Source organism: Sprattus sprattus (genome assembly GCF_963457725.1).
Source record: "Sprattus sprattus genome assembly, chromosome: 18".
Classification (NCBI taxonomy): domain Eukaryota; kingdom Metazoa; phylum Chordata; class Actinopteri; order Clupeiformes; family Clupeidae; genus Sprattus; species Sprattus sprattus.
In genome coordinates this window covers 4,785,631-4,929,809 of record NC_137916.1, presented here as the reverse complement: position 1 = coordinate 4,929,809, position 144,179 = coordinate 4,785,631, and the positions used below count along the sequence as shown (strand labels likewise).

Below are 144,179 nucleotides of genomic sequence, written 5' to 3'. Positions count from 1 at the left end.
GGACCTCAACACAACTCACAGCCACACACACACACACACACACAACCTCTCTCGACACACAAACCACACAGGACCTCAACACAACTCACAGCCACACACACACACACACAACCTCTCTCGACACACACACCACACAGGACCTCAACACAACTCACAGCCACACACACACCAAATAGGACCTCTCCACAACTCACAGCCACACACACACCACATAGGACTTCTCCACAACTCACAGCCACACACACACACACACACACACACACACAACCTCTCTGGAAGAGTCATGTTAGAAGATAAGCAGCTGGATTGCAAGCGTTAAAGACAGGTCCATCATATCAGTGTGAACACCTAAACCTTCAAGTATCCTTCCATATGCTACAGTAGTTGGATGTTTTGTACTTTAACACGGCTATGGTCTCAACACCGCAGTCAGGAGGAGCAGGAGCCAGAGCCGGGTCCAGGCGGCCTGGCAGTGTGTCTGACCTGAAGAACAGGCGCAGGGACCTCATGTGACCCAGGTCCACCCGGAACACCCCACACAGCTGTTCTAGGGCCAGAACCTTCTGATGCTCCTCCCACCGGACCCCCTGTGATTGGCTGGTTTCAGAGGGGGCGTGGCTGTCTAAGCTGGAGGCGGAGCTGGCTGAGTGCGTCATGGATTCATCACACATCTCCCTGGAGGATACAAGAGGAGAGAAATGCACAACCCATATGAACATTGACAATACAATTAAGAACTCATCTGAGTAACAATTAACTACTATCATGAACACTATCTTTGCTATAGTCTGCCCACTGTTACTGGGACAAGTGAATTCATTTGAATATTTTGTCTGAACTGAATTTAATGGAATCCCCCATATTCCAGTGCACAGCTAATTTCACCATGACCCTGTTTCCCCCACGCCTCCAGCAGAGAGGAGCAGACGAGAGCAGAGTGTCAGTGGGCTCACGGGTGCCAGGACTTGGGCTTACACTAAACAAACAACCCTGACAGACAGTCAGCACTCCTCCCACTCACTCGGCTGGCTGGAGTCTGGGCCATTGGCTCTGGTCCTCCTCTCACAAACCAAAGGTCAGAGGTAGCCTGCTGCAAATGACCAGCAGTACACACTGCCCCGTCAGACAACATTTTATCCAACCACGCTGAAACGGTGCGCTACTAACGACTGAACCACTGGATTCAAATTGAGATAATGGTGTGATTATGCACTCTTTTAGTCCACACATTGGTCTATTGCGGTGTAGGCAATGTAACCCCCCGACCCCACCCCACCCAACACCTCTCTCTCTCACTGTCCTGAAGAACAGGCTGTCCACTGGGGAACACTACCACTGAGAGTCTCAGAGACATCATCAGTTAACATTAGGTCAAATATTACTGGGGGAATTACCTCATTTTCGATCGAATAAATACATTTCATCATCTTCATCCAAAGAAACACAAAATCCCTAAAACATATGAGCCTGATTTCATTACAAATTCAAACCAGACTGTTTTATGTTCTCTTTCTCTCAAGTTTTGAATGCCATGCCAACAGCACAAAGGCTGTGCTGAGGACTCTGCCAGTAAAAGGCCAAAGAGCTTTGGTGTTTGAGTTCTCAAGAAATACACTCATCTCATCCAAATGACTTGGCCCCGAACACTGTGTCCAGTAGAAAGGAGACACTAATTACCGCTATAATACTACTCTGATATTTGGATATTCCACACACACACGCACACGCACACGCACACGCACACTTATTCAAAGTGACATGTCTACAGGTCCAACCTCTCATGTTGTCAATTAAACATTAGGAATGGCTCGTATGTGTTCGGCTCCCTGGACATCTCGTCCTTCCACCGACTCCCTCCAACTCTAAAGCTGACATACCTCAACAACCACAAAAATCTGCCCATCAAAGATTGAAAACTGGATAACCATGTCCCTGAGAAGATTGGGTATCTAATGAATAACATGAGATCTTATGAATAACATGAGATCTTAGAACAAAAAAAGATAGAACCATAGAGGTTCTGGAAAGAGGCTGAAAATTTGGCTCCAACTGCTCCACCCAAAAAACCTTTGGCTCCTCTTGTGTCTGTTACAGAGCCTGACAAAGCACAAATCACTGCAGTTTAGTTCCCAGACTCAAGCCCATGTCCTGGGGCTCAGTCTAAGGTTTACAGATAGTAAATACTTGTGGAAGGGATTTAGTTTGACAGGGAGAGAAAAGTGCCTGAATGTAACAAGATATAGAGGCAGGGTGGGACATTAATCTGTAGGAAGGCTTCCAACAGGGGCACACAAAACATCTCTGAAAGGATTTTTCCTCTCAATCTCTGTTCAACACTGATCTCTCACTGGCTCTGTTCTTCAACTCCCTCTAATGGCCAAAGGCTGACATTACACATGTAATGATGGACTGGACCTCTGCCTCACAGTTACAAACCTTATCTCATTGCTTTTTATTTCCATTACTATTTTTCATGAACCGCAGAAATGTTCCAGTTCTATTACATAATTGTTTCCATGTGAGTATTCTGCTTTAAATATGTAGGGTGTTTTAAATTCCCAAATAAGGCAGTACCTGCAGCAGTTCTTTATTTTATCTCATGCAAATAGATTTCCTGCAGAGAAGAAAATCCATAACTCTAACAAAACCTAAAATGAATCAAACTTTTTAAGAGATGGTGACTGAGCAGCAGTCAAGTTACTGTTGAGGACTGAGCATTTTCGAACGATCTTAACTGATAACTGCAGTGATGTGCATATTAGGGTGCTGACCACAACGGGTTCACATAACTGTGAGTTGCAAAATGAAAACAGGAAGAGAAACTGGAACACTTTTGTGTAGATAAGAATGATGAGCCCTGCACTCTTTGCAGGAGTTCACATAAGACAGCAAAACAGCTCTATTCTAAAAAAAAGTGTGCTCTCTCCAACTGTGGCTCTTTCTGCACATGTATGGTGCATCTAGTCATTCAGAGTTCCTGTGATACATTATTCTCAGTCTTTTCTAGAGTCTAGTATTCACAAAGTCTTTCCACAATGTATCCCTCTCTCAATCAGCTTTGTAAACCCTGATGATGCCATCATCACAGATTTGATGTAAAAAAAGTGAAATTTCATTGTTAATATGAATACATCCTATTTTCCCCCATGTTATGTGCTGGTCAGATTTAGAGCAGTTAGCCCCATGTTATGTGCTGGTCAGATTTAGAGCATTTAGCCCCATGTTATGTGCTGGTCAGATTTAGAGCAGTTAGCCCCATGTTATGTGGTAGTCAGATTCAGAGCAGTTAGCCCAAGGTTGTTGACATGTTTGACCCTTAAAGACAGACAGAACCTGTGTGTTTTCCACCTCCCCCACTCACCTGCCCTCACTGTCCAGGAACACCGGGCCGGCGTTCTCCCCAAGCGCTTCGCTGACGGGCGACAGGCAGAAGGGCGAGGAGAAGGTGTCCGAGTCGGAGCCCAGCGTGCTGTCGCGGCTCACCTCATCTGCCGAGAGGTCGCAGGATCCTTCGTCCGCCTCCTCCTGCTGCTGCTGCTGCCCCTGCCCCTGCCCCTGTCCCGGTACCTGGGAGGGACCCAGAGCAGGCTCCACCTCCCGGGCCTCAGCCTCATCTTCCTCTTCCTCCTCCGGGGCCGGCTGGGGTCGCGGGGGCCGGCGTGGCCTGCGGCGGGGGTGGCGGCGCACGGGGGAGCTCTCTGGGGTGATGAAGCGGAGGGCCTCCTCGTCCTGCCGCTGGATACGGGAGTTAGGCACCCAGGTCAGGATGAGTGTGGAGCCCAGAGCCTCATCCTTCTCCATGTGCACACACAGATAGCCTAGTGAGGAGAGTTCATAAGAATGAAAGTTGGGATGTTGGTACATTCCGTTCATCTTACTCCTTTTATTTTGAATGTATTAAGAGGGAGCATGAGTAATTGTTCATACAATGCACAGTAGTACAGAGAAACGTCATCTGTTGATTGCTGTAGGATTAAGCTAAATAACTTATTTTTGATAGCAAAAAACTAAATATTGCATTTTTAATTGTGATGATTCTTGGGTACCAACCTACTCAAAACACAAACATACCCTTAGGCCTGTCACAATTATTACATTATATTAAAGCTGAAGGCAATCATTTTGCATAATTGGTTGAATTGTTTCCATTCTTCTGTATAAAACAGCTGGATAAAACAAATAGAAATCATATTTCCATCACTATCTCCCGGGGTGTTCCACCTTCTGAGGTTTGACCAGTGGTCTGTTAAAGATGCCATATCCTTGCACCCGCTTCTTCACTGTCATCGGTTTCACTCGAGGTGGGTAACTTCTAATGTTCGACCAACTGCATTTCGATAAGATCCTTTTAACATTAACATCATGGTTTTAGTTGTTAAGCCACCATCCACAGCATTTCTTTGTGTATTTCGTTAATAGGCTTTGTTTATTTAGGCTGTTATTTATGTCATGTCTGCCCTGCGCTATTTAAGTTTACAAAGCCAAACAGGCAAACAGACATGTAATTTCTATTGATATGCTCAAATGTTCAAAGATTATTAATGGCTCTTCTTCATAAAATGTATGTGTATTATTAAGCTCTGTTTAGGATTAAACTATGATAGTGGCATAAAATTAACAGTAATCCTCAACTAAAATGTCTTGTCACCGCTTTACTTACCCTTGCCAGTATCTCACCACTATGGCCTATGCCATCCATGTCTAAATGACCACATACTATTCATGAGTATGTCCACAACCTCTATTCATCTATTAGTCACAGTCATAACACCAGACGCTACACCAGACTTGCCACCTGATGTTTGGACTCATGACTTGCCTGCATTTGGTCACATGACTCAGATAACATCTCATGACTGAGCAGTAGAGGGTTACCACATACCTTACATGGGAACAGAGAGAAGCCGTTTTGAAATGCTTTAAAAACGTGTCCAAACCCACCATCTTGGTCTCTGCCGCCTGTGTTCTCATTTAATAAACACCTCATCTACAGCAAGGACCTACATCTAAAGTAACCTTCTTGTCTGGCACTTTCAGATCCATTGAGGGCACAGAGGACAACCTCAGCATGACTGTGGTCCACACTAGGGATGGGTTGCTTGGGTTCTAGTCTTTACATGCGACTCGAGTTAACAAAGCAACACTGCTTTGAGGCAATGCAGCTGAGCCTCACTTGACACCACACCGCCACGTGATATTTGGAAACGAAGCTTGGTTTACCACGCACGTGCCCCATCCCATTGTAGGTATCGTGTTAACTGCAAAATACTGTGTAGCCTATGGTTTAAGACTACTGAAATAATGTTAAAGTTGTTTTCTGGATGATTTGTCAGTTTTATGTTTTGGAACTTTCACACTAAAAACCCATAACATATATTTACCACCTTTCTGATGAAACCTCTCCTTAGGAGGTGAAAAACAATGAAGCAAAACATACAGTGTCAAAACCAGTGTGTGTTGTATCGGAATGACAGCACTCGCAGTAGGCCTATGAAATGTATCGACCACCTGATGGAGGAGGGTGTCAAAAGCTTTGAAGCTCCAAATCCCTTTTGCTATGAAACTGTTTCAAAAGCTTTGCTCGGCACATCCATTGGGTACACAGCACCAAAGCCCCAGGAGGGCTGAGAGGAGGCAGGGGTACCTGGGTGGTGCTCGGCCAGGCCGGGCAGGGGCTCTGCTGGGTGCACGCACACATTGTTCTTGGAGAAGATGATCTCTCCATCCAGGGCTCCTCGCGACCCTGTCGAGTTGAAGGTCAAGAGGTCGGAGGCTTTAGTGGAAGCGCGTCGCAGGAGTCGACCGAATGACATGTCCTCCTCCAGCACGGGGACACTCCTCCCATCCTCTGAGAAAGAAGAAGAGAGATGACATTAAATGACATGTCCTCTAGCACAGGGACACTCCTCCCATCCTCTGAGAAAGAAGAAGAGAGATGTACAGAGAGGGGACAAATAGAGTGAGCAACAGAGGGAGACAAATATTTTTTTTAAGATTATAGAATGACAAATGTAGCATAAACTGATCCACACAGACCTGGTATACAGGCCTAGAACACTGACCAGGACATGGTACCATTTAGGATACCGGTAAGCATGACAAATTCATGGCCATGAAAATGACATGCGTCTTTTCATGGATCTTTCCTTACGTTGTACTCAGAAAACACATAACCTGTGGCTTTTAACGCTGGATTTGGACAAGCAGCACACAAGGATACAAATGTAGAGGGAGAGACAGGCCAGCCTGGCACTGCTGCTCACACCATCAGCCTGAGCCGGCACACCCAGCAAGGGCTCCACACTACAACACTCCACCTCTTGGCGCGTGCCAGTCTGCTGATGCCATGCAGTAAAAGAAAACACAAAGCACCCTCCAGTTCATGCCCTCTAGTCTAGTGTATGCCCACTTCCATGGCTCAGCATGCTTAATGTATGAGCATGCTCAATGCCTCATACAACCGGAGTGAAAAAAAAAAGCCTTAATCAATTAATAATTAACTCAAACCCTACGGATGAGCTTCTGTGAGCTTCACTTCATTGCACTGCAGAGGGGATTCAAATAAAAAAAATGTGTTAATGTGGTTTCGCTGGAGTCGGCTCCATGTGTGTGTGTCATTTTGAGTGTCCATATCTCCCTGCTTGTGTCAGCATCTGGTGCCATGCGGCGCACGCAGACCTTCACTCTTATCTTGCTCGTCTACGCACTCTGTCTGTGAGTCGGTCCAGGTGCAGTCCCTCCTTGCGCAAACAGTGACAGCGCACACACACACCAGTCAATCCAGGAACCGGAGCCTAATCTGTGAGCGGGTGAACAGCTGAACCCCATACCAGGCACACATACACAGGGACACACACATTAGACAAGAGTTGTCAGGTCTTAAAAGCTTCAGGTTTTACTCCTGGGGAAAGTAACACGCTGATTAGGTTTCCCGGCAACATCAGGACTGTGGTCTAGGCTAGAGGGTGATAAGAGTGTCTACATGTCCAGCTATACTCATCTCCAATATTGTCTTGTAAATTAGTCACCTGAGCACTTGACATAGAGGTGAATGGAAAACACACCCTTCCCACTATGTTATCTTGCTGCTAACTGCCAGTAGTGAGTACTAGCGGCTGACCACGGACTGATGGGAATACCCAGCGCTCCCAAGACGAATACTCCTCCACACCAGCAACAATGGAATGCAGTCTACTTCCCTTTCCCCTGATAACCTCCTTGCACCATTGCAATGCCCCGACATTTCCTTCTGACACACTTACAACAGGAAGGCCGGGCCCTTTCTTCTGTTGAGAAAACATTGAGTGTTGGCGGATGGGGAAGAAGCAGTCAGGAATTGCAGGAGAGCTAGGGAGTAGCAAGTCAAACAGAAAGCGTCAGGAACCAGCCCCTGAGGGAATATCAGGTGTACGGTATCCTTTCTGAATGCGGAACGTCGGGAGCCCTTGACGGATGGCTCGTGGCGGAATGCAACGAGAGCAGAGGAGCAAATGAGCAGTAAAACAAGCTAGTCAGGTTAAGCTCTAGCAACGGTCCCGTAGGTAGTATGGGAAAGAGAGGAGAATGCTGGCACCAACAGACACGAATTTCTACATGAAAATAAAGAACAGGAAGCAACTGATTGAATAGCCTAAGTATTTTCCTGCATGCAAGTCGTGCACTGTGCACACAGTCGTCCGCTTCAACGTCGGCATGTGACTACAGTCCCTGTCCAAGTGATAAAGATAGCCCTCTTCCCTCTTTCAGCTGTCTACAACCTTAAAGTGTTGACAGAGCATGTGTCCGTATCAAGAACACACAGCAAAACACTCACTGTTGACCTCAACGGCTAGTCGGTGGGACTCTTGAATGTGACACGTGGGATATGAAGGAACCTGGTATCGTTGCACTGTGTGCTGAAAATCCCTTGAATCAAAATATCCGTAGTAACAAAAGCTTATATATTTATAGAATGTATTTGAAAATCGCATATGTAGGCCTACACACGTGGGCGATTTCCCCAAGTGACCACGAACATATCACTTATCAGGAAACCGGAGGCTGACCAGGTAGAGGTGACATATCATTTACGTCTTGTCCACTCCATCTGTGATACTATCAGGAGCAGGCTAGCAATATCTCGCTTCTTAAAAACGTCTGCTACATGCTAACCATGCACTGACAATACAACTTTGGCCACTGACTATAAGGTAGGGGTTCACCGTCACCGTCTTTCAATCCGACCATGGCAGCAAACGTCTTATATAAAATATTTATAGCCTAAGCAAAGAGCAGTTCCACCATGACTGCATATCTATTACCAGCCATTCTAGTTCCAAGCGTTTGTTGAACTACCACGCTGAAGTATTGATATTCCATCGTGAGATTCTATATGAATTGCTACATTGTAATCGTAAAAGTTGCCCCATGCAGGAGGACACAGCGGTGCAACCGGGCAGGACAAGTCATTAATGACGGCTACATAAAACAGAAGGTATATGCCTCACCCTCAGCTCCACCGAAGATTACAGTTCGAGCCGCGCTTCCATACAGCTGGCAGTGGTCTTAGGTCAGGACTCCGACACACGAATAGTTCCGCTTCTTTTTATTTACCGGGAGCTATGTTTATACGCGCTACTCTACATGGCACGTTGTTGCTGATGGCTTAAAACCCAACCCCCGAATTCCGTTGCTTCCGGGGATGAAAACCCTCTTAATTTGCAGCTCCTTCATTTAACTGAATAAAATATGAAATGCAAACGGTGAGCTACCTTTGAATGGAAAGGCGCAGGACAATGTCAGTGTCCATTCAATGTTACAATGAAGGAGGAGATGAAAAGATGTTCTTATTGGCATCCTGTGACGTTTTAGAGGTCAAACGGGAAAGCCTTCGTTTGGTTGGCTGGTCTTCCGACACAGGTGGCCTTTGCTGAATCGTCATTGAGCATCATCAGGACCGTTAAAAGAACATCATCATGACGAAGTAGATACACTGGCAGTGTACTGTATGAAATAAACGACTCCCACACTCTTTTGGATTCAACATTGATTCATTCATTCAGGTGTATATTTATAAGGTGAAATGAAATACCACATCCCTTCAAGTAAATCTTCACACAAATGACATGATAGGCTATTATAACCCAAACTGAAAGCATTAAAATACATTTAGTTTGGTTAATATTACGTTATTATTAATATTTAGTGACACCTTTAAATAAACATGCATCTTTGGTCTCTAGTTTACTGCACTAATTGAAGCATATTTGCCTTAGTTTTCCCTCTAATTTTCATCTTAATGCAGTGAGTGCATTGAGGACAATTGTAGAGTGTGTGGGACAATTTTAACATGCCAGTGTGAAAGGGTAAAGTAAGATTTATGGCAACCGCTATGAATTATTCAAACCACCTTCAAGCAAATTTTTCCCCCTGTTATTTGCTGTCTGACAGCCTTTTTAAATGCCAAAGAGATTGTCGCTTTCAAACCAAGGCTGTGACATTTTCGCAGAAGTGGCAAGCCCATTCAGTTGCTAGCTATGCGCGCTTGCTGGTTGCAACCGATTGCAATGCGTGTTGCAATTGCTCATATTTGATCAGGGTATTGGAATATAACACATTGTATACAGCTAATAAATATATGCTTACTAGCGTCTAGTTCGGAAATCGCTGACCACAACCACCTGTTACTTGTGCTTCGGTCAAAATGCACCAATTGTGCAGTCAAAACCTTGTCAATTCAAAGTCAAGTCAAAACTTAAACAGTTATACATTTGTCCCTCAAAACGACTTCTGTCAATAACTTGACACTGAATGAGACGTAAGCTGAAAATTTGAAAACGAAGCATGCTGATGTCATCACACATGTCTGTTAGTGTCATGGCTTTAGGACATGAGCTGAGCAAGTTACAACTGTCCCTCAGGACACTGTACCTACATTAGGTTTCTCAAATGCATATACATGGTCATACACATTACATGGATATTTAAAATAAATTAGATTTTCATGCTTTGATGCAACAGACAACACACACTTTTAAAATGATGACAAAAATATGTGGTTATGTAAAAAGTCTAGCCTTTTATTTTGATGAGAGGCTGGGGTAAAAATTAAAATATCACAGGCCTTTGTTCTGACCATCTTATTTAAGGCAAAACCACAAAACTAATTTATTTCAAACAGTTTGCAAACTAGATGCTACAGGACATTTCAGGTGCATATTTCTGCTGCCTGGTGCAGGTGTGAACTAATACCTCCTCTGCTGTGTCAGAGGGAAGCTATTTTTTGCAATACTTTACAGTTCTTTGGTATGCTGAGGCTCTGACAGCTTCGAATGGGGTCCACCTGCCAGGTCAGATCAGTGAGGAAGTCCATAGTTTATGAGAGGTCAAAGACGGTGTCATTAAGCTCTTGATCAGCCTCTAATGGAGCATACATGTTGACCAGGCAGCAGGGCAGGAGGCAGGACGCTAGTGAAGCAGCAACACCTGAACAACAGGCCTGCCGATGTTTAGAGTTTAACATGAGCTGCCCATCACGCTGCTTCACACATTCCAATCTAACAGTCCCTGATCACAAAGTTCATTAGACAAAAGGGTCCATTCTGCTACAGCATCCACTGCAGGGTAAACTCCTCAGTCATGGGCAGGGATAAGGACGCCACTGTCAGACTCTGTGGGAAAAAGTAGAGAGTGGATGAGGGAGCAATCGATTGCCCACAGTGTCATGGGTCTGGAATGACTCTGCCTCTGCCCGCTCTGAGGCCAGGCTCCAAAGAGTCGTACGGGCTGCAGAGCGCATCATCGGCTGCCCCCTTCCTTCCATCAAGGACCTCCACAGCTCCAGATCCCGCAGGAAAGCTGTGAAGATCACAGCAGACCCCTCACATTCTGCCAACTGCCTCTTTAACCGTCTCCCCTCTGGACAGCGATATAGGGCCATCATGACAAAAACTTCACGGCACCTCAATAGTTTTTCCCCCAAGCAATAGCCCTCATAAACAGCTCTTGCACATGAGCTTTATGGCTCCTCTCAGCACTTTATTTATTTAACTTATTCAACATTTCATTATTGCACTACCTCCATGATCATACTGGTACTTTCTTGTATTGTTGTTCTGTCTTGTCCCTTTGTTCTGTTCTATGTTCTATTTGTAATGCTCCAGCCTGCATGGAGAATACCAATCAAAATTCCTAGTACCTGTGTACATGGCGAAATAAAGAAATTGGATTGAATTGAATTGAATTGAAAACAATTACAGCAGGCAACATATTTTCTTCAATTCTTTTCATGGTGATATTATTAATAATTCACACGTATCGATCACCTAGTCCTGTTTTTGTAAGCAAGTGACAACCATCATGGCACTGAAGAGCACAGTTACGAAATTAGTTGAATGTACAGTAGCTGCTAAGACATTTGTGAATGGTTGGCCATGACGTTCTGAATGTCCTTCTTTTGAAACTGATGCATGGCTTACCATAGTTTCAGATCGGTATGTGAAATCAGTCACAGTTTCCCTGTTGGCCATCACGGCTTTGGGGGGAGAGGGCACTCCGAACACCCTCACTTGCCCTAGGACAAGGCCCTCCAGGGCCCCACTCACCCTGACAGGATCACTCACCACCTGAGACTGCGAAACACGTGTGAAATACAGAGTGTGCATATACAACTACCCAACCACAGCATGCAACACAAACACATTCCATGAAAGAGCACGCATGACTAGGGGACAAGAACAACTTGTCTTGACGTGACCTTGCTGCTAATACTGTTCCATGGAAAATGAGGACATTCATATGCATTATTTTAAGTGTGAGTTTCACATTATTCTTTACTTGCTTTCTGAATGATTAACCTTCTGCTTATGACCTTTATATGCAAGGACTCCAGAAGCAATCATAGTTAGTAGAATAAAGCTATTTGATCTAAAGCCATTATTTAAGAAACCACCTGTTTGCTTCCAGGTGTATCCTTTAAATATTTGACTTTGAGACTTGAGCTCTGTGTGATGTACCTAGCTGCGGTGTGGAGCTAGGGCACTTAAAAGTGTGGCATGTCCCACCTGTGTGGAGCTAGGGTACTTTAAAGTGTAGCATGTCCCACCTGTTTGGAGCTAGGGCACTTTAAAGTGTGGCCATGTCCCACCTGTTTGGCAATGAAGAGGATGTGGGAGTAGTCTCCCCTCTCGTACGTGTCCAAGCTGTCGCCATCATCCCAGTACAGCTCACCCCGGGCCCAACCCTCAGCAGATAGCGCCACCGTCAGGTTGAAAGGGTTCCTACGTGCCACAGTGGTGGTCAGGGCCGGCACCTTTCGAATACAAACATAACAAAGACTTCAGTCAAGCCATTAAACGTGAAAAAGCATTTGTATGAAACTGTTTATTTATTAGTCTTCATACTTCAATTCTGAAGCACTGATGTCTAACCTTACAACTGACCCAATAAAAACCTTATTAGCAAACAGTTTAGAGTAGGATTAGTAGGATGTTTGTGGGTTTAAAGTTTTTAAAGTTGTACGTTTTTGAAACAGCTTCAAATACTAGCAAAGAGCAGCAAGCCCAGATCTGAGCATGTTGGATGCTAACAGAAGATATACCTGCTGAGGGATGATGTGGCCGCCTCTCACGTGGAGGTTTATGGCATCCAGGGGTGCTGAGAGGAGAAAGTACTGGCCCTTACTGTCATAGGGCTGACCCTGGAGATGTGGAGGAACACAACCACAGCCATGGAATAAACATGTGCCCTCATGATGATATACATACAGTAGGAACACTGGTGAATGCTTAGACAGGCATTGATGTTCATGGACACAAAAACAAAACTTATGCAATTCTCTGCTCACATGCAATAGATGTAGTCACTGGTATGACTACATCATCAAAAGCTACACATCAACTGAAGATCTACTATGAGAAAAAGAGCTACAATGACTAAAATTCCAAAAGTCAAAGTAGGATTTTTACATCATGAAAGCTGTACCACATCCCAGGGGGGAGGTAGGCTGACAGCTCCACGCTCCCCTGCTCTAGAACAGGACTGATGAGAAGAGAACTCCCCCACAGGAACTGGCGGTCAATGGTACGGCTGTTGCTATCTGTGGGAAACCTGACAAACACACTGAGGAATGAGGGATTCATTTTGCTGAAGCCTTACCTGCATATTTGGGAGCTTTGATAAACAAGAGTACAAGAATGCTCTCTCAATGCTCTACAGCAGTGCCAGTAATAACACATCATTTAAAGATTAGCATGCTAAACCTCAGCAACGCTCCATTCAAAAGGTCATAATCTTCCTGTCGGTCAATCCATCTCCCCTCTTCCCTTCCAGTGTCTCATTCTCAAACAACTTTGTCTCGCATGTTCTTTCTTCATCTCTACTCGTTAACACGTTCACTTTCACTTTGCAGAATCTCTTCCTTCCTTTTCTTGTTTCTTTTACCTCCGTGAGCGAAACTTGGCCTCTTGTTCCCTACTTCTCACATCTAAATGAATGTCCCAAGGTTGGAGAACAGAAGGCTACAGGGAAACGTTTGGAGAACATCACATTAATAGAGAGCAATGGGAACCTAACTTGAATGTGTGTGTTCATAATTGTTCATGATTCATCTGGCCTGCAGGTTAATCAAGTCTGTGCACTTTTATGTGAGTGAGTGTGTGAGAGTGTGTGAGAGCAACTGTATTGATGGGTGTTTGGAAGCTTACTCAAGAAACAAGGCTCGGGCGACGGTGTCAGCTGAGCTGTGTGCCCGGAGGAAGAGTGTGTAAAGCAGCGGCAGCAGTGAGTATCTGAGCAACAGCGCGCTCCGCATGGCTGCCTGGGCCTCCTGACTGAACACGAACGGCTCCTGAGGCTGACACACACACACACACAGAAACACATACAGAAACACACACACACACACACACAGAAACACAGACACAGACACACACACACACACACACACACACACACACACACACACAAACAGTGGGTTAATGTTCCAGATAGAATTTCTTTCATACATAATTCATTACAAAGAGCCAAAGCACACAGGTGATCAGTTACTATGACATCCATGCAACAACAAAACAAGCACCTCCTACACATATTAATATAACAGAGAGCATATTGATTACACAGGATAATAGAACTGTCTCTCAAAGAGCATGAGGAGGAGCAGGACTGTGAGCAGAGGAGGGCTGGGGTGAACTGAACTCATTCTGGATGGGGTCAACAGGGACAGGAGAAGAGGGGTGGAGCAGACAAACTGATACAAAGGGAAGCAATCAGATGAAGACAGCATGTTATGGTTGAGAGCACTAGCCTTCTCAGGAGCTCGGACTGTTCTCAGTACTGCAGTCAAATACACTGTTTGCCAAAAGGCTCAGTCTTTATGGTTCTTCATGAAGGGTAGTCTCTTTCCACATTAGGCCTGTCGTTATGGATCCTCATGAAGGGATAGAAGGGTAGTCTCTTACCACATTAGGGCTGTCATTAAGGTTCCTCATGAAGGGTAGTCTCTTACCACATTAGGCCTGTCGTTATGGTTCCTCGTGAAGGGTAGTCTCTTACCACATTAGGCCTGTCGTTATGGTTCCTCATGAAGTGATAGAAGGGTAGTCTCTTACCACATTAGGCCTGTCTTTATGGTTCTTCATGAAGGGTAGTCTCTTACCACATTAGGCCTGTCGTTATGGTTCCTCATGAAGGGATAGAAGGCCCCTAGCTGGGTCCAGCGCACACACAGCTCCTCATTGGTGTTCCCTCCGAAGCCACACACATCAGCTCCCACCAGTGGCACCCCAAACAGGCCATAGAGCAGCACAGCTGGGGCCAAGACAAGGTCAGAGTCTGAAGGCTGAAAGCTCACTAAAAGACACCATAACTGCTACTAGTGCTAGTAAAGTTAAAAATGCTTAGGCTTAGTAGGCTGTAGTGAAGGGCATAACGTTCACAGTGGGAGAAACGCAATGTGTCTGCAGATAGAGTCAAGATTAGCAATGCTATGCGTCTCACCAGGGACAGAGTAGCGCAGTTGTTCCCAGTCACTCCTGACATCACCCGTCCAGTGTCCGGAGAAGCGACCCAACCCAGGGAAGGACGAGCGGGAGAGCACAAAAGGTCGTGACCCCCTGACCTTTAGGAGGGCACTGGTAAGGGTAGGAACATTTAGACAGATGATATCAGAAGTCCATCCAAAAGTACATACAGTGCCACTTTAAAGTATGTGAACCCCTTGACCACTTAGGAGTTTTCTGTTGTTTTACCATGATTTTTAATTTTTTTCATCACCAATTTTCCATAGAAGGAATGTCAGGTTTATGTTTATCATTTGCATGTACTTTTTTTAGAGGGAATTGTTTGAGTAGCCAAAAAACTACATGAAACATGGAATTAGTCCATTTCAAAAGCTAGTGAACCCCCAGCTGAATTGGTAAAGTCAAGCAGGTAACAGATTCAGTGAAACTTATTTGGGTGCTTAATTAGTCAATTAAGCAAACCGATCATCTGAGACATCCTTAGGGAAAGGTTTGGGCAACACAGATTAAAAGGGAGAGGAAACCAACCAAACTACTGTAGTGCCAAGGTGTACCCACACAGATCAACAATGCCGAAAGGAAACGAGATATCCGAGAACATCAGGAAGAAGGTTCTGACAGCCCATCAGTCTTGGGAAAGCTATAAGACCATCTCCAAAAGATTCCAGCTCCATCCATCCATCCAAGACAAATTATTTAGAAATGGAGGCCATTCAACATGACCGCATCTCTGCCTAGAAGTGGACGCCCATCAAAACCATCACCAAGAAGCATCAGAAGAAGAATAAATCAGGTAAAAGTCAACCCACACATCACCTCTAACGAGTTTCAGACCTCTCTGGCAGCATCTGGGGTAAATGTACATGGGTCTACAATCAGACGAAAATTGAATAGACATGACTTTCATGATCGGGTTGCTAGAAGGAAGCCTCTGCTCTCAAGAAAGAACAAAACTGCCAGTTTCAACTTTGCCCGAGAGCACTTGGATAAACCAAAGGCCTTCTGGAAGTCCCTTCTTTGGACAGATGAGTCCGAGATAGAATTATTTTGTCACGATCAAAACCAACAATTTTCGTCTGATTGTAGACCCATGTACATTTACCCCAGATGCTGCCAGAGAGGTCCGAAACTCTTTAGAGGTTATGTGGTTAAGTGCTCAAGGGGTTCACATACTTTCAAGTGGCACTGTATGTTCTGCCTTTAAGATATATGTAACTAGTCTGCCAGACCTGTAGGTGGCGATGGCTTCAGTCAGTCCGTACAAGTTGTGCAAGTTATAATGGGTGGACAGATTCTGCAGGCCAGACATGCACAGGGTACCGAAATTCAGTTGACCACCTATGGCATCTGCAGTAACAACAGTAGAGGCAGTTTAGCATTAGAGAAATATTTGGCGGAGCAGGAGAGAGAGGGATTACTCACCTGGAACGTAGGGTGGCTTTTCCAGATCCGTGTCTGGACATCCGTCCACAGAGCCATGAACAAAACTCGCTGGTTCATTCATGTCCTTGGAAAAAAAGAGGCGAGACACTTTGACTGAGCTTCATTATCAATTAGTTATGAACTTACATCACATCTACGGCTCAAATGACACTAGACATTATAGTAGGGATGCACCGATCCACTTTTTTTACCTCCGATACCGATACCGATATCTGAGGTTTAGTATCGGCCGATACCGATCCGATACCGATATAAAAAAACAGTGCGAAACTGGTTACTGTGTGTATGTGAGTGACCACACGTGCGAGAGGGAGAAATGAGGAGTGCATGACATGAGATCTTGTTGCATTTTTTGCTCATTTGCTACTTGACATGATGTCTATATGATTGCTAACTAATATGAACACTAGCGCTAGTTAGAACGTACATTATTTGTGATTATTTTTAGCCTATGTTATGAATTGATAGTGATGACTAGACTCTTTTTTTAATTGTCACCGATACCCGATCTAGAAATGTCTTCAATATCGGTACCGATACCGATACAAATATCGGATCGGTGCATCCCTACATTATAGGGCACTATGGTAATCTTATTCATGCTGTCCTCTGTGACTCTGGACAGTTCTGGACATGAAGAGCTTTTGAAAAGATGTTGAAGTGACTGACGGTTGAAGTAGAGTCGGTCAGTAAAACAGAGAGACACAGACTGCACAAGTGACTGACGCTTGAAGTAGAGTCGGTCACTAAAACAGAGAGACACAGACTGCACAAGTGACTGGTGGTTGCAGTAGAGAAACAGATTGCACAAGTGACTGGTGGTTGAAGTAGTAGGTCACTTAAACAGAGGGACACAGACTGCACATGTGAACTCACAATCCACAAGCCGTCCACAGGCACTTTGGCATGGAAGTCTCGGATGCACTCCTCCCACCAGATCACCGTCTCAGGGTTGGTGAAGTCAGGGAAAGCCGTCGGACCAGGCCAGACCTTTACCCACCCACCCACACACACACACACACACACAAAACAAACAAACAAACACGTACAAACTTTAAAAATATGTAGTGTGTTAATCCTGGATGTAGAAATAAAAGACTGAATGTAGGCAACACGTATGGATAACCCAGCATAGGGGATCACAGTGTTTCCCCTACAATGATATTAGGGTGGCGGCCCGCCCCCCCCCCCTCAAGTAAAATTTTTTTTTTTTTTATAAATATTGCGCCAGATCACAAAATAAGTCATTTAAGGTTACCTTTACCATAAAACATGTAAAATTATACTTATTTTTTAAGTAAAACTGCTTATCCTATCCCCTTATCCTGAAGTATAATTGTTGCATACTGTTACTGTAAGATGTTATATTGACTGCTGTCATTAAAAGAAACACATGAACATCATAATTCATTTAAGTGTTTGTGTCCATGTCCGCCGCCGCGGCGCGGCACGCCCCTGCCGCCCCCCCACCCCCCCCCAAGCTGTAAACCTAGGGGAAACACTGGGATCAGAACTCTTGCCTTCCCGATGAGTGTGTGTCCTGTGGAGTTCTTGATGAAGACCTCCCTTCGTAACCCTTCGTCATACGGCCAGTAAGATCCTGGCTGGCTTGAGCTGCTAATCCCTGGGTCCTATGGAGTAAGACACATTTAAACTTCTTTAAACGGATTCTTAGTGTGTGTGTCCTGACATAACTTCTTTCAAATAAGCTGTGGCATTAGGTTCATTTAATATTTAGCTACCCTGTCCACAGAACATTAATATCTTCACTGTCTTTGATTGTCAGTAATTTAGTGGATGGAGATGGGTCCTTATCCTAAGCCATTTCTAAGCAATAAATTAGTGCCATCCTGTGGTCTGAGTGTGTACTGCAACATTGCACCATCTGAAGAATAGATAAGCCTCATGTCTTAAAAAAAAAAAATGCAAAAGCAGTCTTGGCTCATCACTTGCCAAGATGAGGATATATCTCAGGCCTTCTTGATGGAACTCCTCCACCATCTCAGGCAGGTCTCCAAAGTGCACTGGGTCAAAGGTGAAGACTCGCCGCCTGTCAGCGTAATCCAGGTCATTCCACTGCACATCCTGTACAGAAGTGCACACGGAAGGTCATGGTCTGTTGGGGAACCACTTCTGTAAAAATGCTGCAAGTTGTGTAAAAAGGCCTTTATTCTCTTTACCAGTGGAAACTTGGCTTCACGCATGCGCCTCACTACAGATCGCGTCTCATTGGTGGAGTGGTAGCCCCAGCGGCACAGGTGAAAGCCCAGTGCCCAGTAGGGGGGCATCATGGGATACCCTGTGAAGGAGGTAGGCCAGAGGCCAAAAGAAATACAAGCGTGACAAATAAAATGTGTTTCCTTCCTAAAATGTATTATGCTAGATTTGGCTCACAAATGGCCAGTGGAAAGCCTAATCCTGACTTCAAGCTCCAAAAGGGCTCTCTCATATTTACACTTCAAAACAAGGAGGTGCTCATTGGCTTTGATATCAATTATTTTTATGTTCGTCTACTCAACCATGTGATTTATTGTGACGTTCTGGGCGTGAGACCAGACCACCATCACTTACCTATAACCTCTTGGTATTGGCGGACCACGCTCTGTGGGTCTGGCCCAAGAAATATGTACAAGTCCAGAATTCCTCCAACTGACACCCATGTGAGCGCAGGCATAGGCTGCAGCAGCACCTCTGTACTCACACAGAACAAGACAATAGTCTACTCCAGATACGAGACCAACACGCTCAACAGAACATACCGTGCTGATTGATGTAAAATGTCAGTGATACTATTTTACTGAGTACCAGCTTAGCATTTCAATTAGACTGAGACAACACTAGGCCTACCCATGGCATTGCTGTTGAGTAGAAAGACTCCGTGGGCCAGCCCATCGCCCTCCTGGTCCAGATAAAAAGGGTGCGAGCCGTACAGATTGGCATCGCTCTGATGGAGAAAATGGAGCATACAGGCCATGTCAAAGAACTTCCTGCACATTAAGTACCAAATATAAACACAATTATTCATCCCTCAGCAGCCCTATGTCATGACAGGCACTTGTTTGCTCATTAAGGCCACATACTGTATACTGCATACGATATAAAGTATGTGGATTTAATGTATGTGTATGCACAGTCAAAGCCTTAAAACCTCCAACAATAGAATTTATATCTGTATGTGACAACGAGTGTACTGAAATCACGTGTAAAGAGTACGGAAGGCGAGGGAGGGGAGGGCAGGTGAATCCATGAGTATGGTGACGTGCTGCTGGACTCACATGAGGGGCCATGTCTCTGTTCCACAGGGTGAGCGAGGTCCAGTTGAGGTCCAGAGTGAGGGGTGTGTAGTGCTCCCCCAGGCCAGAGATGAGGCGGGAGGGCAAAGAGGTGGACATCTGCAAGTACTGGTCAGCAAAGAGGAGCGGGGCAACCGTGGTGTTCAACCTGAGATGTCCCCCATCCCCAACACACACACACACACAGATAGAGAGAGGTAGGGGCTGGGCATGATGTTTGGAGAGTTAGCATATACTATCACTACATGAATTCCATGATTCTAAGGTGGTTTGCAGACTTCTACATTTAAGAAAACATTTACACTAAAAAATGATATGACAACAGCCATTTAAATGTGCTTGTTTGGGAAGCATTTAAACAATAGTGCAGACTTACAGAACTCGTGCATTGGACTTGCGACGCACTACGAACCCAAATGGGTCAGAGTGAAACTCTATGGAATACAAGGAGTTCTGAGTGGCAGAGGGTGGTTCAAACGGTGGAGGGGACAAGGGGACTTCATACCGAGGAGAGGATGGGTCTTTTAGCTGTGAGAGAGAAAAGTGGACAAGAACTACTACAGAGAGACCTTTAAAAAGAAGTCATTTCAGAGAAATCAGACTGTGGAACCTTTGGAGAAACATGTGTGGAACAGTGACTGTCTTTGTTTTGTTTTATAATGTTTACAGCTGTGTTTAATAGAGTTTCCCACTTCCCTATCCACTGACTCACAGTAAGATGCAAACGTCCGGCTGTTTCCTCTGCCACTTCCAGCCGAAGAGTAGCGATGTCTCGGGGAAGATAGGAGGGTTTGGAACGGGGGAGGTTTGCAGCCCTGCCCTTCGAGGTGGGGAAGAAGGAACCCATCTTGTAGCCGGGGTAAGAGGGAGGATAGAAACACCACGGAGGCCCACCAGAGAGGCCTGCAGGAAGAGGCACATAACAGCACCCTCTGGCCTCACACTCGGCCCGACTTAGAGCTCGGTCCCGAGCACAATCAAAACGTATTTCTGGGGGGACACGGCATTTATCCTGGCAGTCCAAAAGACGTCGACTCGTTGACAGTCGACCTTCCCTAACTGCAATAGATTCACCCTCGATGTTTGGATGAGTCCTCACATGCAAAGCTCGGTATTCAGATAAATAACTCCATGTTGTCAGCCCAATTATCAGCAATAAAAAAAGAAATGGAGAGAAACATTGTGTGAGACTAATGTTATGGCGCGTCATTAGCGACACAATCTTTACGGTTAGAATACCCAAGTTAACGTGACTTAATTGAGTTTGGATATATGAACATACATGAATGGAGAAAGCATAGACGAAGTGAGTGAGCCTTCGTAGTGTCCTATCACAACAGTTATGCTACTGATCTATTTCGCGCCATAGTCCGCAGCATCATAAATGTAGAATGAATTTCTGTCAAAAACCACACGATAACCTACTCTGCGAGCAGCTTGTCCGACTCGGTACAGCTCGCAGAATGCAATCGCACCTGCTGTTGGCAACAGAAGTTACACAGTCGACGGCATGTCAGAAGGGACAAAAACAACTAGTACATAGCTCGAATTTCGAATAATATAGGAGGGCGATTCCGTGTGAGTTCAGCAAATGCCTTCTGTTTAACAATCTCAGATAAGCGTGATTCAAAATATAAATGGTCAGTTTTGAAGTTTATTTTGAAAGTTTGGTTATATTGTTACTGAAATGTTATGGGGTTAACAGATAAGCTTTATTAATTGTACAATAATAAATAGATACATAACAATATACAATAACAATAAATAGATACAGATTCAATAAACACACCTTTAGAATGGCTGTGCTTAACCCTGTGCTCAAAAGGAATAAATACACTGTTCCTGTATGTTATGTGTTTTAAATATACACACCACATTACCACGTTATTTGACTGCTGCACAAAGGGGGGTACGACTGAGAAGACTTTTATTCTGAAAAAAGGGTATTCCAAATCTAATGATCTCCAATCGCTACAAAGTGCCCTCTGAAAACTGTTGTATCTGAATCTGAAAATCTTGCTGGGGGTCTAACTTAAAAATAAGACAGGGGCCCATAATTCTTAGCAGTGCCCCTATCACTGACACACACACACTACACATTTGAGGCCACATAGGACCTCACATATGGTGCAAAATATGTAAATAGTACATGTCTATAACGATCAGACCAGGGCCGTTTCTAGATATTGAAAAGATCAGGGGCTAAGTCAGGTTTGCCTGGGGCTTGTGAGGTATATGTGTATGTATTGTTTGCTTTAGCAATACTGTTTCTTATGATCAATAAAGTCAATAAAGCAAGTCTATTTTAATGTAATTAAAATGAGAGAGAGAGAGCGAGAGATAGGAAGAGAGAGAGAAAAAAATTTACTTGACAGGGTAATTATTGGTGTAAGGGCTATCTAGATACACTGTGTACATTGATATACCCAAGACCAACGATTTACCTTGAGGTTTCTACTTAAGAAGGCTAGATTTTTTTCGTTTTTTTAAAGTGTAACGTCGTCCAACTTTGTGTGCACTGCGCAGTGTTTGATTCCCCCCCTCCCCTTCAAATACTCTGGGTTAGGCTTCAAATACTTGGGGTTGGGTATTCCAAGGCAACTCCAGGTTCAGTGTATTATATTGTATGTCACTGTTGAGCCTTCTGGAGGTGTTATGGGCTTAATTCAACTAAATATGATTAAAGAAGATGCCCACTTGACAACCCCAGCGAAATGCTCATGAAGATGTCTCTTTTTTGTTAAATGTTGTTAACTATTAGTATGGTGGTTGTAGTGTACTCTAATGTGTTATAAATCATAGGCTAGATTGTTGGGTATGAGTACTTGCATATGACAGTGAAAGGTTGGGCCACTTTGGAAAGTCCTCAACCAATAGCACAAGGAATATAACATATTTTCTTGTGTATTTTTAAAATAAAACAAAATTGTCTATTTTGAATGCATGAAATAATATATCCTCATAAAAAAACAGTTGGATAGTTAACAAGACATCAGAGGGCTCATATTTTTATTTTAAATGACATTCTCTTTTTCACAAGTTCACATGTTCATTCTCTTCAATGTGGCTTTCTATGTTTTAAAAAAATGGACTGAGGTGGTCTACACATGATCCTAGGCAATGTGGACTGAGGTGGTCTATGATCCTAGGCAATGTGGACTGAGGTGGTCTACACATATGATCCTAGGCAATGTGGACTGAGGTGGTCTACACATATGATCCTAGGCAATGTGGACTGAGGTGGTCTATGATCCTAGGCAATGTGGACTGAGGTTGTCTACACATATGATCCTAGGCAACGTGGAAGTTTCTTTTGTCCAATGAAAAACTTAGCACAAGAGAACATATAATGGATCTTACATGAAGTGATACTGACAATAACCTGAGCCTGATTAATAATATTAATGTCAACATACATTCTCCAGTAACATATTATTGTAAAAATTAAAATTAAATAATCAAATTCCCTGGGTTCTTTTGTACTTGTGAGCTCCCTTGTGGCGATGGTGCACTAAACCTTGGAGAAGCCTGTCAGCAGTGCACCTGTAAGCACTAAGCAGAACGCAAATCCAAGCACCAGGAAGTTCCGTAAACCCTATAAACAATGTGAGCACAAAAACACATTAAATTGCCATTTAAATTTAAAACAATCAATTGATAATAACAACAATAATAATAATAGCTCCAAATATTAAAACTATAATTATATTTATAAAATATGCCTCAAACAAAAAAGCTAATTATATAGATTATATTTAAAATGTATCTCTGTTGGTAAAAATGCAGTTCCACACTCACCTTCACCTCATTAAATACCACTACTCCCCAAACAGCTGCAATGAGACCTGGGACCTTTAAAACACACAATGGAACATCACAGTAGGCAACAGACGTATGTATACGTATACATGACGGATGATACAGATCACTGAAGGACACTGGATTGGTGAGTGACATTCACAATGTAACCAGGCTTAAGGTGCAATATACAAAGGTATACTGATAGCATAGTATACAGCTCATTTTGGCAAATGAATGGTTGAGGCAGATATTACTCACTGTTGTGACGATAGGGAAGCTGACCACTGGGCTCAGATAGGTATTAGCTAAGAAAAAGCAACATGTAGCCACTCCCCACATAGTCCCTGAGGCAAACCCTGAAAGAGGGGGAATGCGTTATGGCTGATGTTACAACTTGGGTTTACTGCCTATGGGCCTCTTACCCATGACACACACTGACAGCAGTGTGTGTGTGTGTGTGTGTTTGTGTGTGTGTCTGTGTGTGTGTGTGTGTGTGTGTGTGTGTGTGTGTGTGTGTGTGTGTGTGAGTGTGTGTGTGTGTGTGTGTGTGTGTGTGTGTGTGTGTGCGTGCGTGCGTGCGTGCGTGCGTGCGTGCGTGCATGCGTGCGTGCGTGCGTGCGTGTGTGTGTTTGTTCGTGTACCTGGTAGGATGGCTTTGAAGAACACTTTGGGTTTGTTCTTCATTACTGCACAGTAGATGAGAAAGTAAACTGTGCTGGTGAGAAAGATCCCGCTAAACTGAGCAAAAACATAGTCCAGATCTATAAGGGAACACAGAGAGGTGTTTATCACACACACACACACACATCCTGAGTAACACACTGCCATTGTATTAAGCTCTTTATAAGCTTATCTCGTAGCTTAGACCGTTTCAGAGTTTCCTGAGTGCAAGTTGTCTTTACCAAACTGACTGGCTCCGTGGAAAAGGCTGTCTGGATCGTCTGCGTGGCTTTTCATGTAGAGTACAGGGATAAAGGAGGAACCGAACAGCAAACCAGCAAAAACAGCCATACTAGAGCCTCTGTGTGTGTGTGTGTGTGTGTGTGTGTGAGAGAGAGAGGGATAGAGATGGAGAAAGAGAGAGAGGGAGAGAGAGAGGAAGAGAGAGAGGGAGAGTGAGAGAGGGAGAGAGAGATAGAGAGGGAGAGAGAGAGAAAGGGGGAGAGAGAGAGGGAGAGAGAGATAGAGAGAGAGAGAAAGGGGGAGAGATTACATTACACAATCATAAGTTATAGGTTAACAGGTTTACCTCACATGATACTTTTATTGAATATGAATGCTTTATTTTTGTGCTTGGCTTATATGATGCAGTAAATGTTCCAATGTGAGCGCTGTACATACACAAGTCTTTTAGTACTTGGTCCGAGTTTATCCACCCATGAATCATCTGAAGCAGGATCCTCTGAATTTACAGTCTGCAGGGTAGAAACCCAGCGTTTATGCACACAAGAACATACTGACACCAATGCTGAAGGTCCACAACATATATTAATCCAACGTGAGATCCACACAAATGATAATAACATTTACATGTGGTTATATGCACAAGATATGCTTGTGCTTGCATGGGTTGTGCTTTTCACATGCAAACTATAAAATATTTATATCTGACGAACACTGTCAACCTTTGAATCTAAGATCAAATGAAATGCAAGCCAAATAGCTCTCCATAAATCACGGCAAGGGCCAACTCCTTCAGAGAACCCACATGAGTAGAGGTGTCTCTTCGACTAATGGAGAGTAAAGGTGTCTCTGCTGCTATGAGTAAAGGTGTCTCTTCTGCTGTCTGGACATCACTCTTCACAAAGAAAAACACAATGGCACTGAAAACACATGAAGACACATAAATATTATTATTTATCATAATTACACAAGTAATTATGGGATGTGTGTATTTAGATCAGGGTTGTTATGTTTACCTGAGTAAGCACAACCCAGCTCCAATGTAGTTTAACACAGGCTTTCCTACAATATCTGCATTGATGCCAAACCAGCCAAACCTGCACGCATACACATGGGAAATGTAGTTTAACACACACTTTCCTACACTCTCTGCATTGATGCCAAACCAGCCGAACCTGCACGCATACAAAGGGAAATTAAGTTTAACACAGGCTTTCCTACACTCTCTGCATTGATGCCAAACCAGCCAAACCTGCACGCATACACATGGGAAATGTAGTTTAACACAGGCTTTCCTACACTCTCTGCATTGATGTCACACCAGCCAAACTTGCACGCATACACATGGGAAATGTCACCACAGAAAGCAGAATTCAGATGTGTCTTTACCTATGCCAGTCCCCTGCATTACTGTGTACCTTAAGACTCAAAGATGTGCGCGCGCGCGCACACACACACACACACACACACACACACACACACACACACACACACACACACACACACACACACACACCTTGAACTGGCCCAGCCCATGAGCAGGTTGAATGAGGCCCAGATGAGAAGCCCCAGCCCAAGGCCAAGTGTCTTCACTATGGGCACCACTGTTACATTTCCTGAAACAGGAATGAACAAGCATTAAGAGTCTGGGGTAAGAAAAGCTAAGAAAGCTAAATTAGTTGGCATGACAAGTGCTTGTAATATGGAAGTAAATGCTTCACTCAAATATTGGTAGAGACAATATATTTGAAGCCACAGATGAACATTATATTACATTGGCAATAGCATGAAAAGTCTTCCATTCAATACATGAACAGTCCGCATTTTTACCTGTGGCCCATATAGCTCCTCCCAGCATCGCCAGGGGCCAGAATCTGGGACAGTTCAGTATTAAATTCGTGACCAGAGACACCATCCATATAGCAGCACAGAGAACCCACTGAAAAAACATTCCTGTAAACACACACACACACACACACACACACACACACACACACACACACACACACACACACACAGAGGGGAGATAGAGAGAGAGAGAGAGAGAGAGAGAGAGAGAGAATGATTATTTATGCACAATACAGTGATAAAAACAAGCCAAGGAGAGACTGAGTCCAAATCTACCATCGCCGGTGTCTATCTTCTTTACCGGAACGAAGTTGCTCCCGTAGAACACCACGGCCACAGCGCACGAGATAAATCCGTAGGTGAGGTCGGTCGCATTTGTAACATTACTAGTTTCACCAAGAAGTGACAGCTTAGCTCCTGACAGCTCTTGCGAGTGTCCATCTTGAACAGACAAGTATTGACACTAGTGAACAAACACAGTTTTACAATAACATAATTTCAGCCATGCTGTTTTAAGTAGGAATCCTTATTATGTTCAGAATGCTACCAGCCTTACCTCCGATCATTTGATCTGCTGCAAATGTCACACACAGCAGAGCGCACAGAGCGAGGAGAACAGCACGATGATCCATCGCTAACGTTATATTTACAGCGCAGTGGGATATCGAGTGCTGACTACTGTGTTGTTAGACTACTTTTCTTATCACACATGGCACTATTCTATTCCCTTCCTCTTGTCACAGTGAAAAGCAGCCACTCTCTCTCAAACAGTAGTCAAAAGGCCACATGTGTTGATTCGAGGTTTATTGTAGTCATTAAGCAACAAAAAGGATGGTTCATGGACAGGGACGGATTATGACACCATCGGCCCCTGGGCCTGAACATGTAAAAGTCCCCCCCACTCGCTTAACATTACATAAATGTAATGACTTTTTTTCAACAGCACATTTTTCTAAGACAGCGCATGTACCCTCAATTAAAGCCAACAGCAAAATACACCTCTTTCAACCACAAATAAGAGATACATAACAGCGACTTCACTCAGAGGCTCTGGCTTAGGGGCCCCCTGAGCTCATGGACCCCTATGCCTGGGCCCGGTAGGCCCATTCAGTAATCCATCCCTGTCCTGGATTATCTCAATCCCATTGTAGTATGAATGTCAGGTCATACTTTTGAAAGAAACCTAGTTCCTCCCACTCTCTTGTGTTTGGCTGTTCTCCAAGGCTAGTGGGTACACTAACATGTGAGGGCTAATCCTTTCCCTAAATGAACGACTATTGGTTTGCATTGATCAAATCCTTTGTATTCCAAATCAAACAATACAATATGAAAGTATTGATCAGTATGAAAATCACCATGTTCACAGGCAGTGCTAAAGTAATCAAACAATAAGCCCCCCTATTCCTGCTCTACCCATTATGAATACTATATCCAATTATATCACAATTTCAATAACACATCATCTTCAATACATGACAGTGTAAGCGTCAGAGGTTGCGTCAGTGGTTTCCCGTACGGCCGTCCTGCTGGTGAAGCAGGCTGGCACTGGACCCTGGCGTGTTTGCTGTTGTCCTAGACGCCCGTGATCTGGTCATCCAGTTTCCACGTGTCTGTGATGGAGTCAGGTCTGCCCTCTGGCCCTACCTCTCTGCTCACCTGTGCTCTGACCATGTCATGTGTCACATCAGTTCCCTTCCCCCAAAGATAAGAAACATTAATCAACTGCAGCATCTCCATGACCTCAGCGGCCTCTTGCCCAGGTTGAGCTGCTTCAACCTTGATTGGCTTGTAAAACTGTGGTAGTCCCGCCACCTTGTGGTACTGAAGTTCTGCAACAAAAGTTAATACACTACCATACACTTGACCCCTTGACCTCTCACTCCCATTGGCTGGAGGCTCTTCCGTTTACAATCTCCATATACGCCCAGTGCCCAGACTGAATCAGTCCCTATGTGTCTGCCTGTGTATAAACAGTCTCATAGATTAGACACAACTGATGCATATAGTTCCCACTCTCCCTCTGGAAATGCAGTTATTTGTACTATGATTCCCAAAGCATTATTTTACTCCATACTTTCCACAAATGCCTTATCATTGTTACTACAAATAATTTCTGGAATGCTGAATCAGGACAGAATTTTACATATAAACTCAACCCACCTGACCTCAACCCACCATTAAAGCCTATCCACTACTACCAACCCATACCTTTATTTTCAAATTACCTTTCTATATCTATGTAATACTTGTCTGGGAAGTCCCGTTCCTCTTTTTCCGGCCAATTTGATTTTGCCTTCAAACTCAGTCTGGCAAGGCGGCTATACCAGTTTAGTTCAGCATTGTAAGGATCCTTGGAGCCAATCACAAACTGGCTATTGGCTACCTGGTGCGCCATTGGCGGATTTAAACTAACCACGACTATGTAGCAAAATCGACGGCAAAGACAGTTTGAAAACATTGGACATAGAGGCCTTCGATACTGCTCTCGCGGCTGTCTTGGATGATTTCAAAGGCAAGTTTTCTTTGAAAACAGAACAGACACTTGCCCTGGAACAATTCATACAGAAAAAATATGTGTTTGCTTTATTATCGATCGTTGTATCGTTGTATAGTATCCTTGGTCTGATTGGTTAAAGGAGTGTCCAATTACGTGACTGAAGTGGACCGCCATTGAGTAGTTCGCCAGACTAACTGTGCAAATGAAATGCAGTGAAGGGGGCGGGGAATTTCCAGACAAATGTAGTACATCACCACCTATTAAAATAAACTTTCCTGTATTGAAAGTTTTATCAGTACTCCTTATCTCTCTTTATAGATTACTGTAAACATACCCTACCAGCTTATCTTCATTAACCTCTTATACCAGGGTAGCCAGAACCTTTCATCCTAAAAAAAGATTTGACACTACCCCCTTTGTGCAAATTCTATCACTGAATAGCAATGAAAATAACGCGCATCAGTTCTGAACAAGGTTACCAACTTTAATTGGAGCTACCATGCGGCCTTAATGGCACCTGCACATTTCATCATAACCCTTCTTCGGATTCATTCAGTTTTTCTCATTGATTAACTTTATCTTTTATATATACGTACATATATACAGTGGGGAAAATAAGTATTTGAACCCCTGGCGATTTCACAAGTTTGGCCACTTGCAAAGAATTGTGTGATCTATAATTGTAATGGTAGGTGTATATTACAGTTTTTCACTATTGTTAAAAAGTATAAAGCGAAAATTCGGCACAATCTGCACAACCTTCACGTCATGTATCAATCGCTCGCCCCAAGTGGGAAATACTTAAGATTCCCTTATCTACATTAGAGTCCGATTTTCCTTGTGAACACACCGATGTCAATTACACATCACATTGTTGTCAAAACAGTGTACACAAAGTTCTGTTGTTGCACACAATTTTCAAGTAAAATCTCAAAGCATCAACCTGCAAACCACAAATAGTCAAATCTCTAAACTTTCAGGTCTTTTGACCAATTTGCAGTGAGGACTGCACCATTAAAGTGTCTTGAGCCTCTGTTTTGTTGGATAAACTATTGAAAACTTTGAAAAGATCCACAACCAGAGAAGGAGAGGGGTAAGCGTGAGAGGAGGAAGAAGGAGGAGGAGTATGAGGTTGAAGAGTAGGAGGACAGAGAGAAGGAAGAGGAGGACAAGGAGGAGGAAGAGAATGAGGACAAGGTGAAGAAGGAGGAGGATCAGGAGAAAGAAGAAGGAGAATGGTCATCTCTAATGAGATTTGGGCCGCTGTGGTAGACCATGTTTTCATGGTTTTTCATTAAAACCTTCAGGATGGAGAACAAGTACGAAATCTGTTTGCCTTGTGTACTGTAATACTGCATATCAATATAATATACGTAGTGTGCTCACAGTATTTGTATTTTGCAGGACTGAAAGAGAACCACACTGTGGAGGAAGAAAACACACTTTCAATATTTTTTGAAAGCAAAGTAGCATTTTCCAGGAGATATAAAGGGTTTTGCATTTTCAGTTAGTTGCTTTGGAATTTGTGTTTAGAGTTTTGAGAACGAGGCATGCTTTCAAAAAATGTGTGTAAGCAATTGAGAAAAACTATAAGCATTTTGTATACAATTTTATGTCAATACAATCTGGTGGAACAGGAGACTAAAATTGTAAATATGGTTTGTGAGAACAACGGTATTGCTGTTTTATGTTTGACTATGAAAAATGTAGGCCTACACTGATAAATTTTACAAAAGGAGAAAGGGCTCAATGAGTCATTGTCATTCATATGGTGTGTTTCGATGATTGTGTTTTCAATTTTGCACTTCTGTGTGCTGTAAATGCTTGGTAGTGTGCAGCTAATGCTTAGTTGTGTGTACTAAATGAATGTATGTGTGTGTGTTTTGAAAATATGGCTGTGTGTACCAAATGAAAACACGAGTTCCATTTTGTGAACAGTTAAGATATTTGATAGCAAAGAGTCATCTTGCAAAGGGAGTGTCAGGTTTAGCATTTTGTGTGTGAGGTTTTCAATTTTCTGTGTGCAGTTTTGAGAAAGACGTTACTGTTTTGAAAAACGGGTTTTAGCAACAGTGAAAAACTGTAACAGTGAGAAACAGAACATCAACAAACAAATCCAGAAAAATGCATGTTATAACATTTATGACTTTATTTGCATTTGATGCAAAAAATAAGTATTTGAACCATAGCAAAACTGACCGACAAAAATGACTTAGTACTTGGTGGAATAACCCTTGTTGGCAAGCACAGACGTCAGACGTTTCTTGTAGTTGGTCGCCAGGTTTACACATCTCAGGAGGGATTTTGGTCCACTCCTCTTTGCAGATCCTCTCCAAATCTTTAAGGTTGCGTTTTCAATGGGAGGGAATGAGGGAATGAGGTTCAAGCCCAGTATTCCACTTTACATGGCCCCATCCATAGTCCCCTTGATGCGGTGGAGTCGTCCTGTACCCTTGGCAGAGAAACAGCCCCAAAGCATAATGTTTCCACCTCCATGCTTGATGGTGGGTATGATGTACTCTTGGGGTCATATTCAGCATCCCCCCCCTGTCAAACACGGCAGGTCGAGTTGATGCCAAATAGCTTGATTTTGGTATCATCTGACCACATTCTCCTTAGAATCATTCAAGTGTGCAATGGCAAACTTCAGATGGCCCTGTACATGCGCTTCCTTGAGCAGGGGGACCTTGCGAGTGCTGCAGTACTTCAAAAAATTACGGCGTGGTGTGTTGCCAATGGTTTTCTTGGTGACTGTGGACCCAGCTGCCTTGAGATCATTCACAAGCTCCCCCTGTGTAGTTCTGGGGTTATTCTGCACCTTACGAATGATCACTAATACCGCACGATATCTTGCATGGAGCCCCAGACCTAGAGAGATTAACATTTGTTTGGTGTTGCTTCCATTTACGAATACTCGCACCAATAGTTGTCTGCTTCTCACCAAGCTGCTTGCCAATGGTTTTGTAGCCCATTCCAGCCTTGCGCAGGTCTACAATCTTTTTCTGACGTCCTTGGACAACTCTTTGGTCTTGCCCATGGTGGTAAGGTTGAAGGTGTGAAGTATGATTCTTTGGACAGATTTCTTTTATAAACGTCACCAGTTGAGATCAGGTGTACCTTGTTAGACCTAATGAGGACTAATCTGTGTGCTTCTTGGGCACATAACAGGTCATTGTGAGCCAGCATTGTTGCTGTTTGCTTGGGGGTTCAAATACTTTGCATCCAATGCAAATAAAGTCATAAATGTTATAAAATGCAATTTTCAGAATTTTTTTGTTGATATTCTGTTTCTCACTGTTAAAATACACCTACCAATACAATTCTAGATCACACATTTCTTTGCAAGTGGCCAAACTTGTGAAATCGGTAGGGGTTCAAATACTTATTCTCCCCACTGTATATACCGGTAAATGCAATTGCTAGGTTTGGCTGCAAAATGATTGCTAAACCCTGGTTGGCAGACGACCGGGGCTTACAATAGTGATTTATGACCTGGCTTGAATGGTTAATCACCCCACTGACACAGAGATATATCAATAGTATATAAACACCGTAACAGGTAAGGCATTCCTTCCGCATGCCCATCACCATATGGAGATGACAACAAATGCGGTTTTCATTACTCCGTCTTCTATCACTTTCACCAGGGAAGACCTATTGAATATCCGTCCAGTCCACGAACTTTTTCACCTGTCTTTATACATCCGGAATCCTTTCCAGAGATTCTGGTCGGAGGAGCAGCAGCACCCTGTGGAGTTTGGATGAGACGCAGGCGAGGGAAGCGCGCTGGAGCGCTGGTTAAACTGCGAGAGCGGGGGTTCCGTACACCGCTTCCATTGTTACATCTGGCGAATGTCCGCTCTCTGCCCAACAAAATGGATGAACTGCTGCTCTTAAATAGGATTAATAAGGATTTTTCACGTTCTGCTGCCCTGTGTTTTACTGAAACCTGGCTTGGTGAGTCCACCCCTGACAGCATTCTACACCTGCCGGGCTTCCAACTCCACCGTGCAGACCGTGTAAAACAATTAACGGGGAAAATTAGGGGAGGCGGAATCTGCTTCTACATTAACGAAGGTTGGTGTACAGATGTCACAGTATTAAGGATAATATGCACTCCACACCTAGAGACTATTTCCATCAACTGCAGACCGTTTTATTCACCGCGTGAGTTTTCCTCCTTCATTCTGGTCGGTGTCTACATTCCACCTCAGGCCTGCGTTAGCGAGGCGCTACAGCACCTGGCTGACCAGATAATCACCATGGAGAGAAAATATCCAGACTCCCTTGTCATTATCCTTGGGGATTTTAACAAAGCAAACCTCAGCAACAAACTGCCAAAATATAGGCAGATTAAGTGCCCGACCAGAGACAAAAAGAGACACTGGACCACTGCTACACAGTTTTAAAGGACACATATCACTCTGTTCCCCGTGCAGCTTTGGGACTCTCTGATCACTGCCTGGTCCATCTGCTCCCAACCTATAGGCAGAAATTTAAATCTGCAAAGCCTGTAGTCAAGACAGTGAGAAAATGGACCAACGAGTCAAAACTGGAGCTACAGGCCTGCTTTGACTGCACTGACTGGAGTGTTTTTGAGGCTACATCTAAAGACCTGGACGAACTTACTGACACTGTGACATCTTACATCAGTTTTTGTGAGGACATGTGTGTACCCACCAAAACTTTCCGCACCTTCAGCAATAATAAACCGTGGTTTACAGCAAAGCTCAGACAGCTTCGGAAGGCCAAAGAGGAGGCCTACAGGAGTGGGGACAGGATCCTATACAACCAGGCCAGGAACACACTGACAAAGGAGATCAGGGCAGCAAAGAGGAGCTACTCTGAAAAGCTTAAAAACAGGTTCTCATCCAACGATCCTGCATCAGTGTGGAGAGGCCTGGACATCACCAACTACAGGAAACCGTCCCCCCACACTGCAGAGAACCCTCAACTAGCTGACGATCTGAATGAGTTTTACTGCAGGTTTGATCACCCTACATCCACACCCCGCTCTAACTCAGACTTTATCCAACTAACTGCACCCCCTGCCATCACCTCCCCCCTTCCTCCTAACTCCACCCTGGCACTGACGGTCAGTGAAGAAGATGTGTGTCAGCTCTTTCAGAAACAGAAGATCAGGAAGGCTCCAGGCCCAGACGGTGTGTCACCCTCCTGTCTGAAAGTCTGCGCTGACCAGCTGGCCCCCATCTTCACACGGATCTTCAACAGATCTCTGGAGCTGAGTGTAGTCCCATCCTGCTTCAAACGCTCCACCATCATTCCGGTTCCCAAGAAACCCTCCATCACTGGCCTGAATGACTACAGGCCGGTCGCTCTGACGTCTGTGGTCATGAAGTCCTTTGAGAGACTGGTGTTGTCCCACCTGAAGGTCATCACAGGCCCCCTGCTGGACCCTCTCCAGTTCGCCTACCGGGCTAATAGGTCAGTTGAAGATGCAGTAAACATGGGACTGCACTACATCCTACAACACCTCGACTCCCCAGGGACGTATGCTAGGATGCTGTTTGGCGTTCAACACCATCATGCCGGAAGCCCTCCTCACCAAACTCACCCAGCTCACTGTGCCCGCCTCCACCTGTCAGTGGATAACGAACTTCCTGACAGACAGGAAGCAGCAGGTAAGGCTGGGAGAAATAACATCCAGCACCAGGTCAGTCAGCACTGGTGCTCCCCAGGCACTGTGTGCTCTCCCCGCTGCTCTTTTCCCTGTACACAAATGACTGCACCTCAGGAGACCCGTCTGTTCAGCTCCTGAAATTTGCAGACGACACTACAATCATCGGCCTCATCCGAGATGGAGATGAGTCTGCATACCGGAGGGAAGTTGAACAGCTCGCCCTGTGGTGCAGTCGCTACAACCTGGAGTTGAACTCGCTCAAAACTGTTGAGATGATAGTGGACTTCAGGAGGAGCCCCCCATCACTGCCCCCCCTCACCATACTGAACTGCACTGTGTCTGCCGTGGAATCCTTCAGGTTTCTGGGTTCCACAATCTCCCAGAACCTGAAGTGGGAGCCAAACATTAGATCAGTCACCAAAAAGGCCCAGCAGCGGATGTTCTTCCTGCGCCAGCTCAGGAAGTACAACCTGCCTCAGGAGCTGCTGATCCAGTTTTACACTGCAGTCATTGAGTCTGTTCTCTGCTCATCTATCTGGTTTGGATCGGCCACTAAACTGGACAGGAACAGACTACAACGGACAGTCAGATCAGCAGAAATGATCATTGGTGCCGACCTGCCCACCATCCAGGACCTGTACACCACCAGAACCAGGAAACGGGCAGGGAAAATTATTGCAGACCCCTCACACCCTGGACATAATCTGTTTCAGCTCCTCCCCTCTGGCAGGCGCTACAGATCCCTGCACACCAAAACCACCAGACACAGGAACATTTTTTTCCCCCTTGCCGTCACCTTAATGAACACTTGACAATGTATTATATTTATTATTATATTTATATTACATTATATTTATTTATTTGATCCTAAACTGTTGTGATATATTGCACATTTTCAGTTAAAGTACATTGAGAGCAACTAAACACCACAACAAATTCCTTGTATATGAAAATGTACTTGGCCAATAAACATGATTCTGATTCTGATTCTGATTCTGATCACCCACAGAAAGTACCATTACATGTGATAAACCATCCTTTAGTGCGCAGTCTAGTCCTTGCGCTTGCAATACTGCTGTTTCTTCAAACTCATCTGACTTAGTGTTACCTTGTGTTATATAGTCATTTAACCATTTTCTGCAATTGTACATTTACATCTAGCTAGGCACCTAGAGCACAAGAGTAATTGCAGAGAATGCAAGCAACTTCGTATTGTTCTTCTGACTAATTTCTGTAGTATGCTTGATCCACTGAGAGTAGAAACCTCATCTAAACTTTGTTACAATAGGTTTTGTAACGGAAACTTCAGCTATATATTTTCATCTTCTGAAACTGTATACTTTTTAAGGTGTTGAAGAAAACTAACAAAACTTCCTCAAAGACTTCCATTGGGCCATGTGACATCATAATGGGGTAATCAAACTGGCTTGTTCCTGTTTCACTGACGCCTGCACAGAGGTTCCCCTTCTCTCTGTCACTCTCCACCCAACTGCATAACTAAGAATACTGAGAGAATAACTAAGAGAAACTTTCCATACTCTGTGCTTATTCTCCATCTCTCTATTTTCTCTGTATCACTCTCCTGTTCACCCATGTTTATCTTCCAAACTATAAATGCATATCTGGCTAAATCTGATTAGTGTTGGTGTAGGGCATCATCTTATCTGTTAAACCCTCATTACTCCCACTAGGTCCTGTCTACATGACATATTATGGCTATACTCACTCAATCAATATAGATTGTGGCATATTTGCCCTAAACCTGTGTAGTTCTTGGTGTAACAAAATCTGAAGGACCATAGTGTTACCTGTAGCTTAGTTCTCTTCCAGCTTGGTTCGATTACACTGCAAGCTGATTACACTACAAGCTGATTACGCTACAAGCAGATTACACTACAAGCTGATTACACTGCAATCTGATTACACTACAAGCTGATTACACTACAAGCTGATTACACTACAATCTGATTACACTACAAGCTGATTACACTACAAGCTGATAACACTACAAGCCCCCTAGGATTGTCTTGGCTGCATGTATAATACACCCCCCCGTATGGGGGAACCATACCACTGAGTTCACCCATCAACGGCTGGGCATCCCTCTACTCCCTCATATCTACTCTTTTGAAGCACTTTCTTGTTGTATGTCCCTTTTGGCCACAACTCCAGCATGTCTGCGGGCCATTTCCATTGTACTGTGTATTGTATTGTTGTACTGGGGCTTGCCGTCCTTGCAGGGGCAACTGCACCCAATATGGCTGTCCGTATGCTGGTGGTAGGAGTCCGTAAATTAATTGGGGAGGGGATGCTGGCGGTAATGGCGGCTGCAGTGGCAATGGGGCATATACTGGAGCAGGCACGAGAACAGGCCATGGTGCCTGGGCTGGTGCACCCACCACTGGTGCTTGAACCTCTTCTTTGGCCCTTCTGGCATCTTCCAACTGCATTTGGACCAGTTTCCTCTGCCTCTCTGTGTCCTGCTTTTCCAGGCTGGCCTCTGTCCTCCTACGCAGATTTAGGCCCGATCTCAATAGTCCCCCTTATCCCTTACTCTTCCCCCTTACCCTTGAAGTTGCACGTTCATGTGAGAGCTAGTGGTGTCTCAATACCCAATTTGATCAAGATTGAGGGATAAGATTTAGGGCTATATGGCCCTTGGCGTCAAGATAATCCCAGACCTTACTTGCTCCTCTAACCGCTATCCCAGAGCACACAGCGAAACCAGCCCGGGAATTTTCAAAAAAACATGGCTGCTTGAAGTGAGGAATATTTTACATGAATAAAGCTATCTACACAACTTTTTATATGTTTATAATGACTCGGTTTGATCTGAAATGTGCTACACGAACGATTCAGAGTATTGTAGGTCTTAACTGAAGCTTTCAAACAGTAGTTTTAGGTTACAGCTAACGCGTAAGCCACCACTTCATTGGATTATATGGTAGCTTGCAAGCTAGATGCTACACACAGCCGAACGTCTTCAAGGATGGCGGCAGCAGCTCAGAGGGAGTCTTTTTGGCTTATAATTAATTTAAAAATGACGACAGTCTTGTTTTGTGCTCTATACAGTCGTATACATATATATTTGCAACCATGTGCGTTTCGGCGCTCTGGTGACGTAGCAGCCAGCTGGCGACGATGTATGATGACACACCCGAAACCAAGTGACGTACTCGAAACCGAGTGGCGTCTCATTTCATAGGGGAAAGTTTTCAGCCCTTGGCCCTTACACTTGCAAGTGCTAGGGTTAAGACAAAGACAAAGACAAAGAAAAAGGGGCAAGGGGAAGAATCGAGATTCGGCCTAAGACTTACTTGGTGAGGGATTCCCATTTAAATAACATTCAGTTTGTTTAATTTTTTGTGTGTTGGCAGATGGTGAGGCAATTATCTGTCTCAGAGATATATTTTGAATAAAGTAGTTTGCTGCTATTTCTCATTCACATGTATTTTTACTGAATTGTTTTTTCAACTCTGATTTTTATTCATGTTTGATATCTTTACAAAGATGAATTTGATGAATAAGTTGCCCAGTAATACTCATTCTGATAACGTCTGCATGTTGAAGACACACTGGAATGCCCTGGATGAAGCCAGAGAGGCTGTGCTGTGACATCACACCATGTTGTGTGCCTCTTAAAGAACTTACACAACACATTGAGCTTATGAATGGAGAACTAGATATGCACAATATGCATAAAAAGGATCTTGGGAAAAGGCAAAGAGGAAAAGAACTTGTCTACAGTGGCAGTTTCATACGTGTCAGCACCTTGTGGTTCCAAAGTGACCCTCATCCGTGTATCTTTTTGCTGACCATACAATTCATATTTGACAACTCCTTCATTTATACCCGTTAAGAAACGTGTATTTGGGCATGTCATCCAATCAGAGCACAGCCCCTCCGGAGTGAATTTGAAACCTGTCAGGAGACTCAAGGGCAGAGTGGTTATTCTGGGTTCTGAGGAGTTCTAGTCCATTTCTCTCTCTTCATCCTTCTCTCATCAGGAACATCATGTCTTTACTGGTGTCTACGTGGAGGACAGTTGGGGTGTTCTTCATCCTCCTCATGCAGGTAGATAACACACACACACCTTTTTAAAGAAAAAACACTACAAAGCCCAATTTACAGATGACCTATAAAACAATGACATTCCCTCAGATACTGACAGGGCTTGAATCAGGGACAAGGAAGAAGTACATACAATAATTCTTGATTTCAAAAATGTTTTGTGACCTTTGATGTCTGAGATGCAAACAAAATTCAGTTTGTTGGGTGTTTTGCCGTCTTAATTCATACTCTATAGTGAAATGAACTGTTTTCTTCCTCGCGACGTATAGTGTGAAAAATGTGTCCACTTCAGCAGTTTTATATAACAACAAAATGTCTGATTGAATACATTTCCTTTTTCTGTTTTGCAGAGTGTGAGTGCCACTGACTGCACTTGTGAGCTGACCAATACTGAGAAAGCCTTCCCTAAAGGGGACCTGTTGAGTATTGAGGCCGCTGCTGTGGAATGCAATCAGAAAATTCAGTCAGCAAAGGTACACAATGTCACACATTAAATCTTGGAGGAAAGACATGTACAGCACAGAATATGCATCAAACAAATGAATGATTAGAAAAGAGTTTTGGCAATCGGTATTTGAATATTTCTTGGGTTATATAGCAGTGTACATATTTCATATAATTTATTATATATTGCTGTATTCAAGACCATCAGAGTAGCACACATAGCGAGAGAGCAGAACTGAAGAGCCTTTGATAAGGTCTCATTTACTTGATGTATTAGCACGTTAAACAATTATTTACTACACTTTATTAGCATCTTCTTTGTCATCCATCTCTTGATGTGGATACCCATTATTCAGTGAGCCTTAGACTGTGTACATGTATTAAGATGGCTAGGGTTGTCGCTGTCATGTGTAGGGGTCTACAATCCATGTTCTATCTTTCTGTTGTGGAGTTTCAAGGCAGCTGCTCTGTCTTTTCTTTTTGTGTACTGATGTTTTTGCCTATTCTTTCTCCACCTCACTAAGCTGTAGATATCTGACCTGCCCGTCTCTGTCATCTGTCTCTCTTTCTGATCCCTAGAGGACGGAGGAGGCTGCGCTGCGGCTGGGTCTGCACCATCGTCTGCTGCAGCTGCAGGGTGACGTGACAGCGCTGGAGCGGGAGGATGACGGTGGGCTATATGGAGCCGTCTCACTGAGGATCATAGAGCTGGAGCTGGCGGAGATCCTGCAGCTCCTCGACAAGCTCAACAGAACACATAGCACGCACCGAAACCTCAGCACCGACGTCAACGCCACAGTGAGTTGCAGAGTGTTGTCAAGACAGAGAGAGTGGTGGATGGTCTTAGAGGATGTTTAATGTCCCTTTGCCAAGACAGAGAGAGTGGTGGTATGGTGCTAGAGGAGGTTAAATGTCCCTTTGTCAAGACAGAGAGAGTGGTGGATGGTGTTAGAGGATGTTAAGTAATCTGTTTGTGAATTCATGCCGGATTTGAACTGAAATCAAACTTCAGATATTTCCACCATTTCCCCTGAACAACCTCTGAGCATCCATTCAAAGGGCACATGAAAAACCACTGGATTACTAAAGCTAAAAAAAAACATTTTCAATTCTAGATGCATGAGGTAAGAGCTGAACTGAAGCAGCTGGAGAAGTATGATCACATGCAGATTGCCCAAAAACTTGAGGAGAACAAACATCTGCAGAAGAATCTGGCCCAATGCCAGGAGGAGCTTCAGGCAACACCCCCACCTCCTTCACCTACCCCAGGTAAGACTGCATACACCCTTCACCTGCCTCAGGTAAGACTGCACAGACCACACCCCCTACACCTTACCTCAGGTAAGACTGCACAGACCACACCTCCTACCCATTACCTCAGGTAAGACCTTATTTTGAGGTTTTGTTTTTTGTCACCCCCAGGAAACTGCCCTCAGGGTCACCTTGTAGAGGTGGAAGGTCCCAGAACATATACGATCACCCAGTATGGTACCTCTTATCACTATGGAGCCTGGGGTCGAGATCCACGGCCCGCACCCGGAAAGGAGAGCTGGTACTGGCTGATACCACTGACGAGCAGTAACGCATTCGCCAACTATGTTCGTCAGTACACCAGCCTCAGTGCTCTGATTGCAGGGGTGGCTCCAAAGGATTTCTCCATAGCCTCTGGCAACCCCACCACCAACACCATCCAAGGGCCCAACATGGTGATGTATGGGGATGCTCTGTACTATGGCTGCTACAACAACCCCTCTGTCTGCCGCTTCAACCTGACGTCGCGAGCAGTCACTACAGCCTCCCTCCCCCAGAACTCTGGTATCAACAACAAGTTCCCCTTCTGCCACCTGGAGGCCTGCTACGTGTACACCGACTTAGACCTGCTCACAGACGAGTCTGCTGTGTGGGTGGTGTACACCTCAGCAGAGAACTACGGCAACCTGATTATCAGTGAAGTGGAGCCCGGTGATATCCCAAGGCTCCGACCCCCCATGAAGACCTCCCTTCACAAGCGCACTGCCACCAACACCTTCATGGTGTGCGGAGTTCTCTATGCGACGCGCTACGTGGACAAGGAGACAGAGGAGATCTTCTACTCCTTTGACACTCAGAGTGGGCTGGAACGCTACAATCTGAGTATCCACTTCAAGAAGATGCAGACTAACATACGGTCCCTCAACTATAACCCTTTAGACCACAAGTTGTATGTTTTTAGTGATGCATACGCCATTACATATGACGTCATTTTTGAGTGAGGTTTTAATTAGACACAGTGCTTAATCAGATTGGGTGTCCTCATTGTCACAAATACTGTTGGGCTAAGACCTGCATCATTTTAATAAATTAAATACATTTGTGCTATGAGTGAGCTTAAATAGTTCCAGCTTTAATGTTAACTTTCTGTTCCTGGATAGACCATTAATCTTAGTGAGAGTGAATAAGGTATTAGCAGGTATAAACTTAAGGAATAATAATGATCAAATAACCTTTACCACAGTTGTCCTGAAAATCACTTTAGAAGGACTTGGAACCCTTAATATCTGCACATGTTATGTAATCAGACCAACCAACGTAAACGAGCAAAGTCAGGTTAGTATGTCTTATGTTCCGCTGTGCTACATGGTGCTTTTGTACTGGATTGTTGTACTCAGCTGAATAACATGTACCTGAACTGATGTAATTTTAGGCCCTTACCTGTAAAACATTCCATAAGAAGGGCTGTAAGATAATATGAAGATAATAATATGGAAATAAACTCTACATAAAGATAATCTAAAGAAAGTATATCCTTTGTGTTCTTGTAGAATAATATGCATGACACACTAACTTCAACTAAAGCTTACATTATGCTGTTCCTATATGCACAGTATCTGGCCTGGAGACAAACCTGAACCTGATAGACAGCCAGCAACTCACTTTTTGGAGTCAGGGTAGAAATGCTGTCATATCCAAGACCAAATGTAAAGGTTTTGAGATGTCCTGCTGATGTTAAGGTGTAATGTAACTTGATTAGAGTAGACTTCCCTACACAAAGATTGTTTGGCAAGTATTTTTTTTTACTCCAACCCAAAGTAAACTGCTTGTTTTAGCCACTGACAGGCTCATAATTATTATACGTTTATGACAACATGGAAAGGATCCTTACAGAGATAGACCTGTGTCTGTTTACCTCAATAACTGTAAAGAAGGTCTAGAGAATCACTTTGTCCAGAGTAAACATTTGGACCCAGAAAGATAGGAGGGAAGGGCCCAGGTTAACAAATCCCAAATATTCCTTTAATAGAAACACATTCACCTGGGGGAATGTTAGAATAGCAATACGACTATGACTATATGATGTGAAGTGATCCAGCTCTATATTTACCAGACTAGCAAATATAAGTCTATACATGCTATATTTAGCTGCTTATTGACCAGACTTGCAGATATAAGTCTATACATTCTATATTAATTCTCACTTCAGATTGTAGATAGTTTGCTTCAAAGGTCTTCTATTATCTGAAACCTAGATGTAGCGCATGGTGTTTCAGTTATACTATACACTGAAACTTTAGAAAAACAGATACATATGCCCTTGTATATGGGGTTAGGGCCTCTTTATCTAACTTTATCTCTTATAGTTTCATTTCATTTTCCAAACATTCCATTCTCCTGTCTTGTTTAGTTTCTTTCTCTTGGTGACTGACTGACTGATTTTACCTGTGCCCTTACTGCCCTGGGATACTTTTTACCTGTTCCTTTACTGCCCCATGTGTGACTTTTTACCTGAGCCTTTACTACCCTGGTGTGGAATTTTTTTTTTACATCACCTTTGAATTTACACTTTTCTGCAGTTAGATCAGAGGAAACATGATAAGTAAACATGTTAGTTAACGCTGACTTTAGTTATGATTACCAATTCAAACCAATTAAGAAATGGATATCCATCCGTGAACCAGGGTAACTACTCAAAGTTCTATATCCTCTTGAAAAAAACTTGGTTAACCCATTGCTGACCTTACTGAGATATTGATACATGTTGATAATGATCAACATTAATCAGTCAGATATACTACTTTCAGACAAGACAAGTTCAAATGAGATGTTTATATATTGTTGGATATACAGTTACACATGATGAGCATGCGTTTACAAAAGCCCAACATATTTGTAACATTAAGACTAGCACTGAAATGATAGATGGTACAAATGTGTTCATACACATGAAGTCATGTACAACTTTTGACACAAAGGCATACAATTAGGCTTTTTAACATAAAAGTGCAGACCGTACAGACCCAGACCCTCATGTTATATACAGCAAGAATTCAAAAACACAAATCATACCCAAATGTATGTGTGACAGTACAGTTCAGAGAACAGGAACATTTGAAGGCAGGAAATAAAGTGCAAACATGAGGTGTGCTATTCTGCTGCTATAAAATGACAGAATGAATGAGGATATGATGAGAGGATGTGGAAGACAGAAGGATACGGAAGGATACAACAACATTGTCACGATTTCGGACTATGATTTATTCATTTTTGCCATTTGTGGATTTACAACACCGTTGGTGTTTTTTTTTGGGTTTACTCGTTTTCAAGGATCTTCTGTGTTTTGGACTATTACCTTTTCTGTTCGATTATCGCTATTTTTGGAATAACTTTTGTTGGAACAATAAAGAGAATTATACCGCTCACTTAGTTGAGCGCAGGTTTACCGCTCCGGCGACCCAGGTTCAATTCCCGACAGAAACCTTGACACACATAGCATTTCTTAGCTATATCAGTCAGTCAGGAAACATTCAAGTGTTAAGACTATGGAGAAGGAAAAACTCTTAATAAAACATTATAAGCTAATGAAGTATAACAGAGTTTTCTCTGGTCTGCATCACTTTTTCATTCATATGTAAATATTACCTTCTGGTAAAAACATGAATCATAGAAATCCTATGATAATCCATGCATCTCTGATTTAACTACAACTTTGCTGTTACGTAGGATTTTTGTGAATATTTTGAGTGAAAAACCAAGAGGATTAACAGCAAAGACATATTTTTTTATAGCCTGTTTAGCTTATATTCACTAGGGGTTCCAATATTTGTGGAGGGCACTGTATGTCTATACATTCTATATTTAGTCTCACACGCTAGATATTTTGCTCCAAAGGTCTTCTATGATCTGGAACCTATGTATGGTATTTCAGTTACACTATACACTGAAACTCTAGAAAAACAGATACATATGCACTTGTATATGGGGTTAGGGCCTCTTTATCTAACTGTATCTCAAGTTTCATTTAATTTTCCAACCATTCCAATCTCCTGTCTTGTTTTGTATCTTTCTCTTGGTGACTGACTGACTGATTTTAACTGTGCCTCTTTTGCCCTGTGTGTGACTTTTTACCTGTTCCTTTACTGCCCTGCGTGTGACTTTACCTGTGCCTTTACTGCTGTGTGTGACTTTACCTGTTCCTTTACTGCGCTGTGTGACGTTTTACCTGTGCCTTTACTGCTGTGTGTGACTTTACCTGTGACTTTACCACCCTGTGTGGAAAAAAATAGATATCACTTTTGAATTTACACTTTTCTGCCGTTAGATCAGAGGAAACATTATAAGCAAACATGTTAGTTGGTGAAAGTCGCTGGCTTCAGTTATGATAACCAATTAAGATGCTGATCTGGAAATGGATATCCATCTTTAAACCAGGTTAACTATTAAACTAACTCCTCTTGAAAACAATATGGTTAACGCATTGCTGACCTCACTGAGATGTTGATAATCATGTTGATAATGATTAACATTAATCAGTCAGAGTAATCAGAAATACTACTTTGCGAGACAAGTTCAAATTAATGTTCATATATTGTTGGATATACAGTTACACATGATAAGCAGCGTATACAAAAGCCCATCATTATTTGTAACATTAAGAAAAGCACTGAAATGATAGATGGTACAAATGTGAACATACACATAAAGTAATATATAAAGTACAAGTACAGTATAAAAAGTAAACATAACCATGTATAACTAAAATTCCTTTTTTTGTCCTGTGAAATGCATTAGTTTTCAGTCATTCAACTTTTGACACAAAGGCATGAAAATAGGCCCTTTTACATAAAAGTGCAGACAGTACAGACCCGGACCCTCATCTCATATACAGCAACAATTCAAAAAGCACACATCATACCAAAATATGTGTGACATTACAGTTTACATTTTAAGGCAGGAAATAAAGTGCAACCATGTGGTGTGCTATTCTGCTGCTATAAAATGACAGAATGAATGAGAATATGATGAGAGGATGTGGAAGACAGAAATGCCCGTCTGAGTAGAGTAGGAAAGAAAGATGGAAGGATTCAACAACATAGCATGACTTGGCTGTATCAGTCAGTCATGAAAACATTCAAGTGTTAAGACTATGGAGAAAGAAAAACTCTTCATAAAACATAATAGGTTAGTGAAGTCCAACAGAGTTTTCTCTGGGGTCTTTTTCATCCATCTGTAAATATTCCCTTCTAGTAAAAACATGAATCATAGTAAATAGAAATCCTATGAAAATCCATGCATCTCTGATTTAACTACAACTTTGCTGTTACGTTGTAGGCAACTGGTCCTCTAAATGTGAAGCCCAAATAGAAGGTGACGTTTTCATTCCCATAAGGCACTGAACCTGTGTTTAGAGCAGGGATATTGAACTTCCTCTCCCGTGGACCTTCAAGGTACACAGTCCCGTCCTCTGTCCAGCCAGTTGCGCGCTTGCACAGCTCTGTAATCTCTGGCATCTTCCATACCTCCCCACGAAACCACTTCATCCTCTTTTCTGAGACGCTTAGGAGTTTTGTAATCTTTTCCACTTCAGTTTTGTGGACAAACTTATCAAAGCCATTTCCATTTCCCAAGAAAAAATGAGTGAATATCCTCCTCCTTCTCTGTGGAATATCCTTCATTTTTGTCCAGTAACTGCGCTTGAGGAACTCCACCGCTGAGAGAACTATGCCATATTTGCGGTCCTTCTCATCCTCAGTGTCATGTTCGTCTGGCCAGAAAAGCAATGTAAGAAGGAAGAGAGCACTTGACAAGCAATCACGCTTCTCATTGGGAAACTGTTGGCTTAGTTTCTGAAGATCCTTGAGAGTGGCCAGTTTTGGGGACTGAGGTGAGAGGCAACTTAGAGCAATATGAGTTGCTATGTAGTTGGAAAGATCCATCTGATCCAACCTGGCTTTCAGTGGATTCCTTGGGTACAATGAGATGATGTCCTCAAGTACCTTTACTTGGTTTTTGTCCTTCTGGTCATTTAGAAGTGAGAAGATTGTGGTGATGTTTCCCCCACCAAGGCGACAAATCAGCATACGCTTCATAAAGGGAGTCAAACTGTCTGGGTTTGTCTGACTCTGTTTTGTGATAGTTTCGAGAGACGCATCACAGAAGTACTTTCCGTACACAGAGGACTTATTTACCAGCCAATTCTTGGGGTGGTTTATTTTCGTCTCACAACTTTCTGTTGTCTCTTCCTCATCAGTGCTCAAATCAGTCTGAAAGTAGCTCAGGTCCTCTGATATCCACTCCAATGCTTCACGCATTGAAGACCGAAGGTTTTTCAATTTGCAATGAAAATGTTCCCATGGTTTCATAACTGGCTCAGGAATGTAGTCAGTGATCAGGTATTTCAGGCACTCTGAACTGCCATAGTTCTTGTTAGAGAAGATCTGTAGGGAAAACAGAAGCTTTAACAGGCTGCATCCAACCTCAACTGCAGCAAAAAAGCCTGAGTTGTTCATGGTTTCAACATCTGCGATTGCTGCCTTTTCACACTGCTGGAAGCATTCCAATGCTTTCAGAGCCATGTCAATGGCATCTGCAGTATTTTCAGGGGTTTTAGTTACTTTGTCAAGTGCTTTGAATTTCGCTGTGAACCATCTCCTGTAAACCTGGCCTCGTGTGTCTAGAATATAGGAGTTGGTAGGCATTTTAGATGCTGCTATTTCTGCCCAGTGTTTTGCATCTTCAAATTGATCATAACGATAATTGAGACGGGCGAGTTGCTGAGCAAAGAAAGCATCTTTGTTGAAACGCTTGTACGCCTCTGTAAGAAGTTCAACTGCCTGCTTAGGACTTTCATTCTCTCGCACATGGTCAATGAGTGGGGAGAAGAAACTGTCTGATTCATCACCTTTGCTTATTCTGCTTCGCCTCATGAACAGGGCTCGCAGAAACTTCATGTAATCATCTTTGCCAAACCTGTGCTCAAACAGCACATCTTCGCGAAGTAGATCCAATGCCAGTTGGCTTTGCAGCTGATCACCTAAGAGCTGTTGCAGTATTTCCTTGGCAACCAAGGGGTGAATTATTCGGACTGATTGTATATATGTCCTGTCATCTCTCAGGTGTATGAAGACTAATTTTGCCTGCTCACTCAGTGATCTCTCGAAGGCATGCTGACGAAATCTGTCCATGTGGATTGTGAGGGCAAGCAGGGCCTCACAGTGAGACTGAGATATGAAGGAGTTCTGGACATAGGTATTCAGCAATGCCACGTAGCGAATGAGCCGAGTCACAACCGATGCATGGTCAATCCCTTGAAGCAGATGAGTGACAAACTTTTGAACATATTCAACAATCTTCTGATGATCAAATCCTTCACTCATCAAAACAAAGGTCAAGATGAACTCTGGCTGGTACTGTTTCTCAAGTGTCTTTCGTTTCCCAGCAAAAAGTCTCTTTTCCTTATCTGAGAGTTTGTGCGTAATGGCAACATTCTGCAAGGGGGACTCTCTACACATTCTCTCTGGGTTGTGGGACCGCCTGCAACTCAACAAAATAAAACACAATGTTCCACGTGCTATTTTCTTGGTGTTGACTGCTACTTCCAGTTCGTTCTTTAAATCGTCTAGGTATTCTTTGTCACAGTCTTCCAAAAGCAAGAGAACTGGGAGGCATTTCTGGGTGTTCTTTTCCTCGTATTCTCGAAGATGAAAAGCATGCTCTGACACTGTGGCCGCAGAGTATGATGGTTTCACAACAGCACATCGTAGGACTTTTCGATTGCTCCAAAGAACTTGCCTTGCCACTGTACTACCACCACTGCCAGGATGATGATATATATTGAGACAACTGACAGGCAGCTGGTCAACGTTCCTTTTGAGGTTGTCATTGATTAGGTCCGAAATTTCATGGTAAGCATCCCTCTGGATGACCTCCCCAACTAACGTTTTGTCAGCAAGCCAAAGATTCAACCAATTAACTTTCCCTCCATGATAAAACTCCCTCTCAATGCTTTCTCTCTGATCTTCAACAAAGTCAGAGCTGGTTTCATCACAGTGGTTGACACTTAGGATTTCGAGGGAGTGTATCCTTTCTTCCTCACGAGTCTCAAGGTTGCACTCTCCTTTCACAAAGACTGGCAATTGTTTTGAGGCGCGTGAAGTCATTGGCTGGATGCGTTGCAGGGTCGCATTGACATGACTCATTTTCATTCCAACAATACTCGAGCGGCAATTGTTCTAGTCCCCTAGGTGCAGTCACCTTCCTTAAGCCTGTAAAAGAGAGCTAGTGTCTCTCCCGAAGCCCTGAAGTGCGTTCGGTGGAAGAAGACGAAGAGGCCTCTGAAGGAAGGGTATAGAAGGAAGGGTGGCCTTTGGCCGGGGAAACATAGCTAGGGAAAATATTTAATAGGGTAGGTCGGAATCTATGGAGCAGCACTATGGTTTCGACTGCGCTAAATACCAGGCAGAAGGGTTTTATTACTTTTATTATGATTTTAATATTTTAAGCCTATCGGAACATCAGGTTCTGATACGATGTTGACCAATATTTTATTGCTCCTGCTGCTTGCTCTTATTGATTTTATGTAAAGCACTTTGAATTGCAACTCCTGTACGAAATGTGCTATATAAATAAAGTCTTACTTACTTACTTACTTACTTACAATGTCGACTTCCACAACATACCTCTTCTCTGAGCTGTTCATCTCAATGACCTCAATAAACTGAGGTGGCCGTATGCACTGTCTCACATGCTCTCCATCAGCAGAGGAAAAGGATTTCTCAATATGATCAAGAGCATCAACATAGATGTCTTTTTCCGGCACAGGAACACCAATTATCTCCCCATGCACATAGCCAGCATCATCCCTACTGTCCATCACACCAAAATGTATGGTGCCATTTGATCGTATGTTCATGCAACCATTACCAAATTTGAGAACCTCTTTGGCAAATTTAGCCTGTAGCCTTGTGCGATCTAATGTTGCTGCAATAGCAAATGACTTGTACTCGTGACAGGGAGCGATCAGATCTATAACCCCAGATTCAGGCTGTAAGACATTGTGCTTGATGTATGTAAAATCATCTTTGCCTAAGGGCCTAGGCTTACAGTCCCTCTTTGAGGTTAACCCAGACAAGGCCTGTGTGTCAGTTTCCTTGGCCTTTGAAGTCTTGCCTGTTGTCTGTGGAGGATTGTTTGTATCACTGTCTTCCCTCTTCACATTGTCCTGATTTCGGTGGACTTTTTGTGCTCTCTGAAGAGAATCAACAAGTTCATTCCTCTTCTTGATGATCAGCAGAGCTGGGCCAGATTTCATACCAGTTTCTTTTTTCAAATAATCCTCTGTTAATTCCAGAAGAATCCGCCCATCCACCTCCTCTTCGTTGAGTTTGGTCACATATTGTTCTTTTACGCCAATGGACCTCAGCCAGGAACTTACCAAAGCCTCTGTCCATTTTTCAGGTGGAACATTGTCAGCTTCTGCGTCAAAAATAACCACATATTAATTAGTTTGAATTAAATGGTATTTTTGAAATAATATGTTTCAAACTTTCATACCCATTTTTCAAACAGGAGGACTGTTCCTAGTAGGTGTTGTTTAAGCATTGGGTACCTGCGGAACAGAATGTCTACATGTCAATATAATTTTAGCTGTGCACTAAATTGCACTGACAGTATTGTACATTGTGGCCACTGTACAACTTAAACACAACGGGCCTCATGCAGGTACACGTTCATGTTCTTGCCTTTTCACCATGTTTTCTTAAGGTGCCATTGGGCAATAATAACAAGTCATGAGTAACAGGTTAGGGGAAGGTGACCTGATGATGAGGGTAAGGTGACCTGATCATGAAGGTTAAGTGACCTGATGATGAGGGTAAGGTGACCTGATCATGAAGGTTAAGTGACCTGATGATGAGGGTAAGGTGACCTGATCATGAAGGTTAGGTGATCTGATGACCTGTTTGTAAATTAGTGTGAAGCCTAGTGTCATCTGTACATTTTGGGGTGTTTCTTACACCGCCGGGTCTTGATGGCACCCACTGGACCGACTGGGGATGGTACTACTATTGGATCTACAGGCGAGATAAGTCCTCAGTTGGCCGTATAGTATATGTCAGTATGTGTTATATGTACATAGGTTGTGTGTTATAATAAATAACATTATGGTTTTCATATGGGAGGAAAATTCAAAATACAAATATCTATCATATTTAGGCTAATATCTAGTCGGAGGCACTAACCAAAGGTAAATGCAGTTCCTCAATGCAAGTAAAATTAAGCAACAAATACTTTCAGGCAGCATATGCTGAGGAGCTGCCATTATCTCCAGAGTTGACCCATACAATGGTCCATGGTATGGCCATGATGTCTAGTTCAGATAGAAAAAATGGCCAATCAGAACAGATCAAGGTCAAGTGAGGAACTCATTGAGCAAGGAGGTGCAGATGTGTGAAAATGTTCCCTTTTATTTGACCAAAAATAAGTAATAATCCAAAAGCACAGATTAAGGTGAAAACAAAAGTCAGTGAAAGTTAAAGCTCAGAAGTTTAGAATAAAATAACCGAGAACAACACGAGGGAAAAAACACAGGAAAGATACATCCTGGAACCAAAGGCAAAAACGGGGACGGCAAAAACAGAAAAGTTAACTATACAGAAAAGGCCAAACTAAACCAGAGACTAGGAACTTCCAAAACAAACAAAAAAACCTCAATGTTAATTACAGCGTGCTGGAACTCTAGACTATGAAACTCTGGACCTGAACTCCAAACACAGCAATGAGCATGAACAACAGCCAGGTATAAATATTAGGGCTGTGAAACGATTACAATGTTTAAACAAATTAATCACAGGTTTCTGTGGATTAATCATGATTAATCACATATTTTTCTCGGTATATTTTTGTGAGAAAAAGATGTATGAGAAAAGACGGAGATATACATTTAAATTGTTTTCTTTTTTTATTCATAAAAAAACTAAAATAATAGTGCTGCAAAGCAATAATCTTTGGTATTCCATATTGGACATTAGTACATCTTAAATGATGATCCTTATGTAATGATATGGCTTTGTATCTAATCACCGGTTATTGCTCTCAGGTTGTGCCTTATGGATACTGTTGTGTTCTGTAATACTGTTCTATATTGTGCTACCACTAGGAAGCACTGTTCCGTAATCAATCCTAGCTTATTTACGTACATAGAGCAGAAGAAGAGTGAGCCAGTCACGTTCTTTCATGCTGCTGACAGTTCTCAGTAGTGTTAATATCTTCCTGCTTATTCTGTAGCTTATTCGTTATTCTGAAGCTTCACTACACCACACATACCTTAGGATACCCTGGAGCAGGTTGCCCGTTCACAAAATGCTACAAAGATTAAAATATAAAAAAAGTTCATAATGGCCTTTTGGGACGTTTTGTCAAGATTGATACAGTATATTAAACTAGCTCGTTTGCTATCGCTAGCTAAGTGTGCAACAGTGGCGGCTCGCCCATAGGGTGCGCTGGGGCACCGCCCTCCCGCTGACCTGACTGCCTGTTTTTCTTTTCTTTTCTTTTTTAAATAATCTCTCATTTTGAAAAAAGAACCTGTGTTAATAAGATATTGATGATTTTGCTTTAAAATGGGTTTAGAACTCTCCAAAAGTATATTTACATTCACTTTCAAGTTCCACGTTTAAAACGTGAACGTTTATCATTTTTGGTGTAGCAGCCAATAGGCTGTCTTGCCGGGGCTCCTGTCCGATCAGCCCCATTGTGCTGTATTTAAGCCAATGGCTCACCTGTTGCTAGGCAAAAAAGAATACACATCCGCCAATCATCGTCGAGGAATTGTATGGGTTTGGGGCGCTGAAGATAGAGCCCATAGTACCAAGATGCACCACTGCTTGTTAACAAGTATTTTCATTCCAGCAGAGAAGTGTGTAGCATGGAGACGTCGGATGTAGTTGTGGGAGCTCAGCTAGCCCCAAATTCAGTCAAATCCTTACATCTGCATCCCTTTGGAAGAAGAACTTTTGCGGAAAAGCTAATTGTTAAACAACTCGGACCAGACAAGCCAGAAGTGAAAATAACCTAACAGACGCGAGAAAAGGGGAAAACATACACCAGAAGCTTTTCCCGAGATTGGTTCGATCGAAAGTCATGGCTAACTAGCTGTGGGTATGTCAATGCCATCTTTTGTTTTCCTTGCCTGCTGTTTAAAACAAGTGCGTGTGATAGTTCGTGGACACAGACAGGAATGACAGAACTGAAGCATTGGTTATCACTATGTATGCACTTTCTATCTGGACATGGACCAGAATAAACATGTAACTTGTTCATTATCATTACCTGTGAAACTGTTGATTTCTACATGGCAGATAAATTAATATTGTCTTTAGACCATTGTCAGCAGGATTACGCAGAAACGCATTCACTAATCCAAGATGGCGGCGCAGTTGTTTTCTCGTTCTGTCTCTGCGTTTGTTTGTGTAGATTGAGTGTGTTTATAAACGTTTGATGGACTACCAGATCGGATAAACTTATATCTGGGGATTAAAGAACTTAACAGCAACAGTAACATCAAGACGCGAAACAAACGCGCAACTTGGATAACACTCAGCACCATGAAATCTGTTGGCCTGCTACTCCTGTTGGCTTACATGCTGAGTTTACCTGGGGACTGTGTTCTGCGACCCGGCGAGCATCTGAATGCATTCCGGATTATTTTTCCGGGGTCTGGCACGATGGTGGTTTTGCCAAGTGCTGCTTCCCACCTGACCTTTCACACTGCACCAACCGAGCCCCCATTGGGGCTGCTGCTGCTGTGCTGGAGACGCGACCTGTGCTAACCTCTGGTCGTGAACGGGGATCCTGCACTACGCGGTCAACAAAACCAGCAACACTCTGGATCATGCTACTCCTGCTTCTTTCAGGTAACATTCACCCCAACCCAGGACCAGAGCGGATTGAATTTATGAACCCTGACGAACTAAAAAGCAGTAGTGGCTTGCGCTTTTTTCATGTGAACGTACGTAGCCTGGTAAATAAAATCGACCAAATTCGCGTGTGGGCAAAGTCGACGGAAAGCGACATCATTGTTCTCTCGGAGACTTGGCTTAAATCGTCGATTTCAAATAATATTCTTCATATAGATGGATATAACCTCTTCCGATCAGATCGTTTGCATAAAGGAGGAGGAGTTGCTATTTATGCCAAAGCGTCATTGAACTGTTGTTGTGTTGTAACTATATCGAAGCCAAAATGTTTTGAACTGTGCGCTATCAAACTGAACCTCCCCAACAACACACATCTGACAGTGGTGGGTTGTTACCGCCCACCTTCGGCTGTGGCAGAGGCAACTGCACTACTCACAGACTTTTTGAAGAAGCTCCAACACGAGTTCGTTGTTTTAGGTGACTTAAACTGGGACTGGCTATCTACCTCGACATTAAGGGACTTATGCGATGCGCTACATGTAACACAGCTGGTACAGTCACCAACACGCCTAAATCAGAAGAAAATGGACAAATCTACACTAATTGACGTGATTCTTACAAATGCCCCATTTAAGTACCCTGCTGTGGGCGTTTTCTCCAATGATGTCAGTGACCACTGTGCAGTTGTCTGTGTAAGAAACTGCAAAGGAATTAAAGTGAAGCCACGATTTATTTTGAAAAGAAATTACAAATGTTTTAATGAGCAGGCTTTTTTGCATGACATCCATCAAAGTGATTTAAATAGAGTGTGTTATATGGATGAGGCAGAACTGGCATGGGATTATTTTAGAAATACATTTCTATCTATTATTGATAAACATGCGCCTCTACGAAAATATAGGGTGAAGGGTAGGGATAACCCATGGTTTAACGAGACTCTTGCAGCAGTGATTAGAGAAAGAAATGAGGCTTGGGTTAAAGCTAAAAGGTTTAATGATGAGAAACATTGGTTGACTTACAGAGTCTTAAGAAATAAATGTACTAGATTAATAAAGAATACAAAGAGTGAGCACTACTTAAACTTAATACAGGAAAACTTAAATGACCCTAAAACTTTTTGGAAACTGGTTAAATCTACCTCGGGGGATATGCCACCCCCCACCACTCCTGAAGCCGTTATAACAGAACAAGGGGAAGTGAGGGGTAAACAAAATTTAGTAGAGGTGTTTAATGAGCATTTTATCAAGGCAGGAATGGTGACACAGGCGGCCCTCCCAACCTCCAATGTGGACAGTAAATCCTCCACTGCCCCCACTAGCCTTACAAATGTTTTTAACTTTTCTTACATATTGGTACACGAGGTACAAAAGGCACTTTTAAACTTAAACTGTAAAAAGTCAGCTGGTTCAGATCATATTGAGCCATATTTTCTCAAATGAGCTGCAAGATTGATAGCTGACCCTGTCTCTGCTATTTTTAATTAAAGTTTGAGCAGCGGCTCTATCCCAAATTCTTGGAAATCCGCACTTGTCCTCCCACTGTTAAAAGGTGGTGACCCTACAAATTTGGACAATTATCGTCCTATCTCCAGACTATCTGTCATGGCTAAATTATTTGAATCACTCATAAATGAACAAGTAAAACATTATCTAGCTGACCATAACATATTGAGTCCTATTCAGTCTGGTTTTAGGCAAGGACATAGTACCATTACTGCGATAACATCTGTGACAAACAATATTATTCCTGCCTTAGACAACAAAAAATCTTGCACTGCCCTATTCATTGATTTGTCTAAAGCATTTGATACAGTCTGTCATGATCTTCTATTGCAAAGATTGAAAAGTGTAGGTTTCAGCCACTCTGTTGTTAAATGGTTCTCCAACTAAACTCCTCAAAAAAAGTTCGGAAACATTTCTTCAGTCGATTATCCCTCCCCTTTAATAATACCAATTGGTATTGTATTGTATATCGTTGGAAAGCCTGATTAGTCACCTTTACAACGAGGTACATCTTGTAAGGATCATGCATTCGTGGAATGAGCAACACAGCTAACCGTGTGGGTAGCGGCCCACATTTTTTTGCCAAAATCCCCTGCAATATTCTTCTGTTGGTATTCACTCTTGTTTTGTGTTGTTTGGTGGATTGGATGATTCTCCCACAGTATTAAGGAAAAAACAACACATATTGACCATTTTTACACTTTATTAATTTTACACTGTCAGGGACCTCAGTAGCATGTGGAAGATCCATACGCAGCCACAACAGCTTGGCACCTCCTGTGGGATGGCATCCCATTCCTGAACCAGAATTTGTAGCAAGTCAGCCAACAGGGTTGCGTTGGTCACTCTGGCACGTACTGCACGCCCAAGCAGATCCCACAAGTATTCAATTTGGTTTAGGTCTGGACTCACGGCAGGCCTTTCCATCCTCTCCACTCCCAAGTTCTTGAGGTACTCTGTGATGATCCTGCCTCTGTGGGGGCGAGCGTTGTCATCCTGGAGGATGGAGTTAAGTCCCAGATTCTGGAGATATGGGGTCGCCATTGGCACCAGAATCTCATTCCGATATCTCACTAAATTCCAACAGAAGAATATTGCAGGGGATTTCGGCAAACATTTTTGGGATGCTACCCACACGGTTAGCTGTGTTGCTCATTCCACGAATGCACGATCCACATGCTACTGAGGTCCCTGACAGTGTAAAATGAATGAAGTGTAAAAATCGTCAATATGTGTTGTTTTTTTCTTAATACTGTGGGAGAATCATCAAATCCACCAAGCAACTCAAAACAAGAGTGAATACCAACAGAAGAATATTGCAGGGGGTTTTGGCACATTTTTTTGGGCCACTACCCACATGGTTAGCTGTGTTGCTCCTTCCACGATTGCAAGATCCTTACAAGTTGTAACTCATTGTAAAGGTGACTAATCAGGCTTTCCAATGATACACAATACAATATCAATTGGTATTATTAAAGGGGAGGGAAAATCGACTGAAAACGTTTCCAAACTTTTTTTTAGGATTTTGGCAAAAAAATGTGGGCCGCTACCCACACGGTTAGCTGTGTTGCTCATTCCACGAATGCACGATCCTTACAAGTTGTACCTCGTTGTAAAGGTGACTAATCAGGCTTTCCAACGATATACAATACAATACCAATTGGTATTATTAAAGGGGAGGGATAATCGACTGAAGAAATGTTTCCGAACTTTTTTTGAGGAGTTTATTTGAGTGGTAGATCCCAATGTGTAACTTTTGACAACTGCACCTCATCCTCTTTAGAGGTAAAAATGGGCGTGCACCAAGGATCAATTCTAGGCCCTATTTTATTTTCTATTTATATAAATAACTTAGGTGTGGGTTTAAGTCCCACAAAAGTACATCTTTATGCTGATGACACAATTTTATACACTTCTGCGTCCACAGTACAAGAGGCTGTGATTTGTTTACAGTCTGCTTTTAACCAGGTACAAAATTCTCTTGTTGGGCTTAAGTTGGTTCTAAATGCTAAAAAGACTAAATTTATGGTCTTTACACGTTCACACAAATCTTGAAATGGCACTATTATTACCACTAATGGAACACAGTTGGAAAGGGTATCTTCCTACAAATATCTAGGAATATGGCTGGATGATAAACTGTCTTTTAGTACACATATTGAGTGCCTCTTAAAAAAACTCAGGCCAAAATTAGGATTTTATTTTAGACAAAGAAAGTGTTTTCCATACAAAGCAAGAAAAAGGTTGGTAGAGAGCACTTTCTTATCAGTATTAGATTATGGTGATATCATTTATATGCATTCCTCAAAACTGCTATTGAATAAACTGGATGTTTTATATCATTCTGCCCTGCGTTTTATCACAGGAACAGCAAGTAGGACTCACCACTGCTTGCTATATGAAATGGTGCAATGGTCCTCTCTTTCTCAGTTTCATTTTCTGATTTTTACTTTGAAAGGATTACTGGGTAACTTGCCACATTACATCTTAGCACTGCTTTCTTTTCACACTAGTATATACAGCCGCGGAAAAAATTAAGAGACCACTTCAAAATTATCAGTTTCTCGTGTTTTACTATTTATTGGTATGTGTTAAAGTAAAATGTACATTTTTCTTTTATTCTATAACCTAGTGGCAACATTCCTACCAAATTTCAAATAAAAATATTGTCATTTAGATCATTTATTTGCAGAAAAATGACAATTGGTCAAAATAGCAAAAAAGATGCAGTGTCTTCAGATCTCGAATAATGCAAAGAAAACAAGCTCATATTCATTTTTAAACTACACAATACTAATGCTTTAACTTAGGAAGAGTTCAGAAATCAATATTTGGTGGAATAACCTTGATTTAAAATCACAACTTTCATGTGTCTTGGCATGCTCTCCACCAGTCTTTCACATTGCCGTTGGGTGACTTTATGCTACTCCTGGCGCAAGAATTCAAGCAGCTCGGCTTCTTTTCATGGCTTGTGACCATCCATCTTCCTCTTGATAACATTTCAGAGGTTTTTTATGGGATTCAGGTCTCGAAATTGGGCTGGCCATGACAGGGTCCTGAACTCCAGAACACATTACATTTAGAGAAAGTTCCTTCTGTCAATATTTAAAAAAAATCTTTTGAAGTCAGCTATTACAGAGCATTGCCATTGCTTTTAAATATGTGTTTAGTAAGGATCTACATGTATATTATCCTGTCTTCTTGCAGTGTTTCTCTTTAGTTGTCCTTGATGGTACTGTCAATTGTGTTAGTGAGAATTGTCTAGTTTTTCTATGTGATTCTGTACTTTGTTTTTTGTCTGTAGTCCTGTTAGTTTTGTCCTCTGTCCTTGTATTTTCTGTTAATGTTTTCACTTGCTGCCTGCCACTCTTGGCCAGGACTCCCTGGAAGAAGAGCCATTGTGGCTCAATGGGACTTTTCCTGGTAAAACAAGGGTTAAATAAATAAAAAAAAATTGACTGGTTTGAGTTATTTTACTTCTCTCAACTAGATAGCATAGCTAGTTCGCTAGCTGGCAAGCTCAAGAAACTTAATTTACTTTGGAGCAGACGTGTGTTTGTTGATCTTTGTTAACGCGTTATTTTTCACAGCTCTAATAAATATCTGACTAATTTGTCACATGACTCACTGACAAGCGGGTGAAACAGAAAAAGACAGGAAACCCATGGAAATATGGCCCGATAGAGTCTTTTAGGCGGCCTCTAGAGGCCAAAATGTCCCAACTCATGACAAAGGCGACCAACCATGATTTATTTTCAACTAGGGTTGGTTAATTGCAGCACCATGAAGCAGGTGACCACTGATAGGGTGAAAGGGGTAAAGAAACACTAAACATCCAAGTAGATTAGAGTTTTATTTTATGAAAACATTGATTGATATGGCACCTGTGACCACAAATAGAGTGAAGACAGAGAAATGTCTCAAACAGTAAACCACAGCCTTAGTTTATGAACAAAATGGCCTAACATTTGGAATGTGTTTAATCTCGCTTGTTTAGTTTGCATATCTATTTGTAGTGTTGCAACACCTACTGATTTAGATGTAGAGGGCAGATATGGGGAGGGAGTCATAGATATAAAATGTACCTCATGTGGAATTAAATGTAGCTCATCTTACCTCTATGCCCAAGACGCGTCTCCTAAACCAATGGCGGAAAAGGGGTCCTGAAGGTCATAGCCGGTGTATCTCTCTGCGCTAAGCAGAAAACATCATATTTAACAATTCATTTGGTCAGTTACTAATACAGTTACATATTCAAAGAGTAAACGATAAATAATCTAGGCCTGGCTACAAGTATAAAAGAAACATACAAAACATACGTAACATCCAAACATGACAAAGAAATCATCTTACAATGCAATATCTCCCTTAGCACTGGAGAAAGCCAGAGACAGAGGACAGAGATAAGAGTCTCAGCAGGAGGGTGGGAAGATCAACAACTGGTACAGTGCATTCCTGGAAAGTATGTTAGGGGCACCATAAACCAACACCTAACCAAATGAGTAATTACAAGTGGAAGAAGGCCATCTGTGGTTTTCTTATCCAAAGATTCCCATCTTGCCTTACACTCTTTCTGATAAATCAGGGGGATGCAATCACCAGAGTCCTTGAGGATCTAGATATTAGCCTACCTGCAGTTTTTTGGTAAAAAAAAAAAAGTATGATTCTACAACACTTAACGATTAGGGACAGAGATTATTTCTGTAACAAAAATGACACATTATATATGAATGAACATTTCATATGCTATATTGATCATATTGTGGACTGTAAAAGTATTTGAGTTGTGACTACCTGAAATCTTGTTATTATATGTGTAATGTTCGAATTAAGAGTTTATTCGTGTGCCCCTCTTATGTTAGTGAGTAGGACTATGCAATGCCTGTTGTTAACGTAGGTGGCCACCATTGGCCTGCAAACTGTGCCTGTGTACCCTGAGCTTTCCCTACATTTCACTTCCGACCTGAACTTCTATTGAAGATATTACGGCATAACTAGCTCTCGATTGAAGCTGCAATTCTGTCATAATTATGAATTTGTTTTTATCAAAATTAGTAAAGATATAATAGAATTGCTTCTTCCACTCCCGGCCATTTCGGAAGTTTCGTCCAAGTTTGCAAATGTGCAGTAAAAGCCAACACCCCAGGCAAAGTAACCGGACATGCTTTAGAATCGAAATAGCCTATATTGTGTTTAGGCTATGCAGGATTTTATGTCATATGTCGGGCTGTTGTCCTGACATATACGTTTTTATGACTTGATCTGTCTTGCTGTGGTGTGCTAAGTGCCTTAGCAAGATACAAATACAGTATTGCCAACATTGTGGTGTGCCAATCTGTACTCAATGGTTCCAAAATTAGTATTTTCCCCAGTAAATTAGTATTTTTCCTTAAGTGAAATCTGTACTGCGTTAATGGGTGCAACGGGCAAAATGTTGATATGTACTTGTAAAAGAAACAATATTTTGGCATTCAGCCTACAAACGTAGACTCATAGACTTTAAGCTCACTTTGAGAGGGTCTCTCTTTTCTTAATCACGTGAATTTGGCTGTGTCATAGTGTATTTTGGCAAACTTTTCATATTATGGTGGAAGTATCTCATATTTTATAAGTTTCTGTACACAAAATGCAACCCTTATAAAATAAAATCAAGGTGACTTTCTCAGTCAGGGTCATGCCACTGGACTGGGTCTCAAAACCCATTGACAGCAGACTATTATTCCCCTGGACTTGGGTGCTGGCTGTTTTGTGTTTGATGGCAGACATGTGTGTCTTAACATCATAGAGTCCACTATGGGCAATGCTAAATGTGGACCGGCATATAGTGCAAAAGGCATGACTGGTAGACACAGGACTTCAACTAATAGAAGTGTATTCCTTGGTATCTGGGAGAAAGTCTGATTCCTAGGAAATGGCTTCTTTTTTTTCAGCCATAATTTTAGATTGTAACGTTGCATGCTATATTCGATCACGTATAAAAAATGAGAAAGTGTTCGTCCACAAAAGATTGAGCTAAATGAAAAGACTCAGTAAGGCAAATTGAGCGAAGTAAGAAAGGAGCTCGATTATACGGAATACCGTCAAGTGGAAAGTACTGCTAGACAACGCCCAGAAGAGCAGTGACAGCAGCGGTGCTCGTGTCAGTTTGTTGCCACGGGGATGACAACAAATGCGATCTGTTCCAACTTCAGTCTTTTCATTTAGCTCACTCTTTTGACAGAAATATAACTTGATTCGACGGAAATTCTGCGTTGACCATTCGTATTTGTGTTTGAAAAATATATCGCTCGAGTCAAGAAAGTTTTATTCTTGATCAGTAGTTTAATATCCTTTGATTGGGGTACCATATTAAGCAGTAGTTGATTAAAAACAATCACAGAAACGTACCCAAATATGTTGGTGGTGGCCATTTGTAAACTAAAAGCGACAAGTTAACTTTATCCATCAACGTCAAAAGTAAATACTCTTCCCGTGTCGCTGCAGCTATAATATCGACCAATCAGCTCAAGCGTCGGCCAAAACAAGAATGGCGCCCTCCGCGTTCGTAAGCAGGAAGCCAAATCATGACACATTTTTGCTTATTTCTGGACTTACGTCAAATATTCTATTCATTAAATAATATTGCAAGTTGACCCTAAATTCGTATGAATGAGTCATTATATTCGTATCGCCGTATTTCCACCACATTTTCGTATTAATACGGATCAATTCGTACGAGTTGGCATCACTGCAAATAGCCTACTGTCGCAGTTATGACAAATATTAATTCGACAAATTACATTTAGGCTATCCATTGTTTTTCGTGAGTAAAATACATTTGGTCGAAGTCAGCAGCCTACCCACGGACTAGAACATATTCTGAAAATGAATAACCTGTAGGCCTACATTTTTTTCCATGAACGTTATGTTCCCGTTACTTTGCCACCCTCTCAACAAACTCTTCAAAGACGAAGAAATGCTTTGGTTTATTCTTACTTAATAGCTGGCTTACGTTTTATCTATCAAACGCGCCTTAAAATGAAATCGCTGTGTAGCCTTCACGAGTGCTGAATAACAAGTCGAGCTATTTAGCCCATTGCACTGCAGACTCCAAGACTACTCTTGAAAAAAGAAAGAAAAAAAACACACACACATATTTTAGCATTTTCTGGGTTCACTCACCATGGCATGTAAGCATACATCTTAAGCGAACAGAAACGTAGTGGTAAACTATGCCATCCCAATGAATCGATCAGAATCACACCGGACACGTTAAAATATAGGGCTGGACTTCCCCGTCTATGGGGGGATTTTTCAGACGTTTGAGTTCTGATTAGGAGAAAACGAAACTCACGGGGAGACAAAAGGCCTCTATCTTTCCCGTGAAGGACGGAGAGAGACGAGTGCGACAGTACAACACGGATCATGCAGCAGTCGTTTTTATTATCTCATTTATTTGGCATTTCACATAGCAGCTTGAATTCGGGAGACGTGAGCTGGCATCAAAGACAGAAGAACCTGTTGCATTAGAAACAAGACATTGCATTATCAGAGGGCACACCTAAAATTAAATAATAATAATTTAAAAAAGACACAAGATTCAGGTTGCACAGTAATCCACAATAAAAAAACACAACTGACATGGGAAAAGTCATTATTATAATGCTCCAAATAAATAGGGGAGGAAGAAGTTCTTCCATGTGGACTGATTTGGGCTTTAGAGCAAAACTCGGGGTGTCCCAGTAAGTTCATGAAAACTAGGACTTGAACATGTAGTGATAAAACAACAACACATCTCTCACAGGGGACATTTCCATAAAGCTGTTGGACATAAACAGATCAAATGAAACAGAATATCACAAAAGTAGAAAAGTGGATGGTAAAAAAAAGAAGGAGACAGATGGGCACTTGTACAGTCCAAATGCATTCTCATCAGACTCTGACAGGCATGATCACCTTCTCAGGATTGGGACGACTCAGCAGGATATGGACACCAAGCCATTCACCCATTAAGACACTTCCACATTGAAGCCAGACCACACACACACACACACACACACACACACACACACACACACACACACACACACACACACACACACACACACACACACACACACACACACACACACACACACACACACACACACACACACACACACACACACACACACCGTGATGTTCACTTTAAGTTTGTTTTTTAACCATAAGGCACTCACCAATTTAAACGATCATAATCAAGCCACTGGCATTTATACAAAAATATACATCTGACCGTGAGAACAACATTGCACAAGGATAGGAGAAATAAAAAAAATTGTCAGTGTCAAGTGTCTGACAAAATGAAATACATATCCACTTCTGATTCATTTTTCATGTGTGTGACCTTAAAAAACTCAAGAGAACAAGTTCTTTAGAACCTTCCTGTGGATCACACTACACAGCCACACTCTAGGCGGCTCCTATAGTTCTTGTGAGGAACTATTTGACAACTCAGATCTGTCTTGCGGGTTCCAAGTCAAGGCACTTCAGTGGGTACGGGGGACTTGGGGAAGGCTTCTGCTGCTGCCACTCCACCTAGTGGCATGAGCTGGGCACTGCAGGCCCAGTCCACACCAGAGACGGAGAGCAGAGGGCAGGCCGGCCTCCTGGAATGTGTCCACTGCCAGGCGATGACCCTTCACCCTGCCCAGCCATCTTCACTCCGGCCCACCTTGTAGCGTAGGGTCTGAAGGTGGATGGGCCGGCTCTGGAAGGGTCTGCTGCGTGGGGGGTTCAGCCGTAGTAGCAGCAGATTCAGTGGGTAATGCTGCACTGAGCTCTGAGCCTGTGGGTTGCAGTTCAGCAGTACTGGGTTGTTTGTCTGGTTGGGGGTCTGGGCCTAGAGCTGTGTCTGTGTAAGGGGCCGCCGGGGGCTGTGTGTGGGGGGTGGGAGCCGTAGTCCGTGGTGGGGGCAGCTCGGTGCGGTGGTAGTAGGGCAGGAAGGGCCGCTCCTGGGCACACAGGCGCATGGCCAAGTGGGTGTGCGTCAGCATGGAGGGGAAGCGGGACGTGAAGTAGGCCACAAACTCGTCCGGGATGGAGCCCAGTGTCTCCTGCACCTCTGGAGGGAGCTCCCTGTAATGGTGTTTCTGCACATGCCAAAGGTAAACAGATCAGATTCACGATCACACACTTTCACCTTAGTGTAACTAATTGATCAAAGACCTCCTAAAATACTTGTGTTGCAGCGAACTCATTTCTTTCAATCCTGAAGCTGCTATTTCAATGAGAGGCAGAAGACTGAGTGCGATGATCTGAAGTTTATTCCGGCCTTCTAGACTTCCAGTCAACCAGAGAAGTGGTCCATGGAGAATCTCTGCTAAACTCTCAGTGCACTGATTTTCTATACACTACATTTCCTGCCGTATAAACATTACGCTTTTCCAATCAAAAACTAAACATTTATCATAGGTAAGCCAATCAGAATATTTTGCTCACTTGTTGCCGGGAACATTCCAAGACAATGGTGGCTATGTGCGCATGTTTCTGAAACCCTGTTTACAACTTTACGGGTTTCACCTGTCCTTGACTGTCTGCATCCGTCTCCCCTATGCAGAGACCCATCCGTGAATACTTGGCTGTCCTTGCAGATACATACATAGGCCCTCTCTGCCTGACCTTACTGGACACTCGTCTCTGCACATACATAGGCCCTCTCTGTCTGACCTTACTGGACACTCGTCTCTGCACATACATAGACCCTCTCTGTCTGACCTTACTTGACACTCGTCTCTGCACATAGACCCTCTCTGTCTGACCTTACTTGACACTCGTCTCTGCACATAGACCCTCTCTGTCTGACCTTAGTAGACACTCGTCTCTGCCTGACCTTACTAGACACTCGTCTCTGCACATACAGTAGGCCCTCTCTGTCTGACCTTACTTGACACTCGTCTCTGCACATAGACCCTCTCTGCCTGACCTTACTAGACACTCGTCTCTGCACATACAGTAGGCCCTCTCTGTCTGACCTTAGTAGACACTCGTCTCTGCCTGACCTTACTAGACACTCGTCTCTGCACATACAGTAGGCCCCCTCTGTCTGACCTTAGTAGACACTCGTCTCCGCCTGACCTTACTTGACACTCGTCTCTGCACATAGACCCTCTCTGCCTGACCTTACTAGACACTCGTCTCTGCACATAGACCCCCTCTGCCTGACCTTACTAGACACACGTCTCTGCCTGACCTTACTAGACACTCGTCTCTGCACATACAGTAGGCCCCCTCTGTCTGACCTTAGTATACACTCGTCTCTGCCTGACCTTACTTGACACTCGTCTCTGCACATAGACCCCCTCTGCCTGACCTTACTAGACACACGTCTCTGCCTGACCTTACTAGACACTCGTCTCTGCACATACAGTAGGCCCCCTCTGTCTGACCTTAGTATACACTCGTCTCTGCCTGACCTTACTTGACACTCGTCTCTGCACATAGACCCCCTCTGCCTGACCTTACTAGACACACGTCTCTGCCTGACCTTACTAGACACTCGTCTCTGCACATACAGTAGGCCCCCTCTGTCTGACCTTAGTAGACACTCGTCTCTGCCTGACCTTACTAGACACTCGTCTCTGCACATACAGTAGGCCCCCTCTGTCTGACCTTAGTAGACACACGTCTCTGCCTGACCTTACTGGACACTCGTCTCTGCACATACAGTAGGCCCTCTCTGTCTGACCTTAGTAGACACTCGTCTCTGCACATACAGTAGGCCCTCTCTGTCTGACCTTACTAGACACTTGTCTCTGCAGAGCTGCTCCATGTTCACCACACCACTGTATCACAACCATTATATTTTCCCACACTTGCCTTATTCCTCATGGCTCGCAGGAGATCCCTTACTGATCCTCCTTTATATGAGCGGAACTTCCGAAGATCTGGAAAAATAAATAAATAATCATAATTCATAAAAAAAAAAATAAGAGAAGGGAAATACTGGGGAAAAAAGTGTAAGTATCTTTTGTTAAACAGAAAATTGGGACACTTATTCAAGCCACTGTATGATGTGATGAAAAAGCAGGTGTGTAGCTACAGTTTGGAGATCAGAATCTCTGACCTGTTTGCAAAGGCACTGTGATGTGTTCTCTCCAGTCTCCCTTCACCACGGCCCGTCCCCCCCTCTCCAGCTGTCGTACGATTGGTCCGTCCAACGGCTCCTTCTCTATGCGGTCACTCACGTCCTGTGAGGTCAGGGAGGGACACACAGTGAGCAGCTAAACATGGTATTGTCACATGCATCAAAATAAAGTAACATGCCATGCAAAGCACAGGTGTGTGCATGGCATGCTAGTTTAGTAGCTCAGGCAGGCAGTAGGAGGGTGTGGCACTAGAAGCGTAGCATAGCTGGGTGTGCAGGTAGGAGGGCGGGTCAGCACAGCTGCTCAGACCTGGAAGAAATGCAGCTGCTTCTCCAGGCTCCAGAAGAAGGGGTGTTTGAGCACGCGCTCGGCCGACGGACGCCGCTCCGGCTCCATACTCAGCATCTGCTGGATCAGGTCTCGAGCCACAATGTCCTCTGGGGGCAGCACAGACAGGGCGCGCACACACACACACACACACACACACAGTTCAGACACACACTCCAACCCACCTCTTTTAATACGATCAGCCCCCTTAATAAGGACAAAGCAGTTATTACTGTCAGTGGCCTAATGAGGTGCTAAGGCAGTAAGAATGGGTAGGAGTAAGGAAATACAGTATATCAGAGTTGGAAACAGAGTCATGGGTTTGTGAGTCAATCATGTCTGTTTGAGTGAGATACCAATCGCTTATGGGGAAGTGAGGCAGCCTTAATAGGCTCTGAGATGGTTGGGTAAGATGGAGCTAGACGATGGCTCCCAGGGACATGGGCTGGGGCTGGGGCCGGGGCTGAGCTGAGTACCGGGCCTCACCGCGGCGGTCTGGCTGCAGATGATCCAGGCTGTACTCACCGTGGCAGTCGGGCTGCAGATGATCCAGGCTGAAGGTCCCCTGCAGGATGTTGGCCTGGCGCTGGAGGGACTTCCCAAACGGGTGGCTGCCAGAGGACACCACGTAGTAGTAGACACAGCCAGCCGAGAAGATGTCCACCGTGCATGTCTGGGGACAAGACAACAAGAGAGGCAGAGACACAGATACAGCATGAGAAGATGTCCACCGTGCATGTCTGGGGACAAGACAACAAGAGAGGCAGAGACACAGATACAGCATGAGAAGATGTCAACTGTGCATGTCTGGGGACAAGACAACAAGAGAGGCAGAGACACAGATACAGCATGAGAAGATGTCAACTGTGCATGTCTGGGGACAAGACAACAAGAGAGGCAGAGACACAGATACAATATGAGAAGATGTCAACTGTGCATGTCTGGGGACAAGACAACAAGAGAGGCAGAGACACAGATACAGCATGAGAAGATGTCCACCGTGCATGTCTGGGGACAAGACAACAAGAGAGGCAGAGACACAGATACAGCATGAGAAGATGTCCACCGTGCATGTCTGGGGACAAGACAACAAGAGAGGCAGAGACACAGATACAGCATGAGAAGATGTCAACTGTGCATGTCTGGGGACAAGACAACAAGAGAGGCAGAGACACAGATACAGCATGAGAAGATGTCAACTGTGCATGTCTGGGGACAAGACAACAAGAGAGGCAGAGACACAGATACAGCATGAGAGATCTGTGCATGTCTGGGGACAAGACAACAAGAGAGGCAGAGACACAGATACAGCATGAGAAGATGTCCACCGTGCATGTCTGGGGACAAGACAACAAGAGAGGCAGAGACACAGACACATGAGAGATCCTGCCAAAACAAACTGTTCTTAAAATGAAAATCAGTTAATACATAGTTGAACTATAACTATTAGGGATGGGTCATGACTTTTGCATATTCAAATAGTTGTTAAATTACCTAAAAAAAGGAATAGTTCATGCGACTATCACCTTGTCTCATAAAATATATTGTCTCTTGTTTTACCAGCGCCTGCTAGTAAGTAATGTGTTACTACCGCCAGAAGGTGGCGGTAATGAACCTTAAAGCTGTTTGCCAACCGCCATTAAACAACAAAAGGAAAAAAAAAACACGTTACTACCAGGCGCAGATAAAACCTGTGTGGGCTGTGAGATCAGGTGCCACTGTACAAACAGGAAAAACATGCAGTCAAAGACTACTGCAGCCATTAAAAAAACTCCTTGAACGAAAACTAAAACAGAAAAAGAAAAGTGAGGTGCGGGTCAAACTCTCTCTCTTTGTGTGTGCGTGTCATACCTCTGTCATGCCATGATTCATAAGCCACACCCACACAAACAAAGAGACAACATGTGCAAGCATATTGTTCCATTTGCCTGTCATTTCATAATCAGGACTATGCCCCATAGAGATAAGAAGTTGTTCAGTGATGAAGGTGCTGAGCCGCTGAATATTGAGGCATACAATATACAGTGCTGCTTGAAAGTATGTGAACCTCTTGAAGCGTTAAGAGTTTTCTGTTGTTTTACCATGATTTTTATTTTTTTTTCATCACCAAGCTTCCATAGATGAAATGTCAGGTTTATGTTTATCATTTGCATGTACTTGTTTAGAGGGAATTGTTTGAGTAGCCAAAAAACTACATGAAACATGGAATTAGTGTATGTGCAAAAATTGGAAAATTGGTGATGGAAAAAAATGAAAAATCATGGTAAAACAACAGAAAACTCTTAAGTGCTCAAGGGGTTCACATGCTTTCAAGTGGCACGGTACGCTGAATATTTGTGACACATGAGAACTGTTGAAAATCTGTGAGTCGTACGGATAAATGCGAGACTTGACAGGTATGGTGTGTGCGTGCAAGTATTTATTAACTGAGGCCTGTTTTAAACTTTAAAAGTTTTCTTAAACTGTAACTCCTTGTTCATGCCTTAACGCAAGATCACAACCGAGAGAAGGGAGGCCTTTGTAATGTGTGAATGCTTCAATCCTTCCCTCCCCTCCCCATCTGTATGCACATTCCATCTTTCTGCTCCCCTACCGGGTTGAGTTTGCAGTCTTCGCTCAGGACTTCAGGGGCGATCCAGCCCTCGGTCCCTGGCACGCCGGAGCGCCGACTGAAGCTGTGCCGGCCTGCCGCCAGCTTCTTGCACAGGCCAAAGTCTGAGATCATGGCCCGCACACGCCCGTGGGCATTGGGCATCGACACCAGGATGTTGTGTGGCTTCAGGTCCCGGTGCACTATAGGATGGGAGCACAAGAGGAGGACAAGAATCTTCTTAGTTTAGATTCATAGATGTGTTTAAAGGGTCACAATTAACACTCAACTGTTTGAGGATCCTGGTTTTGATTGGTTAATGGGTCACAGTTTACACTCTACTGTGTGAGGATCCTGGTTTTGATTGGTTAATGGGTCACAGTTTACACTCTACTGTGTGAGGATCCTGGTTTTGATTGGTTAATGGGTCACAGTTTACACTCTACTGTGTGAGGATCCTGGTTTTGATTGGTTAATGGGTCACAGTTTACACTCTACTGTGTGAGGATCCTGGTTTTGATTGGTTAATGGGTCACAGTTTACACTCTACTGTGTGAGGATCCTGGTTTTGATTGGTTAATGGGTCACAGTTTACACTCTACTGTGTGAGGATCCTGGTTTTGATTGGTTAATGGGTCACAGTTTACACTCTACTGTTTGAGGATCCTGGTTTTGATTGGTTAATGGGTCACAGTTTACACTCTACTGTGTGAGGATCCTGGTTTTGATTGGTTAATGGGTCACAGTTTACACTCTACTGTGTGAGGATCCTGGTTTTGATTGGTTAATGGGTCACAGTTTACACTCTACTGTGTGAGGATCCTGGTTTTGATTGGTTAATGGGTCACAGTTTACACTCTACTGTTTGAGGATCCTGGTTTTGATTGGTTAATGGGTCACAGTTTACACTCTACTGTGTGAGGATCCTGGTTTTGATTGGTTAATGGGTCACAGTTTACACTCTACTGTGTGAGGATCCTGGTTTTGATTGGTTAATGGGTCACAGTTTACACTCTACTGTGTGAGGATCCTGGTTTTGATTGGTTAATGGGTCACAGTTTACACTCTACTGTGTGAGGATCCTGGTTTTGATTGGTTAATGGGTCACAGTTAACACCCTACTGGTGAGGATCCTGGTTATTCTCACGTGTCACCATGACTAAAGGACATCAGCATTAATCTGAATGAAATGAACAGCTCTGGTAAACTGAGTGCGATCTGTTCAGTCGGTTAGTAATCACTCACACACTGACTGATCTGAATAAGCATCAAGTAGAGGAACAGACACTCAAGGGGATATTCATGAAGACCTTGCCCTGAATGTGCACACAGGACCCAGGATGGTGTCTGGGCTTCTGTAGGGGCTTACCTATGTTGAGGGAGTGGAGGTGAGCCAGGCCTGACATGGCCTGCTGGAGCAGAGACACCGGCTCCAGACCGTGGCGATCAAAATCAGTCTGCTCCACATACTGCCATTCCAGAAACACACACTGAATTAGACACCACCATAAACAATAACAAAATAACATCTCACCGGCTCCCATTTCTGATGGGTGAAACAAGAGCAGGTTAAAGCCGGAGGGATGTCAGTGAATATTTACATAACATCAGATTCATTCAAATAGTGAGACATAGGTGAATGAGCTATGAGAGAGAGAGAGACCCAATGGCTCCTGCAGAAAGGTAACGGATGACAAATCTGCCTGATGAGCACACACACCACACACCTGCTGTAGTGTGGCAGCACACAGCTCGATGGCGATGTACTGGAACTGGCGGTCCCTCTCACACACACACACACACACACACACACACACACACCTGCTGTAGTGTGGCGGCACACAGCTCGATGGCGATGTACTGGAACTGGCGGTCCCTCTCTGTGCAGAAGTAGCGGATGACGTTGGGGTGCTCATCTGACTCCCTCAGCAGCTGCACCTCCCGGTCCGCAAAGCTAAAGCATTCCGGAAGGATCCTCTTGACCGCCACACAGCGGTTATCAAACTGACCCCTGAGGAAGAGAAGTAGGAGCTCAAAAACCACCGCTGACCTTGGTCAACTCTTACAGCCCTGCGCTATTTTCAACAGAATTTCACTACCTTTACTTACAAACCTCTATATTAGTCACTATAAGAGGTAGCCATACATGCTACATGTGTTTTTTTTCAAGACAGTCAAGGCTGTCCAGATGTTATATGATATTACTTTTTATTATAGGTTTTATTTTACATTTACTTATTTGCACAGATTTGCAACTAGCATCATCTGAAAGGGGTGTGTGTGATGTCTACACAACGACGAAGTTATGAGCAACTCAAACAAGAATAAAATGTGTGGGGATAGATGGAAACAATTTATGACTGATAAAATTCCATGTAATTTTAAAAACCAAATTAGTTTGCTGCACAGACTAGCAAGTAGCATAATTTGAAAGGGCTAGTCCTGATGTTCATTTTGCCATGAGTACGACGAGGCAATGAGTACTTTTTGAAATATGGAGCCAAGACTAAGTCATTTGGACGCACGATGCATGCGGTGGGTCGTCAGAGTTAACCTGATCAGCCCTCAGACTTGAGCTTAAACATTTCATCTCTTCCCAGGGCATGCAGCAGAAGAAGGCAGAAGAGCTCCAGGTAGAGCGGCTCTAGTCTTTGAGAACAGAACAGAACAGAACAGAAGAGCTCCAGGTAGAGCGGCTCTAGTCTTTGAGAACAGAACAGAACAGAACAGAAGAGCTCCAGGTAGAGCGGCTCTAGTCTTTGAGAACAGAACAGAACAGAACAGAAGAGCTCCAGGTAGAGCGGCTCTAGTCTTTGAGAACAGAGGAACCGAACAGAAGAGCTCCAGGTAGAGCGGCTCTAGTCTTTGAGAACAGAGGAACCGAACAGAAGAGCTCCAGGTAGAGCGGCTCTAGTCTTTGAGAACAGAGGAACAGAACAGAAGAGCTCCAGGTAGAGCAGCTCTAGTCTTTGAGAACAGAGGAACAGAAGAGCTCCAGGTAGAGCGGCTCTAGTCTTTGAGAACAGAGGAACAGAACAGAAGAGCTCCAGGTAGAGCAGCTCTAGTCTTTGAGAACAGAACAGAACAGAAGAGCTCCAGGTAGAGCGGCTCTAGTCTTTGAGAACAGAGGAACAGAACAGAAGAGCTCCAGGTAGAGCAGCTCTAGTCTTTGAGAACAGAGGAACAGAACAGAAGAGCTCCAGGTAGAGCGGCTCTAGTCTTTGAGAACAGAGGAGCAGAACAGAAGAGCTCCAGGTAGAGCAGCTCTAGTCTTTGAGAACAGAGGAACAGAACAGAAGAGCTCCAGGTAGAGCGGCTCTAGTCTTTGAGAACAGAGGAACAGAACAGAAGAGCTCCAGGTAGAGCGGCTCTAGTCTTTGAGAACAGAACAGAACAGAAGAGCTCCAGGTAGAGCGGCTCTAGTCTTTGAGAACAGAGGAACAGAACAGAAGAGGAACAGAACAGAAGAGCTCCAGGTAGAGCGGCTGTAGTCTTTGAGAACAGAGGAACAGAACAGAAGAGCTCCAGGTAGAGCGGCTCACCATTAAGCACCCTGCTCTCACCCTCCATCAACACTGAAGACTGCTCACCTGTAAACCCTGTTATCACCCTCCATCAACACTGAAGACTGCTCTACCTGGAGCTCTTCTGTTCTGTTCTGACTTACCTGTACACAATGGTTCCCTCTGCTCCGTGGCCCAGCACCTTTTTGGGGTTGAAGGTGACGTTTCCAACTCTGACAGTACTTGACTCATCTTCTGAAAGAGAAACATCACATGTACGTCAGCATCTTAAAGTCCTACTTAAGCTCTCCCTTCATTTCCTCCTGCATCACAGAACACTGCTGTAGCCAATTCCCATTGGTTCATCTCACTGGGGCGCCGCCCCCCTGCTCACCTGTCTCCTCGTGCTCATTGGCTGAGCTGCCCACCTCGGACAGGGAGAAGTTGGAGTGGTTGGAGGCGCGGGGGGTCCCGGTGGGGCTGCTGTGGTCCGAGCTCTCGGCGCGGAGCAGGAAGTCTGCGTCGTCAGGCGTCATGTCAGCCGGTGGCTGGAAGAGGAGGTGCTGCCTCTGGAGAAGCTCAAGCTTCTGCTCCATCTGCTGCTGGAACTGCTGGTGCTGCAGCTGCTGCTGCTTCTGCACACTCTAATCAGGGCCCACAGTGTGTGTGTGTGTGTGTGTGTGTGTGTGTGTGAGAGTGAGAGACATAGAGAGACATAGAGAGACACAGAGATTGAGAGAGAGAGAGATAGAGAGAGAATGTTTGTGTTTGTGTTTGAGACACACACAGAGAGAAATAAAGATTGTGTGTGTGTGTGTATGTGTGTTTAAGTGGGTGATAAAGAGAGTGAAAGAGTGAGAGAGAGCCATAGGGGAAATGAATCAGCTGCTGCATTCAGGACAAATGATTTAAAAAATAAAAAAACTCAGATAATGTAGGTGAGCCTGGGTCCTGTACCTTTGGGTAAATGATGACAAAGGCCACCCATCCGGCAAGCAGGAAGGTGCTGAAGATGATGGTGGCCATGTCCTTCAGCATGGAGTCCACCGGGGCCTCTGGCTTGACCACGCGCCCCGGCTTGTCCTGGATGTCTGTGACCGGAGGACGCCCGGTGGTCTGCTCCATCCCACTGTCATTCACCTTCTGACACACACACACACACACACACACACACACACACACACACACACACACAAAGTTCAGATCAACATATAGCAGAGGATTGGCACAACATTTCATCACAGCAAATCAGTACATCTTAAATGCACTTATAGTTAATAGGAAATATTATACAGATACAAAGGCTATCACTGAAACACACAATGAAACACACAGGCACACAGACACACAGGCACACAGACACACACACGCTGGGGTTACCTCTTCATGGGTCTTGTCACTGGTGGGGGGGATGATGTTGTGTGGGGGGCGAGGCATGCTCTCGGGGAAGCGCTCCAGCAGGGTGCTGTGGGAGTCAGGTGGCATCTCATGGTGACCTGAGGAGGGGGCGGAACCCGGGTAAACCAATCAGCACAAACACCTGACAATCATCTCTCACTCCTCTTCATTAGAACCCCAATACATTAACACATGAAAACAAAAATACATAAAATTGGGCTGTGATTATGGGGCGTGTTTCAACGAACCAGGAAAGAAAATGCCTCTTCGTTGAATTGGATACCTAGAACCAATCAGAGCAACGTAGTATTACCATCTGATAGATTCAACTTTTACCTGATCCCGTAGGAAGGACGGCAAAAACATCTTTTCAATCGACAAATGCCTTGATCGCGTTTCTCTGGTCCTCTTTCAAAATGAATACGCTGTCAATATCTGTTGAGATATGCCTGCTCTCGTTACTTAATTAGCAGCAAGGCTAGAAGCTACAGTGTGTTTCAATGGGTTTTTGGTGTACGCGTTAGCAATGACCTAACAATAATGGTCTAGAGAGCTTTAGTTAAGACAAACAATACTCTGCAACATTCGTGTTGCACATACACAACTAACCGAGTCAATGTAGACATTAAAAAGTCGTGTAGATAGCTTAATTCACATAAAATATTCCCCACTAAGCTCCCGAGAAGCGGCCATCTTGGTCGGAGTTCGAATCTACTGGTTAATTCAACTCAAGCGTTGGTTGATCATCTGTCCATCATCGTATAAAGCCCGCCCTTACAATTTGATTGGTGGTCAGATTGCTTTTTCGACTTTTTCGAAAACTTGAATCTCTCCCAACTAGCTCAAACCCAGACTGAATCTCCCAGACCAAAAATTTTGTGGGCGGAGTTCAGGCTGGTATCCAGGCTAATATAAATCTATAATATGTATACATTTATAAATATAAATTATTAATATTATTATACTTAAATTGACATTAAATGTAGTGTCTGATGTAATCTCAGGCGAGAAGTGCATTCGCGACAGCTATCAACTTTCTTGGTATAGAAGAGACACTGAACAACCTCATGCACTGGGACAGAAGCAATGCCTATATTTGACCACTAGGGTGCAGTGGTCTCCTACCAACTGCATGTTGAGCATATGAAGCATGTAAGCTTCACCAGTAAAAATGCAGGTGTGAACAGCACCAGATGGGTACTTGTGCAGTTAAAAGGGTTTGTTTTGCTGCACGGGCATGCACGTGTGCGTGTGCGTGTGTGAGAACAAGACCAAGCAACAGCAGGTGGTTAAACACTGTGTTGATCTGTTAGGGTTCAAATACACATACGCGTCTTTTTTCAGACGCAGACGCTTCAGTAACGCCTTGGCAAAGTGCGGAGGCCAAAACAGACTTTTCACAACTAATAATAATCACTCCGCGATGAAAGCGCATTGATGAAAACCGTTCATTCAAAATTCTGACGTTGAAAATGGAACAATTTTTCGTGTAAAAATGTTAATTTGTTGACTGTAGAATTGTTTTATAAAAGCAATACTCGTGGGAGTGGGGTAGGTAAGGGATAATCCCACTCCCACTCGTGCTATATTGCTTAATCATACCACATCTTCCAGCATCAAAACAGGAAATAATTGATAAAGTAGTTAAACCCGCCTGTTGCTTGATCTGATTGGCTGCCTGGGCCGAGTGTGACATTGATGAGCGGTGCGCTTCCCTGCCTTGCGCTGGAAAGTTGAGAATAGTTCAAGTTTTAAGCGCACCTAAAAAACGCTACAAAGACGCAACGCGTGGTGGAGAAGGGGTGCACACGCAGAGCGCGCCGTACCATAGGAATCAATGCATTTGCTCGCGTCCATTTGCTCGTATTTGAACCCTTAGTGTGCATGGCAGGTTTACTTGACTGTTAATCTAGACATATACTAGGACATGCTGTCAGCATGACTGAATGGGCATGTGTTGGCGTGTGCGTATACCTTATTTCAAGTACACATGTATGCAATAGCTTGTCAAAGCTGTGCAACGCCTGCCAACTAACTGTGTGTTCCCGTGAGAGTGGGTGTGTGTGTGTGTGTGTGTGTGTGTGTGTGTGTGTGTGTGTGTGCACCTGTCAGTGTTTTCCAATCTTCTCAACGTGACCATGAGAAACACTACAGTGCAAAAACTGAGATTCTCATTTAACCCATTACTTTTTTTCTAATTTATAAAATATAAAGATGCCCATCAGTTGTTGCATTACTTTTAATCAATATTTCTACATTTGAACAGCTACAGAACAACTCCATTTTCAACTTAATTTCCTCAGTGAAGTGAGTAATGCAGTTCCTATGATGAGAGGATGGTTCCGTGTGTCTGTGTGTCTGTGTGTGTGTGTGTGTGTAGTACCTATGATGAGAGGGTGGTTCCGTGTAGGTGGGAGAGTGTGTGTGTGTGTGTGTGTGTGTGTGTGTGTGTGTGTGTGTGTGTGTGTGTGTGTGTGTGTGTGTGTGTAGTACCTATGAGGAGAGGGTGGTTCCACATGTAGTTGATGTGGCTGCGCTCCTCCAGGGCGGTGCCGGGGTTGCCGTTGGTGTTGGTGCTGGGGGTGATCACGCAGCCCTGCTCCTTGTCCACACGCCTCTGGCTGTTGGGGCCCTCCAGCATGGGGAAAGTGCTGCCACGCGGCTGGGGAGAGACACAGAGCTCATCATGGAGGTCAGGTTGGGGAGAGACACAGAACTCATCATGGCCCGTCATGGAGGTCATGTTGGGGAGAGACACAGAGCTGATCATGGCCCGTCATGGAGGTCATGTTGGGGAGAGACACAGAGCTGATCATGGCCCGTCATGGAGGTCAGGTTGGGGAGAAACACAGAGCTCATCATGGCCTGTCATGGAGGTCATGTTGGGGAGAGACACAGAGCTGATCATGGCCCGTCATGGAGGTCATGTTGGGGAGAGACACAGAGCTGATCATGGCCCGTCATGGAGGTCAGGTTGGGGAGAAACACAGAGCTCATCATGGCCCGTCATGGAGGTCAGGGTGCCATCATTGTCCCATAACTGATAACGCACTGACTGTTGTGTAACATTATTGTTCATAAGTTAGCCATATTTGGTAAACACCACCTCATTTCACATCCCACTATGGGAGTGTAACAAACACTAATGTGTACACAGCCGTACGCAGACAGGACGTGACTGCATGTGCATCTACTCAAGCAGATACACACACTCTCTACACACCACCGTCTCACACTTCCTCACAGCACTGCAGACACAAGTAAGTACAGGTCTGATATCTTATACCTAGATTAGGCACTGCTGGAAACTAAACAGTGTTTTCAGTGAGAAACATCCAAACATGTGCTTAGTCCTGGAGTAAAAACCTGCCTGAAAATTCCTGGGCACTTATCCTCCTGAACACATATTCCGAAAAATCATCAGACACATTGAATTGAGTTTAATTGAGGACAGATAGCAAATCTGGGTGAAACTGTTAGCTGTTAAAGGTTTGGTTTACTCCAAACAGCAGTGACCTGGGTTTTTATGGGTACACGTGCAGAGGTAGAGAGTGGAGAGGAGTTGACCACGTCTTGATGCTGAGGTTTTCCACACAGACACAAGTGCATGTCAAGGGCCCTCGTACTCAAAAGCAAAGGGCTTTTTTTCCCCTCTAAAAAGGGGAAATGAAAGCCCTAATGGCCGACGTGGAAACTGGGTGGAACATAACACGGCTGCCTCTGGAGCACAGGCAGCACTGAGAGTCGGGGTGACTGTACCCTTCCTGGCTGGACCCCTGAGAGAATGGGCTCAATCATCAAAGGGCCGCTGGAACGAGATGTGTGTGCCACTGTCCTCCTTTGGAGGTCACGCTGCCCTAAACTCAAAGGTCACTCACCATCACCGTGACCCCGTTGTGCACGAGCGAGGGCAAGGCGTACAGACCGGTGGAGTAGCGACCCACAAACAGAGTGGGCCTGTGGAAACACAAACACACACAAACACACACAAACACACAGTCAGGGGAGAAATAGGCACTTTTAGACAGCATGTCAAGGAAAAACACAACAATTCATTTCCTTCACACAAAATACAGAGACAATGAGTTTGGGAGCATTCTTGCAATATACATATAATTAAATATGATTGGACTGTTAACTAGTGTTACTTTTTATGGCAAGTGATATGAAGATGAGGTTTGCATTTCATTCAATAAAAAAAACCCTCAAATGAAGTATAAAAGTACCAAGCGGTAACATTATATGGAACACAGGCTTTGTGAGAAGACTAACTCAATAATTGGTGAGAAAGAAATCGTATTTCAGCACCCTTTAATTTCAGACTCAAATCAATACGTCTGTATCTAAAAATATCCCACACCAATCAAGCACGGACGGCATATTGTTTCATAAAGGAGTTAAGCAGCCAGCAATCTTATTCTTACATCGCCTTTCAACTCCTTACTAACTGGAACATTTGATTGGGCACACATCATCAATGTAATACCAATGTGCTGAGCCACTACATGCTCTCCTTTGGAATCCATCCAACAGACCTAGAGCTTGTGAAATCACAACCAAAGGGGATATCCTGCACAACCTCCCCTGCCAAACATGACAAGCCTGACCCCCTGTCCAGCTGAAGCAACCCTCCAGCAGAGGATCTGCCAGAAGGGGCTCTTAAGACGACGCCTGAGGACATTTTACACAAGGCTTGTGTTTAGGGTGCGTCACTTTCAAACAGTGTTAGTCAGCGCAGAGACTCTGGAAGGAGCGATCGCAAACCATATGAATATTTGAATATACATAGTTTCCCTTTGCAATGCACTTAGGGTTTCACAATGTAGATTTTAAAATGATTTGTAAGCCTAAAAAGAAGCCTTGCAGCCCCGGGGGATGTTATAGTCAGACATCTCTCCCAAGATCAGCCAAACGAGCGCCCCAAATGCTCCCTCCACATCACTTCAAACATCTGAGGGCTTTTTGAACTGACTTCAGTGGTAGTGCATCCTCACTGTTTACAGACCAGTTAAAACGAGACAGAAAGTCAGCCATTTGGAGATCACTGCATCTACTGCTCAGGTCGGCTTATTTCTACAGCTCAACTCATGAGACCCTACTCCCTCTGAGGATAACTACATCTACTGCTCAAGGTGGCTCATTTCTACAGCTCAACTCATGAGACCCTACTCCTCTGGAGATCACCACATCTACAGCTCAACTCATGAGACCCTACTCCCTCTGGAGATCACTACATCTACAACTCAACTCATGAGACCCTACTCCCTCTGGAGATCACTACATCTACTGCTCAACTAATGAGACCCTACTCCTCTGGAGATCACTACATCTACTGCTCAAGTTGGCTCATTTCTACAGCTCAACTCATGAGACAGACGGGAGCAGGCACATTTTGAATTTTGTAATCAGTACAATGCCAGAATTATGAAAAAAAAAAAAGCCTGTGGGTTAAGCGGCTTTGGCACCACAGTAAGTTCATAAGGAATAAATGTAGACACCTCAGTAAGAAAATTCATGAGACAACTCCTAAAAAACTAATTTCCGGTCGTTGATATCATGCCAAGTGCTTGTGCAACCACCTTATGAGTCACACAAGACCTCCGGAAGACTAACATGAATTTCATAACGTCAGAGCAGAGCAAGATGAGTACACGTGTTTGAGATGCTGTGGAGGCGCTGCCTTACACGAGCTTGTCCTTGGCCTTCTTCTCCTCGGGGAAGGGGTACCTCCAGCGCGTGATGCGGCCCGCCTCTCCGGACATGAAGGTGAGGTAGCGCAGTGTGTCCTTGGCCATGTTGGTGTGTGCCACCTTCCGCAGGCCCTCTCGCTGCCAGATGTAGACGGCCACCACCGGCGACTCGTAGTTCTGCACCCACTGCACGTCACCCGACTCGCTGTCCACCGTCACCACCAGCCCGTCGCTGTTCGACACAAAGTGGGCCATTTCTGGGGGAGAAACAGACCAGAGGAGGTGGTGCTACGGACGCAATAGGGTGAACACATGGCCGGAGGCCTCAGCACATAAAGACCTTGGTGGGTTCAGATTAAAGGGGGGGGGGGTCCATTACTGATTTCAAAAATGAATTATTCTTAAATGAATGGGTAGCATTATTAGCACTAGCATAATGTCATAATTGCTGTTGCATGAGAGCACAGTTATAGTAACCCATTAGCTGGAGTGTGTATAAAAGGAGAATGGGCCTCATTCTCAACCTTTTTCTGTAATTCTTCAGAAATGTTTCTTACACGACTTCGCAAAATCAACTTAAGAGAAACGCTTCCGCTGCATTCCCGCACGCTTGAAAATGTGTTCATAAGCAGCCGAAGTCTTCTCAGCTGGGTTCCTTCCGATTAGCTTCTTAGATTGATGCGCGTTCTCGTGAAAGTGGATTTGCATACATACACGCCCTGCCAGCTCCTTATTAGGAGACGCAATTTTAGAAACGTGTGCTGTCGCAATCTCCCGAATCCACCTCGTAACAGGTGTTCATTAATAAGGTGGAGATATTGTATAACGTTGAACGTCCGAAGTCCGTAAAACACATTTAAGTAGTCACTTTTTTTGTTTTTTATCGAAAAATAGGCACCATAGGTGTGAAGACCGGTCCCAAGTACGAGTATAAATTGTAGTCCGTCCTGTCGTTCGAAATGGCCACCATAGGGGTGAAGACTGGCCACCAGTATTAGTATAAATTGCAATAAATTCATTCCTTAGTTCTTAGAGATTGAGCTTAGTGTTTATTTATTTATTCACTTACATTTGCAGTGTTCATGTCATTCACAATCAGTCTCTTAGCAGACGCAGCCTTTGTCCAAAGTGACGTACAAGAGAGAGAACAGTCAAGCTACGAGCCATATAGACCTAGTGTAACAATAAACACTACCTCGTATAATTATGACTATAAATGTGAAACGTAATTGTTAATGATACAAATATTCTCGTATTTATTATTATCATAATTATTTTAATCCGAGGATGTCTGTAGAGTTGACGTGAACGCAATCACCAACGGGTTCTCACAAATTCGCCCGTTAACCCTTTTACTGTAATACGGAGTTTTTTCAAATGTCATTCCTCAACGCGATTCCTCAAATAACCACAAGATGGCCCGTGGAACCCCATTTGAGAAGATTCCGGTAGAGTTACGACTGCTATTTCGAGTTCTGAAAGTTGTCTGAAGTTCAGAAGAAAGCACAGAAGAAAAAAATAACGAGAATGCAAATGTTTTCATAAATGTTTCCGAAGTGGAGTTCCTTCTGAAATCCTTCGGAAAGTCTTCCCAACTGCTGTCGAGAATGAGGCCCAATGTTTACAAAGATAAGAAACCCATCTCACTTTTGGTACATATACAAAGACAGGGATGTCAGTAAGAATACATTAAAATTACATCTTAAAGTTCCTCAAACATTTCGCAAAATCACATTGCCAGGAATGACTCTGATTGGAACTGGCATACGCTTTGTTAGCTTATCCGCCTCCACAGAGCACCTAACTTCCCGTAGAGAGCAAGTCAGTGTGGTTATGTCTACAACTGCCGGACTGCCTGTGTAAAGGTCTTTAAGTTCAATGAGGATGTGTCCTACTAAGTACACAGTCTGATGTTGTGAAATGACAACGTCTGTGAAAGCATAAACCGCTCTAGGCTGCTCCGTCTGGAGAGTCCTGTCTGGGGTATAAGATCACCAGCTACTGATCAACTCTGGATTACAATCCAGCCATTCTCTCCGACAGTCCTTATTAAAGATGGAGAAGAGTCCTCATTAAAGGGATGTAGGGAGAGACGTGGTGGAGGAGGAAACTGCTCGTACTGTATATGGTGTCGTCATCAGGCCGGGTGGAGGCGTAATCAGAGTAGGTGGCGTTCCAACGCAGCTCTCGATTCTTGGTGTCGTACATGGTGATGGTGTACTCTAAATGAGAGACGAACAAATACAGAGAGTACTCAAACAAATGCCTCATTTATCTCGGAAGCTTTTTCAAGATGGGATGTTTTTCAAGTTTTTGTATACATCTGGATTTACAATGCCTTCACACGCAAGTGTGGATGTGAAAGTGGATGTTACTGTGGGTGGGGGTGGAAAGAGAGGCAAAAGACTGTGTGTGTGTGTGTGTGTGTGTGTGTGTGTGTGTGTGTGTGTGTGTGTGTGTGTGTGTGTGTCTACTATCTACCTGTGCGTCCAAGGAAAAGCAGAGAAGACGATGGGCAGAGCATCTCCGCAAAAGATGAGGTCAGGGTTTGCTGTTTCTCCCCAGTCAGCAGGTCAACCACATACCACACATCCTGCTTCTTGCCTGTACGCGCACACACACACACACACACACACACACACGCGCGCACACAAACATTATTGACTTTGTCCAACTCAGGCACTTCCACCAAACACCCACACAACAATAAAAAATAAACTCATAAACAACAAGAGCAATCCGAGATTTCTGACCTCCAGCAAGGAGGTACACAAATCCGGATTCAGAATCCGGATCATCCTGAAATTTTAATGGGGATGTCCCAGGACCAAGATCCACCTCTTGTGAAAATTTCAGAAAGATCCGCCCAGTAGTTTCTGAGAAATCTTGTCCACAGACAGACAAACGGACAAATAAATGAACGGACCCGATCGCATAACCTCCTTGCTGGAGGTAATGTTTCTTTGAAAGACACCGCCCAACGAGCAGCAGAGTCTGGCTTAAGCTCTCAGTTTATTTGTAATGATCTGAATGTTTATATAACAGACGGGAGGCCATCTTCTACTTCCAGAGATTAACCAACCATGAATGGGAAGCCGAGCGCCTGAGTACAACTGCTCAGCAGGTAAGAGCCGTTAACGTCTGACCACTTCATTAACATGGACAAACAGGATGCAGGTCATTATCGTCCCCTCAGCCCACACGTTGGGCCAACCGTGATAAGCAAACAGACCACACCCGTGGAAGCCACTCTCTTTCTGCTTGCCTAGGGGGAGTGGTAGCAGCAGACGGGTTGTTCTGGCTGGTGTGGCCAAAGAGGAACTACAAAAAAAAAAAACGCCACCGCAACGCCCATGCCAAAGGGGAAGTGTTTAGGTTGGCGCATGGTGGGCAGGACGGTCCACGCTGCACCTGTTGTGTCCAGTCCAGACCTCTGCACATTGATTGCGCCGGGCATGCAAGTTGTCAAGCACTGGGTCAAAAGAAAACTAAAGCTACTTCATTTATCAGATGCTTTCATGCAAAGAGAGTTACAGGACAGATGCACATCTCATTAGCATGTTTGCACACTGGGAATAAAACTACTGGAGACCTGCTGATAAAATGAGCCAGTCAGATTTAAATAGGTAGTTATAGAAGAGTAAATGGTTATGATGGGGCAGGAAAAATTATAGACCTATAAAAAAAATAACAGTCGTTGTTGTAGATTCACACGACACCGAGGTATTATTTCAAACACTGTGATTGAGAGATTGAGCTGGTGCACTGAGACGCGTTCGAAACAGCAAAACTAGTATACTATGAAGGGTTTGGACTAAACTTAAGTCCTTAGAGTGATAAACTTAGTATACTTTAAACGTTTTGGACTATACTTAAGCCCTTTGAGTGATTAACCTAGTATACTTTCAACGTTTTGGACTACACTTAAGCCCTTAGAGTGATTAACCTAGTATACTTTCAACGTTTTGGACTACACTTAAGCCCTTAGAGTGATTAACCTAGTATACTTTCAACGTTTTGGACTACACTTAAGCCCTTAGAGTGATTAACCTAGTATACTTTCAACGTTTTGGACTACACTTCAGTAATAAGGAGAAGGAGGAGGTGGTGACATTAAGCCAGGCCACTGTGCACTCAAAAGAGGCCGTTTAGTCAGAGCTCAGTACCTACGGCAGGCAAACAATGGTAGACTTTATCTGAATCCATCTGATGGCTCTGAGAGGGCGAGGCGACTGGCTGAGCCGGTGCGGTGCAGTCGTGTGAGGACTCCAGGGCTGTTAGGGTGTGATTCCTGAAGAGAGGTGGGATGGAGGGAGGAGAGGTGGAAGGGAGGAGAGGTGGGAGGAGTGGTTAAAGGGAGGGAGGGAGGGAACCATACCTGTGTAGAGGAGCCCATCTGTACTGCGGCAGGGTGAGGCCTGCACCAGCTCAGGGATGGTGAAAGGGAGTTTCTGCAAGAGCAGGACAGAACAAAAATAAATTAAAAAAATTAAAACAAAGCATGGCATCATATTGAAACGCTGCTATTGTGCCCTGCACTGTTACAATAACAAGCTTTAGTGACAATAACAAGCTTGAGACGACACAAAATGGACGGAGCATCCTGAGAATGGCTCCACTGCTTCCTCTGTGGGATGGAAACACTAGACACTGTGGGTTTCCAGAGAAAGAGGAGGCTGTTGTATCAGAGTCATCAGTGTGCACACGCTCTCACCGTCAGGCCCTCGTTGTTCTTCCCTCCCAGAGAGTACAGGCTGCCATCGTTAGGGTCTGGGAGAAATGCCGGCCTGCAAAAGAAAAAAGACAAAGCCTTAGACAATGACTGGCTTCTGTATAGCAGGACTACCAAAGACACCAGTAGTGTCAAGGTTGTACCATTTCCTTGCTCTTTGAAAACTATGGTCACTGCTAAAATAATAATAAATAAGTAACAGCAGAATATGTAAGGGACACATACTGGTGTATGTGTGTTAATGAGTCATCAGCACCTCTTTACATCCCCTTCAGACCCTTGCAATAATCAGATTACATTCATTCATAGATTATATGGATCCAGACAGCTGGCTATGGGTGGACATTTGTATGTTGTAATCAGGGTGAGGCAACTGTTAACATGCAACTCCAAGGCTATGTTGCTTGTTAACAGGGAACTTGGTGAAGTCTCCCATTATCTGTAACACAGTGTATAGTAGATATAACGGACGTTTGAGTGATGACCATTTTCAGACTTCTACATCTTTAGGCACATCTTGCATGATCATGGCACTTCTGCTCCTGCTACCGACAGGGCGCAGATGTTTGGCAAGAACACCACTGCAGCTAGCGCTTGCAGAAGCACAGCAATGGGGAACATATTTAATCAGAGGCGGCTTGCAAAAATGATTCTCTTATGGAGGATGAGAACAGGAAAAGAGATGCACGATCAGCAACTTGTGAAGTTCCTGTTTGGTATCTTGCACAATCACATATCTACGCACACACACACACACACAAACACATCTCTGCATACAAACATACTTACTCTGCCACATGCGTAGGGACCTGAAGAACAGGATCTGCAGAGGGCGGAGGAGAGGACAGGCTTTCAGTTAAGAATCCCACACATATCATATTCTGAGACAAAGACTGAGGTCCGAGAGCAGCTCCACTAAATGCTACAAAGAAACAAACACCAAACACGTCCTGCAAGTACCGCAAGAAAGTTTGTGCTTTTAGTGGCATGCATCCAAAATGCCACTGTGCAGACACATGGGACAAATAAAATACATGCACTTGCTGTTGGAACTCCAGAGGCAAACCTCCACCATCACAAATATTTGCATTGGGATGTAAGTGTTTACAAATCAACAAAGCATTTGAACCAGGTGGGGCTGAGAATGGCACCTGTGGTGAAAACAGACAAGCCTGCGGATACACAACCACGCTAATCGGCCCTGCTGATAACACCTTAATACTACACAAACAACTTCTGGTGATAGCACAGGCACACAAGGTCAATCAGTATGATGGTCCATCAGCAAGTTTACATACGGTGTGTGTGTGTGTGTGTGTGTCGGGGGGGGGGGGGTCTAAGGGCAACAGGTTCTTGCGTCAGGTGTGTGTGTGTGTGTGTGTATATTGAAGAGTCTCCAGGCTTTTGATCCAACCCTACAAGAGTGTGTGTTGTTCACACTAGAGGACTTTCATTATCTGAACAGAAGATACATCCATCTCTACCTCTGAAGAGTGTACGGTGGATGGCTTAGCCAGTGTGTGATAGACATCAAACTTATCCACATACACAGGGCCAGCTGCCAGTGCTGAAAGACTAGTGGAGCTGGAGCAGGTTGTCATGGTAGTTGGTAGTAAATATGTATACTGGACACTGGCTGGTCCATTATGTATTCAGGGCAGTGGGCGTTAGCTAGCAGTCACATAGTGGTGTTTAAGCCTGAGAGGAGATGAATGATGGAGAAATGGGGGTCTGACTAAGTGTTGCTCTTGGCCGCTGCTGCTGGCTTTAATGGGAGTCCATGTGTCCCCTTGCTGTACACCTGTAAATGATTGTTAGAGTGTTTGTGAGGGGGGAGGGAGGGGGAGGTGTATTTTACACTGGCATGGCCTTGCTAATCTTAATATCATGCCTCACCATTGCAAAAGAAAGAACCAAATTATCTGCATAGCATATACTGACAGAATTTGCTAACATAAGCCAGAAATGCGCTCTCTTTGATAAAGATATGCAGTAAGTGATAGCATATCTGTGCCACTCCTAACAAACTGGATAAGAGTAGCACATTTTGACTCTGTTATTGTTGGTGCACACACACTTCAAGTACTCAGGGTCTGAAAAAAAGAATCTGTGATTTTTTTGACAAAAGTGATAGGAGCTCCTTTTTCAAGACAGTGTAGTACAAGTTAGTGAAAATGAGATCAATAAACAGAACGAGGAAAGAAAACGGATCCTAGCTCGGGTATCCAATCAGCGTATATTCTGTTTTTATGACAATCACTTCCTTCTGGTGACAATAGGCAGGCTGGATGCAGTTTCCCATGGCTGGGACTCAGTCCACCCTGAGGTTTAAATCCCAATGGGCGCTCTCGTGTAACTGGGGTATTATGAACACAATGCGCTGGACCTGTGGGGAACAAATGTGTAACCGAGCCTCCCCACCTACTTACCTTCTTTCAGTGTCCATTGGATGGAACCCGATCTCTTGCTGACGGCGTGGAGGTTCCCGTCCAGCGTGGACACAAAGAGGAGGCTCTCTGGCAGCGACGCGGTGGCTCCACGACCCTGCGAGGAGGAGCACACATCGAACAACAACACTGAATGAGCATGCAGCCACACAAGCCCTTCTTCTCTCCACAGCTCAGAGATTATTAAGATTATTAGATTGTCATGAAGCAAGTGGACTCTGGCGCACTCGGACGCCTATTACCAAAAGCATTAGCACCTACAAAAGTAGCAACATTTTAATTTATGGTTTATTTTAGCCCCCGCCAATGTTATTAGGCCAGTGGGGCAGAAGTAGAGGTCTAGCATGTGTCATGATTCCTGACGGTTCAGTAAACAGCCATACCATCTGCACATGGCTGGATTTCCAGGACAAATATTTAGCAGAGTATGTTTAAATTGGCATGCAATTTACAAACAACTTAGTTTGACAGCTGTGTTGAACCAAATTATTTTTTTCCAAGGGAGAAATATGACAAATATATACCACTAATGTGACACTGAACAGTTTTCTACAAATCCACCAACACTATTAAGACTGCTAAACCTCTGCTTTCTTATACACTGAATGAACTTCACTGGATGCAACTGGGTTGATTCGAAAAAAAAAAAATCGATTATCGATTTTAAATCGATTTTGTAATTCAATTATTTATTTATTTAAAAAAAAAAAGTTTTAACACATCCATTTTATGTTGAAATGCAAGCTGCATCGACTATTGCATTGCTCATAGAAAGTCAATATTGTGACCATTAAAAGCTTTTTCTCTAATAAAGCAAATAAAGAAGGTAATTCGTCTGTTGATTTTCTTTAATTATCAAACACAAAATAGGAAGTGATTTTAGACTCTGTGTTGCAAACTCAAATGATTCAATAGTCGAAATGCATCGATAATCGTTTTATCGGTTTCGGATTGATAATTGCATTTCAACATAAAATGGATGTGTAAAAAAAACGATTATCAATTCTAAACCGATAAAACGATCATCAATCCATTTCGACTTTTAAAACATTCGAGTTTGCTACTCAGAGTCTTTGCTACACTTCCTACTTTGTGTTTGATAATTAAAGAAAATCAACAGATGAATTACCTTCTCTATTTTTTATTAGAGAAAAAGATTTTCCTTGTCACAATTTTGACTTTCTATGAAAAATCCAATAATCGATGCAGCTTGCATTTCAACATAAAATGGATGTGTAAAAAAAAAATAAAAAAAAATAAATTACAAAATCGATTATGAACTTCGAGAGAGAATCGTTTAGAGAGAATCGAGAAAAATCGAATAATCGATTTCCCCCCCACCCCTAGTATTTAACGATATGTTATTGGAACAACCTGGAACAGTTATTGGAACAACCTGGAACAGTTAGGCTCATAGTGTCTGATGATAAACAACTGCCTGTGCCCTGAAGACAGACATCACACAGGCTTGCAGGAGGCTCGTAGAGCAGAGTAGTGCAGCTGAAGAGGAGCACAGGGCTAGAACTCCACTGAGACCCTGCTGTCACCGCCACATGATGCAGAGGACAGAGGACAGCAGGGTGACCTCACAGCATGGCTTACTCTCATCCTTCTTCTCTTATTCTGGAGTCAGTTCTTGGGTTCTATTTGTCACACACCAGGTGCTGTGTGGGCTGACTGGGCGCGGGCCACATATCCCATGTACGCTCTAGCTCTAGCTCTCCCTCAAGGCTTTGGGCCCAGACACACTACAGACCAGACACCCACGGGGAGATATGGACAAAGACCAACAATAACAGGGTGGTAGTGGTGGCAGATGGAAAAAGAGATGAGAAGACACATATCCAAGCAAACCAAGCTTGAGAGATCGAAAAATGAGACGAAGAGAAAGACGAATATAGTGTGATGTATGGAGAATAGGGAACTAAGACACATAAACAGAAGGGGCATGTTCTACTATTTTTGTGGGTGAGCCTGTGAGAGGCCTTTTGTGGGTGTGGGGCAGAATAACTCTTCTGGCAGAGAGAGCGCTGGTCTTAGCTCACCAGTGGGCAGAAGGGTGGGGTATGCATCACCACTGAGAGCCGGCCTCTATTTCTCAACCTCGGGCTGAGAGCCAAACACTGGGCCAACGCTGCCTCTGGCCAGGAACCAGTTAGCTTCCACAAACGTTATCTCCAGGAGGGTAAAAAAAAGACCCCCCCCTGTAATTTCCAGCAAATCACTGGCCCTAAATGTACCAACACTACTTACAAAAACCCTTTGGCACTCAAGCCTTAGATGTGACAAATAACGCAGTTTGCAGGCCTCGAGGCAAACCCTCACATTCCCCTGAAACTCAGCTAAATAACAGGACCCACCAGGTTATTTGAAAAGAGAGGCGGGGGAAGCATATTGGGGTTATAAGGGAAAGGCAGTTCAAGCAGGCATCCATAGCCCTAGCTAAATGACTGAAGTTTAACAAGTCTCAACTGAATAAAACCTACCAAACTCTGTAAACTCTTGCTGGACTGCCCCTAACCTACACGCTGTAAGAGCTGACAACACTGAGCACCTGGACCTTCCCACTTCACGGCGACATCGTAAGGGCTGTTCAAAACAGGAACAGAAGATAACCTAGGCACCACTTTCATTCCCTGGCACTAAAAATGCCCCTTCTCACTTTCAGTAGCAAAAAACACTTTCATGTTCCGAAAGGCCCATCTGCGTCCCCCTGTTTTGAGCCAGGAGGCTGTGCCATTCGAATGAAGCTTTGTGGACTAGAACTGGGTTATATCGCTGCCAGAATGAGAAGAACAAGAACAAGCCCTTTTCTGTAACTTTTTAGATCAGAACGCCCTTCTCACAGCTCCAGTCAGACATTGCGTAATAGTGATTGCACAATGCTGTACGCCCAAAGATGTGAACAACAGTATAGCCACCCTAAAGACATGCGTTACTAGTGAAACAGGTTTCAGTCAATCAAAATCAGCATGTAGTTGCACATGACTGCTTTTGTATGAATCTTGAATAAACTATTATGTAGACACAAAAATATACATCTAAGAAACAACAAATGAGGTCTGTACATTGAAACTACTGGTGTGTGTGGGGGAGGTATTTAAGGATTATTTGTCTTAGCCAACAGCAGAAAAGCTTATCGAGACCATAACAAAGTATGTATGCTTGCCTGTATTCAAAGCTAATCTCAAAGGAACGTTTCTAAACTCAATCCCATTTTATGTAACCCAAATCTATTCTAGACTAGAACTAACCTATTTACTAGTTCTAGAAATCATGTAACCCTTTTTCATCCAGGTCAAGTCTGTGTAGCACACATACACACATATATTAACTTGTCAAAAAAAGTTTGGCAACTGTGTTTGGTCGATTATTTCCCTTTTTGTTAAAATGCTAATTGGCATTGTATTTCATATCACTGGAAAGCCTGTTTACCTTAACAATGATGTCCAACTTGTTAGGATCATGCATTTGTGGGATGAGAAGCACAGCTGTTTATGTGGGTAGCACCCAAGTAAAATTTGCCAAAATTCTCTATTCCCCTGTGGGTATTGATGCTTGTTTTGATTTGTTGAGTGGATTGGTTGATCTCTCGATCAGTAACAAGGAACAAAAAAGACATATTGGCAATTTTACACTTTATTCATTAAATACACCGTCAGGGAGAGAATGGAATGGCCTGCCATGAGTCCCGACCTCAAGCCAATTGAACACTTGTGGGATCAGCTTGGGCGTGATTTATGTGTTAGTGTCCAACACAACCACGCTAGCTGACCTGCAACGACTCCTGGTTGAGGAATAGAATGCATCCTACAGCAGTGTGTGACCAGGTTGGTGACATGCATGAGGAGGAGGTGCCAGGCTGTTATGGCTGCATACGGATCTTCCTCCCGCTACTGAGGCTCCTGACAGTGTATTAAATTAATAAAGCGTAAAATTGACAATATTTCTTGTTTGTTCCTTGTTACTGATCGAGAGTTCTCAAAACTCAAAACAAGAATCAATATCAACAGGCGAATACCCTGTTTAGCATTGGCAGAGAATTTTAGCAAATTTTACTTGGGCGCTACCCACGTAATCTGCTGTGCAGCTCATCCCACAATGCATGATCCTTACAAGTTGGACATCATTGTAAAGGTGAATAAACAGGCTTTCCATCGATATAAAATGCAATGCCAATAAGCAATGTAACAACAGATTAATAATTTACCAAACATAAATTTCCAAACTTTTATGTATATTTATGTATATATAATTCCTGCAAAACAATGGCCATTCTTGCCAATCTGAATGATATTATAGTAAGGGTATTCTATGAGCCTTTATTCAGTTGACACAAACTTAAAGTTATCTTGGTACGATCTGTGTGTGCAGACAGGTTATCATCACTAACACACCACTCCCCCAACCCCAGACTTATAGCAAACATTTTGTTTAGCATGGGTTAATCCTATTGGCTGTATAGTAGGGCTTTGACTTTTGCCAAAAAATCATATTCGAAGTTCGTTTGTTTATTAATATTAATATTCGAATATATTCGAATATTTATTAATAATAGTTTGACCATTAAATGCCTTCAGTAAGACCTATATGGTATAAAACTTAAGTTGTATATGTTTTGTCTACCAGAGGGCAGTGTATCAGTCAACGTCAATGAACTTTTAAATCATTTAAATTGAATGAACTGAAACAGACAGTTGTGATAACCAATCAGAATTCGAGTTGGCAACATTGGGGCAAGCTAGCAGGCATCACGTTGAACGTGACACGTACACATACTTTGATTGGATACGCACTAGTGCGGCAGACTGACGCAGTGCCTCAGGAAGTGCTCATTTTAGTTGGCGAATGGTGGTGGTGAATTAGCGAAAAAGGAAATTTAAGTTTATTTTCAACCCACAATGGCTGAAGGAGAAGGAGATATCGATCTGGTCGCTAATATAATAGAAAAGCCATTTTCAAGACGGACCTTTCAAGAAAAAAATGGATATCGTGAGGATCGTGTCAGTTTAATGTAATTGCTTTGCAGGTGGGACAATGCGATGTTTAGTGGACAAACTTGTTAAAGCTCACATAGGATACTTTCGGTAGACTTAATAAAACTTTGTAGACTAATCCCTGAAAATCGCCTTTTATTTTGAAGTTGTGACAGTATCCAAGCGATCATATAACTGAGAGTTTACTACTCTTAATTGTTAATACGGGTGTATTGATTTTAAATGTTCCGGAAATATTAATAAAGTCTGTTGTACTCGACTATGTTAAGGTGATGCAATGCTCACTTATACTGCCTTTCTGTATAAATATATGGCTCGAGAGCCATGGCATCATAATAATGGTATTAAGAGGTGGATTCACTCAGTTTAACTGTCGTGTAGGACATCGCTGAAGGCATAGTCGTGAAATGCACGGACCGCCACTGCCAATGACAGCCTTGCTAACGATCTCGCGATTCACACAACTTCATGCCTGAAAAAGCTTCGGAATCTGAATTGAAAACAACGCTCAAGCAAAGACATTTACAAAAAAATAATGCCCATAACAAGTTCGAATATTAAGGGCTGCCTAATATTCGTTTGAATATTTATTTATTTTTGATATTCAAATTATATTCGAATTTCGAAGTTCGGAGTCAAAGCCCTACTGTATAGTAAAAAAAAACTGCTTCACTTCTTCTTTTAGTGCTTACACATTAACAGCAGTTCAACAAATCAATGGATGAATGCCACAGCAAGGAACAGCCAAAACAAGTAGAAAAATATTTCTGCCCAATCCTCTCAGACAGTGCAAGGTTAACTGGGCCTTATTATGCCATTCAGAGGAAAAGAGCACTCTGTGTCAACACACCACCACAACACACATACACACACACACAGACACACAGACACACACATCAGTACTCTGGGCTCTGGGTGAGCGTCACGTGGCTGCCATCATAGAAGAGTTAGCACAGCACGCCACAGCCGTGCAGAGCTTTTCCGAGACCATGCACTGGCGTCCTGATAAGAGCTCAACAAATCACATGGAGCTCGGACCACTCTGGCCCTCGTCACTACGCACATCTGCTCGGGAACCACAGCAACCCATGCAGGTCACTGGGGCGCAGATGAGTCATTTGCCATGCAGCCCCATGTCCCTACTTGTTCCACTGCAGCGTCTGCATATAATCATGTAAATTGGACTAAGAGAGGTGCTGGTGGTCCATTTGGTTTGACTAACACAGAATGTGGCTGCTACTCCAGGCAAAACAAACTATTGCTTTGGCACAAAAGCATGAAGTAGTTAGGCCTAGCCCCTTGTCCATGGATAATAACAGGTAAATAACCATAAAAACAAGTAAACTGCTCAGAAGGGAGCTCCAAGCATTACAATATACGTTTTAAGTGAGATTTAGACTACAGCCAAAAAGTTAACCGAGTCTTTAAACTAAACTAAAGACTCTGTTCACAGGAGTGAGGCATAAACAAGGCCAGATGAAGACCCCTGCCCTGTCAGGTCAATGTAATCCACTTATCGCTCGATTAGGTGGCTTCACGAGGACTGTGAAAGTTGACGCAAATTTGATAACATCAACATTGTAAGATTACATAGTGTTCGAACCAACAGAGCTTATACATAACGTAAACTGTATAAAATAGTTAGGATAGAAACTTCTAAAATACAACACATTTGCATTGTTTACAGTGATCTTACGTTACCATATGCTGAAAGCGTTCACTTAATGTTACTCCCCGGATTCTAACATTGGGAAGCCGTAAAAATGACTGGGTTGCTTTGGGTGGTGTTTGGAGGAGGATGACAAGACAGACAAATATGTCAAGCAAACCCTTTAGTTTTTGCTAAGATTTCCATATAAGCGAGCTGGCCAAGTTCCACTCAGGTGATTTCTTCAAAACGTTTAAATTACTTCCTGGCATTGACCACGATGTAACGTTGAGTAGTAAGCTTTGTTAATGACAGATATGTGTATTTAGCTAGGACCGTACACTTAAGGTGAATATATTTAGATGAATAATGGACGCGTTAATTGCCTGCTTTTCGTTTACTCTCTTCAGCATGACTATTTAGCTAACTTAGCTGGCTAGCAATTTCACAAACCATTCTTACCGTTTGCGGCACGATGCAGGAGATCAACGTGAAAATGCACCATACAAGGGCGCGACTACACACTCCCCACATGATCTTCCGAACAGCAGGCCAAGTTCATAAATACAACGAAAACTTTGGTAAGTCAAATACTGCTCAAGACCAGAATCACAAATTTTTAAATTGCGTCTTCCTCCATGCTGTTTGTGTTTGTGTAGCCAGCTTGTCTGTCGCCTGCCTGTACTACTCCGTCTAGTCCTTTCCTGTTGGCGTAGAGGTGGTATGTGACGTCACCCGATGTAGGACGCAGAGAGGTACATTTTCTGATAAACTATTTCTCCAGGATCTTAAAAATATTTCTGTTCAAACCCTACATTAATTTTAACTGTTCAGAGTGAATGTAAATTATCTAGATAGCATACATATTTTAGGATTTTGCAGCACAGTACGCGCCGGAAGTGCGTATCCCTTAAAATAGGACGTTCCATTTCTCAGCGCACTTCTTCAGAGAATTTCGCAAGAGTGCACGTGCATAGGTTTGGTAGGGCTTTAAGTTTGCTAGATGTCCGTAAAAAAAAAATGTCTCTCACAAACGTTAGGCGATGGACCCGTATCGTTTTATTTGTGATGAATGTACTAGTTGGCCACAGTGGTAACATTAAATTAATGGATAGGGAAGGGTCCTGTTCATGAGTTTTTCCCTACAGAAGCAATGTCGCTGAAACGGCACGCTGGTGAATTGGTGAGTTTAAGCCGAAAAACTTGATTGCATTATGTATGACTCCTTGATACATGTGTAATGTATTATTTGACAGTGACTGCCCACTCAATCGTGGTGTTTTCGTTGTAGGAAAACTGCCTTGGGTGGACACCGTAATACTTCGCCATGGCACGTGGTCGACAGCATGGCCTCTGTAATAGAGGAATGAGGCTAAGGACGCCAAGGTGTGACATGGGTTTAATATTTGACCGTTTCAGTTTTAAGTTCAGAATGATGTTTGATGCGTTAGACTTCTGACCTACGATGAAGTTATCTTTAATCAATTCACTGACAATGAAATGCCTTTTTGTCCTAGTAGAATTTTTCCGTGTAACTACTTTGATTAAAAACCGTTGTCTTTGTTTGCAGGGGTATGAAGTACATTGTTTCAGACTGAGAGGTGCAGATCAACCTACTGTCTCCAGACATGCAGAGGCCTTCAAACGGAAGGGTATGTAGTCTCAAGCTGGCACACTTAAATGAAAGGCTGAACTGTAGTCTTAACCCGCAAGTCAAGAGTGATGACATTGAATGCGTTAGACTTCTGATAAACCGTGAAGTTACTTTCTTTCACTGACCTGACTTTAGTCTGTAGGGGGGAAATGGATTTGGTGCCTTCACGTGATTTGACGAATACTTATTTTTCAGGATGGACAACGGTGCGGAGTATGGTGAAGATATGAAGACTTTTTTTTTTTTTTTTTTTAACATGTTTTGTAAAACCAAACCAATAAATTGACTTTCAAACATGGCAACTACTTTGTCGTTATTTGAAATACGTGGCACTGCCTTTGAACCTGTGTTACCCTTCCCATGGTTTCATAGGCCAAGCTGCAGTGCAACAGTAAGTGCTCTTGTTATAACTGGGGCTTCTTGGCACTTTCACCAAGTTGCTCTTTTAAGAGCAAGCTACATCTATATATGTGCCTTGACCTGTGTGGGTTATTTTTTTCTGCATCTGGAGCAGATTATCGTCTGACTTGTATTGTAATATTACTGTTCTGCTCAGTCCAGGCACATGTGGTGTTCCCTCTTTGAGTGTGTGTGATTTGGTAAGTCTCCAGTTTAAAGAGGTAGATTTACAGATTTACGCTGAAGTTCTGATAGACTCGAGAGAAATTACAGCTAATTCAAAAGAATGTTTCACCCTTGAATTTTGATGCAGAATGATAAAATATATAATTGATGGCCTATACAGATCTGCCTACACTATCAGATTAAATATCAATTGCTGTTATAGTAAATTGTGAACATGTCCACCTGATGTGCTTTGTATGTAGGGAATAATTTGTAGATGTATATGGTTGTATTTTGAGACAGCCTTGTGCAGTTCAATACTTGTGGTATTGGTCAAAAATGCTCCATGTAAAAGGTTAGAAAAGACAACTCCAACACTGAAGCAAAAGATTTTTAATATGTCCCTCGTGTCCAAGCTGCCATGACACAAAAAAACACCATAAATAAACAGCAATGACATTTGAAATAATGAAACACAAATATTTGGCATAAGAAGCGCACAGGCCGGGAAACAATATAAATAACATTATTTTACCCCCACATATTCACACTATGGCACTGGGGATGAAAACACCTTTTACCATGAGTGAAGTTGAAAAATTACTACTGAAATTAGATGCCCTGTAGAGAACATGCTAGAATCTACTGCATGGCTGATGAGCGATGCTGATCTCGAAGGCACTTATGCCTCCATGAAATTCTGCTTCTGTGACAGTTTGGTAAGTGCACAGATGACAAAGTTATTCATTTTCTGTAAGCTGATAAAATGACTTGATGAAATGCACATATCATTATTCATTTTGTAGAAAACTTTTTTTCCCCTGTGTGACCAGTAATTCTAATGTTGAAATTGAGACCGCAGTTTTAAGTCACACACAAGCTCACATTTTGATGAATACAAAAAAACTGCACTTGCACACTATTAATGACACTTTTTTTCTGTAATTGCACGTATAGCTTATACGCCTTAACTCTGCTAGAAGAAAACAACATTCTTTTCATAATGTTACTGGACAACAATATATATATAATACCAGAAGAACTGATATATAATGTGACTTAGAACAGCACAATGAGCCAGGACAAAATAAACTTACTTCCTCCCACTAAGAACAGAGTGTGGATATTAGATGACAACTACTTACATTCATTAGGCCTGCATTGATGAAAGATTAAGACACACATTGCTTTTGGCTGTAAAGATTGTAAATTGCCCCCACTATCTCCCGACTGTCTGCAAAGCACTTGATTGAGAAAAGTAGTTCTCGGGAGGCATTGGGTTGAAAGACAAAGTCACTAACCTCCCACTTCAAAACAAAAAAAGGTGACACCTGGTTCATCTGCCCAATTCGGTTTGAATGCATTTGGTGACATGATTAGTCAGGTGGGAGGCGTGTGTCAGCTGGTATTGTTCATGAACACAGTGATGTTGATCTATTTGCATAAGTCAGATGCCAACGCCTGATGACCCAGTCAACAGAGGGATGGATGCAATGAGACAAAGGGATGTGTGGGTTGCGAGTATGCTTTGTCTTCCAGCGTTAGTGCATATGTGTGTGTGTGTGATGAAAAGCATTTGATAATCATCACATTACATATGCATCCAGACACACACACACACACCTATACACGGTCTCGCTAAGCGTCATGGATGGCTCAGAATCACACCCACTCTATGGCTTGGACGTGTGACCTGTGAACCTGCATCATTATTCCTCGATACTCCAAAAAGCATGTGTGCCTTCACACACTCACCCGTACATAGACAAGTACACAAACATACACATAACATCCAAAAAAAAAAAAGTTTGGTGCTGCTGCTTCACATGTCAGGTCTTTCTTTCTGTTGACTTGTTTCCACTTGGAATGCTTGGGTTTGCAGTGCAATTGTACATGCTATGGTAAAAACGTCCCAGTAAAATCCTCAACCGCCTGCCTCTCCTGTCTCCGTCCATCCTCAGAAAAGGGGACAGTGGACAAAAGGCTTTAAAACTTCTCACTGGTCACAAAATCTTTTTGAGATTCTATATGAATCATAGAATTCCCACATGGTGTAGTATGAAATTCCTACCAATTCCTTCTCTGTGGTGACATGGCTGTCCAGTATCCATGGCATTCAGTAGTTCTGAATGAAGTTCAGGGGACTCTAATGTTTTTATTCATGGCTCCATTCCCTCATAGGTTCTGCTTTAAAAGTCTTGCCTAAAGGAAGCCATGTAGTCTTCTCACTCCGCTGTGCATTTTGTTTTCATTTTCCCTGAAGAGAGCAGTTTTGTCACATGTCACTCTTGAGTGGAGAGTTCTGAGTCACAGGAGAGCTCAGTTTCCTTCAAAGCGTCCGTCATCACTGCTAACAGGCTGGTGTTTGAGCGTGGGTCCATAGCAGAGTGCATGATGGGTAGCCAAATATCATCCATGTTTGGCATGACAAATATTTTCTGTGAAAAAACAACAATGTGAAAAAAGTAGACACTGAAATGCAGTGGTGGAATGTAACGAAGTATTTTTACTTCGTTACTGTACTTCGTTACATTTTTACGTATCTGTACTTTACTTGAGTAAAAATAATAGTGCATACTTTTTACTTTTACTTCGTTACATTTTGCAGCTATTATCTATACTTTTACTCTGCTACATTTCTACAATATGTGTCGTTATTCGTTACATTTTATGAACACAGTTTCGCCAAAATGTTGCCTACACAAAAATATGGATTGCGTTGCTTTAGGACGTTTCAGCCAATCAGGTTCAGCTCCAACGACAGCAGAGTGTGTATTTGGCAGCAGCAGCAGCACCACGGTAGCTTGCCTGTTTTGCTTAAACATTCGACAAACAGCCTGACTAACAAACAACTTTTCACGTGGATTCAGAGTCAGCCTCATCTGAGGACATGTTCAAGTTCAGAGGCCCCAAGAATAACCCGTGGAGGTTTCAGTGCGTTTCCTGTCTACCTCAAAAAATCGCCTTCAAATTTGGAGAAACAGGTCAAATTATGCGGAGTTCTTGCTATGCTAAGTTAATGTCTATGACTTTTGCATTTCGTATGCGGTTAATGACATGGTTTTATACTGTTATCTAGCAAAATGTATTTATTTAACGTAGTGGTAAGATAAAGCTGGTAGTTTAGCAATGTCAAGCTAACGTGAAGATTTGCCTTTTGTATTGACTGGTTATTGCCTGGCATGCAAACCTAATGCCTAGTCTTGGGTTACTCAATATGTTTTTTTTTTTTTTCCTTTTCTGCAATCAATAGAGCATAAAACTCTGCATTGACCAGTTTAACAACTCCATTTGTTTTTCATGTTTCATATTTCCATTTTTTACACGTTTACAATTAAATAAAAGATTAAAAGATATACAATTGTGTCTTTATTGGTTTGGCTTAATGGTATTAACTTTGCAAATAATCCCTGGTAGATAACTTGTCATCTGCAGAATTTTAAAATAGAGTGTGAACAGTATTACAGACAATAGGCCCAATAAGTACACCAACCTTTCCAATTAACAAATGTTGTTGCTTATAATTATTACTAGTAGTGACATCTGTAGAGGCATTTATTACCAGTCGCTATTTCTTTATCAAAATGGCACAGCCTAGACATTGAGACAACCCATTGCGTGAGTACTTTTACTTTTACTTTTAAAGTAAATTTAAAAGTGAGTACTTTTTACTTAAGTAGGACTGTTGATGTAGTACTTTTACTTTTACTTTCATTTGCCTGTTTACTTGTACTTTTACTTAAGTAATAAACTTCAGTACTTCTTCCACCACTGCTGAAATGTGAAATGATTATTACAACTCAGACACATGTCCATACATGTGAAATGACAGATACTTACACTCAGAGATACTTTGATATGGCTACATATTGTCCTACCTGCTTTTCATTAACTTGCTGCAAGTGTGCTTTGGAGGAGGAAATCGTGATGGAACAAGTTTACCCTCCACAGAACACCCAAGAGAGTCAAAGAACCATAGGCGTGTGGATTGTAATTATAGGTTCCAGGAGTCACAAACAAGGATCACCCTTGCTTTATTGCTTTGCTTGTACAATCAGCAAACAGTTAGCTACCCCTCCAGCAAGTCATCTGTGAGCAAACTGATAATTAAAATAGCAGTGGTAAGATGACAAGCACATTGCTTTGAACCTCAGACAAGTGGGTGGCCATAAATGAATGACACCGCCCCCTAAAATAGTCCCATTGGCATCCTAAAACCATGGAAGTCCTTTATTCTGCCTCAGAGGGAATGCAAGCAGCCAGGCTAGAACACAGGAGCCTCCTCAGGCTCTGAAGAGGCTTCAAACACCCACATGTAAAGAGGTCACAATAATTACCCAACACATACCAATGAAAGGAGTGAAGTCACTATTTCTCAATTCATGTTTCAGATACTATGATGAAAATGTGTTGAGGAGCTCACCTAGTACACTGGAAACTAATGATACTCTATAGGGAATTTAAAACAAGACAAAAAATCCATTTCTAACCTGAAACTCCTGGTCAAGTTTTTTCTCAATCCAGTCGGTAACGTGGGCAAAGGTCACCTCTCTCTCCCCCAGTTTGGGTCGAGCCTTCAGCTCCAGGTACGGTGGGCTCCGGAAGCCATACCTGGAATCATGACATCATGTCCATTAAACGAAAGGTCATTATATCCTCTATTTCTTTTTCCATAGTTATTTTTAAACTGACGCATGTATTGGCATAGCTCGTTTTAACCTGTAAAATGGACTCACTGATTGCTGCTCCTGAATACAACCAGCAGAGGGCAGTCATCAGTTAAACTTTTCCATTATGGGGCATATTGGTTTAATCCTTATGGTTTATCCATATCATATAAAGGATATAGATGCCTCTTTTAAATACATTTGATTGTGTGTGGATACTTTTTATTCCCAATGTGAGCCAACTGTAATAAGCCCCTGTTTGCCTGCAAGAGAGAGGAGGTGGACCCAAAGAGGAGCTTACCATATTCGGTCGGTGGGGGGTGGAGGGATGTTGACTGCCAGTGTCCCTTTGAACTCCTGCACTTCCACAGTGAGCAAGAGGGGGGTGTTGGACACCTCCTCCATCTTCTTCTTGATGAACTCAGTCTCAGTGGCTTTCTGGAAATACTTGGACTTGGCAATTTTGTCCATGAAGCGTATGATCTTGCTGGGCCGGTGGCCACCAACGAAGCTAGAAGAAGAAGAAAGGCCATCTTGACAAGTGAGTCAGACTCAATCTCTTATTCATAGAGCAGCCTCTGCCTCCCCTCTCACATGTCACTTTGCTTTTTGCTCATTTACAGGGTCTGAATCAGAGATTATTCTTTCCTCAAATCCCCCCTCTCACTCTGTGGCTCTCTTTCTTACTTTTCTTTTTTTCTCTCACCCTCTCTCTCATTCTCTCTATCCTGACACATTATCCCAGTTAAGAACTTAGCGTGCCATTTTTTTTAAATGGCAACAATACCATGACTTCATCAACATTTATAACAGCCAAAATCAGTCATTGAAATGAGTCTTCCACCTTTCCGCCCCCGGAGGGAGGGCCTTATCTGTGAAGACTTCCTGCGACTCCTCTTCATCAGACGATCCAGCACTAGACGACTCTTCATCACTGTCAGCCAAACAGTACATCCGTGGCCTTGGCCTAGTGCATGCAAACCCATGGACATATATACATATACATTTGCACAGACACACACACACACAAACAGACACACACACACACGCACAGACAGACACACACACACACACACACACACACACACACACGCACAGACAGACACACACACACACGCGCATACACACACACACACACACACACACGCACAGACCCACACACAAAGAAAGACAGAGGAACATGTTTTAGGAAGCGCAGACATCTTTGATTTCACCTGTCTATCTAGCGACATAATCAGAGGTGAGTGTTAGACTGTCTCAACTCACCAGTGGAATAATGGCGCCAGAAAGGAGTGCGTCCAGAGAGATAAAGAACACGGCAGAGAGAAATATATGCAATTTAACAAATAATAGCATAGGAAGGAGTCCTAATAAATGTGACTACATGTCCAAAGAGCTTTTAAGTGATTTTAAGAACAGATAGCCCACAGGAGCAGCTTCAGACATGCTGATAGCAGTGACTGCATTACAATACAGTGCCGTTACTTACAGAGATTTTGCTGCTTTGAAAGGTCAGTGGTTTTCAAGGAGAACAGAGACAGCTGCTCTTACCCCTCTTTCCCCTGTTCACCGAGCCCCTCTCCCTCCTTGCCCAGCCGGGACAGGTTCATCTTGGTCTCCAGCGTCATTAGAAAGGAGCCGTGATAGGAGATCTCCAGATCAAACCACAGGCCTTCGGGGGGGAGAGAAAACCTCTATTAGATAATGTATTTAAACACGGATGGAAGCTGCTCAGGTCGCTGATACAGGGGGAAAAAGACATCATTACAGTTTTACAGAAGAGCATTTCTTGATGGCTGTTATTGCTATGGCAGTAAACACACAGCACAACTTCACAGAAATATGAGAGGTCAAGAGTGAGCCAGGCTTCCTCCTACTCCTCCTCCTCCTCCTCCCTGCAGCCCAGCTCTTAACATAACGAGTGTGAACGTTTCAGAGTTCCAGCATGGTGGGCAGGGAGGCTTCACTTCTGACTCAGCCGTCGCCACTCAAGTCTGCCATGGATGGACCAACTCCATCCGTGACTAACAGGTACATCTGCATGAAATCCACCGCAGATATGCCATTTGCTTTTTTGACTCATCATCTCCACTTATGTTAATACCATGTAATTTTGCCGATCGGGTTTGACCGAACATTTCTTACTCCAATACACTGGCATTGTTTATAAGAGTACTGATTGATGAGGTTGACGTCTGACAGTGTTTGAGCTCCATTTAAACAGCCTTTTACAATAAAGATGGCTCAGATTTGATTGTTTGCCAGCACTAAAATGAGTGTGTCCCCAAACTCACACACACACACAATACTGGCAGACCTTCTCTCCAGACCAAGTGATGGCTCATTGAAATCCCTAATGGGGCTCCTCTAAGAGACGCCTCAGTGCGCTGCTCATAAATTGGCCAAGCTGGGGAGGTGACACTTCATTAATCTGACTACTAGAAGAGCTTCCTCCCACCTCCAGCCATGACACCAGCTCTGTCCTCAGGCGACCCTCACATCAGGCTTTCACTGCTTGTTTTGTTCATTTTGCTCAACATTTATAACAGTATCTTACCCCAATACGTCTAGAGTAGCATAGCTCAACATCTAAAACAGTATCTTACCACAATACGTCTAGAGTAGCATAGCTCAACATCTAAAACAGTATCTTACCACAATCCGCCTAGAGTAGCATAGCTCAACATCTAAAACAGTATCTTACCACAATACGTCTAGAGTAGCATAGCTCAACATCTAAAACAGTATCTTACCACAATCCGCCTAGAGTAGCATAGCTCAACATCTAAAACAGTATCTTACCACAATACGTCTAGAGTAGCATAGCTCAACATCTAAAACAGTATCTTACCACAATACGTCTAGAGTAGCATAGCTCAACATCTAAAACAGTATCTTACCACAATCCGCCTAGAGTAGCATAGCTCAACATCTAAAACAGTATCTTACCACAATACGTCTAGAGTAGCATAGCTCAACATCTAAAACAGTATCTTATCACAATACGTCTAGAGTAGCATAGCTCAACATCTAAAACAGTATCTTACCACAATCCGCCTAGAGTAGCATAGCTCAACATCTAAAACAGTATTTTACCACAATCCGCCTAGAGTAGCATAGCTCAACATCTAAAACAGTATCTTACCACAATCCGCCTACACTCAAAAAAGTGAATTCTGTGATTTGCTGAATCAAATAAATGTACTTATATTCAATAGAATTAACATTTCTGAGTTTGGTTTTAAAATCTAGTCCACTTTAGTAAATCTAACTTAAAATGGAAACTTGTTAGAGCAAAAGAAGCCAGCTAAGTTAATATAACATAACACTGTTGAGTGAATGGCACGATCACCTCTAAAATCTAGGCCACTTTAGTAAGTCTAACTTAAAATGAAAACTTGTAAAAAGCAAAAGATGCCAGCTAAGTTAATTAAACATAACACTGTTGAGTGAATGGCACAATCACCTCTATACAAGAATGTCCTAGATGGGTTTCTGTAGGTCTTACATTGCACATGCTCAGAAGCTGACTCCATTTTGAGTGTGATGCTGTGTTCAAATTAATGTGCTGGATGTCACAGTCTTACCCAGCTGGTATATTTTATTCTGTGATGTTGAAATATTTGTGCATGGTTTAAGAGTGATATTGCTGGCCCTACGGTATTTGTCTTACAAAAATCAAGCATATATGAGACATGAGCACATGTTAGCTAGCTAGCTAAATTAATGCTAGCTAGCTAAATTAACAAAATGCTACCTGACAGACATACATTAAAATAGCGATCTTGTCATCAGAGAGCAAAAAGAATCTGTGTTAACCGGTGAATAGGGCAATACGCGGATGGCATGACTAGGCATTAGCCAATCAGAATGTTCGTACTGCAGTTGCCATATAATACATTTCAATATTTGATAACTAAATGTAGATGATTTGCCTGACAGTCCTTGAAGATGCATGTAAAAGCTAAATTGCTAATACATAACCATTTTATATAAAACTTATAATTCTTTCTTTACCACACCCAGAGTTTGGTATGTGTTGAATGATATCATGTCGATGTCACATGATTTTTGTTGTTTTCAATTGGTAATAAATAATATTATATAACCAAGGTATGGCATGGTGGCTCAGGTCCTTGCACTGCCGCCTCACAGCAAGAAGGTCATGGGTTTGATTCATGCATGGGGCACTGTTGGTTTGGGGGGCAGGTCCTCCCCAGACCCTCAGTGCTCAGGTGGGCTACGTATCTCCCGGGCCTTTCTGTGTGGAGTTTACATGTTCTCCCAGTGTCCACAAGGACCCCAACAGCACACTCTCCTATCAATCCCTAACCAAGATGGACGGTTCACTTCACTTCAAAATGGTTGGTCCCAAGGCGCTTAAAAGCTGCCCACTGCTTCTGGGGTCCTGGAGGAAGGACATTCCGGGAAAATGCAGAAGTCAAGTTCACGGCGACTTGTGTGTGTTGTCATCTACTATATGCACGTGTGCAACAATAAACTGACTGGAGTCAGCCTTCATTGTTTGTTGACATAACTAGGCTTTATAACAATGAAAACCATTTAGGTACTGCTTATTCAAATCAGTTAAGTTGGAATTACAAAGAGCTGTTCAGTTGGTGTTAGTAAATCCAGTTGAGTTAGAATTACATAAGTGAGTTAGGTCAGTGTAATGAAGGTCTGTTTAGTCAGATGAACACTGCCTGATCAATTATGGCTAACTTGACCAAATAATATTGAAATTACTTAATACAGTCTTGTTGGTTTCACATACGTTAGTTCTTTCCTCTGTAATTATAGTATTACATTAATACAATAATTGATCTTCAATAGATCTCTGGAGCTGTGTGAAGTCCCCTCCTGCTTCAAACGCTCTACCATCATCCCAGTCCCCAAGAAAGCCTCCATCACTGGACTGAATGACGACAGACCCGTCGCCCTGACATCTGTGGTCATGAAGTCCTTTGAAAGACTGGTGTTGACCCATCTGAAGGCCATCACAGGCCCCCTGCTGGACCCTCTGCAGTTTGCCTACCGGGCAAACAGATCAGTGGATGATGCAGTCAACATGGGGCTGCATCACATCCTACAACACCTCGACTCCCCAGGGACCTATGCAAGGATGCTGTTTGTCGACTTCAGTTCGGCATTCAACACCATCATCCCAGAAGTCCTCCTCACCAAACTCACCCAGCTCACTGTGCCTGCCTCCACCTGTCAGTGGATCACAAACTTCCTGATAGACAGGAAGCAGCAGGTGAAGCTGGGTGAAACAACATCCAGCACCCGGTCAGTCAGCACTGGTGCACCTCAGGGATGTGTGCTCTCCCCACTGCTCTTCTCACTCTACACCAACGACTGCACCTCAGGTGACCCATCTGTTAAACTCCTAAAATTTGCAGACGACACATCAGTCATCGGCCTCATCCGTGATGATGATGAGTCTGCATACAGGCGGGAGGTTGAACAGCTGGCCCTGTGGTGCGGTCGCAACAACCTAGAGCTGAACACGCTTAAAACCGTGGAGATGACAGTGGACTTCAGGAGGAGCCCCCCAGCACTGCCCCCCCTCACCATATTCAACAGTACTGTGTTGGCTGTTGAATCCTTCAAGTTTCTGGGATCCACTATTTCCAGGAACCTGAAGTGGGAACCCAACATCAACACCATCATCAAGAAGGCCCAGCAGAGGATGTACTTCCTGCGCCAGCTTAGGAAGTACAACCTGCCTCAGGAGCTGCTGATCCAGTTCTTCACTGCAGTCATAGAGTCTGTTCTGTGCACTTCAGTAACTGTCTGGTTTGGCTCAGCCACCAAACTGGACCAGAACAGACTCCAACGGACAGTCAGGTCTGCTGAAAAGATCATCGGTACCAACCTGCCCACCATCCTAGACCTGTACACCGCCAAAGTCAGGAAACGGGCAGGAAAAATCATTGCAGACCCCTCTCACCCCGGAAACAAATTTTTCAAACGCCTCCCCTCTGGTAGGCGTTACAGATCTCTGTTCACAAAAACCTCCAGACACAAAAACAGTTTCTTCCCCCTCGCTGTCTCACTATTGAACAACTCAAAGTAACATACATATTTATCCATGTAGCATATATATTTATCCCTGCACTTCTTGCACTCTCCACTTTCTTCTTTGCACTATTGTAAAAATTCATAGCTCCTGTACATACTTTGTCAAACTTCATAGACCATTGCACTGTTGTTTTTGTTCATAGACCATTGCACTGTTGTTTTTGTATTGTATTGTGTTTGTTTTTGTATTGTGTTGTAATGTATATTATGTGTAATATATGTGTAAGCACATGGAGAGTCAGTTCACCAGGTCAAATTCCTTGTATATTCTAACTTAATTGGCAAATACAATCTGATTCTGATTCTGATTAGATGGAAAACATTGACATAACAATGTTAAGTAATTTGAACAACTTATTTTTTTTAATGTAGAGTAGCATAGTTCAAAGTGGCAAAGTGAATTACCAGACATTCATATCTCAGTGTATCAAAGTTTCCCTCATGATTTGCTCCATAATTTTCTAAATAATATTTAATCTATTAATCTAATTAATCAGGGCTATTCTGTCCTAGCACATTCTTACCTTGATGATCCACATAGGGTTTAGAGGCCTTCAGTATCTTGGGTATAGTGACGCCCATGTCAAGTTCAGTCAGAGTTAGCTCATTCATAAAGTATGGCAACTGCAACAGCACAGAAACAGCCAGTCAGACAGCAGCAGGATTGTTCATTCACAGGAACTTTTCCAGCTAAACCATTTTAATCCTCAATTTATCCATGTAAGGCAGTGCAGAGCCAGCAAGGGGTTCTTTTCTATAATCTGGAGTGTATAATGTTTGTGGGACAAAATGGACACCGACACACACAAACATGCACATAAGTACCAACACGCAAACTGGGAGAGAAAATTAAATATAAGGGATAATGGATAAGTTCCCAGAAGTCATCCCTCTAGACACAGAATATGTGTGACTAACTGGTTGACAGACGCCTACCCAGATCTTATATGTGTGACTAACTGGTTGAGAGATGCCTACCCGGATCTTATATGTGTGACTAACTGGTTGACAGACGCCTACCCGGATCTTATATGTGTGACTAACTGGCTAAGAGACGCCTACCCGGATCTTATATGTGTGACTAACTGGTTGAGAGACGCCTACTCGGATCTTATATGTGTGACTAACTGGTTGAGAGATGCCTACCCGGATCTTATATGTGTGACTAACTGGTTGAGAGATGCCTACCCGGATCTTATATGTGTGACTAACTGGCTAAGAGACGCCTACCCAGATCTTATATGTGTGACTAACTGGTTGAGAGACGCCTACCCGGATCTTATATGTGTGACTAACTGGTTGAGAGACGCCTACTCGGATCTTATATGTGTGACTAACTGGTTGAGAGACGCCTACCCGGATCTTATATGTGTGACTAACGTGTTGAGAGATGCCTACCCGGATCATATATGTGTGACTAACGGGTTGAGAGATGCCTACCCGGATCTTGCTCAGCTTCATCTGGATCTTCTTAGACACCATGTCAGCCCAGTACTTCTCCCCTAGGAAGTCCCAAAAGATCCTCCCTATCAGGGCATTAGCCCACGACTCAGACGCAGACTCACACTCTTCCCCCTGAGTGTCCAGCACCTGGAAACAATATAGAAAAAATGACAACAATTGCTGAAGAGGAGCTCCAAGTTAAATGTAATTAAACAGTCCATGTGTGGCTGAAAGCAAGTTTTTAATCGGCTTACAAATCTAAGTGTTTTCCCTCAAGATCAAACAAAGGAGACATAAAGAGACATGATTTAACTACCCGAGACCTCTTATATCAAACCTCTTCAAGCTAGGTCTGAATCTCCGTTTGCAGTTGTTTTAAAAGTCAGTTGCATTTAGTATACATAAGCACAACTGAGGTGACCTAGCGTGAGCTACCTGTTTGCTAGCCCCTGGGCTGCTTGGTGCGCTGGGGGAGGGGCTGGTGGGGCGACTGGTGGCTCCTGGGCTCACGTACTGAGCCATGTACACGCTGTAGTCCAGCACATTCTGCTTGACCCCCGCCGGGAGCTCCTTGGTCCGCGGCTGGGACTGTAGGGCCTCTTCCAGACTGCCCCGGCTACTGCTGCGGCTGTGGGGCAAGCCCCCATGGGAGGGCAGGTAGACTGGGGTAGAGATGGCACAGACATTTGCTATCATGGATTTAATAGGCAAAGATAACATTTAAACCATTTAAACATCCATGTCATTAGCCACGACAATGAACAGCTACAATGCTACATCAAAACACTACAGAATAGGGACTGAATTTGAGTGGGAGTCGGGTAGGTAAGGGATAATAATATTAGTCATATAGTTAATAATATTAGTCAATATTTAGGCAATATAGCACGAGTGGGAGTGGGGTAGGTAAGGGATAATCCCACGGGTGTTGTTGCCTACGCCACTCGGCCTTCGGCCTTGATGGCTACTGCCGAACACCACCCGTGGGATTATCCCTTACCTACCCCACTCCCACTCGTGCTATATTGCTTAAATATTGACTACATTTCCCATACGGCCTTGTTTGGAATCGGGATGAAGCAGGTTTTGAATGGAGTTGAGAGCCGAGAAGAAGAGTTGATGAGTAAGTGTTTTGGATGGTGCTGGATAAAAAATGATGAAAAGCATTTCAGCTCCGAACTTGGCTACACCAGTAATAACCATAGACATATATAGTGTATAGGGATGCAAATGATTAATCGACTTTAGATTAATTGTCGATTAAGAGGTTGCTCGATCAAAATGTATTAATCACGATTAATCGCTAGAGGGCGCTAGCGCGAGAGACCGGTTGAAAACAAAATGAAGCGAGCGAGAAGAAGTGCGGTGTGGGACCACTTCAACATTGTTAATTCAGGCAAAGAAGTCAAATGTTCTCTGTGTAATGCGGTATTGAAATACAATAGTTCCACTAGCTCACTCAGTTATCATTTGAACACTGTGCATGCTGCTGTCCTGCATGGCACCACCAGTTCACCTGGTTACTGCCGCGAGTTAAGACTGTAGTCTTAAAACTCAAGTTAGCTATTAGTTCGTTAGCGGGCTAGCTCACCTAGACTTCATAGAGTTAGCTACCTAGCTCGTTAGCGGGCTAGCTCACCTTGCTATGAATATGAATATCTCTGTCTACTCCCGCGCTAACGTAAGCCCGCGAGTTTGGCTCATGAGAGTTAGTAAGTAAGTAAGAGTTGAGTTGGCTATTTAGCTTGATAGCGGACTAGCTCACTCAGGCTTAATGATATTAGATACCTAGCTCGTTAGCGGGCTAGCTTACCTTTGCCTGATGGCTTGCCATTAAGAATGTAACTACTCTATCCCTCACTAACGTGAGCGCGAGTTAAATTTAGCTTGTAATAGCCTAGATGCAGTTTCTTCATAATCTATCCACAAGTTAGATACAAGATTACATATATAGTTACAAGATAGGCTCAATAATATTCTGTTTGGCTCTCTATTTCATTTCTTCTATTCTTTTTTTTTTAATGTCTGTTTCAAATGCAAGAACTGAGCCAGTCCATAATTTATTTCTTTGTTTTAAATTAAAGAATATATTTTGTTATACCATAAAAAAAACTTTTCTGCTTTCTTTTCCTAATGCATAATTACTTGAGGAATGTATAATAGAATAGAATAGAATAGAATTATCATAATGTAATAGAATAGAATAACTCAACTATTTAGCTGATATTTGTAAAGGCCCTATTGAAGCACTGAAACTCAGGTGAAAAACGCCGCTTATCAATTAATCGAAAGTCGATCGATAAGATTATCAACTAATGATTAATGAATTAATCGATAATTTGCATCCCTAATAGTGTATTTATGTCTAATAATGTAATAACCCCTCCCAAGGTTTTGCACTAGCTCCTGCGCAGACTCAGTTTTCAGTTAAAGCGCTTTCCAAAGACAGCACAATTCAATAAGTGTTTCCATGTCGTGGTGTTGCATGTTAGTGGCAAAAGGATTGTGAGGTAATGCAAAAAATTGTGAGGTAACGCAAAATTGCGTGGGAACGCTCAACATTTTGGCAAGAACTCAAAAGTACTAAGGTAGCTCAAAAAAAAAAATCCCACCATAACCTTTAGGGGGCTCCGTAGAGAGCAACCCATCATAGTTGCATAGTCTTATAAATGATACAAGACACTGCCCATACAACCCAGGAAACGATTACTCAAATGATGTATGCTACTTGTGCAACCCTATAACAGAACAGAAGAATTTTCTATCATAGCAGACTGACTGCCGCCTTCTCTTTAAAAACAGGGTCAAACATTCAGCATTGCAGTGGTCTGTTTTCTATTTCTATTTTCTATTCTGCACCGTATGTACAGCCCCAAAGCATAATTATCAATGCACAAGACATATACCTTCATGACACTGAAGCCTGCCAGTCCAAAACAATATACTGATGTGTTGAGAAAGTGCTGCAGTAAGATATTTGGCTTTCATATTCACAGTGCCCACACTAAGGAGGCTTACTCAGCTGAAACATACCACCTGCAAATATCAGCCCTCGAAATCTCTTTAGGATAGCATCTCACTGCTAATCTATTCTGGGCTGCGGATGCCAGCCAGGGAGAGAGGGCTTAGGGTCTCTGCTGGGCTCTTACCACCTGCTATGCTGTCAGGCCTCCTTGCCTCAGGCTTGAGCCTCGACGCAAAGAGAACTCGACGGAACCACTCCTCTTTCTCCCGGCCAGTCCTTCCGAAGAGGTAGAGCGTGAGGTCGCCAGACTGCCTCCTCACCATCCCCTCCTCACTCCTCGAGCTGCCACCCTCTGGCCTCTCGCCCCCAGACGCGCGTCTCTCCTCCCCAGTCTCAGGCCTGTCTCCCTGGGCTCTGGCCATGAAGTCTTCCTGGGGACCCAGCTCAATGCAGATGGGGTACTTTTTGTTCCATACACGTTTCCTGGCCAGACTCTGCGGCACCAGAGAGATCTGCAGACAAAGAGGAGTCCAAACTTAGTTCCTCTCAGAGAACAATGGGACAGATCTCACACACACACACACACACACACACACACACTCACACACACACACACACACACACACACAGAACCATGGGAAAGATCCCATGAGCACAAGAACAGCCACAGCCATGTGTGAACAAACACACACACACACACACACACACACAGAACCATGGGAAAGATCTGTATGCACTGTACAGTATTTGTTTTTAATACAGCAAAACGTCCTTGGAGCTGCTGGGCATTGAAACTTTGCCTGTGCCCATATCTGGAGTATGGGACCGCATGATAAAACATTGTGGGGACCTCTAGGTGATTTAGCATGAAATGAGCCAAAAGCAGCGCAATGCAGAATGCAAAGTTTGTTAATACTTATGTTAACAAAGTTATCTCAAAACACACACATGCATACGCACACACGGACGCATACACGCACGCACGCACACACACACGCACACACACACACACACACACACACACACACACACACACACACACACACACACACACACACACACACACACACACACACACACACACACACACACACACACACACACACACACACACACACACACACCTTGCTGTCAGATAGGTCATAGATCTTCTGGCTGATGTAGCTGACGTCGGGTTTGGGCTCGTTGAAGGCGGCTCGGCGGGGGATGTTGCGGCTGGGTTTGGACAGGCGCAGCGTGGAGCCCTCCAGCCTCACAAACACAGAGTGGGTCAGGGTGGCGTGGTAAGTCTCTGGGTCGTAGCTGACGATCTCATTCATCCAGCCCTAAAACACACACACACACACACACACACACACACATATGTACAGAAGGGTGTCACATCAATAGCAGCCAGGTTGTAGCCTCAACAGTGTGTCTATTTCTGTTTCCTATAGAGGTTCCCACCGGTGGGAAAATAGTTTTTTATTCTTGTTGTCAATATTCCTTTAAAGCTCTGTCATGGTTTAACTGCACTATAGGCTGAGTCCATGTTTATCTTAAATGTGCACTTTATAATTTTATTTTGTACCGCCCTGTTCGGCAATGTTGTTTTTCAATAAAATAAAACATTGCTTAAAGCAAGCCAATCCACTTTTCCATGTTGATAACAGCATTCAAATAAAATAAAAATATAATATAATAAAAATTATTGTCACGATTAATTTTGAGTTAACTATGACAAAAATGCGATTAATCGCGATTAAATATTTTAATCGTTTGACAGCACTACCAGAAACCTTTAATCTTATACAAATATGGTACTTTTTGCATCAATGTTTTTAGTTAGAGGAAACATACAAAACATCAAGGCATGTCAGACTACCTAAAAACAGACTAAAAACAGACTACCTGCAGGCCAGTGTCCCCTAAGGGTTAACTTCAGATGACATGAATTAACATGCTTGAATTCTGTTGTGATGGAACAGTCTGATGTTGATGTTGAATGACAACTTTGATGAAATACTGCATGAACATATTCCCATTTCCTATATGTAAGAGCCATTCTTAAGATTTGCATGAGTGAAATGTATTGACATGTTGGTGTGCCCTCATGTCCCAGTAGTAAGGGGAAGGGGGGGAACTAGCATGGCCGTGGAGAGAAGAGGAGAGCATGGCTAACTATTTGCGGTTATGTTTTAGTTGGAATTAGTTCCCGCAATGTAACCTCTGCACAAAAAAATCATTATGGTTTGGAAATGCTACGTTGTGACAAGTCAGAGGTTTGCCTGAGAAGCCATCTCTTCACTAAGAACCATGCTTCTGTACCCTGCGTTGTGTAGATACGTACAGTTCTGCATCAGACTCAATCTCCCAACATCAGGCATGGGAGGCAGGCGTGCTAGCAAGGAGGCTATAACCCATGGGTGCTAGCGGCTGTCGCTAGCACGTCTCTAAAGGTGTTGGGGAGTGAGGTTTACTCACTGCACAGGACTGGACCCGCTGGCTGCCGTTACACTTCTAAAGCAACTAAGATGAGATGAGAGGTGAATGTGTATCTGGGGGCTCTATTGCTTAGGGACCAGGGACCTGGTGAAATCATCCTGCAATAATGGCACACGCAATGTCAAAAGGCACATGATAAACAACATTGATGTTTAAGCTGCTTGGAGTCGTTCACCTTTGTTGTGATCTGGTCTAATAACGTATTTATATACTAAAGCCTTCATCCATTCATTAGGGTTCTGGGTCTGAGCCGTATAGATTGATGCATCCATACATGCAATTCAAGTGGCATTCACAGTGGAAGTATTCACTACAGCTAAGATGAAGTAATGAAGTATGTATTACTTTTTTACCGAGGTGTGTGTCCTCTTCAGTCTACATACACATCTCAACCCCCTCAATCACCTCAAAAACACTTTTGACAAGCAGTAATGGTGTGATGAGGGTTACATCATCATAAGAGGGCAAATTAAGTCTGAAGGAGAGAGAGAGAGAGAGAGAGAGAGAGAGAGGGAGTGCAGGGGGTAGCTTGTTAAGTATGGTGTGTACAAAGCATGGTCCACTGTCATCACCAACACAGGGGCTCCTCTCCAAGCGTAGGTTTGCATAGGGTTGGTAGGGACTAGTCACGACCAAGTTTGGAAAAAATATTTTGCACAATACATTTGCAAACTCATTCGTATTATTATCTATACTATGTTTGTCGCCCATAAGAGTGAAAAAAATACATTTCCAAGTTAACCAATGCGCCCTCGAGCCTGCGATACAAGATGATGTCATTTAATTGGCTGAAGTGGCAGGGTCAGAGATACTTTGAGAATAGTGACTTGCCGAAAGAGAGCTGGCAGCTGTCTGACACGGTAAGCTACTTAAAAGAATACGCCAGTAAATAATAAAGCCTCATATTGGATTTCCGTTTGGTCTCAGCAGTGATATTTTTGACACTATTGTGCTTTGTAGATAGGAAAAATGTCACCAAAAAGTTTTTTCACCACCGAAAGAGTATGTAGCTATCAAGAAGGTCGTTGTTAGTTAGCTAATATGAAAACTTTACACACATTACAATCCTGCTAGCCTACATCGCCACCCATTCTATAATGGAAACATGTTTTGAACGTTGTTTGTGTAGTACAGCATGTCACTTTTGCTTGTATTAAATCTATCCCTAGCGGCATCTGCAATCGTTCGACTAGTGTGTTAGCAGCAGCTGATCTTGTTGAAGCCAGAAGGATAAGGCTTAGCCTAGTAAAAGCAGGCTAGCAACTCAAAAGTGATATTAACTGGTAATAAGTAGGCCTATATGACCCTTTGAATAGTAATATGGCTATCCCTGTAATCTTGACAAATGGTAGCAGTCTGTTTAAATTGATGGATTACTGTGCAGGAAAAATCGCACCCTGAAGCTACAGATGTAGAGCAGGTTGGTGATGAGTCAGCATCAGCGGTTCAGGTGAGACGTTAAATTGTCCATTTAGGCAAAGATTGCATTACATTGCTGCTGTTTAAGGGATGTTTAGACAATCATGAATGTTATCATTCACACTATTCGTCTGGATAATTAACCATAGGCTATATTAAAATGCAGTGGAAATAGAAAAAGAACTGCCTGTTTCCTCAATGAGATCTATTATTACAAATTTCCGAAAAGTCCTTCTTTCCTTACAATACTATGTTAGTATCTCCGATCAACAATACTAAATAGGTTCTACGCATGCGCACGCTAATCCCAGTTTGTAAGGGATTGTGCAATCGAGGCACAGCTCGCTGCTGCCTCACTCAGTGCGTTCACATGATGGCAGTACTCCGATTTTGGCCAAACCCCCGACTTCTCTCTCCATGGGGGGTTAACTGCGTTATCTCACGGCACAGGGCAGGGACAAATCCAGATCTTGGCCGCGTCAGTTCAAATCAAATGTGGAATGTTTACAAGCGGGCATCTGCTACCGTTGATTATACAGTAAATAAGTTGTGAAATGAAACACAAACACACCACAGTTAAAGTTGTATTAGTATTGATTGATTCACATCAATATGAATGGATTATATGACTGACAAGTGGTGGAAAAGTAATATGAAAATATTTGTTCAGTGAATTAGCACATTCAGTCGCAGTCAACGTTTCAGTTTCAAAGTTTCAGTTTCGGTTTCAGTATTTCAAAGTGAATGAGAGGGAGCACAAGAACCATGAGCGGTTCCGTGATCGGACTACGCTCGGAAACTGCGAAACACTCAGTGCGGACACATGTGTCCAGTTTTCGAGCGTAGTCCGATTTCAATTGAAGAGCCAATTCATGTGACTCCCCAAATCTAGATTTCCTGTGTCCGACTGAAGTCCGACTGCAATCCGATGTACACCCCCAGATAAGTGATCGGATTACGCTGGAAATCGGACAACGCGCGCATGTGACTCTCGAATCTAGATTTCAACTGGACAACAACAACTTTTGCACGTGCCTGAGATCCTGCCCTTAGACATATACATGCATCATATATGTCTATCATATGATAATCGCTTCTAGACGCTCAGTTCTTGTGCTCCCTCTCATTCACGTTGTAGGGCGGGCGGGCGGGCGGGCGGTCAGTGTCCCTACCAAAGCTGAGACCAAACCTACGCCCTTGCTCCTCTCTCAGCCACAGCTGTGGCCTCAGGCCCCTTTCCATCTCTCCACACATTCCAGGCAGGTTCACCATCCTTTATATAAGTGCTCCCTCCCTCCCTCCCTCCCACTTTCACTCCCTCCCTCACTCCCTCACTCACCTCACTCACCTCACTCACTATCTCCCTCACTCCCTCCCTCACTCCCTCACTCACACACCTTCACAGACCTAGGTCAAAATGGAAGCATGCTCTTTCGACATTCGACAACGAAGTTACATACACACACATCTACATCTGCACAATAAAGCTCTACGTAGGTAAATATGATGAAATGTGTCTCGAAATGGATGCCTTCAAATGTTCAGCCCATCTGCCTGCACCAAGATGGTGGCATGGTTAGACATATTCAGAGACAGAATACAGTAAAATGCATTCATGGCTTTGGGCCATTGCAGCTACAGTCTCTTCAGTGCCCTATTAAATAGCTTCATCAGCTCCACAGCCGATAGCACTGGAGAGTAGAGGACAGACGCCATAGCAGAAGCCATAAAAGTACATCTTCATAAGTTTTGGTAGAATTTGGTGGTGCAACATATCATATTCTTACAAAACTATGACCACCAGTATGTTTTACAACACACATTTTACAATTGAAATATAAATAATGAATAACCATAGGGCATATTGAATGATTCAGATTCTGGAAAGTTCTTAATGATCTCCATTTTGTAGCTATACTTTGTGTCACAGATTGTGTTTTTTAAATGTAGGGTTGGAAAGTCACTACAACAAACATACAGATAGCAATGTGCTATACTGCTACCTGCACTGTTTCAGTGCTATACTGATGTAAACGGTCCTTCATTAGTCTGACTGAATAATACTGTGCAGGTTCACACATCAGAGCCCAGTTAGTATGTTCACCATGTGGAAAACCATGGCCTACCTTAAAAACCCCTGGCTCCTTGATATGCAGCGGTGTCAGGTTCCACCTCTGGCCCCTGCGTCTCCTGGGTAAAGAGGAGCAGGTGAGGGGAGTATGGCGGGGGGCCGAGAGCCACACCACCAGGATGGCCAGCATGAAGCCCGCAGCCATGCCCATCAGCACTGCTTCAACATAAGGAGGCAGCGGCAGCACAAAGTACCCATACACTACAGAGATGAGGAGCAGGAGGCTGTTATGGGGCACACCAGATGCCTGGTCTTCCTCCTGATCATCTTCATTGTCCTCATCCTCAGTGTCATCCTGGCTGTAGGCGCCCGTCAGGCTGCTCTGACGTCTCTGCGAGGCGGCAGCGTGCCAGCCTTCAGGCTCCGTCTCCGAGTCCTGCTCAAAGTCCTTGCTGTAGAGCTCGCAGAACTCCTCGTCCTCCTGCCGGACCAGGGCGGACAGGGAGCAGCGCTCGAGCCCCAGAGGGGGGGAGCGGGGGAGTGGCGGCGAACAGGAGGCCACTCGACCGGGTGAGGGGACACTGATGTCGCTTCTATCCCTCTTCTCCTCGTTCTTCTCCTCCAGGTCCCCCTCCTCCTCCTTGATGCTGTAGCTGGTCTCAGGGTGTCCGTTCAGGCCTGCCAGGCTGGTCAACTCACTGGCGCTGGAGGAGAGGGTTCTGGGGCGCTGGCCGGCACAAGTCACACCGGACCCGGCCGAGCCGACGCCCCCCTCCTCTCCCATGAACTTGCTGAGCAGATACAGGGGCTCGCTCATGGCCTCTGACAGACGGCGACGCGTGTCCTCGATGCGGGCCTCCACCTCTGTGACCTTCATGAAGGAGGAGGACGACCGGCCATCCAGCGGGGAGGCCAGCGGAGACGACGGGGCCGTCACGGAGCCACCTCTGCAGGTGGAGGCCCCAGTGCTCATGGAATGGAGGGCCCCAGGGCGGGACTGGGCGAAGGGATTGAAAAGGTGGCGGTTGAGGCGAGAGTCCAAATCGGGCCTGGCCGTGTCAGTGGACAGGGACTTGACCAGCGTCTTCATCAGATGGCGGCGGTGCTGGGATCGGGCTTGGAGGTGCGGCGCGCGTACAGAGGGAGGGGCGACACAGGCCACTGAAGACGTGGGGGGCTCCCGAGGCTCCACGTCCGAGGAGAGGGACTTGACCAGGCTGAGGAAGGGCTTGGAGGGCAGCACTGACACTGGGGCTTGTGGTGTACGGACCGGGGAGGAGCTGGAGGAGAGGGGGTGCATGGAGGCCGGGGCAGGGGCGGGGGCCGGGGGGGCATCCAAGGGCCAGGAGGAGCTGATGGAGGAGAAGGAGGACGCTGAGGGGGAGGGCTGCAGGATGGGCACGGCGGGAGTGTGGGCATGCGGAGTGGTATCGACGGCTGCGCCCTCATGACTGTTGAACTCCTCGCTGGCTTCCACTGCTGTCACCACGCTCTGGATCAGCGGGGAACCGTACAGCTCTTCCTCGTCCTCATCCTCCTCACGGCCCTGGGCGGAGAAGTGGATGGTGATGGTGTCGCGCGAGAGTGAGCGCTGCACCTGGAGCCGGGGGCCTGGGCCCGAGGCTCTGGGGGGGGAAGAGGAGGTGGGGTCCGGCTCAGCGCAGTCACCAGTGATGCCTCCACCTCCACCTCCACCGCCTGGCCAGCTCATGACTCAACTCCCCTCAGCTCACCACCTGCACGGAGAGATAGAGGAGATAGGTCACACACACACACACACACACACACACACACAAATATACACAAACAGACACATACACAGAAAATACACATCAACATACACAGAGTGTTTTATTTTCATAAGCTTCTTGAAAGCATTTACTTCACTAGGCAGTTGCATAAAGGTAGACTAACTTGGAATATGGAAACATTCTCTCACATTTCCTCATCTCTCAGCCTGTTTTTTAAAAGTCTGTATTTGGGACCAACTACTGAGGCTCTGGCAGTGAGACACAGGCAGGGGGGGAGGGGTGAGGAACCACAGGGGGCCTGACAAAGGCAGGCACTTTCATACGGACAGCCTTTGAAGAAGAAACATCTGTCTCGCTACTATTTTCAAATGGGCAAAAAAGTTCAAAGTCAAAGAATGAGGAGGACAGGAGGTGACAGGAGGTTTGTCATCCTGATCAAAGCCAATGGCAAGAGCAAAGAATTCCTGGGTGCATGCTATATACAGTGATTTGCTCATGCTTAAGGAATATTTCCTTACTGTTATTAAACTATTTGGATTTAGCCTGAAAAAACTATAGCTCTACTAGCTAAGCTTTACCATCTGTAGCAAACACAGAACAAGAAGAAGAAGGCAGAGAGAGAGAGAGAGAGAGATTGTGTAAAGTCTAGGACACAGATGTGTATTAGTGTATTAGTCTTCAGACTGCTAGTTAGCTAGCTAGTTCTCACTCAATCATTTAGCATAGCCCTGTGAGCGCTGTCACCACCCTTAAAGTAGAGAGAGGAGGGGACTATGCAACTGCATTCTGGCACTGGCTCTGATCCATTCATCCAATTAATCACAGCCACATGGACCAATTTAATCAGCCAGGACCAGGCACGGACAGAAGAGCCCACGCACACAGGAAACACAGAGACAGAGAAAGAGAGAGAGGGAAAGAACAGAGAGAACAGAGGAGGTAGAGAGAGGGCAAACACAGAAAGAACGCTGAGGAGAGACTGGCTGATAGAATCAGTTGAGCAATGGGTGTGGTGAGCTGATCATAACAGCACCACAGTCACCTTCAGATGGTTATTGATTGTTATTGTTATTGATTATTATTAAATCACAGAGTGGGGTCAACGACTGCTAAGGTGCATGTTGCGTTAAGGTCGCCAACTTTCTGCTGATTCCACAGCTGAAGGTTTCCGAGCTTCCACTGGCATTAATGTAAGCACAAACACTGTGCGGCATGAGCTTCATGGAATGGGTTTCCATGACTGAGCAAAAGCATGCAAGCCTCACATCATCAGTCCAATGCCAAGCGGTGGATGGGCACACCAACACTGGACTGTGGAGCAGTGGAAACGTCTTCTGTGGAGTGACAAATCACGCTAGTCTGGGGCAGGGGTGCTGAGCCATGGCAGGGGAGACTAGGCTTATTAAAAACTGATTGCAGGCAGTCAGATGAGTCCGATGAGTCTTGGAGGAGAGGAGCCGTCTGGCCTGGCTCTCCTCGCGGTGGCCTGCGGCTAGCACCCCATCATTAGCATTGGCCTCTGGGCATCGCTCCAGAGAGCAGGAGGAGGAGGAGGAGGAGGATACTGGAGGAGAAGGGAGGTGCCATACATGAGAAACCCACTGTGAAGCCAAGGCATCAAACAGGGATAAGCAAGTGGGTATACTTGAGAATGTGTGTGTGTGTGTGTGTGTGTGTGTGTGTGTGTGTTCTCTCACTCACACACACACACACACACACACACACACACACACACACACACACACACACACGGCAGGGCTTACACGCTGGCCAAATACACGCTTTATCAAGCAGAAAAATAGAGGACTATTCCACCTACGGCTAAAGGCAAAGGCAGAGGAAAAATATGTTGTTTCTAGGGCTTTGGTCTAATCAGAGAAAAACAAGAGCAAAAACAACATTTCAGAATGATGTGTAGGATAACCAGTGAGAACAATCTTACTGTTAAGGAATCACCAAGGGTCAAATACTGTGTCAAAAAAATTATACCAACTATGTTCATATTTTTAAAGGTCTCCAAGACATTTAACAAGAAAGAGTATTGTCTTGCATAACCAGATATTTATTAACACCAGCCTGGTTTGGGAAGTTTGTTTCTTTAAAAATCCACTACCAAAATTTCAAAAAGTTGTGCCCAAATATGTGCCCACCCAACCCAGAGGGAACCCAAGTCAGGAACCTAGCTGAGCCCTGAAATGCTGACGACCCTCTGGCCATTAGCCCCAGACTGCACAGACACACAGACAGTCCAGAACACACAGACACACACACACACACACACACACACACACACAGACACACACACACACACACACACACACAGACACACACACACACACAGACACTCAGCTGAAAGACATTAGCCCATCTTTAGTCATATGTTCCTCATGTGCAAATGTGAAACAGTACATCACCAAAAGCGAGGCCATGGGATGTACACACTGTAATCGTTTGTTTTGGCATTTCAAGCTCTCCTCGACATTCACAGTCACATTAGCATTCAGTCACATTAGCATTCAGGGTCCAGAAGCTTTCAGCTCTCAAAACAGCTGCTAACTAACCATGCCAAGGACCAAATCAGAACAAGGAGGGAGAGAGGGGTGTGTGACCTGGAAAAGAACATTGGAAGTCCTGGTTCATTAAGGGTCACATGTGAACACATTTAATGTGTGTGCTGTGCAGCCCCTGTGTTAAAATACAAATCACTATGGTGGGGTTGGTGGATCTGTGTTCCTCTAGCATTGGCACCCCAGGCAGCAGCCACTGGCATCAAAGACACCCACTCAAGGGCAATGAAATTGTCAGTATGTTCATCCGTGGTACAAATGAAGCAGGAACAAAATTCTCTCATCCAATCTGGGAAGCTGGTTTTTCATGTCCAAATTTTTTCCTAAGATCGGGATAAACCCGGGTGTTTCACACGACACATCTTACGAGGAAGACTACAGAGGCTTAATCCTCCCTCTAAATAAGAAGGAGGAACTGTGACGCAAAGCACATTATCCAAGATTCCCTCCACAACAAGTTGTGCCTCTGTGACTTCAGGAAACATATAACCTGAATGTAACCTCTCAGAAGTCTGTCTTTAAGGGAACTCCATTGACATTCATTATTAGCATTTCTCAGCGTAACATTTCATTTATTGAAACATCTCAGAAGAGCAGCAACCTCAGAGGTCGGAGAGTTGCGGCTGCAGTCGGTAGAGAGGGAGGCAACTAACCTCTAATGGATCAGACAGTAGTGCCCAGGGCCAGGGACCTATTCCACTTGTGTGACACTTTCTAGCCCTGATTTTCTAAAGGTCGGCTTTGCCAACAAGAGAAGCAATGCTATAGGATGGCTAAAACCAGATGACGAGTCCCCAGGTCAGCTTTTCTAGGATTCCACTCTGGAAATGAGCAATCCATTTGGCGTGTGCTCTACCAATCAACAAGTAGTGGGGAGTGGTTTAGTTGACTGAAAGCCAGTACTTTCATTTTAAATTAGGTAATATTTCTGCTGTTGTGGAGGTTAGAGAAAAAGCTGCACTTCATCGGGACTTCAATGTGGATGAATCCATGTGAGGCTAACTGAGCAATATAGATATAGGCCTCTGTTGAGGGGAAGGATGTTTCACCTCATCTCCCTACTGGGATCGGGAAGTTGCCTCGGTGTAGCTACCTAGCTTTGTTGCCATGATCTAAGTCAGGGGTGCCCAAATTCTTTCTTGTCAGGGGCCAAATATTAATCGGAGTGGAGGGCCGCGGGCCAAAACCAGAGTTTCATGTTAGGTCATGTCCCATTATATTGAAATGTATTGCATATGTGTACCCAATTAACATTACCTTTAATGTACATACCTGCAAACTCAGAAGGGCTAAAAAAAAAAAGGTGACAAACCAAGCCCTGCCTGTAGGGGGGTCTGGGGGTATCCCCCCCAGATTTTTTTGTTATTTTAACATGTAAATTAAGCATTCTGGTATACTCCAAGACGAAAATAATGGGGAAAGATAACATTTGCTTCAGGTAAAAAAAGAAACATTTATTAACATATCATACTAATTTTATGTAATCTATTAGTATACACAGGGAAGATAGGTAGGGGACTTCTATAATGGCCAATCAACTAACAGCAAGTTAAAGGCTAATAAACATGATTGCAGGCAACAAGAGTGACTGCTGATGTTTCGATGGAAATACTCCCATTATTTTCTATTTGTATCCGTCAAAAGAGAAAGATATAACAGTTACGTGTAAGCTGTGCCGTGGAAACAAGCGCCGTGACAGCACTTGACCCCAAAGGCTACCTCCACAAACATTTGTTAAGCTAACACGAGCAGGTGAAACTTGTAGCAAGAGAGCGTCATGCCTTGACCTCAACTGAAGGACAGACTGCCCCAACTCCAGTAAGAACTAGTATTCAATGAGAGGAGGAGCGCACGATGCGAGTCGACTCACTTGGTGAATGAGACGCGCATTGCATGCGATCTGAGGCGTAGCGCACGAAGAGAGTCGCTCGAGGCGCATTGCGTGCGCACATTGCCTAATAAACGTGGTTGACTCTTATTAAAGCTCGAAAGAAAAATTAAATTCACAATGCAATTTATTTCAATGTGATTTATTTCTTAAAAAAGACTTTACAATATCAACATCACAATGACTAATGGTGCAACAGTGTCTTCAAGAACTGTCCGTCGAAAACTGGGAGAAGAAGGTTTTTTTGGCAGAATAGCAGCAAAGAAACATTACTGAAAGAGAACAATTGAGTGTAACGCCTGAATTTTGCAAAAGAACACAAGAAATGGACAAAGAAAGATTGGTTTAAGTGTTGTGTACTGATGAGTCCAGGTTTGAATAGTTTGGCAACAAGCAAAGCGTGGATGTTCCACAAAGTGAGGGGGAGAGATATAAAAATTAGTGTCTCTTGCCAACAGTTTACAAGGAGGGGGTAGTATTATAGTGTGAGGTGCAATTTAAGCCTCAGGAACAGGTGACTTTGGCTAAATTGATGGCATCATGGATACAAAAGTATACCACAACATTCTGGTGAGGCACAGAGTTCCTTCTTGGAGACATCTTATTGAGCCTGGATTTATTTTCCAAGAGGACAATGACCCTAAACATTATTTTAACTATTGCCGGATCTACTGGCGACAAGGAATCTGCTGGAACATTGAAAATGATGGACCGGCCCTCTCAAAGTCTGGACTTCAAACCCATCAAGCAAATTCGGGGCAAGTTGGAAAATAAACTTGACAGATCTATTGGAAATTCCAAGGAAAGCCTTTGGCTTGAGTTGCAGAAGGCATGGGATAACATTTGTGTTGAAGTTCTCAAGAAATATATTGACTCTATGCCAGAGAGATGTGCTGCTGTAATTGCTGCAAAAGGTGGGCGTACCACATATTAAATAATGAAAGTGGATAAAAACAGTAGGACTCACTTCATCTGATATTTGTTGTGCTCAGAACAGCCATCTGCATGTTTCATGAACATTATGAAATTAAATCATGTTTTGGAGGCAAAAAAAAGGTAATCATTCTCAGATCTGTCAGGTGTTCTAATAATTTTGGCCACCACTGTATATCTTATCATGCCTCTTACCTCATTCATAACTTCTATTGTTACCTTCACATGTACTTACTCCTGCATCAGCCCTTTGCATCTACCTATATCATATCTGCACTAATGACCAACTATTGCTGCCAATGTTACTACTGCTCATACCCCATATATCTTGTACTGTCATATCTGTACTGTATAGGTACATCCCATCTATTTATTTTATATTACCACTATAGAATATAGAATAGCCTACTCTGAACTCTTGCTATCTGTACTTCTGGTAAGAACCCGTTGTCTCAGTACTTGCACTCTGTGCAATGACAATACAGTTGAATCTAATCTAATTAATCTAATCTAATCTAATTTTTTGACCTCTTGATTTTTGGGGAAGTTCATGTGTAAAGCTGACCACAACCCCCTGTGTGCGCCAGTGTTGTCAATCACATGTGCGCGCGCAACATTTGCGTCATGTTATCATTGTCAACTTGTGGGAGTTGTATTGTTTAACGGTGAGTTCTTTGGTAGATTAAATTGTAAACTTTAAATACAAATGCTAGTACAACTTATATACATTATCTGTAAGGTTGTCAGTGTGCAGTGGTAATGTAAGTTGGATTCGTTTTCGTTTTTTCCGTGGAAATAAATGACAATGCTTGACCATATAGCTATTTGATTTGTCTCTTTAAAGAAATAAATGACAATGCTTGACCGTGTAGCTATTTGTTTTGTCTCTTTAAAAAATAAATGACATTGCTTGACCGTGTAGCTATTTGTTTTGTCTGTGAGAAAGAGTAAGAGCTTTAATAAGAGTCTCAACCACGTTTATAGTAGCCTAGGCTATGTGCGCCGTGTCAACCACGTTTATTAGGCAATGCGCAATGCGCCTCGATCGGCCCGCTTCGTGCGCTACGCCTCAGATCGCATGCAATGCGCGTCTCATTCACCAGGTGAGGCGACTCGCATCGTGCGCTCCTCCTCTTAAAGAAATAAATGACATTGCTTGACCGTGTAGCTATTTGTTTTGTCTCTTTAAAAAATAAATGACATTGCTTGAGCGTGTAGCTATTTGTTTTGTCTGTGAGAAAGAGTAAGAGCTTTAATAAGAGTCTCAACCACGTTTATAGTAGGCTATGTGCGCCGTGTCAACCACGTTTATTAGGCAATGCGCAATGCGCCTCGAGCGGCCCGCTTCGTGCGCTACGCCTCAGATCGCATGCAATGCGCGTCTCATTCACCAGATGAGGCGTAGCGCATCGTGCGCTCCTCCTCTTATTGAATACCGGAACTTAGCTCCCAACTCAGATAGAGAGAGAGAGAGAGCTTGCACATTGACTACTGGTTGATTTCATATTTCATATCAACATTCTTTACACAAACATAAGTAAGGTACTTACAGTTGGCAGTTGCTAAACTCGTGTTGACATGTGTGAATTTGAACTCATGAATATGAACTTGTTCTACCTTTTCCCATTATAGGCCTACATGTAAGTTGAGAAGACTATAACATCAGCTAGATAACTAGCTATCATTTCATGCAAACGGAGCTCTTCCATTTAAATCGTTTAAGGTTAAGGTAAAAGCTAGCTAGTTAGCGGAACGGAGTCGAATATCGGCACACGTCGAATATCGGCACCATACCTCGTTGTCATGTTTACATTCACTCTCGTGATCAACTTCGGACACCAATGGAGAGAAACGTAATCTCCCACAAAAATATGGCATTTAAGCTTTACTTGTGGAAAAAATTAACTCTGTAGACCTAATTTAAGCTTGCGAAATAGTGTTTTTTTATAGTGCACTTTTGCGTGTACCTAATAGTGTGGAACACTCAGTGGCGCGACGAATATTTCGTTTGGTCTTTAAGTTGTACCGTCGGATTAGTTCTCTCCAAGATGAATTTTAACTGTCATTTTAAACTGTCATATCAAATGCCAAAACAGATACCATGACATAATGTAAGTACGGATGCTCACAGAGATCAAATCCGATTACTCTGGTCGTTTAGACCCATGTCAATATGAAAGGCACTAGTAGAGAAATTGGACGGAAGAAGTTCGCCTTCCGTAGTTGCGTTTACAGTTTACCTAAAACAAAGTTGAATTAGATAAAATGTTTGTATTTCCACTAACAATAGTACAATTACAATACCCTTATATTGATGTCTTAATTTTTAATACATAACATACATAATCACGCCATGTTTGTTTTGTGCAGGTTTAAGTGAATAGACTGCACCTACAACTGAATCAGGTCAAAGCAAGCCCATACCCTAATTAAACTAAAATAACACTATTGAGATGAACGTTTTCTTGACAAAACATATTGTGACTAAGGCATTTGTACAGAAATTAAACCAGGATATGTCAAAGCAAGAGGAAAAGCATTTTATTATCACGAATTCAACGCGGTAAGTGGAACAAAGTGGGAGTGACGATATTCGACTCATTTAAAAACTTACTCGAAAACGTGTCACCGTAAACATTAACAGAAATATTTTGAAATACGGTTTCTTACGGTGTTAAATGAGTCGTACAAGTTGAAAAGGACAAACATCTCTCTCGAAAACCGTTGGTTTGGGTAAGTTTACACCTAACGTTAATCTATAAATAGACATAGTATAGCGATTTCTTAACAAAGCGGCCGATATCCGGAATAGTTACGCTAGCTAGCATAGCAACAAGATAACCATAGATATGGATCTGTATTGACAAAAGGTCAATAGCGCCCCCCTTGACCCATCTGAAACAATGTTAAAACTGTGGCCAAGCAGTGAACTGCAACCAGTCTTAGTTAAATATGACGTTGAAACAGAGACCCTGTTAAAAATGGGTTAAAATGCTGTCTAACGAATGACGTTCTAACTATAATTCTGACCGGAGCGCGGGCCAAAATAAATCCAGCGCGTGCCACATTTGGCCCGCGGGCCCCAAATTGGGCAGCCCTGATCTAAGTGATTGTGACAAAAGATACTAGCTGCTCCAACTACTTTCAATGTCATTTTGGTTAATGCTCATTCGCTACTCTCCTAACCCAATTTCAATCAAACGGAACCATCTTACACCACCATAAGAGCAGGGTATGATAGCAAAGCCAAGATAGCAAACTTGATATTACTCACCAACATATCCCCAAATGGATCTCTGAGCAGGGTGTAGAGAGGGTTGCATCTTTCAAACAGGTAGATTGCAAACACACTGGGCTGGGTACATGCTGCTGATATCAAAGCTTGAATACATCACGATGTGCTTCTGTACACTCTTTTAGTCTTCCTCCCTCTAGTCGCCACTGCATCACAGAATTTGCTCTCTTTAAGAAATTCATTTCTGCATGCTAATTCTAGCAGTTAGCATAAGGTTGCAGAATCTAAGCACTAAATCTGCATCTGACAGCAGAGTTCCTGCATACCCTAATACAGCCCTAGGTGCCCTCAGGCAACCCACAGATACATTAAATCTCAGGTCTGTGTGAGTATACTGTCAAAAAGAAATAAACGACAGAATTCATGCACAGACACACACACACACACACGCTCACTCACACTCACACACACTCACACTCTAACACACGCCACCAGAGAAACGAAAGCGATCGAGTGGCGGAGGATCGGGAACAGACGGCTACACGTCTTACTAAACTGCCCAGGTCTCAGATCAGTTACAGAGTAAACTGCCTAGGTCTCAGATCAGATAGAGGGTAAACTGCCCAGGTCTCAGATCAGATAGAGGGTAAACTGCCCAGGTCTCAGATCAGATAGAGGGTAAACAGCCCAGGTCTCAGATCAGTTAGAGAGTAAACTGCCTAGGTCTCAGATCAGATAGAGGGTAAACAGCCCAGGTCTCAGATCAGATGGAGAGCAAACTGCCCAGGTCTCAGATCAGATGGAGAGTAAACTGCCTAGGTCTCAGGTCAGATAGAGAGTAAACTGCGTCTGCCATAGCATCATCACCTTTAATCAGAAGCACTGTGCTACATTCTCCTCACCATCAACCGTTCTGTGCTTGAGTGAACATGGGGCCTTCTCAGGGCCGTCGTTTAGGGGTGAAAGGTGATGACAATTCTAGGGGCCCACAGCCCAGGGGGGCCCCACAAAAACCCCAGTAGCCTATTATGTAAGCTTCCCTTTCTATGACTTAATTATTATGCATAGGCATATCTTATATTCATACTAATGCATCAGAGTTAAAACAAAGCCAAAAATTGAAAGAAATTTTTCTATTTTCTGAGCAATAACCCCCTTGGTTTGGTCCATGGTTCGCTCCTGTTTTGAGAACTTGCGCGTAACGTTAATTCTCTCGAACTGCAGCAGCAGCCAGCTGGTTATTAATAGAAAAGCAATTGCAAAAACAGAAACATAAATCAGGACGCCCAAAAAGAGAGGAAAGGAAGAAAAGAGAGGACAGGCGCCCAGTGGTTCACGAGAAATAGCACAGCTCGCCTCGTCCAACGCCACAAAGTTGGAGTGACTAATGTTAGGAGCTAGCGATTAGCCAGCTTTCAACATTACTGCGTTAACCGTATGACACTAACGTTTAACGTTACGTGTGGTCAGCAGTGTAAAATAATCGCCTGACAAGGCTGCCATTACAAAATGAAACCACTAAATATCATCCACAGAAAAGATCAGTAAGGTTATTAATCCTAAACGTTATAATACGCTGTCAATAAAATCCCAGGAGCAGTAGGACACAGTTTTCCATTCTTACATGAGTGTTTACTAAAACTAAACTGCTATGGCAGCCTATTGACATGAGTCTTAAGCAGGGGCTAATCTTACATCTTGCCGTCCTCATACAATAATAAAGTGAAGCTGAGCTATGGCATTGATAAGCCAATTTAGATTTTTTTATGTTAATGCCAAGACTAGGTAGGTTAGTTCTTCATCAGTTGTTCCATAAAACATAACCACAAATGTGTACAAAAGCAATATGAAATTTAACCTTAATATGCTGCTACTCCAGAATCAGCTGTAGCCTCCTCTGACCCCCACCCCCAGCACTCCAAAGATGCTGATGGTGGTGAGTGAGTGAGGTAGACACTTGTTGGCTATTTTGACTCATTAGTGCACTGCTGTACAATTGGCAATTACTTACACATTAGTCTCAGCTTTTTTGATTCTGTAATGAATGGCAAAAGTAGATTTTTTTATAAGTCTACTTAAGTCACTGTCCTTGCGGTCTACAGAGCCAGGCCACTCTACCCAACAAATAGCAGAAACCAAAGTAACTACAAGCAGTCAAGGGGATAGTGGATAATAATAACATGACATAATAATACCCAGTGAGTCTTTGTTGAGTGGTTAATTGAAAAAAAAATAACGAATTGGATGCATTGCGTCAGGCACTGTCAAGAACATAGTGGAACAGAAAATAGTATAATTATTTGTCAAAAAAGTTTTGTGCCCTGTGTTACTTAAGTTGCGGGGGTGCGCTTCAGCACTTGCTGGGCGACCACCTGCACCGCGTTAGTGAACAATGGAGTCTTTCGTGTGTTTGACGAGGTCTCACGCAATTAGGTTTGAATCCCCGGTCGGAGTGGAGGAATGTAGCTTAGCTATTGGTGAAATTGTTGGACATGAGCATGTGCATTCGGGTTCATGCATGAATAAAGCCATTGTGCTGTTTTTAAGTTCAATTGCAAACTCTGACTCTCTGATTCCCGTTCATCCCCTAAGTAGTCCCTCCCGAAAGATACTTCTTTCTAATGTTCCCCCCTTCCTCAGTGATGAGAAGATTATTAAAGAATTGTCTCGTTTTGGAAATGTGGTGTCGCCGATAAGGAAGTTACCCGTTAAATCGGCTAAATTAAAACATCTCCTGTCTTTCCGTAGGCAGGTTTACATGGTTCTCACTGGTAATAGGAGCGAGCTAGATGTTAAAATAAGTTTCAATGTTGGTGGTTTCAGCTACCTTGTGTTTGTAACTTCAAACGTGGCAATTAAGTGCTTCCGATGTGGGAAAGTCGGACATCAGAGGCAGGACTGTGACAGGGGTGGGAACACAGGCCAGGCTGGACAGGGCAATGCGCAAGAAGAAGCTGCAGCTGCAGCGGACTCTGCGAAGCCCACGAGCGAGGCTACAACACCAGAGCCTAATACGGCTGATTCCCCTGTTAGCTCTCCCAAAGCATCCACAAATGGTTCATATACTGACGACATTACTGCCACAATGCCTGGTGATACTGAGACTCTCATGACTGGTCCTAATGTGCCTCCTCCTTCCGCAACCGAGTCATTAAAATCGGACTCACTTGCGGCTGAAGTGCCTGCACCTCCCGTAGGGCATAGCCCTGAGACACCTGTTGAAACCGGGTTAGGGGAGGAGGGTGCTGGGGTGGAGACTGCTGATAAACCTGAGTCAGCCGAGGCCGTATCTGTACCTATCTCTGGTGGTCAGATTACACAGCCTCTTGATGAGTTGATACATAAGGAAGTCGCTGAAATGGAGACTGATTTAAAAAAACGGCATGCAAAAGAAAATCGAAAGTTGAAGAAAACGAGCAAGTAAAGGTTAAAAAGGGAGAAGGTGGATTTGAAGGCGCGGCTGAGGCTGAGGACTACACCTCTGACTCTAGCTGGTCGGGTTACTCTCAAACGGATGGTTTATACAGCGGAAGAATTCATGCAGTTTCTCATAAAAACTAAGGGGCATAGAGAGGTCCGTGTTGTGGACTATTTTCCGAATAAGGAGCATTTTGTTAGGGATGGCACGTTCTGGTTGAGAGAGGGCGAGATCCCTAAGCCAGAGTATTCCCCGCAAACAGGGAACGTCCCCAGGACGTTAACAGGACATTCGCAAGGTCCCCAATCGTCCCCAATTGGTCCCCGCCACAACGTTCGCTAGAGGACGTTACCAGAACGTTTTTGACGTTCGTAGCAAGTCTACCTTTGGTTCTTCTGTGACGTTCGCATGAGTCTTAAATCGGACTATTAGGGAACATTATAATTTGGTCTCTCAGCACACGTCCCCAGGACGTCCTTCAAAAACGTCCCCATTACCTTTACCTGTGGTCCTCATGCGTGACGTTCGCATGAGCCTTAAAACTGACTTTTAGGGAACCTTATAATTTGGTCTGTCAGCACACGTCCCCAGGACTTCCTTTAAAAACGTCCCCGTAACCTTTACCTGCAGGTCCTCTGCGTGACGTTCGCATGAGCCTTAAAACAGACTTTTAGGGAACGTTCTTATTTGGTCTCTCAGCATACGTCCCTAGGACGTCCTTCAAAAACGTCCCCGTTACCTTTACCTGTGGTCCACTGCGGGACGTTCGCATGAGCCTTAAATTTAAGCCTCGTTTTCCAACGTTTCCCAGTTGTCACTGCAACGTCCTCGGGACGGTCTTGGAACGTCGTGCAAAACGTCCTTGAGTTGTCAAGGGAACCATACACATTTACGTTTTTAGAACGTTCAGAGAGACCATTACAGGACGTCGAGGGGACGTAATTTTGCTAACAGGGTTATCGGCTTCGGGAAAAAGTCAGTGAAGTGCGGAAAGAGTTGCGTAGCGGGAATGTTGCCAGCTGATTTGGCTGTTTATCATATATTAAGTTGTCCCTAATGCTGCGAGCTCAACTTTACAGTCAAGATGATGACTTTTTCTTTTAGTACTATTAATGTAAATGGTGCAAGGGACATAAAAAAAAGGATGTTGCTTTACGAACTAATGAGATTAAAGCGCATAGACGTGCTGTTTGCGCAAGAAACGCACAGCGACGGGAAAAATTAGATTGATTGGAAAAGGGAGTGGGATGGTTTGTCTGTTTTAAATCACAAATCTTCGACAAGTGGCGGTGTGGCCATCTTATTTTCTAGTAGTAGAAGAGATTGTCAAAGGACACTGCTTAAAGGTGTGGCAAAGTTTGAGGCTACTACTATGTCTTTTTTGAATATATACGCGCCCACAGTAGGGGCAGACAGGCTTTCGTTCCTTAATACAGTTGGTGACTCTTTGAGTAAGCTAAATGCTGACTGCTTGCTATTTTTAGGTGGTGACTTTAATTGTACTGAGAATGACTATTTGGACAGGAATCATTTGGAGCCACATTCTGCTTCTAGGCTCTCAAACAGATAATTGAAGCTTATGACCTGTGTGATGTCTGGAGGAATCTCCACCCAGACATAAAACAGTTTACATGGACACACTGCAGAGACAATCACATGTCCCTGGCAAGGTTGGATAGAGTCTATGTCTTTAGTAATCAGAATAGCTCTGTACAGTCCTGTAGAATTTTTCCAGTTAGTTTCTCAGATCACAGTGCAGTTATCTGCTGTGCAAGTCTAACACCCTTTAAGCCTCGCAGTGCCTATTGGCATTTCAACGCAACTCTTGTAGAGGACAAACGTTTTTTAGGAATTTTCACTTTATTTTGGGAGAACTTTAAAAAACAGAAAAGAACATACTCCTCCCTGCAACTGTGGTGGGACTGTGGAAAAGTCTTAATAAGGCAGCTTTGTCAGCAGTACACTCTAAATGTGACAAAAGAAGTATCTCAGTCAATGAGGACTCTTGAGGAGGAAATTCTGGGCCTACAAGACTTAGTAGCATCCTCTCATAATGAAGAACATATTAATGCTCTCAGGTGTAAAAAGAAAATGCTTGATGATTTATTAAATGTCAGGGCCCAAGGGGCTCTTGTACGTTCACAATTTCAAAATGCAACACAGATGAATGCACCCTCAAAGTTCTTCTTTAGTCTAGAAAGAAAGAATGGACAGAGTAAACTGATCCACTGTCTGCTCTCAAAAACTGGGCAAGAGCTCACTGAGCCAGCCGACATTCGCAAGAGGGCGGTTGGTTTCTATGCTGATTTGTTTAAGTGTGAACTAAATGACATGGAGGCTGTAGCTTGCACTCATTATGATGATCTACCGAAGGTAGAAGATGAGTCTGCTACTAAACTGGAGGAGCCAGTGACCCTAGGTGAGCTCCATTCTGCACTCATGGGGATGGAAAATGGACGCTCAGATGGCGTGGATGGGCTTACAGGTGTGCCATGTCAGGAATGCTGCACTCCCTTGCTATCGAGCCTTTACTCCATAAGCTTCGAACTGAGTTACAAGGTTTTTCAATACCTCATTGTAATAGCAAACTGTGTCTGTCTGCATATGCAGATGATTTAATTGTTGTTGTGAATGGAAATGAAGATGTAAATGAGCTTGAATGTATTGTGCATGATTTTAAAAAGTGTTCATCAGCTGCAGTAAACTGGGCCAAAAGTGAAGCTTTGCTAATGGGGAACTGGGGTGGGCAGCCTCCCAGATTACCTGGTGGGCTGGTTTGGAGAAGGGATGGGTTAAAGTATCTTGGTGTGTTTTTGGGTAATGATGTTTTTTTAAAGAAGAATTGGGATTGTGTTGTGGAAAAGGTCCAGGGTCGTCTTCAAAAATGGAGGTGGATCCTGCCTCAACTGTCATATAGGGGGCGGACACTAATAATAAACAACCTGGTGGCCTCTTCCCTGTGGCACAAGCTTGCCTGTGTGGACCCTCCTGCTGGGCTTTTGGCCTAAACTCAAAGACATTTAGTGGACTTCTTCTGGGATAAGCTCCACTGGGTCCCTCAAAGTGTGCTCTTTCTGCCCAAGGATGAGGGTGGGCAGGGTCTCATCAACCTAATCAGCAGACAAGCGACTTACCGTCTGCAGTTTGTCCAGAAACTTTTGTGGGGGCCGAGGGACCTGGTCTGGAGACCTCCCGCCCTGGCAATGCTACGCAGGGTGAATGGAATGCTGATAGACAATGCACTGTTATTGATGGACCATAAGAGACTTAACCTGAATGAACTGTCATCCTTTTATCAGAGCTGCTTCAAGGCTTTTGGACTCTTTAGGCAAAGCTGGTCTGCAACAGCAACATCACTACACTGGCTGCTTGAAGAACCTGTTACTCTTGCAGCTCGGTTTGACTTGTGTGGGGAGGATACCCCAGGACTAACAAACATTCTGTGTGATTGTAACTGTTTTCAATTAAGAAATGTTATTGAAAAAGCAGGACATGATTTAAAGAATGCTGGGGCCTTGGCCTCTGCTTTAGGGGTGAGGTCTTTGAGGTATGCAAGCAGAGTACTTGCGAAACTGCGTGGTTTTTTTGAATGTTAGAGAGGGAGCCCTTTTAGAGGGTTACTGTTCGGGTAACATGTTGCCAAATGAAGATGATCCCATTCCTGATTGTGTCCTAAATACAGATTGGCTGGAGCCTGGTTACACTAGTCCCCTGCTTAATCTGGGAATTGATGAAAACCTGAATTTGGCCACTGCAAATGGGAAGGCAGTGTACAAGGTCATGGTGAAAGCCTTTAACAAAAATAATCTAAAGGGGCGCACTGATACAGTATGGAGGGAGAAGTTAGGGATTGATGGAAAAACTAGACCTGTTCTGAGAGTTTTCTACAAGCCACCATTGACCAAAAGGACAGGGGATCTTCAATGGAGGATATTGCATGGGGCCATAGCAGTTAATGCTGTTACTGCAGTCATGAACCCTGAGCTGAATGACAAGTGTCTATACTGTAACGAAAGGGAAACTATCTTTCATTGCTTTATGGAATGTACCAGACTAATGCCTATGTTTATTTTTCTTAACAGTTTACTTAACCCTTTAGGGGTGGTGTGCTCTATGCAGAGCTTTGAACTTGGTTTCCCTTACAGTCAGAAGCGAAGAGCTAAATGTCAGCTGATCAATTTTATTGTTGGGCAAGCAAAGCTTGCCATATAGTTGAGTAGGAAAAACAAAATGCGTCAAATGTCGGATTGCTATGTGGTACCTATTTTGAGGAATCTGATAATGTCAAGAGTCTCACTTGATTTTTGTTTTTATAAAGCCATGGATAATTTGGATAGTTTTGTTGAGCAGTGGTGCTGCGAAATTGCTGTGTGCTCAGTTGATAACGATGATTTATTTTTTTGTTTTTGATGTTTTTGTTTCCCATTGTTTTAGATAATGTGTAAAACTCTGTTTGCCCAATAAAGTTTTAAAAAATTCTCTCTCTCTCTCTCTCTCTCTCTCTATGTGAGTGAGTGCCCCAGTGGACCCAACAATCACAGAGGGAGAATCACAGAGGAGCCCTTCCAAGAAACAAAGGCAAACTGATGTGCACATGTGCAGATAGTGAGAGAGGGATTTGCAGAAAGACAGAAGGAGAGAAAGAAAAAATAACGGTAGAGAGAAAGAAAGAGAGTATACATTCTTTCTGCCATTTCTTTCTCTCAGTTTCCCCACAGTATAGTATGTAAACCCTTTTTGCATCTTTTGTCATATCAACAAGCTGTAGTCTACAAAGTATCTTGAGAGAGCCATAAACACATCAAAGACACATTTGATTAATTTGCTTAATCTAAGAATAGAAAAGAATCTGGATCTTTCAGACTATGAAAAGAAATAGAGACACTGTCATGCTGGCAGTAATATTAGCCAAACGCTCCAATGAGAAAAAAAATCGTCTGAGAGTCCCACACCCGGCACACAGGGCGCTTAGTCTTAAACAGAACTGTCATCCGCATCAATTCAGTTCTGAGAATACCCTGGAGGAGCAGCCAATGGAGGAGCAGCCAACAGACAGAGGCATGTTCCACTTATCCACTCTTCTGGATCAGGTTCACTGGCTTGTTTACTCACGAGAACTCAACAGAACATCAAAACATCCCTCAGTCCGGGAAACCGTTGCCATAACAACACAGGCTATCCTTCTGTGTTGATTTCCAGGACAAAAAATTCTCGAGTGAGAAAGAGAGAGAGAAAGAGAGAGAGAGAGAGAGAGAGAGAGAGAAGCCAACCAAGAGACACACTGCTGGCCACCATACACATCTAAGGCCCATCAGGCTGTTATAAGGACTACACAAGACACTTCTCACACCACATCAACAGGAATGTTCTTGAGAAACACTTCTTCAGCAAGAAGGAAAATATTATCAAGACAAAAAAGAGGGGAGCCGAAGGACACCACACCCTGTGGAACGACATGTAGGGTCATGGGAGCACTGAGGGATACCTGTGAGAGGCTGTGGCCAATGGGAGCACTCGCTGAGGGATACCTGTGAGAGGCTGTGGCTAATGGGAGCACTCGCTGAGGGATACCTGTGAGAAGCTGTGGCCAATGGGAGCGCTCGCTGAGGGATACCTGTGAGAGGCTGTGGCCAATGGGAGCGCTCGCTGAGGGATACCTGTGAGAGGCTGTGGCCAATGGGAGCGCTCGCTGAGGGATACCTGTGAGAGGCTGTGACCAATGGGAGCGCTTGCTGAGGGATACCTGTGAGAGGCTGTGGCTAATGGTGGGACAGATAAGTCTGTGTCTGTCTTCTCGCAGTCTGTCTCTTTGCCTCATCTACTATTGACACTGCTTTGGTTTGTATTAATATATGCACAGACACACACAGACACTGACACAAACACAAATCTATTAATATATTCATATGAGGGAGAAGAATGCTTAATGGTAGTGGTATCCGGCTCATATCCAGCACAGGGAGACAGGGATGGTGTGAGGAGCTGAGGAGAGAGAGAGAGACAGAAAAGAGCAAGAGAGATAAGAGGAGATCAAGAGAAACAGAGAGAGGTAAAGATGACTGTGGTGCAAAGATGAGCTAATGAGATCTTTGCTGCTTGATTAAAGCTAGGAGTATTACATTTGCTGTATTATATTCAGGATTAGATTCTTCTTCCTTAACCCTGTAATAATGGTGGAATCATTTATAACAACTTCAGCTACATGAATATAAATTAGTGTTTGAAACATGAGATATCGGCAAAGAAGAGATTATTTGACTCTAAAATTATTATTATTATAGATTATTTAACTTTAAAAACTATGTCATCTTCCACCAAGGTTCTGTTCTTCCAGGTGATATTGAGACTGATATTTCACCCCAATTTATAATACTTCATCCAATAAAAACATTTAGAATACAAGACTTGTTCTATGAAGGGTTTCATTTGGGGGGTTCAACTCACTATATACGCCTAGTAAAATATCTAATAATACAATTACCAGAATCAGAATCAGAATTCTTTTAATGGCCAAGTATATTCACACATACAGGAAATTGACTTGGTGTGGTTGTGCATAAGACATAAGACATAACATAACATCAAAAAAGCATAAACAAGAACAATGGACAAATGTTTTTTAAGATAATAATAAATAATTGGGCATAGAAGGGCAAGTTAGTTTGAGTACGTAAACCCAGGGTCAGTGTGATGCAGGGGGCTTGTTTGTGAGTCCAACTGCCGTGGGGAAAAAACTGTTCAGGTGGCGAGAGGTTTTGGTCTTAATAGCCCGGAACCTTCTGCCGGATGGGAGACACAGAAATAGGTGGTGACCGGGACGAGAAGGATCAGCGATGATCTTCCCTGCTCTCTTGCTGGTCCTTAAGTGAAACAGGTCTAGAAGAGACGGCAGGTCGCAGCCAATGACCTTCTCGGCTGACCGAATGATCCGCTGCAGTCGGCTTTTATCCTTTGCAGTAGAGGCAGCGAACCAGATGGTTATTGAAGAGGTGAGGATGGATTCAATGATGGCTGTGTAGAATTCCACCATCACTTTCTTCGGCATGTTGAATCTTTTTAGCTGTCGAAGGAAGAACATCCTCTGCTGGGCCTTCTTGATTTTGGAGGTGATGTTCTCCGCCCACCTTAGGTCTTGTGCCATGACTGTTCCCAGGAATCTGAAAGACTCCACCATGTTAACTGGGGAGTCACACATGATGAGGGGGATGGTTGGGGCTGGGCTCCTCCTGAAATCTGCTACCATCTCTACAGTTTTTAAAGCGTTCAGCTCCAGGTGGTTCTGGCTGCACCAGAAAGCCAGGCTGTCGACTTATTTTCTGTAGGCGGCCTCATCCCCATTTGAGATTAATCCAATGAGGGTGGTGTCATCCGCAAATTTTATGAGTTTGACAGAGGGGTGGCTGGAGGTGCAGTTGTTGGTGTAGAGGGAGAAAAGTAAAGGAGAGAGCACACAGCCTTGGGGGGGCTCCAGTGCTGATGGTCCGAGGCTCCGAGACAAGCTTGCCCAGCCTCACTCGCTGCTTCCTGTCTGACAGGAAGTCAGTGATCCACCTGCAGGTGGGCTCAGGCACGTTCAGCTGTGTTAGCTTGTCTTGGAGGAGAGCTGGGGCGATGGTGTTAAATGCCGAGCTGAAATCAACAAACAGGATCCTGGCATAGGTGCCGGGGGAATCAAGGGGCTGGAGGATGTAGTGGAGTCCCATGTTGATTGCGTCATCAACAGACCTGTTGGCTCTGTAGGCAAACTGCAGTGGGTCAAGGAGATGGTTGGTGATGGCCTTGAGGTGGGTCAGCACGAGGCGCTCAAAGGTCTTCATTACCACAGAGGTCAGGGCGACTGGTCTGTAGTCATTAAGGCCTGTGATCCTCTGCTTTTTCGGAAAGGGGATGATGGTGGATGTTTTAAAGCAGGCAGGTACCACACATTCAGCCAGTGAGGTGTTAAAGATGTCCGTGAACACTGGAGACAGCTGGTCAACACAGTACCTTATTGTGGAGGGAGAGACAGCATCTGGTCCAGCTGCTTTGGGGGGGTTCTGTCTTTTTAACAGCTTGTTTACATCCCTCTCCTGAATGGAGAGAGGTGTGATGGGGGGGAGAGGGCTGTCTGGGACCATTTTGTTGGAGAGGGTGGTGTCTATGTCCAGGCTGGGAAGAGTAGGTGTGATAGCTGTGGTGGGGACAGGGTTAGGACTAGTCCATTGTCTGTCGAATCTGCAGTAGAAGTCGTTCAGGTCATTTGCCAGTCTAAGATCATTTACATTTACATTTACATTTAGTCATTTAGCAGACGCTTTTTTTAAAACGACATAGAAAGAATAAAAAAGAAGTGCTGGCCTGTTACTGCTTAAGTGCAGGTTAAGCCAAGGTGCCAGTTAGAAAGGGAGGTGCTCTTTGAAGAGTTGGGTCTTCAAGAGCTTCTTAAAGGTAGAGAGGGACGCTCCTGCTCTGGTAGTGCTAGGCAGGTCGTTCCACCAACGTGGAACTACAACTGAGAATAGTCTGGATTGCTTTGCTTGCACCGGGGGCAGTGCCAGACGACGCTCATTGGATGAGCGCAGCGTCCTGGGTGTAAGATCTTCCATAGAGTGGGGGGATTTGGTTTTGCAGCCTGTGATCACCTGAAGGCCTTTCCAGACTGACGAGGAGTCATTGGCTGCAAATTGATGTTCCAGCTTCTTAGAGTACTGTGGTTTGGCCTCCTTAATCTCCTTGCCAAAAGAGTATTTCGCCAGTCTGAACCTATCCTTGTCCCCACTCTTGAAAGCCTCCTCCTTCTCCAAACGAGGCTGTTTGAGTCTTGCAGTGAACCAGGGCTTGTCGTTGTTGTAGCTCACCCTGGTGCGTGTTGGAATACATACGTCCTCGCAGAAGCTGATGTATGACATCACAGCATCTGTATATTCATCCAGACTGCTGGAAGAAGTTCTAAAAAGGTCCCAGTCTGTGTCATCCAGGCAGTCCCGCAGCTCATCCACAGCTTCTCTGCTGTTCCAGTTTTTTGTAGTCCGCACAGCAGGTTTAGAAATTTTAAGTTTTTGTTTATAAGCTGGGATCAGATGAATAAGAGCATGGTCGGATAGCTCCAGAGCAGCGTGTGAAACACCAAGTGTGAAATACCAAGGTATTTGGAGGAAATGTACACCAGCATAAACAGCCATCCAGCATCCACACACACACACGCACGCACACGCACACACAAGCACCTGCACATGCGGTTATGTCATCTGAGGCTGCCAGTCTCTAATTGTTGTAGCATTGCTATGGCACTCGCCTTGATCCACACACACACACACACACACACACACACACACACACACACACACACACACACACACACACACACACACACACACACACACACACACACACACACACACACACACACACACACACACACACACCATCTGAGGCTGCCAGTCTCCAGTGTTCTAATTGTTGTAACATTACTATGGCACTCGCCTTGATCCCAAACACTTACTATGCCATCACAGAAGTCCCACAGCAAACACACATCAGCTACTCTGGGACCAACTGGCATTAACTAGGATCAGTCACAGTCCAGCAGGCCTGTGTGGAAGGGATGAAAACAGCCAGCCCCTGACTGGGCATCCTAAGCCAGGCTTAGGCTGGGAGGTAGCCAGACGAGGCACCCCCAGCCAGGGTGATAACAGCCATATCCAGTCACACGACTGGTAGGGAGGGGAGTGCTTTAGAGGTACTGTGGTAGCCCAAGCTGCTCTTAGGCTCCCACTTAGGTTAACATGGGTGACCAGGACTATACAGGGCAGGCTCTAGGACCCTGGGGAGGTGCTCTGGGGACTAGGGAGGTCAGGCCATCCACTGATTGCAAGCTCAGGTGCAAATGGTTAGACTAGTTTGGCACCTGAGCAGCAACTAGACTGTAAGAAGAGTTGAGGATCAGAGTGAAGCAAGACAGACGAGGGAAAGGTCCCAGTAACTCTGTGTTCAAGCCAGTGGGCTTATGGCTTTTGAGTTAAGTTTGATTACCTGATTTGTAAATGTTAAGAGTTAATAAATGAACCTGTTTTACTAAGAACACCCTCGTCATGTCGCTTGGAATGCTGGGCGTTCACAGTATCTGCAGTAGCTTCCCTCTAATGGAGCAGAACAGTGGTTATCCATGCTCTGCAATTAGCACAAGCTGCCTTGATTTAGGTAGTCTAGAGCATTGCTATTACACTGACTTCAGTGAAGTGCGCTTTTGAAACTGGGATAGACATAAGATATGCCAGGCAGAGGGGCTCAAGGGAGTAGGATTAAGAACCACTTCAATACAAGAAGACTGAGGCCTAAAATAATAGATAGATACCAATGTCCAGGCCATGGAAGGAAAGATTCAGATGAAGAGAGATGAAGAGAGAGAGAGAGAGTGAAAGAGAGAGTGTGAGAGAGTGAAAGAGAGAGAGTAGGATGTGTCCAAAACCGTGTGCAGAGGAGAACACCTAAATGATGTACCTACAGCATGCAACCGGTCAGAAGCACCTAGCCACAACAATCGCTACATTATTTAAACATCAACTTTCTAAAAAGATGTCTACAGTTCTTATGGATTATCTGTGTTGCAGTTTACTGCACACAGAACTAGAAGGACATCCCCTTTTTTAGCAGTTACCACACACATGCGCACACACATACACACACACACACACTCACACATTCACACATGTACACACACACTCACACACATGTACACACACACACACACACACAAAAGCCATCGTTTAAAATATATAAACTCACAGGTGTCACATACAAGATTAAGGCCAGCAAGACACTCCAGTCCCAATCCTGGGCAGCCCAAAGAGAAATGAGATCAATATCGCAGACACCAGCAGCCAGGCACACACACACACACACACACACACCAGCAGCCAGACACGCCCCAGACTGACGACAGCAGCATCAAATCAATGAGCCATCAGGCAGGAGGGCACCCTGAAGGTCAAGGTGTCCTCCAAAACTGCAGCAACGGTGCTCTAATGAAATGAGAAAGGTCTCGGAGGTCCCCGTTAACAGACCTAGATGTCCAGGACGCTTTGATGAGAGGAGCCATGGGGTGAACAGGGACACCTCCGACGCCGGTGGTATGTACAGATGGAATCAGGTAGAGAGGGATAGAGAGAAAGAGAAAACAAGAGAGAGAGAGAAGGAGAAAGAGCAGCAGACAAGTGTCCTAGGGTGAATATTATGACGTACCAGGCAGCAAACCATCTGCTCATGACAAAGAGTTTCTCCTGTTAAGAACTGCCATGGCCCTGCACAAGTAGTGAACACAACCAGCTTCTACCCTCCAGCGAACCACACCGGGGGGATGCCAGTGGTCCTGAAGCCTGCTCTGTGGAGCCCCTCAGCCTGGGGGGATCACTTGACATCCTTATAGCATCCTTATAGCATACTTACAGCCACTTGTCCATGAGTTCCTTTCACCAACTCAGTCAATAGTGCATGTTTTCAGGTGAACATTCAAAAGGTGCTTACGATTGAATGCCCTACCTCTGTCTATCTCAGCTTCAAGCACACCTCATTCAAGTCAGTGTCATTACAACGTTCTAGACTGCCTAAATCAAAGCATTCAAGTCAGTGTCATCACAATGTTTTGGGCTGCCTAAATCAAGTAGTCAAGTCAGTGTCATTACAATGTTTTACACTGCCTAAATCAAAGTATTCAAGTCAGTGTCATTACAATGTTTTGGGCTGCCTAAATCAAGCATTCAAGTCAGTGTCATTACAATTTTTTACACTGCCTAAATCAAAGCATTCAAGTCAGTGTCATTACACTGTTTTGGGCTGCCTAAATCAAGCATTCAAGTCAGTGTCATTACAATGTTTTACAATGTTTTTTAAGAACCTCCGGAATATAATAAATAAATAATAGATGTCCAGGGCATGGAAGGAGCGATTCTACAGCTATGATTTGAAGAGCTGATGGACAGAGTGAAGCGAGAGACAAAGAGAGAGAGAGGAGGAGGACATTTGTCAAACATGCGAAGGACACCCAGATGTACCTAAAGCATGCAGCAGGGGAAAACTAGAGGATTCTGACGTATCAGGCAGCAGACCATCTGCTCATGACAGAGTGTCTCCTGTTAAGGACTGCCAATGCCCTCCAGAAGCTAGAGGAAGTGAACACAACCACCTTCATGAGAAGCCCTCTAGCGCACTACACTGGGGGTGTGAACTCTCATCTCCCAAAGCACACCCAACAAAGACTAAATGAGAAAAGACCACTACTCTGGGTGACAGATATGATCCAACCTCATAAGTTCATCAGTCAGGTACCAAAGACCACTACTCTGGTTGACAGATATATGATCCAACCTCATGAGTTCATCAGTCAGGTACCAAAGACCACAACTGTGGGCGACATGATCCAACACCATCAGTTCATCAGTCAGGTACCAAAGACCACTACTGTGGGCGACATGATCCAACACCATCAGTTCATCAGTCAGGTACCAAAGACCACTACTGTGGGCGACATGATCCAACACCATCAGTTCATCAGTCAGGTACCAAAGACCACTACTGTGGGTGAGATTCATGATTCATGATCCAACATCATCAGTTCATCAGTCAGGTATCAGTTTGGATGAGATTGATGATTATGAAAACAGGATCATTCCTTCTTTCAGCTGAAGACCATGAGATGAGTGACCTGGTTAGACATCTAGCTACCAATCCTTAGTGATGTCTACATTTAGATGCAGATGCCTGCTTGTGCCTCATCCAAGCCCATTTATCTGTGTGGAACAGTCAATCTAAGGGCAGCATATCTCTGAGTCACCACAGGCTCACAGACACAGACACACACACACACACACACACACAGACACACACACACACACACACACACACACACACACACACACACACACACACACACACACACACACACACACACACACACACACACACACACACACACACACACACACACACAGACAGACAGACAGACAGACAGACAGACAGACAGACAGACAGACAGACAGACAGACAGACAGACAGACAGACAGACAGACAGACCGACAGACAGACAGACAGACAGACAGACAGACAGACAGACAGACAGACAGACAGACAGACAGACAGACAGACAGAGACACACACACACACACACACACACACACACACACACACACACACACACACACACACACACAGACAGACAGACAGACAGACAGACAGACAGACAGACAGACAGACAGACAGACAGACAGACAGACAGACAGACAGACAGAGACACACACACACACACACACACACACACACACACACACACACACACACACACACACACACACACACACACACACACACACACCCACCCACCCACACAGCGTTGTAAATCAGGTTCATGGTCTAATTCAGTTGTGTTTCTGACAGGCCATAAAACCTCACACACATCTTCCATCTCTCTATTCATCTAATGTATTTTGAAGAAGGAGTATGGCTACAAAGTTACTAGCGCATATAAATTAAATGCATTTATTCTCTTGTCAAATAGAAGTGTAATGGGTTCTTGGCCCATGCTACACCTCTCCACCAAATGTCATGGAAATTATCCCAGTAGCTATTGCAAATCCTGCTGACAAACAGATAGACAGACAAACAAACCAAACCCAAAACATAACTTCTTTGGCAGAGGTAATGAATCTAAGAAGGATCCCTGCTGCGAAGATCAAACATTTGTCTCAAGATCTCGACTCACGCTGCTTATACAGCACATAAACATGTTGTTTGGAGGAGACGTGTCAACACAGATAAGCTTCAAAGTAGCAGCTAATCTCCTGTGACAGCGCTTAGACTAAAGAACCCACATATTTATTCCCACTGTGAAAACACACAACACAGAGTGGGATGTGCAGGAGAATGGGAGAGTTAGAGAAGATGTCTGTGTGTCTTCAGAGTGGCATTAGCACAGGTCTCCAGACATGCACTAAAACAGACTCTCAACCCCATGCCGTC

General features: G+C 43.7%; 8 protein-coding genes and 1 long non-coding RNA gene across 11 annotated transcripts in view; 2 read left to right on the top strand and 7 right to left on the bottom strand.

Moving 5' to 3' along the window:
• The window catches only part of tbc1d16 (TBC1 domain family, member 16), a 40,724-nt gene extending 31,961 nt beyond the window's left edge, over positions 1–8,763 (bottom strand). For both annotated transcript variants that reach the window (XM_080855878.1, XM_080855879.1), the window contains exons 1-4: positions 8,487–8,763; positions 5,645–5,848; positions 3,362–3,818; positions 484–675 (exon numbers count right to left, since the gene is read on the bottom strand). In XM_080855878.1, the coding sequence (XP_080712004.1) occupies positions 484–675; positions 3,362–3,818; positions 5,645–5,813 (818 nt within the window). In that variant the 5' untranslated portion in view covers positions 5,814–5,848; positions 8,487–8,763. The remainder of the gene's footprint in view (positions 1–483; positions 676–3,361; positions 3,819–5,644; positions 5,849–8,486) is intronic.
• A 1,322-nt stretch (positions 8,764–10,085) lies between these two features.
• Positions 10,086–21,099, bottom strand: gaa (alpha glucosidase). The gene is made up of 19 exons (XM_080855824.1): positions 20,448–21,099; positions 20,112–20,263; positions 19,718–19,883; positions 19,290–19,386; positions 19,014–19,133; positions 18,623–18,741; positions 18,396–18,527; positions 17,963–18,073; positions 17,319–17,432; positions 16,422–16,506; positions 16,229–16,346; positions 14,977–15,110; positions 14,636–14,787; positions 13,683–13,831; positions 12,945–13,086; positions 12,578–12,676; positions 12,125–12,289; positions 11,457–11,609; positions 10,086–10,649 (listed from the first exon to the last, which is right to left on the bottom strand). Exons 1-19 carry the CDS (start codon positions 20,943–20,945, stop codon positions 10,584–10,586), a joined length of 2,772 nt encoding a protein of 923 aa, XP_080711950.1. The 5' UTR covers positions 20,946–21,099; the 3' UTR covers positions 10,086–10,583.
• Positions 21,100–23,246: 2,147 nt separating this feature from the next.
• Positions 23,247–26,919, bottom strand: LOC308379839 (transmembrane protein 144-like; the record flags this gene model as incomplete). Its single annotated transcript, XM_080857101.1, has 12 exons — positions 23,247–23,330; positions 23,534–23,587; positions 23,795–23,892; positions 24,178–24,297; positions 24,439–24,557; positions 24,878–24,951; positions 25,215–25,359; positions 25,456–25,536; positions 25,956–26,055; positions 26,270–26,392; positions 26,564–26,728; positions 26,844–26,919. The coding sequence occupies 12 exons, from the start codon at positions 26,917–26,919 to the stop codon at positions 23,247–23,249; spliced, it is 1,239 nt and encodes a 412-aa protein (XP_080713227.1).
• An 11,520-nt stretch (positions 26,920–38,439) lies between these two features.
• Positions 38,440–41,192, top strand: LOC308379611 (olfactomedin-4-like; the record flags this gene model as incomplete). The annotated part of the gene is made up of 5 exons (XM_080856824.1): positions 38,440–38,499; positions 38,847–38,969; positions 39,520–39,738; positions 40,056–40,209; positions 40,363–41,192. The coding sequence occupies 5 exons, from the start codon at positions 38,440–38,442 to the stop codon at positions 41,190–41,192; spliced, it is 1,386 nt and encodes a 461-aa protein (XP_080712950.1).
• A 3,725-nt stretch (positions 41,193–44,917) lies between these two features.
• Positions 44,918–48,411, bottom strand: LOC308379863 (sterile alpha motif domain-containing protein 9-like). Its single transcript, XM_080857125.1, has one exon. The coding sequence runs from the start codon at positions 48,396–48,398 to the stop codon at positions 45,501–45,503; it is 2,898 nt and encodes a 965-aa protein (XP_080713251.1). The 5' UTR covers positions 48,399–48,411; the 3' UTR covers positions 44,918–45,500.
• A 427-nt stretch (positions 48,412–48,838) lies between these two features.
• Positions 48,839–49,778, bottom strand: LOC308379837 (sterile alpha motif domain-containing protein 9-like; the record flags this gene model as incomplete). Its single annotated transcript, XM_080857099.1, has 2 exons — positions 49,747–49,778; positions 48,839–49,668 (listed from the first exon to the last, which is right to left on the bottom strand). Exons 1-2 carry the CDS (start codon positions 49,748–49,750, stop codon positions 48,839–48,841), a joined length of 834 nt encoding a protein of 277 aa, XP_080713225.1. The 5' UTR covers positions 49,751–49,778.
• Positions 49,779–62,071: 12,293 nt separating this feature from the next.
• Positions 62,072–93,702, bottom strand: ern1 (endoplasmic reticulum to nucleus signaling 1). 2 transcript variants are annotated; one of them, XM_080857117.1, is made up of 22 exons: positions 93,510–93,702; positions 86,385–86,499; positions 84,745–84,778; positions 83,938–84,010; positions 83,602–83,674; positions 81,705–81,827; positions 81,344–81,445; positions 79,219–79,480; positions 77,412–77,490; positions 76,027–76,195; positions 73,516–73,631; positions 73,093–73,278; positions 72,530–72,779; positions 72,300–72,390; positions 70,454–70,643; positions 70,002–70,101; positions 68,636–68,835; positions 66,568–66,715; positions 66,025–66,152; positions 65,694–65,817; positions 65,447–65,514; positions 62,072–63,720 (listed from the first exon to the last, which is right to left on the bottom strand). In XM_080857117.1, exons 1-22 carry the CDS (start codon positions 93,579–93,581, stop codon positions 63,289–63,291), a joined length of 3,135 nt encoding a protein of 1,044 aa, XP_080713243.1. In that variant the 5' UTR covers positions 93,582–93,702; the 3' UTR covers positions 62,072–63,288. The 2 variants fall into 2 exon arrangements, with proteins under 2 accessions (XP_080713243.1, XP_080713244.1); XM_080857118.1 differs by having other exon boundaries at positions 72,530–72,770.
• Positions 93,703–94,007: 305 nt separating this feature from the next.
• LOC308379737 lies at positions 94,008–95,003 on the top strand. The gene is made up of 4 exons (XR_013969000.1): positions 94,008–94,230; positions 94,339–94,433; positions 94,618–94,699; positions 94,897–95,003. It is a non-coding gene; the product is annotated as an uncharacterized lncRNA (long non-coding RNA).
• A 2,544-nt stretch (positions 95,004–97,547) lies between these two features.
• Positions 97,548–118,109, bottom strand: tex2 (testis expressed 2; the record flags this gene model as incomplete). The annotated part of the gene is made up of 11 exons (XM_080857098.1): positions 97,548–97,703; positions 99,756–99,876; positions 100,234–100,443; positions 100,777–100,899; positions 101,484–101,604; positions 106,541–106,640; positions 107,457–107,606; positions 107,895–108,121; positions 110,609–110,936; positions 111,549–111,749; positions 116,454–118,109. The coding sequence occupies 11 exons, from the start codon at positions 118,107–118,109 to the stop codon at positions 97,548–97,550; spliced, it is 3,393 nt and encodes a 1,130-aa protein (XP_080713224.1).
• Positions 118,110–144,179: the final 26,070 nt, after the last annotated feature.

Bases quoted from the DNA above. Each gene is read 5' to 3' on its own strand.
- ern1 (XM_080857117.1), bottom strand. From the start codon at position 93,581: ATGTGGGGAGTGTGTAGTCGCGCCCTTGTATGGTGCATTTTCACGTTG. The intron at 70,644-72,299 runs GTAAGTCAGAAC...TCTCTTCCTCAG, and splicing joins GAGGGAACCATTGTGTACAG to GGGTCAGTTTGATAACCGCT. The intron at 65,818-66,024 runs GTCTGAGCAGCT...CTGACCTCACAG, and splicing joins AGCAGCTGCATTTCTTCCAG to GACGTGAGTGACCGCATAGA.
- LOC308379863 (XM_080857125.1), bottom strand. From the start codon at position 48,398: ATGAAAATGAGTCATGTCAATGCGACCCTGCAACGCATCCAGCCAATG.
- gaa (XM_080855824.1), bottom strand. From the start codon at position 20,945: ATGACGCGCCATAACATTAGTCTCACACAATGTTTCTCTCCATTTCTT. The intron at 18,074-18,395 runs GCAAGTGATGAG...CTTACTCCATAG, and splicing joins TGAGATATATCCTCATCTTG to GACCCAGGGATTAGCAGCTC. The intron at 12,290-12,577 runs GTATATCTTCTG...TGTATTCGAAAG, and splicing joins GCCACATCATCCCTCAGCAG to GTGCCGGCCCTGACCACCAC.